The sequence below is a fragment of the Silene latifolia genome, chromosome 5 (assembly GCF_048544455.1).
Source record: "Silene latifolia isolate original U9 population chromosome 5, ASM4854445v1, whole genome shotgun sequence".
Taxonomy (NCBI): Eukaryota; Viridiplantae; Streptophyta; class Magnoliopsida; order Caryophyllales; family Caryophyllaceae; genus Silene; species Silene latifolia.
The window spans coordinates 25,178,676-25,322,854 of record NC_133530.1 but is presented as its reverse complement, the minus strand read 5'-3'; the positions used below and the strand labels follow the sequence as shown (position 1 = coordinate 25,322,854).

Here is a 144,179-nt window from a genome sequence, read left to right as displayed (position 1 = left end):
GTATAAGTTGTATGCTAATTGGCTAGGAATATATTGTAGAGAGATAAGGAAGATTATACCAGATGAATAGTGTATTTAGGTTAAGTTGTGGATTAGTTGGATCCTTTCCTCAATGAAGGTTGAGGAGTATTTATAGGCTTTCACCTTTTGTCACGTGGTGGCCAAGTGGCCAAGTGGCTAGCAGGTGGAAAGACTGATCTACCCCTCGGCCGAGGGACCTATGGCAGGCCGGCGGGCCCTGTCGACTCACCGCCGAGGGGTCTTGGATATGAGTACGCGGGTATGTGTCCCGGCTGGCAGGTTGCCATGCCGAGACCCAAGCTGACAGGCCGATGGGCTGCATCGGCTAGGTTGTCCAAGTCGTTGACTTGCTGTGGATATCTTTGACCTTGCTCAATATGTTGACTTTGGTCAGCGGTGCAGAATATGCCCCATCAATTTGCCCCCAGCGTAGTCTATGCCGTGGTATGGGCTCCGATGTACGTCTGAGCGTGTATTCTGCGCAAGTAATTTTGCGGAAAATTTTCTGCATCGGCTTCTTATGCGGCGGCCTCTTTTAACTCGGCCTGGTCTTTCTTAGGCCGTACCATATCCCCCCTCCACATGGATGTGTAAAGGGCATCCGATGTGGAAAAGAAAGTAACGCTGGCCGAGACCAGGATTGAGTGTGCCGGTTGTTTTTGATTGCCCCCGGCCGGCGCTGTCTAGCTTGGTTGATCATGTGGCCGGCGGAGAACAGATGCTTGGGAATTTGTTGAGGAAGGTGAATAGGCAAGGAGATATGAATAGGCGTGTTGAAGACGCTTGGTCACTGTTGCATTGATTGACGTCTAACTGTTGCAACGATTGACATCCCGCGGTTGCATGTCCGACACGTGTCTGCACGCTGATTGGTTGACGCTTCATGGGCTGTTCTCTGATTGGTCCTTCTTCATGGGCTTTTCCCTATAAATAGGGCAGTTATCCCGTGAAATTGGCCACCAATTTCATTCTCCAAAATTTTTCCTCTCTAAACTTTCAAAGGTTTTCTTTTGTCTTCTAATTTCCAGAGTTGTTACTCCGGCGAGCGTTTTCTTCAAGGTAAACAAACAAACTTCCCAATTTCTTAATTTTGTAAGTTTTCATTGTAAACATGTCTTCTGCTGATGCCGGGCCTAGTAAGCCGGCGCCGGGGGGTTCCCCGTCGCGTCTTGATGAGGAGGAGGGGTTGGACGCCCTCCTGATAAGGCCTGGGGACCCTAGGCCCCCCTCTCCTGAAGTCGATCCTCGGATTTTGGAGGAATGGGAGGATGATTCTGATGTCGATGATGACGCAGACGATTTTGGTGATGATGCTGAAAAGGCTCGTCCCAAAGAGGTGAGGCAGTACGTTATGGATCACGGTGACGTCTGCAAGGTACGCGTTGACCGAGCTTGGACCCATAAGTTGGCCAGTTGTTCCGGTGAGAAATTTTTCGAGGGCCATTTCTTCTTTGGCAGGGGATACAAGATTGTTATCCCTGAGGAGGGTCAGGCAGTCTGTTGCCCTCCGCCAGGCCATACCGGCGTATATATGCGACACTTGGAGTACGGGCTCCGGTTTCCACTGAATGAGTACGTCATGGCCATCATTAAAGCTATGAACGTCGCTGTTGCCCAACTGCACCCGCTGGCTATGAGGACCATAGTCGGCTTTGTCTGGCTTTGTCTCTTCAAGGGGGAGGCCCCAACGGTGAATTTATTCCGCCGACTTCATTATCTCCAGCCGTCGATCCCCGGCCACGTCGGATGGTACAGTGTGCACATGGAGAAGGGTTACGTCTCTGTTGACAAACTTTCTTCCTGCAAGGGCTGGCAGGGTCGGTGGGTGTACGTTAAGGTGCCGGATGACTATCCGCTGCCCGCTCCTTTCAAAGACCGGAGTCAATTTGCGGTGTGAGACTAAGGCGGAGCATGACGGATGGGTCAGGAAGAAGCTTAAAATGGATGTCGGCAAGGTCCTTCTTAAGGAGGACGAGAAGTCGGCGATGAGGCTTTTGAGGTGGACAAGAGTGGGTGCCGAAAAGATGGATCCCCCAACGCGAGATCATTCTTCGGGATGAGCCGCTTTGTCATGTCGGCCTCATACCGGCCCTAGCGCAGGGTGAGTGGGGTCGGTGTGAGGCCCATCACCGTTCTCATTGTGTCTCGAACTTTGATTTATTTCTTCTACTTAACTCTTACTTCGTTTCTTTCGCAGGCCACTTCGGACCGGACCTGTCTGAGGATATCCTCCGGAGAATGGGGCTGCACAAAGATAAAACTGTTGCTAACCTGCATCCCAAGGCTCTTGCCCATGACCGCAGGACGTCGCCGAATGATCTTATGGATCAGCAGCTGAAAAGCTTGAACGTGGTGGAGGCCCAGGCGAAGGTTGTAAGTAACATGCCGCGCCACACGCGAAAAACAAATCCTTCGGCGGTGATGGCGTCGACATCGGCTCCGCCTTCCATCCCCCCTGTTCAGAAGGAGACGGTGGAGGTCGTTTATATCTCCAATGGGGAAGACTCCGATGAAGAGAAGGGGTCGCCCCTTGTCCGCAAAAGAAAGCAGACAGCCTTTACCGCTGCCGTTGCTTCTGCTGCTGACGAGGAAATGCGTCCTTCGGCCAAGAGGGCCAAGCACGGTATTGATCTTTCCTGTGGCTCAGACTTAGCTGGTTCCTTAGGCGCTGCCGGTGACAGGCTCTCCGGCATGTCTGTGTATGTCGATACTGATGCTTACTTTAAATTTTGTAGATCAACCGCAGTCGTCCGCCGCTCTTGTTGGGCAGCAAGTGGAGGGGAATTCCGTGCCGGCTGGTGATCAAGACGTCACCGTGAACTCTTCGTCCCAGAAGGCTTCCCTCTCCCAGCTGCAGGCCGGTGATCAAAACGTCACCATTGTCCCTTCATCCCAGAAGGTTTCTCTGTCCCAGCTACAGGCCGGTGATCAAAATGTCACCACTGTTTCCTCATCCCAGAAGGTTTCCGTCTCCCAGCTTATAGAGGAAGGCACGAAGCTGATCAAGGAGCTGGCGAGGTGGAACGGTCTTACCGGTGCTCGTATCATAGAGCAGGAGAAAGCCGTGGCTCAATCTGCTTTGGAGCTTAATGCCACTAAGAAGGTGGCCGCGAAGGCGAAGCTGGATCTTCTCAATGAGCAGAAGCTTAGGGGAGATGCCGAGAAGGCGCTCTTGGCTGAAAGAAAACTCAGCGGGACGCCGAAGCAGGAGGTCCTTCTTTGAGAGAGCCAAGGCCGAGGTGCGGCAGCCCAAGGCCGCGAAGCCGCTTTGGAGAAGTGTAAACTTGTTCAGAGGCACGCCAACCTCTACCTCCAGCAGAGGAACGAATCCAGGGACCTATTTAAGGCCCAGGCGGAGGTGGTTCGGAGCAAAGAGGCCGTCATCAGGCAAAAGGAGAAGGACATCGAGATGCTCCAAACCGTCATGCTCCCTAACATGTGTCTTTGAATTAGGGATTTGGCCGAAGGAGCTGCTAGGGAAGTGATTGGGGAGCTCTTCCCCCTTGATGGTTCCTTTCCGTGGGGCAGATATGACGAGCTGCTTGACGACAAGCTTGAAGCCAAAGAGGAGGCCGTGGCGGAGAAGGCCAAGGAGGCGGTGAGGGCGAAGATAGAGAAGGAGGCGGCCGCGGAGAAGGCAGCTCTTGCTGAGAAGGCTAAAGCGGCCAAGGAGGAAGCCGAGAGGGCAAGGGCGGTGAGGTCGCCGAGGCTAAGGCCGAGGCCGCCTTGAAGCCGAGGCCGCTAAGGAGAGCTCTTTGGGTTGCCCCTCGAAGAAGGCGCTGCTACCGCTGCTGATGGCGGGCAAACACAGACGTAGGGAGATGATATCTGTAGCCTTTTGTCTTTTGGTTTGTCCTTGTAATTTCTTGTAATTCGTTGAACATTCTTAATAAGAGTTCGTTTCTTCTGCCTCCGACCTGGTCGAGGTTTTCACCTCACTTCTTTTTTCTCGCGCTAGTATTTGAGCGTCTCAATTGTATTTTAGCGTCTATGTCTTCGTCTGGGTTGTCTCCTCATGTTATTAATTGAGTGTCTCTTTTGTTTCCGCCTCGGCTTTGCCGAGGCAGTCTAGAGTGCGTATCTCAATTATGTTAACGCTTCTAAGGTATTTTGAACGCTTGGCGAGTATCACCTGCGGTGGTCGTTACCATCGAGGTGTCTGCTTCCTGGTGGCGATTGCCGCTCTTGTCGGTGCGTGACAGTGTGAGCCATCATCTGCTTCTTGTTATTGACTGCCGTAGCGTCTACCACTTGGAGTGACTGCGACGGCGTCAAACCTCTTGGGGTGACTGCCGTGGCGTCTACTACTTGGGGTGACTGCGACGGCGCCTATTTCTTCATGGAGACTGCCGTGGCGTCTACCACTTGGAGTGACTGCGACGGCATCAAACCTCTTGGGGTGACGGCCGTGGCGTCTACTACTTGGGGTGACTGCGACGGCGCCTATTTCTTCATGGAGACTGCCGTGGCGTCTACCACTTGGAGTGACTGCGACGGCGTCAAACCTCTTGGGGTGACGGCCGTGGCGTCTACTACTTGGGGTGACTGCGACGGCGCCTATTTCTTCATGGAGACTGCCGTGGCGTCTACCACTTGGAGTGACTGCGACGACGTCAAACCTCTTGGGGTGACGGCCGTGGCGTCTACTACTTGGGGTGACTGCGACGGCGCCTATTTCTTCATGGAGACTGCCGCTCTTGTCGGTATGACAGTGTGAGCCGACGTCTGCTTACTGATAAAGACTACCGCTCTTGTCGGTATGACAGTGTGAGCCGGCGTCTGCTTACTGATAAAGACTACCGCTCTTGTGTAACACCCCGCGCTTTCCTGATATTTTAAATAAATTTTTAAGTAATTTTTATTAAATAATTATTATTTAAAGCTTATTTTCATAAAATGTCGTCATAGCCGTGTAACGGTAATAATAGTGTAGATTTTAATAATATTATTCTCCGTCTCGAGTATAGTAGACTTGGGACGAAAATTCTAGTGGATACCGACTCATTTTGAGTTATTGGGCTTAACTTGACTCATGGGCCTTTTTCCCCCTCTTTTCTCTACACAAAACCTCAACTAAACCCTCACAACTTCATCTCCCTCACTTGTAATTTCTGAAATTTCCCAACAACCACTCCACCATTGTTAAACCCTTGCTCTCAACCCTAAAATCACCATAATTCACTCAATTCTTCACCAATCTCGTTCCTTTTCACGCCATTCTCTTCCTTTTCTCATTTCCTTTGTTTCTAAGTAAGAAAGTTGCCATCTTTTCCTCTTTTTCGAAATTCGCATCTTTCAAGGATGTGAATTCTTGACTTAATATCTTTATTTTTGTGTTTAGGGGAGAACTTGGACAACCCGGAGGAGGATAGCTACATCATTGACGAGTCTTTAGAAGATTGAAGTGCAAAAAGGTAACGGTGATGGGTTACTCGACTTTTATGTTAAAATTGTGTGGTTTTATGTAGTTATAATCTCATATGAATGTTAAAAGTTGTATCTTTCATGATTGGTGCTAATTTGGTTGTTGAATGTCATGCTTGTTTGCAATTCTCACATGTTTGGATGAAAATCTCATGCTACATCTCTTGAATCCGAAATTACCCATTCACATGCTCAAATATGTTGTTTTTCCGAGTTAGAATCATGCTAGGATACGTAAACAATTGATGGGAAACGATTTTTGTTGGTTTCAAATGGTTTGAGTGTTTTGCATTGAATCCGCGTGTTTGTAGTCCCGGTAGGGTGACCGGCGGCCCATCTCTGACCTGGGAGTTCCCCTGTAAGTTTTTGAACATATTTTGGTAAGCTCTGTAGTCCCAGTAGGGTGATCGCGGCTCGGTCTCTTGACCGGCTGGGAGTACACTGAGGATTTTAGGTGATTTTGAGTTTGGCGTATTCCAGTACGGGTGTGCCGTGGCACGGGCCTCTTGACCACTGGGAGTGCATCAAGGTTTTATGAGTTTTTGAAATTTGGTCAGTAGTCCCAGCCGGGTGACCGCGGCCGGTCTCTTGACCGGCTGGGAGTGTTGTAAGTTTTATTAAATTTCGATTTTGGCATGTTGTCCCACCGGTGGCGGCGGCCGGTACACCACCTACCGGGGAGTCCCCTGTTTGTTCTATTTCACTTGCGACTTCTAATAATGATTGAGCTATGCATGCATCTCCTTTCCTATCGATAATTGGTTACTTTAAGACTCATTAATGTTATGATCATGCATAATGGTTATGGTTCTTGTTCGGACCCGAGTGTGACGTTTTACATTGTGAGACTACTCGACATTCCCTATTTATTTGCCCTCGGACATTGGGTCACGGTTAGGTGGCATTGTTTCCGAGTTGGGCTATTTTTCCTTCCGCCTCTTTCGGACCGGGGGTCACGGTTAGGTGACAAGGTTCCGCTTGAGGTTACTCGAGTTTCGGGCACGGTTAGGTGTACCATTTTTCGAGTCTTGGATACGATTTGGTATCGTTTGTCGAATCGGGTGTCGTCCATCCCGAGAGTCTGGCCAGGTTTAGACTAGGACCGTATTATGATCGTCGTCCTACCAAGAGGTTGGAGTCTAGAGGGTTGTCTTGTTTGAGTCTATACTTTGTAATTTGTCTTACATTTGAGTTGAGTCAATATTTGACCGTTTAACCTAATAATTCTTCTCTCATTTATGCGTAACTACTCTTATTGCATTGTGTATACTAATCATGATCCTCTCGTCACCGTAAGTATCTTACTCTCATGCTTGTTTATTTGATTAAATTCTTAATTACTTGTATTTTGACATATTGTGGCTGGGAGAACCCTGAGTTACTCCCCACTGACTGTGGCTTTCATATCTATTATGAATGACAGGTTGGTGATGAAGCTTAAGTGGGGAAGACCGTGTGAGCTAGCGAGTTCTTACCTCGGACCTTATTTAGTTATCATTTAATAGACTCACCTACTCTTGAATTTATGTTAATTCGTGGGATATCTTTTCCCCAATAAATAGACTTGTGTTGTAAACTTAAATTTAACTATCTAAACTTAATTATCGTGTTGGTGATGCCTCGCGTTGGACTTCATTAGAAGCCTTAAAAGCTTAAAAAAATCTCGTGTTTCCGCCACGATTTACTTGTTACTTTTAGTTACCTCAACGAGGGGTGTCACATCTTGTCGGTATGACAGTGTGAGCCGGCGTCTGCTTACTGATAAAGACTACCGCTCTTGTCGGTATGACAGTGTGAGCCGGCGTCTGCTTACTGATAAAGACTACCGCTCTTGTCGGTATGACAGTGTGAGCCGGCGTCTGCTTACTGATAAAGACTACCGCTCTTTTCGGTATGACAGTGTGAGCCGGCGTCTGCTGCTTCCTAGTGACTAGGGGGAAAATGAACATTTTGATGGGAGACTTGGACGATTTTTATTAGGTAAATACATGCGTCGGGGTGCCCACAGCTGTTTTGGACACCTCCGCCGCTACATAGAGTATTCCCGAGATTACCAGCGTCCTAATGGCCTATGAAAGGCACACCTTCCCGGTTAGCCGCTAGTTACATCCATGAGGTCGCTCTCCTGTTGTAAGGATAGACTTTTCCCTTTCTCTGATTTCTTTGCCACTTTGAGGGATTGCATGTTGCATCCTCTGGCAGCTATCTGGACGTTCACCACCTCGTCATTCTCGTCTTTGGAGACGAGCTTATGCGCTTCCCCCCGGTCCGAGACGTACATCAGTGTTAGGGCCCGGATGGACATCACTGCGTCAGCCTCGCTCAGAGTGACTCGGCCTATGAGAACGTTGTAGGCGGACGAGCCGTCGATGATCACGAACTCAGCTAGGACATTCTTAGCCGCATTCTTTTCGCCGAACGTTACCGGGAGTCTGATCGATCCCAGTGGTACCAGTCCGGCCCCAGAAATCTGTATAGTGGGTTGGTGCGGGGCTTAAGTCCTTGACCTTGAGCCGAGAGGCGAGGAAGCACTCCCGAACATGATATTCGTGTATGCGCCTGTGTCAATCAGACACCTCTTGACCAGGTGGTTGGATATGTCCAAGTTGACTACAAGTGGGTCGCTGTGAGGAGCGATGACTTCTTCGTAGTCCTTTCTTCCAATAGTTATATTGGGGATGTTGGAAGAGGGGGTGGCTATGTTGGGCACAAAGTTGATGGCCTGATAGAGCTCGTTCAGGTGTCGTTTGTACCCATGAGCGGACCCTCCGTTCTCGTGGCCCCCGATGACAACATGGATCACTCCTATCCGTTCGAAGACGGATTTCTTCTCTGAACTGCCGGCGTCAGTCTTTTGGCCTTTGGCAACGTACTTGCCGAGGCTCCCCTTCCGGATCAGCTCTTCCATGGCGTTCTTCAGATGTCGGCAGTCGTTGGTTAAATGGCCGGTGTGGCCATGGTACTCACATTACTGGCTCGTGTCACCGTCACTTTTTGGCTTTGGGGGTCTCTCCCACTTCTGGCCCTCGTTTTTGCTCAGGGCGAAGACCTCGGCTGCTGATACGGCGAGAGGTGTTTTATCGTTATACCGCCTCTGGTGGTACGTTCCCGAACTCCACCCGGCGCCCGCCGAGTCCTGTTTCCTGGCAGATTTGTCAGGCCGTGACCTATTATTGTCACGGCGTCTTTCGTCGGACCGTGACCCATTGTTGTCACGACGTCTTTCATCGGGGTTGTCCTCCCGGCGGCTCTTCTTTTCTGAGTGCTCGGCCTCGCTGGGGCCTAACCATGTCTTGTGATAGTCTTCTACCTTGATGGCCTGGTCGGCCATCTTCCTGGCGGCATCCAAGCCCAGGCCTCCGCACTTGATAAGCTCATTTTTTAAATCTCCCCTTGGGAGGCCCTTCATCAGTGCGAAGGCCGCCAGTTCGGGATTAATTTCTCGAATCTGCTGGACCTTTCCGTCGAACCTCTTCATGTAGCTTCGTAGAGACTCGCCCCCCTCCTGTTTGATAGTTAGGAGGTCCAATGTCTCCACGGCCTTTCTCTTGTTGCAAGAGTACTGGGCCAGGAAGGCGTCCCTTAGGTCGGCATAATAGTATACCGAGCCGTCGGGAAGCCCCTTGTACCAACTTTGAGCCATCCCATGCAAAGTTGTTGGGAAAACTCGGCACCAGACCTCATCGGGATGTTCCCATACCGACATGTGAGACTCGAAAGCCTCAGCGTGGTCGGCTGGATCACCTTCCCCTTTGTATGATATGGGTGGCAACTTGAGCTTAGTTGGCACCTGGACTTCTAGGACGTAGGCGCTGAGGGGCTGTCTGATCACATGCCGAATGACACGCGGCGATCGGCTCCTCGTATTCCTAATCCGGCTCCTCTCCTCGTAGCGGGAGGGGCTCCTTCTTCGACTTGGACTTCTTCTCCAACTCTGCTGAGTCGGACTCCTCTGGCTCCTTTGGGGTAAGCCTCGTTCGTGCTGCGGGGACGCTGTCCTCCCATGAGTACGGGAAGGACTTAAGTCTACCACGCCCACTTTGGGCTCCCCCGGCGACTTGACCGGGTCAGCTTCTCCTAGTGCTCCGTTCAAATTTCTCGGAGTCACCTTTTGGGCCCTGGTTTCCTGGACGGTTTCCGCCGCTCTTGTCGGCGTGACAGTGTGAGCAGGCGCATTACTAATTAGGTCCAGGGCCATTTTCAGTTTTGCTATGTCAACCACATGTCCCATGATGGTGACCTGGTTGGCTGGCAGCGGCATGTCCGGTATTATTGGCATCCCGAACTCCGGTTGGATTACTCCGCCGATGGAGGGCTGCACGACTCCAGAATTGTTGAAGGTATCATCTTGGTAGAACGCGGTTTCGTCGGTCACGACTGCGTCTTGTTGTTTCGACATCTTCTTAGCTTCTTGGGTGGGTTTTTGTGTGTTTTTTTTTTGTTTAGGAATAAATGTGACTAGCTTCTAGTATCTATTCCCACAGACGGCGCCAATTGTTCCGGGTGTAATTCCAGAGCAAGTATTGTTACCAATCGTGGCTTGCAGAATGATGTCTTGAGTTGAATCCTTTCTTTCTTTAATCGTTCCTCTCGGCCTCTCCTGCAACAATGAACGAACTGAGGGCTTGGCTTTGAGCCAAGCGTACCCACTCCGACGCCCAAGTCAGTAAACTCAAATGTATAACTTGTATGCTAATTGGCTAGGAATATATTGTAGAGAGATAAGGAAGATTATACCAGATGAATAGTGTATTTAGGTTAAGTTGTGGATTAGTTGGATCCTTTCCTCAATGAAGGTTGAGGAGTATTTATAGGCTTTCACCTTTTGTCACGTGGTGGCCAAGTGGCCAAGTGGCTAGCAGGTGGAAAGACTGATCTACCCCTCGGCCGAGGGACCTATGGCAGGCCGGCGGGCCCTGTCGACTCACCGCCGAGGGGTCTTGGATATGAGTACGCGGGTATGTGTCCCGGCTGGCAGGTTGCCATGCCGAGACCCAAGCTGACAGGCCGATGGGCTGCATCTGCTAGGTTGTCCAAGTCGTTGACTTGCTGTGGATATCTTTGACCTTGCTCAATATGTTGACTTTGGTCAGCGGTGCAGAATATGCCCCATCAGAAGTACTCGGCGAAAAAATGGCACGACGGTGAAATCAAGTCAAAGTTGCTGGTTTGCAACAGAGAGGGATTCACATATGTCCCAAAAGGAGAGGCAATAATTAAAAAAAATGAGACCGGGATTAGGGAAGAAGAAATGCAATGGGGAATAAGAACTGCGAACTAGAGGAAATATACAGTCAAGAGGGTAGGGTGTAAAGCACATGTCAGGCTATTTATGAAGAATGGAGTACTAGTAATTGACCGATTCCACATGGGGCATAATCACGAGCTTGTATCGAGTGAGGATCGTCAGTTTCAAAAGATGTCGCGGAACATAGAAGATTTTCACAAGTACATGATAATGTACAACTCAAGGGTTAGTTTACTATTAATCAAACCTCCACTAATTGAATGGAAAATTTCTAAAGTTATACACCGAGATGATAGAGTTATGTAAACCTAAGAGTTATAAATAATAAGAAGTTGCACAATCAATCAATGGAGTTATGCATATGTTTCATGAAGTTATAAGAAAAGCTGAAAGAGTTATAGTTGAGGAATTCTTTGTTATTAATCAGCACTGATCAGGATTTGTTGTCCACTACAGTTGAGGATAGGAGCAACTAGGACGTACAACATGTGTAAAGAGTTTGTAAACGGGTTCGAGAACATTGGTGCATCCTTAACTGATTTTAAGAACTTCCACCGAGATGTGAAGTGCTTCATCCATAAACGGGACGGTCAATTTTTCATTGACCGGTTCAAGAATATGGCATAAAATAGGCAAGGGTTTTATTTTGATTATGAAGTTGACAAGGATAACAACCTTCGAAGGGCAATATGGGCTGACAGAACCGCTAGAAGGAACTACTCCGTTTTTGGAGATGCAGTGTCGTACGACCCAACATCCCCAACAAACAAGTACGATATGATTTTCACGCCATTCACTGGCATAGATCACCATAAGCGATCAGTGACATTCTATGGGGCATTGATTGCCCATGAAGACCATGAATCCTTCCAGTGGGTTTTCCACAGGTTTTTGAATGCTATGGGTGGAAAGGAACCCAAGTACATTATCACAGATCAGGATGCGGGCATTATTAAGGCCGTACTCCTTGCCTTCAAGACTGCACGCCACCGATTTTGCATGTGGCATATAATGAACAAGGTGTCATCGAAGTTCGGGGTGACAAGGGAGGATTATAAGGAGTCCCTTGAGAAATTGAACAACATTATATGGGACGACAACCTAGAAGCAGACGACTTTGACTGTAGGTGGGCAGAAATAATGGAAGCGCATGGTCTTGTGAACGTAGAGTGGTTTACAGAAGCATACGATAAAAGGAGCCAATGGGTGATGGCACATTGGAGGGACTTGAACATGGGTGGTGTAATGAGGACAACCCAGAGATCAGAGAGCAGTAATAGTTTTTTTAAGAAGTTCGAGCAGAAGTCATGTACGTTAGTGGAGTTTTGGATGCGTTTTGAAAGCGCTATGGACCATCAACGGCATACGCATAAGAGACTTGACCATGAAAACCGACACTTAACACCAGCAACGGGGACGCATTTACCCATAGAGGAATATGCGTCAAATGTTTATACCCGTGAGATTTTCAAGGAATTCCAACTAGAGGTCATTTGCTCAATCAATACATGTAAGACCAGGGGCTATGCTGAAGTCGATGGAGTTGAAGTGACTGTCGTAAAGGATTCAATCAGACAGAAAAGTTTCAACGTAGAGTACAACCCAAGTAACAACATTTTGGCATAATCTTTATGTGGTAGTTGACTGAAGTTGCTAGATATAGTGCCAAAGTTACATTGTCTGAACATAGAAGTTATACAATTGTTCACTGAACTGCAGTTATCTGCTGTATAAATCTGACAACATTTTGAATAACTTAAGTTTTTTTAATGTATAACTCTTCTTATTATATGCATAACTCTACTTGCATAATGTATAACTCTTGTTGCCATATGTATAACTCTACTTTCAGAATAACATTAGAAGTTATTCAATTTTTCACTAAACTGTTGTCATTTGTAGTATAACTCTGATTACATTTTAAATAACTTTAGCTTTCAGAATGTATAACTCTTGTTGCCATATGTATAACTCTACTTTCAGAATAACATTAGAACTTATTCAATTTTTCTTTGAATGCATGACTATTTGTAGTATAACTCTGATTAGAGTTTGAATAACTTTAGCTTTCAGAATGTATAACTCTTGTTGCCATATGTATAACTCTACGTTGATAATGTTTAACTCTTATTATTATATGTATAAGACTACTAACGGCATAATTTAATTTGATTTTAGGGATACAGGCTACACGGTGCAGTTGTATGATGTTTGAAAGGATGTGATTTCTGTGCCGACATATAGTATGGATTTTGTCGGCTAACGGCAAGAAGACAATTCCAGTTGATTATGTTTCTACAACATGGAGAAAGAATGCATTGCAATTCAGATTATCAGAATGTGATGGTGAACAAATGGAAACAAATAGTAGCGCTGATGCAAAAGAAGTTGCGATGGTGAAGTTGTGGTCAGAAGTTCATGCAACCATTGGTTTACTTCGTGGCACGAGTGTGACTGAAGTTGTGAACTTAAGCTCGTTAATTAGAGAGTTCAAGGAGAAACTTTTACCGTACAAGAAGGATTTAACAAAGCAGCAGGAATTTGAGCAAATCCTTGGTTGCCCCGTCAGTGACGAGGTAACAATACTTCCACCAAAACAATCCAAAAACAAAGGCAACGGTAAAAGAATGGTGTCAGCTAAGGCTAAAGCCATTGCCTTGGCTTGTAAGCTAAAGCTCATGTGTAATAACTGTAAACAAATGACACACCACGATAAACGGAACTGCCCTAACCCATTCTCTGAGCATCCACCGTCTTCACCAGCATCTGAAGGAGTAGAAGAAGAAGAAGAAGAAGGAGAAGAAGAAGAAGAAGAAGAAGAAGAAGAAGAAGAAGAAGAAGAAGAAGAAGAAGAAGAAGAAGAAGAAGAAGAAGAAGAAGAAGAAGAAGAAGAAGAAGAAGAAGAAGAAGAAGAAGAAGAAGAAGAAGAAGAAGAAGCTTAACATGCTGTAGTAGTAGGCCGTCGAAAAATACCTTCGTCTCAATAAAAATTATTTACAATCTTTTTTTCTTTAAAAGGTAAAAAATCTGGTGAGACGGAAGGGGTATTCAATAGCTAGCTTTTGTCTATTTTGAAGAAGGATTGCACCTTCCAGATTGTATAACTTCAGTAATATGAGTGTGAAATTTCAAGCTAATGTTGTCTAACTCTTTTACACAATTTTGATGACTTCTGTTCATGGCAAAAAATCCAATATTTAAAAGTTTGATAAAGAATGAATTATAACTTCAGTGAGTTTAAGTGAAACTCTTACCCATATATGGATAACTGTACTTCACAGAGTGTATAATTCTTTAACACAATTTGTATAACTCTTGTTATTTTTTGTATAACTCATAACTGTCTAATAAAATTTGTCTTTTCCATAACTGCAGTCATGTGTTGTATAACTCTTGTACACAATTTGTATAACTCTTGAATTGTTTTGTATAACTCATAGCTGTCTAATAAATTTTGCTTTTTTTTCATAACTGCAGTCATGTGTTGTATAACTCCTGTACATAATTTGTATAACTTTACTTAACAGAGTGAATAACTCTAACTCTTATCTGTAAAACTTGGATTTTAATTATGACTGACCAAGATGATATAATAACAATCTACTCCAAAAAGTTGTCTAAGTTGTTAAGGAGTTTCTTGACAAAATACTAGAGTTGCAAAAAAAGAGAATACAAAATCAAAGGAAATACATTCTATTTTTTCCCAGGTTTTTTATCTGCTTTCCGCGCTGCTTTTCGTCTGACTTCTACTTGCTTCGGGATATGATATTTCTCGCCAATGAAACCGTTGACCTTGGTCAGAACTCCTTCCCGGATGATGTTCATGTCAGCTAGGACAAGCGTCGCTGCCAGCTGGATTACCAAATATCGGCGGTTTACCTTCCTCTCAAGATCAACGTGACCAAAACTATCACCCTCGTACATTAACATGTGGATCATGGTGAACAAGCCAGACTCGGTGTCGTTAATCGTTTGCTTATGCCAAGCAAACTGGATCTGACGAAACTGGAACTCCGGTAGGTTTTTCCCTCTGTCCTTGTCCTCGTCCCTAGAATCTAGATAGTCGCTCATGAGGCTCGCCTGGCACAAAGTCAGAAATGTCAAAAAGTGAAATTGTAAAGCGGTGGTCACACTTTTGAGTTGAACATAATTACAATTTAATTCCACTTACAATTACGTGACACGCTTTGCATATCTCCGACTGGCCCGGACTTGAGTAGTACTTATTGTCAAGAAGATCAATCGTCCTAGAATTAAAGTTGATACACGCACATGCATAATGGGCTTCAATCTTAATGGGTACAAAGATTAAATCAGCCTTCAAGCTGAAATCTTTGCCACTGTCGATTCGCAAGACGTCCCACATATTGTACAACCTTTCGGTGTCGGTGTTTGTTGGACAGGGTTTCGTACAAGGCTCAAGATTATTTCCTATTCAAGTAGAAGCATATGTGTAAGGATACCAGAGGAGTTATAGGGGTTGTGCATTGGAGTTGCACAGTAACTCGTAAAGCATATTGAAGTATGCCTAAGTTCATACTGGCTGTTAATAACTGCTCAAAACAAAATGTGTAACTCCATAGAGTGTATGTATAACTGTAGTCTTATTTTCCAGTGTGAAAGTTGTAAATATCATACCCTCAAAGTACAACTCTAAAGAGGATATGTGAAACTCTTATATCATATTAAAGGATTGATGACGACCATATCATTTGACGGATACCGAAGAAAGACGAACGAAAAATCGCGCCATCCTCTGCCTCCAAACGATTAAGCAACAAAGACCAAGACTCAATCACTGAATCATCCATTGGCGTCTCAAGGAGTATGGACAACATTTGCAACCTATTAATTGTTGCGTGTCGGCCATAACTCACAAGTGGTTCACTGTGGTTCAGACAGCAGGTGTTAATCAAGCTGCAAGTTTTACTAAATGGGAAGGTAACTGCTATTAAAATGACTACATAACTTCACTGATGAAACGTATAACTGCAGATTAGGAATGTGTAACTCTATTAACGGTATGTATAACTTCAGTGATGAAACATATAACTCCAGGTATTACTCTAGGTATAACTCCAGGCCTCTAATGTATAACTCCAATTTATATATTGTACAACTCTGAGCATATACTATAAAACTCTAGGCAAATAATGTAGAATTCCAGTATGGAAATGTCTATATATTGATAAAACTTAATATGATAAAACATTAGGATTTTAGACAGCTTACCCATTTGGAAATTTGTAGTCATCAAGGAAAACATAATCAGCCACTTGTTTGCGATACACCGGAATATCCCTAATTAATGCCTTGTTCAACTTCAGCATCTTGGCGACCACTATAAGGTCGGCGTCTGGTTCCTCGCAATATGTGGTGCAACCAAGGCCATCGCCCTTACCCCGGGAGCGGCTATTAACAGCTGAGAGGGCCCGACTAGACGGCGTCCGGCCCAGGGCTACTTTGGAAGGTGGAGTCTGATAGGTTGAACTGACTTTAGAGCAAGGTCGTTTAGCAGAATTGTTCTCTCCGGCGATTCCAACACCTCTCTTCCTTCCACTTGTGTTGCCGGCTAACCTCTGTTTATCACGCACCTCTTCCATTTCACGGTCTTTAAGCTCCTTAAAAGTTGTTACCCCGGATAACACAGCTTCCCCGTCCACGTTAATGTCACTGAGGACAAGGGTTGCGGCAATTTCCGCTCGCATGAGGTCATTGCTTTCCTTTGTCCCTATGGTACAGTCGAATGGCTCTCCACGATGACAAAGAACATATGAACCATGACGTAAAGACCACAGTCATTGACAGTATGTCCTGATCCCTGCCAGTTGAATTTAATGTTGACAAAAGGAAACCCTTCAACTTTCTTGCCTTTGTCGAGCCTTTTGTAGGCCATACACTTTACCATTGCATCAGCCTGGCAGAAGTTAGGCAAGGCGTTTAAAAGGGGAAGACCAATTAACAAAACAAATGGAGCTGATAATTAATCTAGTCACCAGTTTTATAAGACTTACAGTAATACGCGCAATCCCTCCGTATGGTAATTTCATAAGATCGTCCTTGTAAGAACGATTATCAAGGTACTCGATCTGCTCAGAGAGGAAATTTATGCAAATGCAAGAGTAATTATCTTCATCGCCAGTGCTTACCGGGACGAAAACCTACAAACATGCACCAAAATTCTAAGAGTTATAAAACATAATTAGCAGATTAGAGGCATACATATTGTGCATAGTTGGAATTACACATTTTATGGTTAGAGTTATACATTATATGTCTAGAGTTGTACATTCAATTTCTAGATTTATACAGTATATTCTTGTAGTTGTACATTATGTGCAGTAAGCAGAATCCTGGAGTTATACATTATACTGTATATGCTTACAGTTGTACTTTATGTGCAGTGAGTTATACATTCTATGGTTAAATTTATACATTATATGCCTAGATTTATGGAGTGAAGTTAGCCACTCATCAAAACTCTAAGCATATACTGTATAACTCTAGACAAATAATGTATAACTTCAGCCCTAGAATGTATAACTCTAGTCATTCTGAAAGCTAAAGTTATATAATGTATAACTCTTGCCATAGAATGTATAACTCTAGCCATAAAATCTATAACTGTAAGCATATACGAGTGTAGTGTATAACCGGGTATTACTCTAGGTATAACTCCAGGCCTCTAATGTATAACTCCAAAGCATATATTGTACAACTCTAAGCATATACTGTAAAACTCTAGGCAAATAATGTATAATTCCAGTATGTAAATGTCTCTATATTGATATCTGAGCTCACCATATCAGAGTCCAGTTGGAATGGACTAGAACACGACTCTTGCCACATGTCCCACGAGGCACAAAGCCTTCAGAATTATCAACAACCAAGTTTTTTTTCCTGCCTTGCCAAATTGCAATTGCTAGGTCCTATAAAAATGATAGACGAGGGTTGGCAGCTTATATCACAAGTTACGTACAGTTTGTCACAAAATAACTTGCGGAGTTCGACCACACTTACAACGTGATCTAGGCCAAAGAAACAGCGCGAACTTGAAACAGCTGCGGTGTTCGCGTGCGTAAGCTGATTGAGTAGTATAGACCAGTAGTCGATGACATTGGCCATAATCTGAGACCCGGGCATCAACGTCTGGAGATCAATACGCGTTATGTAGTTTGGACAGGAATATGTGACCAATTGTTCCCTACAAAGGATTAGCAAAAATGAGACACGCGGCAAGGGAAAAGATTCATGGCATGTTTGACTGTCGTATTGAAATATAGGTAAAACTTATCTTTTACTTACTCTTTATTATGGACGTGGAATTGATCAAAGACATAATCCATTACATCCTTCCTCACCCTGAACACCGTCCTGAAACGTTCCTTGTTAAATCGCAGCAACTGTGAGCATACGTGTTGGTCAGGTTCGGGTGCCCCGCAATCCTGAGAACAACCAAGGTTCTCAGGTACAATGTCCATACACGGAAGGAGGGCAGTTGAATGCAGTAAGAAAGGATGGTGGATTATGTCACATCGCGGCACATAAATAGGGGGTGGGAGTGGTGCAACCTTCTCAACCCTAGCACCAGCGATTTCAACTACCAAACCTTCTTTGGCAGCACCAATCGTTCGCTCCTCAACCCCGACAAATGCCTCATTCACATATGTCGTGCTCATGAAAGTCAGAGGGATTTGATTTCCACTCCATTCCGTTGAAGGATTCCCCGGGGTGATCTCCGCACCCTCGACAACATCTACGTTTACACCCCCATTGTTAGAATGTTGTTCAACATTCTCAATTACATCCTTTTGAACAGTGGCCTGAATGAAAAATAATAAAATTAAACACCATGCTTTTGTATCAAAAAAATTACAGGTATAACTCTAAAAGTGAGACAAAAGAGTCACAGAGTTACAGACCCAATGAATTACAGTTATACATAGAAGGGCAAGAGTTATACACGTGTGAAGTGTTAAAAATATGCTATCAGAGTTATACATATTTGAGTAAGAGTTATACACATATGGTTAATAGTTGTACCAAACGTATAACTATGGCCATAAAATGTATAATTGTAAGCATAGAATGTATAACTCTGGCCATAAAATGTATAACTGTAAGCATATACACTATAATGTATAACTCCAGGAATAACACCAGGTATAACTCTAGGTATAACTCCATCCATCTAATGTATAACTCCAAAGTATATATTGTATAACTCTAGTCATATACTGTATAACTGTAGTCATATACTGGTTAAGAGTTGTACCAAACGGCCGTTGCAGTGGCACTACAGTTACAAGGCCTCATCATAAGTTCCAACAAAGTTATACTTTATCAACTTAGAGTTATACACGACCAATTTAAAAAAAACAACGAATGTATAAAAAGTATTTAGCGAAAATTAACAAACTTACCTCGCCATCAGGACCACTCCCGTACGCTGGAAGTCCACATAAAGCTTCCTTGAGTTCAGCAGTAGAAAACATACACTCCATCAATTCTTGTGTCTCTATTGGCAATGATGGGACCGTAGATTTTTCCATCTCCTTATGTGACGGTTGATTGTCTGACAATCTTACAACATTTTCTTTCAAACCCTCCCCATGAACTTGCTCATGCACCTCATCACCTACCCCGGCGAGTTTCAAAGATCCTCCTCCGACGGCCCGTCAGCTTGGTCTACAATGTCTGATAATCTTTCATGGTCAATGTCTGACAATCTTTCAACATTTTCAACATTTCTTTCAATCCCTCCCCGTGAACGTGCTCATGCACCTCATCACCTGCCCTGAGCCGAGTTTCAGCGTCCTCTGACCGGCCGTAAGCTTGCTCAATCTCCTCCTCGGTGTAATTCGCCTCCAACAACAGCTCTCTGACATTTTTGACGGGGGTGCACACACCTTGATCCTCTAACCCTGGGCTAGCATCTGACAACGGATTAGAAACTACTGTATCACCTCCCACTTCCTCCATAATCTTTGACCATGAAACTGCAACTGATTTCGTTGGCGCGTCGACCTTGTCCGACTCTCCACGCGACTCAGCATGAGGGTTACCACCCCTGCCACCCCCATCATTGGCGAGATTAGACAAAACTTCACTTATTTGACGCGTAGATGCATCGATTCCGTCATATTTTTTGGGGGACTCCCTAACTACCTCTCCAAATGCAGGAGCGTTACCAACAGAAACCTTGACCTTTCGCAACTGCTCGGCTTCAGCGACGTACTTTTGAATCTTTTCACCCTCAAAGAATTCTTGAGAGGCCTGACTAGGATTTAGGCCCGTCGGATCACTAGTTACAGCTTTGATCCTTGCGGTTGTATCTGCGTGCCATGAATATAACACAATAGCATTCCTTTGCATCTTTAGATAGAGCTCGTGAGTACGCTGCATTGAAGAAGTACAGTAAGTTAGTTATATTATAATAGATGGGTACGTTCAGCTGAAACAGAATCAATCTGCAAAAATATATAATAGTTTGAACTTACATCGACAGCCCTAGCTTTCAATTCCTGGTCATCCTCGACACCTGCTGGTAGTTCGATCTGAATGAACTTCTTCTCGAAGTTGAGCGGGAGAGAGGGGTGGGGGCCGATGATAGCAACAATATTTTGGGTTCACCCGGGTCGCTAAGGCTGATACTGTCCAAACTCCTTCTATAAGAGGGATCTTGAAGGCACCTCGGATACCAGGTCTTAGACAAAGTTAAAGTGTCCAATCCCCCTTGAGCCACCTCAAATTTTACCCTATCTACAAGCGAAGATTCATCCCAATGCTTAATCAAAGGTAGATCGTGGAGGCACGACCTACCCTTGTAATCATATCGCTGAAAGTAGCTTATCATGAGGAAGAGGATACAGCCGCCCAACATCGTAACCCCCATCTTACAGTCTGTCCCCGCTTTCACCATCATTTCCAATATATAAGAGCACCAGTCAAAATGGGGAATGGCTTTAGGATCCTCTACAGCCCTTAACAGCTTCAAATCTATCTCGTTGTTTGGGGTGGGTGCGAGGAATGAAGACATAGAGAACAAAACAAATAGCCGGCAAAAATGATCGTCCGCCTCCTCGTACTCCATAAGTTGCTTGTGAACTTTCCCTAAACTTATTGAACTATTTGCTTTGCCCACCCCGTAAGCTTGCCGCCATTTGTCCTTCAGCTCCTTATTTTCGGGATCGTTGAACCCCTTCTGCGAACCAGTAGGTACCAACAGGAGACGGTTGGGTCCAAAACGTATCAAGAAACAGTCATGCTTACAGATCATAAAATCCTTCTTCCGAGAAGCCCTGAACACATATGACCCATCAGAGAAGGACTCCAAGAATAGACGCACGTGTGCAAGTGGGAAGCTGCTAATCTTAAGCTCCAAAAGGCCACCAAACCCAATTTTCTTAACAGCGGACACCTGATCCTCATTCAGCTTTTCAATGAGAGAGACAAGCCTTTGAGGTCGACACGAAACCGTGATTTCATGCACCCTCTTAACCCTTGGCTTGGCCTCAACCATCTGGGAAAAACAAGGACAACACACAAAATTAGACATACTGTAGTTGCAATTAGAGATATTTGCAACAAAGAAATAGACATACTGTGAATTAAAGTTACACAATAGATAGTCAGATTTATACAAAATATAAGTAAAGTAATACATTCTGATAATAGAGTGAATCATAAAATATCAAGAATTATACATTCTGACAGCAGAGGTTATTCAAAATGTAATCAGAGTTATACAACAAATGACAACAGTTATAAAAAAGTCAAACTTTGAACCTGGGAATCAGGTCCCTTCTCAGTAGTTGGTACATCATCCATCTGTAGCTGACAAACAAATAGGGATTCAGATTATGTATAACCAAAATTATGTTAAATCAAAATTCTATAAAATCCAAAATTCTTTTCACCATTAAAAAGAAGAGATAATTAGGAGAGTTATACAGAATAACAGTACAGTTATACATATAATAACAAAAGTGAGACAATCTGAAAATAAAGTTATATAATGTGTAACTCTAGCCATGAATGTATAGCTCTATTATTAAAATGTATAACTTCAAGTATATACTGTATAACTCTAGGCATATACTGTATAACTCTAGGCATATATTGTATAACTCCAGGAATAAAATGTACAACTCTAGGCATATATTGTATAACTCCAGTTATACATTGTGACAGCAGAAGTTATTCAACATGTAATCAGAGTTATACAACAAATGACTGCAGTTATAACAAAAGTCAAACTTTTAACCTTGGAATAAGCACCCTTGTCAGTACTTGGTAATTTTAACCATTCAAAAGAAGAGATAATCAGGAAAGTTAGCTATACAGAATAACAATACAGTTATACATATAATAACAAAAGTTAGACATTCTGAAAACTAAAGTCATATAATGTATAACTCTAGCAATAGAAAGTATAACTCTGGCCATATAATGTATAACTCTAGCCATAGAATGTATAACTCTGGCCATAAAATGTATAACTATAAGCATATACAGTATAATGTATAACTCCAGGAATAACTCCAGGTATAACTCTAGGTATAACTCCAGGCATCTAATGTATAACTCCAAAGTATATATTGTATAACTCTAGCTATATATTGTATAAATCCATGTCTAAAATGTAAAACTGTAGGCATATATTGTATAACTCTATGCATGGAAACTAATTAGAAGTATAGTTATACATATAACAATTAGAGTTTGACATTATGAAAAAGGAGTTGGTCACAGAATCAGAAGAGCTATACATCTAGTACCCAGAGTTATACATCTAGTAACCAGAGTTATACATATTGCATACTAAAGTTATACATCTAGTAACCAGAGTTTTACATTTAGTAACCAGAGTTATACATATTGAGTACTAAAGTTATACATCTAGTAACCAGAGTTATACATCTAGTAACGTATAAATCAAAATCAAAACTTTTAACCTGGATATCAAGTCCCGTGTCAATACTTTCTACAACATCCATCTGTAGATGACAAACAATTGGGATTAGAGTTATACAGATATTTAATTGAAGTTATACATCATTCTATAAGAGTTATACCAACAAGACGAGATTTTTTACCTTTGATTCAGATTTCTTAGAAGATTTCTTGGCATTTTTCTTGGCAAAAACCATTGTTAATTATCAAATGACCTCGAATTTGATCTGCACAACCATAATTAACAATTGAACAAATCAACATCAGCAAACCCATAATATTGAAGATTGAAAAATCAAATGAACTCTTTTTATGATAGTTTAACAAAGGCAATAATTAACAAAAAACAAACTATAAATCACTAAATAAGGAATGGAAAAAATACCTTATAAAAAAATGGAGACAGGCGAGTTTGCAGGCGAGTTGGAATTAATTTGTAGTGATGAAAATGGCGTCTGTTGAGATGGAGTTAATTAGTAGTGATGAAAATGGAGTTATCAGCAATGTGAAGAAAGAAAAGGAAGACGAAATGACAGGAAATAGAGGGAAAAATACCCGCAAGTTGTTTTGAATTGTCTAGAAAATGAGGAGGGAAATGATGATGGGTGATGGACATAAACGGTGTATCATGCATGGGTTAGTGGGTAAGAGGAGAGAGGTAAATCAAAAATATTAGTTGAGTGGGGTTTTACTGCGTAATCTTGGTCATTGATTTGCTTGATCCAACCGCCCACATTAGGACTTATGGACTTAATATATGTAACGGCCTTAGTTGATCTCTTCTCTCTCTCTCTCTCTCTCTCTCTCTCTCTCTCTCTCTCTTTCTCTCTCTCTCTCTCTCTCTCTCTCTCTCTCTCTCTCTATATATATATATATATATATATATATATATATATATATATATATATATATATATATATATATATATATAGAGAATTAGGTTCAGGTGAGTCCCCTTAGATTAGATGAGTCCATGAGTCCCATTATAAACCTTTGGATCAAAAAAAATGAAGGGCTAAGATTTTAGGAAAAAAAAAGAGGAGATATAAACACAAAAAAACCCTAATTCACTCTTCCTCACATATTCATTCAGTCACTTTCTCTTCTCTCTCTACCTCCCTCATCTCTCTCTCTCTAACTCCCTCATCTCCTCTCTTTTCGGCCGCCTCTATCACGCCACCCTTGCCACACCGCCACTGCCACACCGCCTCTTTCCTCTCCTCTGCTGCCTCCCTCGCACCACCCGACATCACCACTTCTCCCATCGCACCCATCGTGCCGCCTGTCCCTTCACCTTTTTTTTCTTTTTCTTTTTTCAGATCTGCCACGCCGCGGCTCCCTCTTCTCCTCTTGTGCCTCCCTCGACACCACCCGACACCACTAATCCTCTTCCGCCTCCATCGTGCCGCCTCTCCTTTTTTATTTTTCTCAGATTTGAGGAAGTTGTTGTTTGGGGTGGGTTATGTGCGCGACTGATGATATGGTTGTAGGTGCGGTGGGTGTTGGTGGTTCTGCCGCCTGTTTCTCTTCTCATTTTCTCCTTTTTTTTCCTTCAAATCTGAGTGTTGTGGTGTGGTGTCGGTGGTGGTGGTGGTCAGGAGGCGGCGGAGCTGTGTGGATGCCGGGGTGATGTTGTGGGGGTGGGTCAGGCGTGGTGCAGTGGTGGATGGGGTGGGTGTTGGATATATGTGGTGAAATGACTCAATACATTAAAGTTTCACTCGAAATATATTAAAGTTCCACATGCACTACAGTAAAGTTACAGTTGTAAATTAGAGATATTTCATAAATAGAACTTTATATTAAAATGGACTAAAAATACTAAAGTTTCAGTTATTATCATTAAAATTTCAGTCATTTAACATTAAAGTTTCATTTTTAAATCAATGAAATTAAAATAATCACAATTAAAATTACACTCATCAAATGGCCTTAAAAAATTAAAGTTTCATTCGTCATCATTAAAGTTTCACTCGTTTAACATTAAAGTTTCATTCATAAATCAATGAAATTAAATAAATTTTAGTCACAATTACATCATTACATAAATTCAATTTTTTTTATTAAAATAGCCTAAAAAAATTAAAGTTTCACTTTTAAGCATTAAAGTTGAACTCGTATAATATTAAAGTTACATTCAAAAATCAGTTAAATTAAATTAATATTAATCACAATCACATCATTTCATAAATTCAAATTTTTATATTAAAAATGGCTTAAAAAAATTAAAGTTTCACTTTGAAGCATTAAAGTTTCACTCGTAAAACATTAAAGTTATATTTAAAAATACATAAATTTAATTTTTAATTTACAAAATGACTTTAAAAAACTAAAGTTTCAATCGTAAAGAATTAAATTTGCTTTTACAGATTAAAGTTTCACTTTTAAAACATTAAAGTTTCATTTCAAAAATTGATTAGAAGTCTCAAATCTCAACCATCAATCTTAGAAGATCTAATGGCCTAGATTAGGACTTATGGACTCAAATATATAGGTGGACTCATTTGAACTTGGCTCTCTCTCTCTCTCTCTCTCTCTCTATCTCTATATATATATATATATATATATATATATATAGGATCATATGAGTTTGGTTTTTTTGGTGAGTTACCCCTCTAAATCTGAACCACTAATCTAATCTAAGATGGATGGCTGAGATTAGATCTTACCCAACCTACAAATACCCACTTTTTCCTCAATATCCCCCATTATTAGAAAAAATCACTCTCTCTCCTCCTTCAACCTCTAAAAAACCAGAACAAAAAAAAAGAATCGATAAGAATTATGAAATTCAATCTTCATCAATTTCGTTCAAGTTACAGCTACAAACTCAATCTTCATCATACTCATTCAAATTCGTCATCAATTAAGGAGATTTCGTCGTCACTTTCGCCTCATCTTCGTATTTCTCTTCAATTTCACAATAGGTAAGTACTAATTTTGTTTTTCCATATCTGATTTGTGCGTTTTCATTATCGTTCTTATCTAATGTTCGTTTCGTTTTCGTTGATTCGTTGTATATCTGCTTGTTCTTATGTCTTTGTTGTTAAATTACTTGTTCTCTCATTGTTTTTGCCGAATAATTTCTAAGGTTTTGAGTTTGAGATGAGAATTCTAAATGATTTGTGCATTTTCATCTTGTTTGTAAGGTGTTTGAGTAGGTTTTTTTTATTCAATTGTGTTTTTTGTATCTTTGATAATATCTCGAATTCTCTCGGTTAACTGTTAATAGCAGTTATTGTATTACTTTAACCGAGTTATTGTATTATTCAAACTCAGTTATTGTATTTTGTATTTACTTCTTGTTTGCTATGTTTGAATATATTCTGTTAATAATAGTTATTGTATTGCTTTAACCGAGTTATTGTATTATTCAAACTTAGTTATTGTATTGTTTTAACTTAGTTGTTTCAAATTAAAGTTGTTGTAAGATGGCGTATTCTTATATAATCTGTTTAGGTTGGTTATAATAATATTACACCTCAATTATTGTATTGTTTTAGCTTAGTTATTTCAATTTGGAGTTATTATTGTGGTCTCATATAATATGCTTATAGTCGGTTATAATAGTATACTTTACTTCTCTAAAATATCCAGTTATTTTATAGTTGTTTTACGATTATTGTATTATACAAACTCGTTATTGTATTTTGCGATTTACTTTTTTTTCTGTTTTACTCATGTTAACAACAGTTATTGTATTGCTTTAACCGAATTATTGTATTATTCAAACTTAATTATTGTATTATTTTAAATTAGTTATTTCAAATTAGAGTTGTTGCAAGATGACGTCTTCTTATATAATCTGTTTAAGTTGGTTATAGTAATATTACATCTCAATTATTGTATTGTTTTAACTTAGTTATTTAAATTTGTAATTATTGTTGTGGTCTTATATAATCTGCTTATAGTTGTATAGTAATTTATAACTTACTCCCTTTTTGTTTTTATTTCTTTCAGTGAGCTTTTGTTGTCTGCTAGTTCAGCCCACATCAATAGGCAAGACATGGTTCTCGTCGGGAAGAAATATCGGTGGAAGAAACGTGAACACAACGGCAAGACACGGTTCTCGTTGGAAGAAATATTTTTAGACGTTGTAATAGAGATATATATATGTAATATTTGTGATGTACTATTGTTAGATGTATTATTTGAAATGCTTAGATGTAATGATGATGATGCTTAGCTATAATTTGTTGGAGATATTTAAGTGTAATGTGTTGGAAACAAAATAGTTATATAATAAAAGTAAGTGATTTGTTTTAGCCATGTTATATATGATTATTTCATTTTTCAGATTTTGCAATTGCATTAACCAATCTCAATGATTGATTGAATGGAAATGACTAGTTATTCAATTAAAGAAGATGAAAACAAACACACGATAAATCTAGTATCTATATAAAAGAGAGTTTTTTCGAGCGATTCTAGAGCGTCCACATCATCAAAAACAAATTTAGGAAAGTATAATTTTTATGTAAAAAATAAAGTGGAGAATCTTTTAATTATTATAATATGTATATTTCCTAAATTATATTCAAGTGATATTTCCAATTTTTATATCAAACTTTTACATTTCATTTGTCAAAAAAATATCGTTAAAAAAATTATGAAAATAATATAACTAGCTTTGTGATTAAAAATGCTATCATTAGAGTATAAATTTCATATTATTTGGACATATTAAAGATGGTGTAATTCTTAATATGTAAAATTGTGTACTTTTTAGTATGTTTTGTCCCACATTGGAAAATAAGTAGGTGTGGTGAACATACTACATAAATAGTAGAATTGTCCCACATCGAAAGATTAGTATAAGGTGGGTGATTCTATAATTATAAATAGGAGGCATACTTGAAACTTAGGCATCAACCCAAAATCTTTTGAGTCTCTTAAGTATTGTCTTGGAGAGCTCTTAAAAGTTTATATCATTATATTTTCTACCTATAGATTTTATATGTCCCACATTGAAATATGTCCACATTGAAAAATAATGTAGGTGTGGTAAATATACTACGTTTAAATAATATAATTAGAATTGTGTTAAACAAAATTCTATCATTAGAGTATAAGGTTCATATCATTTGCACATATTTTAATTATGATAAAAAAAATAAAAACCAAACGTATGAATATTAATAGATAATATAGTATTTGCTTATTATTAAATCGGGTTGGATTAGGTTCAAAAAATATGGTGTACTTTTAAATATGTTATTCGTCTCACATTGAAAAATAATTTAGGTGTGATAAATATATATACTACGTATAAATAATTGAATTGTCCCACGTCATAAGATTATCATAAGGTGGGGTGATCCCATGATTATAAATAGGATTTATCCTTGGAACTTAGGTATCACCCCAAATATATTGAATCTATCAAAGTATACTTATTATATAAGAGATTTTAAACATAATCTTGAATTAAATGTTAAATTTTTAAAGTTGTAACATTTTTTAGGTGTGAGAAAGATCGATAAAATGGCCAATATTATAGCGGAAATTTTTCATGGTACCTTCGAATTTTGTTAGATTACACATAATACCCCTAATTTTAAGTTTGTACATATAATATCCTCGTGTTTACTTTTTTCATAAGGCCGTTACTCCTATGAGTAACTAGATGAATAATTGAACATGCCATGCTATTTGTGTCTTGTTATTTAGGTATTAAATGTTGGTTTATTAAATAAAATATGGATTTAAGAATTAGATGATGAAGTGTTTAATTTGTGTAATAGATAACAAAAGAAAAAGGTGTCAAAAGTCATAGGAGTAATGACATTATGACGGAAGTTGTCAAATGGTATTCTGGGAAAAAAAAAAAGGTGAACACAGGGGTACCATTTGTAGAAACCTAAAATTAGAGGTAACATGTGTAATCTATCAAAGTTCAAGGTTACCATGAGAAATTTCCAATATAATAATGATATAGTTAATTAAATTTTCATTTAAAAGAGAGATATATCTGTACCAATAAAACAATAAAGGGGGTATTATTTTTTAATTGTTATTTTTACTACGCCATGAAACTTAGCGTCCATTTAACAGCCTTTACATTAGGGGGTAACATGGGCAAAAAAATGGTACTTCAAGGATACCATAAGCAGATTCTTAAAAGTAAAGGTAACATGGAAAATCTGACAAAATTAAGGGGTACAACGGAAAATTTCCGTATCTCAACTATGATAAAAAAAAATGTAGAAAAACAATGACAAATATTAATGGAGAGTACTTGATCATATTATTAAATTTAAATATAACTATTAGATATAATAAGTAGCAATTGTCCGTATTCGGTATTTGGGATCTGGTTGAATGTCGAACTAAGTGTAAAAAAGATGGTGTAATTCTGAGTATGTTATTTGTCCCACATTGAAAAACAATGCAGGTTTGATGATATACTACGTATAAATAGTAGAATTGTCCCACATCAGAAAAATAATCCAAGTTTGGTGAATATATTACTCATAAATAGTAGAATTGTCCCACATCGAAAGATAGATTAGTATAGGGTGGGGTGATTATATGATTATAAATAAGAGTTAACCCACGTATATATTAATCTTTTTTTTTTTGAAAGAGATATTTTAATAATATGTAAACAAATCATTAGACATAGAAGGTAAACATTAAACCCTTATAACGCTTTTTTTTTTGCATTATAAATAAGTTAATTACCCCGTTGCAACGCACGGGCATTCAAACTAGTATTTGAATATATTTGAGTTTCATCTTAATACAATAACACAATTTACTCATTACAATAACCGAGTTTCTACATTACAATAACTACAAATACCAGAGTTTTACATTACAATAACTGAGTTTCTACATTACAATAACCGAGTTTCTACATTGGAATAATTACAAATACCAGAGTTTCTACATTACAATAGCTGAGCTTTTCTACATTACAATAACTGAGTTTCTACATTACAATAATTGAGCTATTCAATTAAACAAGATGAAAGCTAACAACAAATGACCAAGTATATACATCAATTTTTCCATTGAACGTCAATTATCCGCGTCTATCTTGATTCAATCTGCAAATCACCAAAAAGAAGAATATAACTTAACAGAACATCATATAGAATGACTCGGTCAATATATTATAATAACTAGACTATAAAATAACTGTAATTGAGTTTAAACAACTAACGAGTGAATAACTGAATCACATATAGAATAACTGACTTTATTCATTACAATAATCGAGTTTCTACATTACAATAACTACAAATATCAGAGTTTCTACATACCATAACTGAGTTTATACATTACAATAACTGACATCCTACATTACAATAATCGAAGTTTCTACATTACAATAATCGAAGTTTTCGCATTTGAATAACTATTAAATAACCACGTTTCTTCATTACAATAACTGAGTTTCTATATTGAACTAGACATTATAACATACAATTGGTGTGCTAAGTTATATTACCAACAATTTTTCAGGATTATGATAATAAATCACCAATCAAATGCCAACGGTATGATAGACAAGCATATTAACGGAGTAACAATTGAAATAACTCGCAAAATAACATATATTCACTTACATAATCTACACTTACCTTCGTTTTGTCAATTTGCGCTAGGTTTCGCAAATTTTGGGCAAAAACGACGATTGATGCGTGTATTAATCAAATTGAATGAAGATAATGAATTAATTTTGTGTTTTCAACTTGAATTACTCAAGTTTTGAGAAACTTTGATTGGATTATGCCATAAATTGGAAGAAAATAGGAAAAAAGAGGGGAAGAATGAAGAAAGGGAGGGGGAAAATAGTAAGGTGGTAACGTAGAACAAGAATGAACTGGAAGAGAGAGAAAAATTAAGGTTGTGTATTTTTGTGTGGGTTAATCTCAGCCTTTGATCTTGTTAGATCCAATGGTATATAAATGCGGGGGTAACTCACGAAAAGTGGCAAAACTCAGGATCCCGCCTCTCTCTCTCTCTCTCTCTCTCTCTCTCTCTCTCTCTCTCTCTCTCTCTCTATATATATATATATATATATATATATATATATATATATATATATATATATATATATATATATATATAATTAGGTTCAAGTGAGTCCCCTTAGATTAGATGAGTCCATGAGTCCCATTCTAGACCTTTGGATCAAAAAAAATGAAGGGTTAAGATTAAAACAAAAAAAAAGATGACATATAAAAACAAATAAACCCTAATTACAAACTAGTTCCCATTTCATTTCCCCACTTCCTTTCTTCTCTCTAAACACTCTCTATCTCTCTCTAAACCCCTAAAATTTTTCCACCGCCGTCAGCCTCTCCTCCCGCCACCACCGCCCTCAGCCTCTTCTCTCGCCGCCTCACCTCTCTCCTTTTCTGCCTCTCTCGGACTCCACCCGACACCACTTCTCTTCTGCCGCCCTTCTGCCGCCTTCCTTTTTTTTTTTTTTTTAAATCTGAGAAATGGAGTGGCTGTTGTTGTTGTTGTTGTTGTAGGTGTGGGGCTTGTGGGGGTGGTGGGTCAGGCCGCCGCCTCCTCGTTTCTCTTTTTTTTCCTCAGATTTGCTAGGTGGTGGCGGGCTGCTACTGCTTCTTTTTTTTTTTTCAATTTGGTGGTGCACGGTGGTGGTGGTGTCGTGGTCATGGGTGGTGAGTTTTGTGGTTGTGGGTGGTTTTCGCCGCCTCCTTCCTCGTGTTTTTTTCAATTGCGTTGGTGGTGGGTCGTGGTCTTTTCTGCCGCCTCATTCCCGACTCTCTTTTCCCTTTTTTTCTTTTTGTTTCCGTTTTTGTAGGTGTTTGTTAGCGATGTCGTGGTGGGTGTGTTGGTTCTCCTTCCTCGTTTTTTTTTTCAGATCTGGTGGGGTGCGTGGTGGTGTTGGGTGTTTATGGTGGTGGTTGGATTGACTATATAAAAGGACTCATGACTCGCAAGTCGACTATATAAATGACTCATGACTCGCAAGTATTAAAGTTTCACTCGATTAACATTAAAGTTTCACTCGATTAACATTAAGTTTTCACTCGTAAAACAGTGAACTAAATAAATATTAGTCACAATTACCTTATCACAATAATTCAATTTTTTATATTAGAAATCGCCTTAAAAGACTAAAGTTACATTTTTAACCATTAAAGTTTCATTCGGTTAACATTAAAGTTACATTCATAAAATCAGTGAAATTAAATAAATATTCAAATTTTTAAATAAAAAATGGCCTAAAAATATTAAAGTTTCAATTTTTAGCATTAAAGTTTCACTTGTAAACATTTAAGTTACATTCAAAAATCAGTGAAATTAATTAATAAAATTTATAAATCAGTATAATTAATTAAATTCAAATATTTATATTAGAAATTGTCTAAAAAAACTAACGTTTCTATTTTTACCATTAAAGTTTCTTTTGTAAAATATTAAAGTTACATTTATAAATCAGTAAAATTAAATAAATTCAAATTTTTATATTAGAAATTGACTAAAAATATTAAAGTTTAAATTTTTAGCATTAAAGTTTCACTCGTAAAACATTAAAGTTATATTTATAAATTAGTAAAATTAAATAAATTCAAATTTTTATATTAAAAATTGTCTAAAAAAAATTAAAGTTTCAAAATTTAACATTAAAGTTTCACTCAAAACTCAATTTTATATATTTAAAATAAAATTTTCTAACATAAATTTAAATTTTTATTTATAAAATAACCTTAAACATTAAAGTTATAATTTTAAACTATTAAATTTTCACACATAAATTAAAGTTTCGTTTATAAAACATTAAAGTTTTCATCTTAAAATTTCAAAATCTCAATCATCAATCTTACAAGATCAATGGATAGGATTAGGACTTAGTGGACTCGCCATTTTAGGTGGACTCATTTGAACTTATATATATATATATATATATATATATATATATATATATATATATATATATATATATATATATATATATATATATATATATATATATATATATATATATATATATATATATATAAGATAAGTAATGGGTAAGAGGATAAAATGGTCATTTGGCATTCCTTTTTAGGAAATAGATAGAGTGGAGTTGAATGGATGAAAATGAAATATGGTAGAGTGGAGTTGAATGGAGGAAGTATAATCTAATAGAAATACAACTTCATTCAACTTCCAATCTTACAATCTAACATGTCTCTAAATATGTGTCATGTTATCTATGATTGTTTATTGTAAATGGATATATTGACGCATTATGATGATTAACTATATGTTTTTGTTCGGGTTTAACAAGATTAAGAGAAACAGAAAATTAACCTCTATATGTTACGAGGTTATGAAATGTTATGAGCTTTAAGGATCATAACAACCTAAAATGTATGAATATAATACTAGATCTATAACTTTAGTGCCCAATAGCTTTGAAACCTTGCTAAGATATAATTCGATCAACGGCCGGGCATGAAATCTCGTTTGATACAATTTGGAATGTCGATACACACCCACGAAAACTTTATAATGTTATTAAACTAAAATTATCACTTGAAATCTCAATCAAATAAAGCAAACATCCACCAATTCAAGAGCTCGACTTAACAACAACCTGCATAATATAATGCATTGATGCATATTACTCCGTAGTTAGTTAATATGCTTAAAAACAATGTTACAGCTCAGGAGAGTGTTACATCAAAGTAAGTCAGGAGAACACTAAAACAGTCTAATTAACAGTAGAGTTTTAGTTTAATTCACATTGTTCCTCGCATCTACTTTATACACGGTATTTAATTAGGCGCTATTTTGATCATTGTTTTACCAATTTATATATATTTTTTTCTTCGATGAAAATAAACTTTTTTTATTAAAGAGCTTTAATAACAAATACTCCCTTCTCTTTATAATAACTGTCCCCTTTCAAAAGGGCACGCAAATTAAGGGGATAGTTATTTTATTGTAAAGTATTGTGGTGGTGGTGTAAGGTAAATAGAGAGAGAAAATGTATTATTGTGGGGTAAGATGATTAAAATAAGTATTGTTGTGGGCTAAGTTTATTAAAATAAGATAAAGTATGGGTATTGTGGGGTATTGTTGTGGGGTGAGGTGATTAAAATAAGTAAAACTATACTAAATAAGAAAAGGAGAAGAGTTATATGAATAGATGAAAAAAAGGGGAGAGTTATTTTGAATAGAAGGGAATATAAATTTGTAAATAGCATACTGAAATAGCATGCTTTACTATTGGTCAAAGTTTGGAAAAGCTAACCTCTGAAAAGGTAAATGAAAAGAAAAAAAAATATGTGGAGGGAGTATGATACACCTTATGGTGCATAATACTCTTGCAATAATTTTAAAAATTATGAAAAAAATAAAAATAATATCATTGTTCATTATTTTTTCACTATATTAGAGATCACATATAATATATTTAAAATACGGTGTCACAATTTACCAAACGAACATTCTGAAATAGAAAATGTATGAGATCAAAACGAACATCCTGAAATAGAACATGTATGGAATTTAATTGATTGGAAGAAGTACTAATTTAAAATACGGGGTCACAATTTACACGGTTATCATACAAAGTTAATTAAACGAGCGAGATTTAGTGTTCAATAGCAATTTCTTCCTATCAAATCAACATACACGATGATTCACTATCATAATAACCAACTACGAAGTGTACAATATAAAGCAAGAAATGTAAAACTTGAAAAGGATTGTTACCTTATTGACATAGAGAAAATAAGAAGTATAGTGATCTACTTAATTGTCTTCTCATCATCCTTCAGTTCATACCTCCAGTAGTTCCTTCAAATAAAAAGAAAAAATATGATCTCCAATCCTCCATTGTCTTTCAAAAAATTATACAAGACAATGTACTCCGATCCGTCCGTGTCAATTAATTGTTGAAAGATTTTTAATTAAAGGTACACAAATGATTGAACTAGGAGTATATATATGAATATATCTAAGGAAAAAAGAAATTGTAGGCTTGTAGCATTTGTAAAGTTTGGAATCCGACATATGTTTGTCCGTTTGTATTGTAGTTTTAAACATAGGTAAAAATGTTAGCTTGTACGTATAATAAAAGTTAGCAAAAAATATGATAAGCTGTCAGGTAATTAAAACGATTCTTGTTACATCTTCTTACCTGCTCAAGCATTTGCTTTTTATGTTGTTTTTCTTTGTCCGCTCCACAAATTAACAGGGAAATCACCTTATGCAAAATGGTTCTATTTGCCAAGATTCCAATGATCGAACACATGACGAAGATAACTATAGCTGCCCATAAGGAATTGTGTTCTATCACAGTGTAGACGCCAGTCATAAACGCTAACAAGGTGGCATATAAGGACTGTGTCAATATAAACACACTTCTATCGACCAATACTTCAGCCATGACGTGTTTAGAAACCATAGACCATACCAGGCAGAAGAGGACTAACATGGAAGTACACATTGCATATGCATCTGCTAGTAAAAATACTAAGAAAGCTGCTTTCTTTGCAAGGAGGGCTTCTCCATTATTACTATTAATGCCACCAGGTAGAGTGAATCCTGCGGCAAATGTAATCGTTGCTAAAAGTGCCGCAATAACGGAGAGAGTGTTTCTCATTTGCTCCAGATTGGTCTCCGGTTGAATATATATTGTTGTTACGTATGGATTCACATTAATTTCCTTGCACATTGTCTCCTACAAGTATTTGTTTCAAATTCAATGATCATAAATAAATTTAAGAAATTATTGTCACTTCCGCTCAAATAATATCGTGATACTACAAGTGTAAAACTCTCTCAGATTGGTCTCTGGTAGAGTTTTTTTAAATGTTTACAAAAATAGACAGGAAATTATTTGGAGTAAAAATTGATTAGTTTCTCATTCGTGTGAAAAACGCGAATTGACCTTGACTAGTTTCATGTGGTTTACATGGAACCAACAATGATTGTTCTCTGTGTGAACCACATGAACTAGTCTCGACCAATTCGTTTTCTCACAAAAATAGAACCGGTCAAATTTTTTTTCCTACATGGTCGTCTCACAAGACAAGAGATTTGAATTTTAAAAAAAGGTTGAAAACGGACAGCCGAGTAAAGTTATGGTGGTTTAAACTTTTTTCAATAATACTTTTCCGTCCCGATTATTTGTTTATATTTATTTTTGACACAATTAAAGACAAACAAAAGAGGACCAAATTGAATATGTAGAATCAAATTGCTCATCAAAAGCATTTCTGAAATAGAAAGGTAAATAATTGACTAAGACACGGCAAAATAAAGTAGGTAAACAAATGAGAGGGACTAGGGAGGTATTTTTTTAAGGACATAACAATTAAAAATAGGAACGTATTTTAGCAATTCGGTTTCTTGCCCTAAAGTCTTGTGTTGTGTGTCAAAATATATGGATTCTACAGCACTTGATTCTCGAACGTAACTTAAAATGTTTATATAGTATGTAAGACGTCACCATCTTTTTGAAAATTTTATTCACGTTTTTAGCTATAAACTTTAAATTTTTGATCCAAAAATGTTAACCAAGTTTTTCCCTTGACAAATAAGTGAGATGGTTAAACATACCCAGTTAGCATATTCCCTGCAAAGTTCGGCAAGCAAATCCATGGAGGTACATTCATAATCAGGGGCGGCCCAAAGGGCGAGCGGTTCAGTTCTTCGAACCGGGGCCCAATGCGATGAGGGGCCCAAAAATTCTTGAGTCCAGTTAGTATTTATACAGTATCTTGGAAATTAAAGAGACTGTATCTATGCGCCTAAAACCTAACAAGGGCAACAACATGAATTTCATTAGCTTCCCTAGATTAATGACATTAATTACGTCAAGAGATATTATTTTGTTTTTTTGCCTTTTTTCTCTAATCTCCATCATTTTAAGAAGTTTTCGTACTATTATTCCAAAAAAATTCGCTCATTCTTATATTCAAGTAGTGCGAGCTTTTACTTTATAACATTTACATTTCGCTTTTAGTTTATGTTACGAAGTACGAAGTATATTTTTTCATTCTATTGTGCTTTAATTTATGAACTCTATACTCCAGAATCATATATTGGATTATTGGTATGGCTGTAATAGGCATACAACAAATCTGAAAAAATTAGAGTCGGGTTTTGTTGAAACCATTGCTCTAAATCAGGGATGAATCTCTTATTCTTCAATTGTTATATGGGTTGAAATCACATTATATTGTCATTTTGTGTGTATTTTACGCTACTTAAAAGTATGAATTTTGTTTGTATTAATGAATGGGTCAAAACATGGATTGAGTTAGGGCCTCAAATTTACATTTTGCACAGGGCCTCTCAAGTTCATTGGCCGCCCCTGTTCATAATGGTCTCGGACGGTACGATTAACCTGATTATCAGAGAGAAGTGCCTTAGCAAACTGCATATCTTTTCTCTTCAGTGCACAGTGCAACGGTGTTGCACCCAGATCATCGGTCGTATTCTTAAGCTTTGCAATCGACGGAATTTTGAGAAAATATAGGTAATCTTCATAAGTGGGTAGTTTTACATGGTGCAGAAGAGTGTCTTTCCCTTTGCGACAAACTCTATGTATGTCTTCACAGTTATGAATAAAGGCAAGAACGGCGTTGATCTCTTCTCTTTCACAAGCCTCCATCCAATCAAAGTCTTGTTTTTTTTTTATAAGAGAAGGGTTTGTCAACAAATTTATTAGCCAATCAATCTTTTCTTGTTTCGCATAGTCAAGGGCTGTCTTTCCTTGATCATCTCGCAAGCTGATGATCCACCAAAATTTTTCTAGCAACATTACGCCAATTTTCTCTGCATTCAAAATAGACTTATCTTAACTAAAAGAGTCAAATCAAACCAAGAAAAGTCAAAAGAAACACTCATGTCAATCTTAAACTGAGCAAGAAGCAAGGTAGATGAACCTTGTTTGTACATGTATTATCATAAAATTCTAGTTGCATTTATAGTTTTCCTTTGTTTACATGTAATACATTTTCAACTAGCAATTCTCCTTCAATATAAAATTAAAAACACGTACCTGGGTAGGCGGATAAATTATGAAGCACAGTTGTTCCGTCATTGCGACGAAGCATTTGGAAACGCGGCTCGTCAATTCTCATTATCTCATCCACAACTTGTTCGTACCCACATTTGACAGCGAGAAAGAAGGGGCTTTCACCTCTATTGTTGCAAATCTTACACAAGCCAGGATAGGTTAACAGCGTTTTTAGTGCAAGTTCTTGTGTTGACGTTGATTGTAAGGCGGAATGCAATGCTGTATTTCCATCTTTGTCCAAATAGCCACATTTTTTCAACAAACTCACTACATTATCTGTTTTTACAATTATTATAGAGTTAGATATATGATGAATCCAACATTTTCGGACTTCAAAAACCGCGAAAGTGGTAATTTAGCCCCATTACTTTGCCTAATTGTGAAATTAAACCCCTTAACTTTAGATTGTAGTGATTAGGCCAAGGTGAAATTAATTAAACCCCTTATCCAAAATTTCATGAAAAATTCAATATATCATATATAAAAACTGAAATTGATTATACTTGTTACAAAATATACAATTAAATTCAAAAATAAAATAAAAAACTAACAAATGAAATCATAATCTAAAATGAATTAACATCAATTAGAGAAGATTTTAAATTATTTTATAAAAAAAAATTAAATTTTATAAAAGAACTAAATATATTTCCTAAAATTACTAATAATTCTTTAAAAAATATACGGTATATATTTTTCTTTTTTGAAAAAAAAAAAACTGAATACTCTAAAAACATGTGTCTGATTTTAATTGTCTAAAGTTTTCCTAGGGAACAAAGAAATGTTATAATAAAAAAACGTTTTTTCTCAAAAAAATATAAAATAAAATAAAATGTTTCATTTTTTTTTAGAATTTAAAAACATAATTTTAGTTCCATTTAAAAAATCCGATCTTTTTTAAAAATAAAACATCACTAATTTCGGTTTTAACGGTATGAGAAAATGATTTTCTCATGAAATTTTGATATGGGGCTTAATTTCACATTTTGCAAAGTTAAGAGGCCTAATCACCTCAATTTAAACATAAGGGGTTGAATCTCACAATTAGACTCAATTAAGGGCCTAATTTACTACTTTCGCGAAACACTAGTTAAATTGACAATCTGTCTCTTTGTAGACGGACAATATCCGTATAAAGCTGTAGACGTATCGTGGCTCTCTCACAAAATGCATAAGCCTTCATTTCCATTTCATCGACATGACACGAAACCTACCTTGGCGTGCCCGGCCCGTGCCATTTTCTTCTTCTGGCAGGCGGCAGCACGAGTCACGACCCAACTCCATACGTAGAACTTTTACCCTTCTATTGTTGAAATTATATGATGTACCTCTTAATTCTGTACATTAGTCTACATCATGACCTTACTAATTAAGCAATATGGGCTTGTGGTGGGTTATTGCGATGGTTGTTACAGTAGGCAGTAGGAGGGAGTTTAAAGTTGGAAAACTTATTTTTAAAGCCCCGGCAGAAGGTGAGGTAGTGCCCGTCACCTGGCACCACTGACAACGCCCTCTAAAGAGGGGCGACAGCGAGGTCAGAGGACGAGGAAGAGGCAGCAAACGGGTTAGGAGCGGAGGGAAGGGGAAGTAAACCAGCAGAGGTAGTAGATTTGGTATAGGGACGAGGGTAATTTGTTTGACGGTGTTGAGCATAGTGGATAGAAGAGGGAAGGGACAAGGCAGAGATTGCAATATTGTGGATAATTTCAAAGTTAACAAGCTTCTCATGTAGGGCCTTGAACGAGATGACAGTATCACGAGCCAGAACTGCGACAATTACGGACTTATAAGTATTATAATCTAGGCCATGGATAACCTTGGCGATGATGTCTTCATCATCCATAGGTTTTCCCATGTGAGAGAGTTCGTCCGTGGTAGACTTAATGGCCTCCATATACTCACTTATTGTCTGAGTGGACTTAGTGATAGATTTGAGACGTTCTTTAACCTGCAAGATATGCCCCCGCGAAGGTGCGAAGGTATTAGCAAGAATCGTCCAAACCTCACGTGATGTCTTGGCACGCAAGATAAGAGGAGACGCAGCAGTGTCGAGTGTGCCAACAAGAGCACCACGAATCAATTTATCATGTCGAACCCAGGTTGTGTAAGCAGGATATGGAGTAGGTTTTGTGTCAGAAGTAAGAGTAGAAGGTGGAGGAGGGTGGGTTCCGTCAAGAAACTTGAATAAGTCATAGCCATCAAGAGTATTTTCGATTTGGAATTCCCAAGAACGGTAAGTAAGAGGGGTGAGTTTGATACAATTGGAGAGATTGAGGAGGATGAAGGGTGTTTTCAGATTAGCACGATTGGCCAAAGTCGAAATGCCGTTAGACATGACTGGGAAGAAGAGAGGGTATGCAGGAAAATTTATGAGAAAATTTTTCTTTATTTTCAATGTTTACTTTCAATTTATGTAGTTTACTTTCAATTTTTCTTTTTTTCAATGTTTCCTCATATTAAGGCCTTGTTTGTTTGTCTACTCAATTTATGAAAATTTTAAAATTCCATGAATTTTGATTTTTGGTGATTGTTTGATTACCTCATTTTTTGTAAAATGGGGGAGTTTCCAACTCTTACATGATCGGGGAATTCAACTATCTACCCCTCTCATGATTCATTGGAAACTCTTAGGAATTCAACTCCAACATGGGAACCAAACGTGTTGTTGCAATTCATGTGAATTTTAATGTAAGGATTAAAATCATGTGTTTTACAAATTAACACCCAAATTTAATTCCCGTATAAATCAAATGAGGCATTTGAGTTGTGCGGTCAAATTCCCCTATTTAGGAAGTTTTATTTAATCAAGAACTATTATCCGGCCTTCAATTTCTTTAAGGTAGTGTTTGGAAACGCGGAATTGATTTCGTTTTCATGATTTCAATTGTAGAAATCCAAATGTTTTAATTTAATTCCAAATCCAATTCCAAAATAGCGTTTGGGAAACCCATGGAATTGGAATTGGAATTGGACTTGGGCGAGACGGATATGGGTCGAGGTCATCAGATGTTTTATATTTGGAAAAAAAAAATTGTCACGAAAAATATTTGTGATCGGAAAAAATATTATAAATAAAAATATTACGATGAAATTTGAGTCACAAAATACAAAACATAAGAAGTGATGAAATTGAAATGAGTACTATATGCTAGGTATTTAAGAGCTCGAAATTTTAACTAGCTTGGAATTGATAAGGAATTGAGTCAATTCATATTCCAAATTCTGAGGGTTACCAAACACTTGAAATGTCTCAATTATGAAATTCAATTCCAATTCAAGGTTCCCAAACATACCATAAAAACGAAAATGCGTGTGCATTATAATTGAGATTAGTATTCTAACATATAGTCTCGAGTAGGAATGGCAACAGAATCCAGATCCTGCCTAGATCCTGAGATCCAGATCCTACGGAGCGGATATGGATCGTGATATTTAAGATCCAGTGGATAAGGATATGGATATGGATCGTATGGTCGAGATCTAGATCCTACCATTAGATCCATTTTTATTTCATTTTCTTAAAAAATAAGTTCAGTTAAACAAATAGTAAAATTATATGCTTTGTTCTTTTAATTTTTTTTCATAAATCAAACCGTGATTTTTTCTGATTAACATTTTTTGATTAAAAAAAGATATTTTGTTAGTGTTATTGTAATTTCATAAGACTTTATTTTTATATTTTTAGAACTTTAGCTTTATTATTAGTATCTAATAAAGGAAAATAGTATGTTACGCCGTAGTAAAATACAAAAATTAATTTTTTCATATTTTAAGAGTGACTTTTCTTTTATTATCAAAAGGATATGGATATATCCTGATCCAATCCAGAGATCCTGCGGATCCGGTATGAATATGGGAATTTCAGATCCTGTAAATATGGATCGGATTTGTATCTTATAGGATTCTATGCAGATCCTACCCATTGCCATCCCTAGTCCCGAGATCACTAAGAAAGTACAAGTAAATGTTCTCTCACTAATCCTTTTGCCTCGAACTTGCAATCTTATCGTAAGATTAGACAAGGAGGTTGCATGTTCCCCTACTGAATTTAGGACCTTCTTTGGGTAAGTCTATCATCGTCTTAGTAAATAGACAAAAGCAATTACTCTCTTGTAAATCAGTATCAAAATTAGCTATTGGTATTTGGTAGGGGTGAATATTTGAAGGCCAAACTATAAAGTTGGTAAAAAAAAAGTAGGGAGGAGTTGTCAAATTAGTGGAAAAAAAATGTAGAAATGGTGACAAATTGACCAAAAACGTTTTATTTTTAAATATTGTCTATTATTTCAGCTATACTTGATGAAATTACCTTGCCCAAGTAGTAAACTCGGAAAAATATTAAGTGTGTGAAGTGAAATTTAAAATGAACAAACATAACTCGAATTCGATCTAACTTTCTTTAAACCCATTCTCTAATTTTAATAATTCGACCAAAACAATAAAATTCGACATTCATTTTCAAGCCAGATCGGGCCTAATTTTGGGGCTCAATTTAGCCCAAACTCAGCCCAACGATATGAGTCAGCCAACGATCATCGAGCGCAACTGTTTTTAGGTTGATGGGACACCCAAAACCTGGAAAATGTTGGGTTTTCAATCACCTCTTCCTATTTGTTAGGTTTTCGGTTAGATGGTGTGAGTTGGTTCATTTCCATAAGGGCAGCTGGCCAATTTGTGACATTCTATCCACATTTTTTACCAATTTGATTATTTGATCAATATTTGAACACATCGTACGTGATATCTTAACATAGATATTAAAACCACAAAAGAAATATAGAGTATAAAGTTTGATATAAATTTTTAAAAGGATAAAAATCTAGATGCATGAGTTGGGAAAACTAGAGTAATGAACTAAAATGGCTTGAGTGTAGTGGAGCGCGGAAATGTCTCAAAACGGTGTAAATTGACAACGAATTGAGAGGTCCCGGGTTCGACTCCCCACAGGGGAGTGTTGCGGTTACCTGTCATATTAAGGGATGTCTTACCTGACACACGTGGTTTGCAAGGTATTGCATGGGCCGTCGTTAAAAAAAAAAAAAAGAAAAAAAAAAAAAAAAAAAGTAGTGACCTGTGTGATTGGTAAATAGGGTGGAGAAATCTAGATGGGAGAGAAGAGAAGTGGGACCGAGGGGAGACTTGAAGATGTTCTCAGCAACAAGATTGAACTCCTTCTTGAGCGCAAAGTAGATCGGGGTGTTGCCTTTATCATCAGCAATGGTCCAGCTTTCTTGTTCGGGATCCATTAACAATATCTCCATCACACATTCCTCATCCATCCCACCTGATTTCAAGGCAAGGTTCAACGGCGTCTCATTACCATACTGAGTCAAAGCTAACCACGGTTTGAAAAGATCCTCGTCATCCCACGACAATGATGCGTACATTTCTGTAACACACTTGATCAATGAGATGTTGGTACTGTAAGCCGTACGGTGAAGTAGCAGAGTATTTTTGTCTTGAAAGATTCGGTTCTTGAGGAGTTGTTTGATGATATTTGTGGGCAGAATATTCATAGCTTCCTTCATAAACTCCACCTTCTCATTCCGCGCGGCAATGTCAAAGATGGACCATTTATAGTTGGCTTTACGGAGGAAGTATTCCGGAGGTTCTATAGCCAACGCTTTTTTCAGAAACTCCACATCTCCCTCTTTAGCCGCTTTCTCCAACTGCCAATTCATGAGTTTGGAGATGCGGAATTTTTTGGGGGGTTTAGGTATATTCATAACTTCTCAAGTTGGATTGATTTATTTTTCAACTCTAATTTGTGTTTGATTCATACTCCCTACAACTCCTGCACACTATATATATTACTATGTCCACTTGCCCACTACTACCTCCCTATTCATTCATTTCCATTTTCATTTTCATTTTATTTTTAAAATATTATTTTAACGTACACTATAGATCGTCTACCCAAGTCATTTTTTATTTCTGGTCGTAATAAAAAAAATTATCTTCTATACACGGTAACCAATTTGTTTAAGCCATGAGCTGGATCAATTATGATGTATTATTGTACGAACTTTCTCTCCATTTTCTCTCACAATATATTTAAATAATAATTTCCTCATTCACACACATTTTCCTTTATTTTTATGCAAAAATTTAGAACCATTAAATGTTGTTTAAATGTGATCCGGACCGTTAATAAAAACTTGCCTCTCCATTTCTTTTTAGGAAATGGAGAGAAATTGGGCTCATTATTGTACTCCCTCCTATTCTTCATATTGTTTAGCGAACGCTTTTTTCAGAAACTCCACATCTCCGTCACTAGCCGCTATCTCCAACTGCGGATCCATCCTTGTGGTTGGGGTTTAAGGAGTTTAAGGCGTTTAGGGAGTTTAGGGAGTATTTTCAGAAACAATAGGTCTTGGTATAGATGGGTGGGCGAACAGATGGGTAAAGACCTCTAATAAAATGGATAGGAGGGGACAAGGTGGGACACCCCCCATGTGCTTCCCACTTTATGACAAATGGGTATTTTGTGAGGGAAAATGGTATCCGTCTATACGTATAAACGGATAGTGTCCGTCTATAATGAGAATTTGTGTTTCAGAAACTCAACTCTAAAGTTGGATTGATTTATTTGTCACCTACTCTTAATTTGATTCATACTCCTACAACTCCTGCACATTATTCATATTACTATGTCCACTCGCCCACTACTACCTCCCAATTCATTCAATTCAATTTCTTTTATTCTTTTAAATATTGTTTTTAACACTATTGGTCGTCTACCCAAGTCATTTTTTATTTATGGTCGTAATAAAAAATTATCTTCTTCTATACACGGTAAACAATTTGTTGTCCTTTGGTTTTGACACAAAGACCAAGAAAAGAGGAGAGAGTCAATTACTAAATGACTGACAAGTGGAACAAATTGATTGTGAATGATCAAATTACTCATGAAATGAATTCTTAAAATAGAAAGGACAACAATTAACTAAAACACCCCAAAGTGGAAAAGATAATAAATGACCGGGACAGAGGGAGTTTAATTGTATAACTAACTATATAAAACCATCTTTTTTTATGATGGTTTACAAAACGGAAAATATACATGTTGCTCTTAAGTTTGACATTTTGTCCGAAATGTTCAATTGTTTTATCCGGAAAAGTTTAAAAAGCCATAACTTGTGTTTATTTGCTCATAAAGTGATGATTTTTTTTACGACTTGATCATCTTTTCGAGAACTACGACTTGAAAATAAAAATTGTCGAGTTTGGAATTCGTGACCAAGTTATATGGTCATTCAATGTTTGTTTGGTCAAAAAAACTGACATACAAAAACTCCTAGCCACGGGATCAAAATTTCGACAATTTTTTCTTCAAATCGTAGTTCTCGGAAAAATAATTGATTTTTTCTTCAAATCGCAGTTCTCGGAAAGATAAACTCGTAAACACAAGTTATGGCCTCATAAAGTTTCCGGTTCAAAAAATTACATATTTAGGGTAAAATATCAAACATCGGAGACACCGCCCACCATTTCCCGTTTTCAAAAACATTATTCTCCCGGCAACTTGCTTGCATTTTTGTCAACTCTTCGCTTAATACAACTAACGTATATAATACGTCCACTTCCCTTTATTTTCTGTCAAGATTGAGCTACTTTTAGTACTTTTATAATACATCGACGATCATTACTCCAAACAAAAGATAATATATCTACCCTTTCTTGTAATTGTTTTTTTTTTCCTATGAAATTCTAGTCTATTAATAAGGAAACTAATATTTAGTAATATTCTTTCCTATTGTTTTTAGTAAATACTTATTCTCCAAGTTTATAATCTTGTAATAGTTGTACTTTCCTATTTCTCGTTAACCTAGCTAGACTCGTGTACTATAAATACATTGTATGTTGTTGTTAATAATATTAAGCTTTTGCACAATATTAAACGTTTCTCTTATATGGTATGAGCCTCCGATCAAACAAATCTCATCTCTAAAAATTTTTTCCTTTCTTTAATGGCTGGCCAAAGTTCCACGATTCCAAACTCTCACGAACCTAAAGTTTCGTTCCTCGTTCTCAATCTCTCTCAATGTGTCAAATTAACATCTCAAAACTATCGTTCTTAGTCCACCCAAATTGATGATTTTCTCATTGGATTTGATCTCTTCAAATATGTCAATGGAACGTATCCTTGTCCTTCGGCAACCGTCACTAACGCCGAGGCAAAGGAAGCCTCGAATCCTGCTCACTACACTTGGATTCGTCAAGACCGTCTTATCAAAGGTGCCCTCCTTGGCACGATTGATCCTTCGATCACTCCTCTCCTTCTTCAAGCAAAGACATCAAATGATGTTTGGCAGACTCTCGCACAAACGTATGGCAACCCGTCTCGTGGTCATATTCTTCAAGTTAAAGATCGTCTCAAGACAATCTCAAAGGGTGACAAATCTGTCACTTACTATATGCAAGCTCTCAAGACTTGCACTGATGAACTTGCTTATCTAGGTAAGCCCATGGATGCAGAGGATATCATCGCTCAGGTAATTGAAGGTCTTCATTATGAGACTTATAAACCGGTAATTGACGCGGTACGTGCTCGTGACACTCTTATTTCTTTTGATGATTTACATGAGAAACTGTTAAACCATGACTTTGTAGTTCGTAAAATCTGTAGCAGCAAGAATTTACGAAAGGGAAAGAATGCAGTAGCGAAATAAAAGGCAGAGATCAGATATACCGACAGAGGAAAGGTAGTGACACGGTGCGAAACCGCTGCCTTAAAAACTATTTCTCCGGTGCGACCGTGGTGGCGATCAGCGACGACCGGTAGTCCCCAAGGATTACACTACTGCTGCCTCACAAACTCGCCCACTCGAGTTTGCGAGACCTGGAACGATATTAATTAGCAATACCCAGAAATTTAGAGAGAGCAGAGAAGACGAGAGAAGAGAGTTTTTGTTTTTCTGTGTATAAAATGCTGTGAAGAGGTTCGAATTTATAGGTGAAATAGGTCAGTTGCAGGAGCCAGAAACCGACTCCTGAAACCCAGCCACAATCCGAGTTAGTGGGAGTAAGACTCTCCCCACTAACGATCGGTTAATGATTTGACCGACTTATTCAACTCAAAGAAACAAAAACACGGTCCAAAACAAAACTCGGATCCGGCCCAAAAAGATAGGCACACGGCCGCAGCGACAGCAAATCCCGAATCACGAATCCGGATCCGGATCACGGATCCGGATCCGGCCGGGCCGGAGCTCGGCACGGCACGCGCGCGCTGCGTGCGTGTGCGAGCCGAATTAAGCACCTCGCAAAGTCTCTACAAAAGACTCCCCATGACCACTAGTGATAAGGTAAGGGAAGGGGTGTTATATAAACCCATAAAACACCCACTTCCTCACCAATGTGGGACAAATGGAAACTAAGAAAAAGGCTCTCAAAGCCTCTATTTCCAACAATCCCCCACTAGAGGCGCCAGAGCCAGAGAAGAAGAATTCCTGGGTAAAGGAAGGTGGATACTTAGGAATCAATATCTTTCGATTTGAATTGACACTTTAGTGAAATGAGGAAACAACTTACTTACAACTAGAGAATATCTTGCGATTTGAATTCCTAGCTGAACTTCGGTCGATACCCCCCACTACACATATCATACCTTCAAATTAAGATCGTCCCGCGATTTCAGAGTGCAACGCGCTCTTTTAGAGCTTATGCGTTACCTTGGTACTAATAGGTGTGACCACAAGACTTCTCATAGTCTTAGGATCATTACACCTACGTAGGTGGCTCAAGTGCTTCTCAATAGCACTTATTACATGAGCCATTAAGGACCTAAGTCCAACCTAGTGTATAATTCATCAAGTGCGTCTCAAAAGCACCACCATAAAGGCTATGAATCATACTACGCCATAGGAATGGAAACTTTGGACCTAGTCAATCTCAACCTTGACTCAGGGACCTAAGCCCCATTCCCCTCGACGTATTAACGACTAATCTCTTAGTCAACCCCTTAGTAAAGGGATCACCAAGATTACTTTCGGACTTCACATAGTCCACAGTAATCACTCCATTCTCAAGGAGTTGTTTAACTGCAGCGTGCCTTATTCGCATGTGTCTCTTTTTCGAATTGTAGACACTATTCTTTGCAACGCCAATAGCAGCTTTCGAGTCACACAGCATGGAGACCGGTGTCAGCCGTCCTCCCCATACTGGTACATCAGCCAATAGGTTTTTCAGCCAACCAGCTTCTTGTCCTGCCAACTCAAGAGCTATGAACTCCGACTCCATGGTAGAGCGTGCAATACAAGTCTGTTTAGAAGACTTCCACGATATCGCACCTCCACCCATGGTGAAGACATAACCACTAGTAGAACAAATCTCATCGTTACCTGCAACCTAATTTGCATCACAATATCCTTCTAACACAGCAGGAAATTTACCATAATGCAAACACAGATCAACTGTTCCTCTTAGGTATTTTAGCAAACGACGAAGAGCATTCCAATTTTCATTACCAGGGTTATGTGTATAACGACTCAGTCTACTAACCGCATATGCAATATCTGGTCGAGTACAGTTTATAAGAAACATCACACTCCCTAGGATTTTAGCATACTTTTCCTGGGAAACACTGTTACCCAAGTTTTTACTCAAATGTACACTAGAATCATAGGGTGTTCTAGCAGGCACAACATCAAAGCAGTTAAACTTTTTCAACACCTTTTCAACATAATGAGATTGACTCAAGGAAATTCCATTGGAGTTTCGGATAACCTTATCCCCTAGGATAACATCAGCTTCTCCTAAGTCCTTCATCTCAAAGTGTGATGACAAAAATTCTTTGGTTTTAATTATCACATCTAAATTATTACCAAAAATAAGCATGTCATCCACATATAGGCATATTATAACACAATCAGATTCTATCACTTTGGAATAAACACATGAATCAGAATTGTTAATCATAAAGCCATTACTCATCAAAGTAGTGTTGAATTTCTCATACCACTGTTTAGGTGCTTGTTTCAGACCATAAAGTGACTTGTTCAGTTTACACACTTTATTCTCTTGACCCTTAACCACAAACCCTTCAGGTTGCGACATATAGATCTCTTCCTTTAGCTCACCATTCAAGAAAGCAGTTTTAACATCCATCTGATGTATAATAAGGTTATGAATAGCAGCTAAAGCGACAAGAGTTCTTATAGTCGAAATTTTGGTCACAGGAGAATAGGTATCAAAGTAATCAATGCCCTTCTTTTGTGTAAAGCCTCTAACTACAAGTCTAGCTTTGAACCTTTCTATTGTACCGTCAGGTCTCATTTTCTTTTTAAAGATCCATTTACTCGTAATGGGTTTACTACCTTTAGGTAAATCAGTCAACTCCCAAGTCTGATTAGAAACAATAGAATCAAGTTCACTTTTAATAGCATCTTTCCAAAAATTAGCATCAATGGATTTCATTGCCTCACTATAGGTTTTTGGGTCATCCTCTATTAAAAAAGCTGAAACAAACTCATCACTTGCACAAACAGAGTATCCATATTCAGATAAATGTGTTGTAACATAGTCACTATAATCCTTTGGACATCTAGGTCTTTTACTCCTCCTAGGTTCAACAGCATGATCAATAGGAGTGCTACTACAACTAGCATGTGAAGACATATCAATAGATGCAACAGGTAATGAAGTAGATGAAACAACATTTTTCTGAAAAGGAAAAACATGCTCAAAAAATTCGGCATCTCTAGCCTCAGATATAGAACGGTCACTCAAAGACATAAATCTATAAGCAGAGCTATTTTGAGCATAACCTATAAAAACACAGTCATAGGTCTTAGGTCCAACGGTAGGTCTCCTAAAGTCAGGTAAACCCACTTTAGCCAAACACCCCCACACTCTAAGGTAACTTAGGTTAGGAGGATAGCCCTTCCAAATCTCGTAGGGTGTCTTGTCAATTTTCTTATGAGGTACACGGTTAAGAATGTGACAAGCAGAATTATTGCTTCCCCCCACATATCGTCAGACAGGCCAGAACTTAAAAGCATAGCATTCATCATCTATTTTAAGGTCCTATTTTTACGTTTAGCTACACCATTGGATTGGGGTAAGTAAAGTGGACTAGTCTCATGTATTAAACCGTTTGCAGCACAAAAGTCCGCTAAATAACTGGATTTATACTCACCACCTCTATCAGACCTTACCCTTTTAATCTTCCTGTCGAATTGATTTTCGACCTCATTTTTAAAGTTTATAAACGATTGTTCTGCTTCATCTTTAGTCTTAAGCAAATAAACTCGGGTGTACCTCGAACAGTCGTCTATAAAAGTCACATAATAATTCTTGCCACCTCTACTTGCAACATTTTTGAAGTCAGCTAGGTCGGTGTGAATTAACTCAAGAAGACTCGTAGTCCTAGTTGTCACAGGTTTACTAGGTTTCTTTGTGAATTTAGCCTCAACACAGCTACCACATTTAGAGAATTCTTGACTCGACAAACTTGGAATTAAACTCATGGTTCTAAGTTTTTTAATGTAGTCGATATTCACATGACCTAATCTACCATGCCAAACATCAATAGACTCAGCGATATAAGCAGAAGTAGATGCAATATTATTAAAAACAGAATCAGTGTTCAAGATACAAAAAGACCCCAGGACAGATAACCCTTGCCCACAAATTCCCCATTGCGCGACATTATAACCTTGTCAGCCTCAAAAACAAGTTTCATGCCGACTTTGTTTAACAAGGCACCGAGACACGAGGTTTCGACGCAATGTAGGTACAAATAAAACATTATTAAGGGCAAGTGTTTTCCCCGAGGTGAGTTTGAGAAAGATCTTGCCTTTGCTCGTGATCTTTGCAATTTTGAAGAATTACCCATGTAGACGCATTCCCCATCAGCTATCTCCTCGAACTCAGCAAATAACCCCTTATCAGCACAGAGGTGTCTGGAAGCGCCAGTATCCAAGACCCATTCAGCAGCATTACCCACCAGATTAGCTTCAACAACCACAGCAGCAATGACATCATCAGTCACAAGGCATTGGCTTCACTTCAGCGATCTTCTTATCATTGCATTGGTAGGCTTTGTGACCTGGTTTCCCACAAACATAGCAAACCAAGGGACCCTTAGGCTTCTGAATCTTTGCAACCGGCTTGGTGTACTTCCCTGGATCAGACTTCTTTCCTTTACCCTTACCCTGACCAACCTTGGCCTTACCCTTACCCTTGAACTTTTCAGCAGCATTTGACGGACCACCAGACTCAACCAAATTAGCTTTGACAGCAGCAACAGATGCATTCACAGACTGGTAAACAGCAGGGTTGTCTTTGAGGCGATTTGCCTCTTCGGTCCTCATATGACTGATAAGTTCCATAAGGGACATGTCTTTCTTTTTGTGTTTTAGCTGATTTCTATACTCAGACCAGGAGGGAGGGAATTTTTCCAACAGCACATTTGCAACAAAAAGGTCGTCTAATTTCATGCCCTCACTAACAATACCAGCACACAAATTTTCATAGACATGAACCTGTTCCATAATAGACTTCCCATCCACTATCTTAAATTGCAGCCACTTACCCACAACATATTTCTTTTTCCCAGCGTCATCAGTCCCATATTTTTTCAGTAAGGACTCCCAAATGACTTTAGCCGATTTATTGTCAGCAAATAAATCGAACAATGGGTTAACCATGTTATTAAGTATGTGACACCTAGCAGTTTTGTTGTCCTTAACAAATTTAGCAATATCCTCTTCATTGGACTTAACATCTTTAGAGGGAGGAGGGGTAGTCTCAGCATCAGACGGAACAATAGGTTTTGGTGGGTCATTAAACAAAACATAATCAATTTCCAACTGCTCAAAAAACATCAACAGTTTCTGGGACCAACGTTTATAATTCTGACCATCTAATTGCTCAATTTTCGAAATATCAGGTACAATTTTCGAAATGACAGACATGGCTACTGCACTAAATTAAATAGTTTTTAAATTGTAGTTCGTAAAATCTGTAGCAGCAAGAATTTACGAAAGGGAAAGAATGCAGTAGCTAAATAAAAGGCAGAGATCAGATATACCGACAGAGGAAAGGTAGTGACACGGTGCGAAACCGCTGCCTTAAAAACTATTTCTCCGGTGCGACCGTGGTGGCGATCAGCGACGACCGGTAGTCCCCAAGGATTACACTACTGCTGCCTCACAAACTCGCCCACTCCAGTTTGCGAGACCTGGAACGATATTAATTAGCAATACCCAGAAATTTAGAGAGAGCAGAGAAGACGAGAGAAGAGAGTTTTTGTTTTTCTGTGTATAAAATGCTGTGAAGAGGTTCGAATCCGGCCCAAAAAGATAGGCACAGCCCGCCGCAGGCGATTGCCAAATCCCGGATCCCGGATCCGGGCCGGGCCGGGCTCGGGCACGGGCACGCGCGCGCGCGTGTGCGAGCTGAATTAAGCACCTCGCAAAGTCTCTACAAAAGACTCCCCATGACCACTAGTGATAAGGTAAGGGAAGGGGTGTTATATAAACCCATAAAACACCCACTTCCTCACCAATGTGGGACAAATGGAAACTAAGAAAAAGGCTCTCAAAGCCTCTATTTCCAACAGACTTAACCTATAAGCCTAGCCCTTCTCCACCCGACTTACCCACCTCTGTCCATTACGCCCAAGCTTCGTACTCTCGCAAATACAACAAACCCAACACCTCAAATGGCTCCCCTGGTATCCTCACTACTACAAATCCAGGCAACTACAACGCCCCTTTAACAACGATTATTCACGAAAATCACAATAGACGTTGTAGAATGTATGGCGCGAATTTTACTAAAATCAATTACAACGGGTATGGTTATAAAAACCGTTGTTATAAGTTTTAACAACGGGTCACACATGCACAACCGTTGTTAATAATTTGGCGCAAAATTGGCGCAAAGTTAGTGAAAAGTAATCACAACGGTTATTGTTGAAACCCGTTGTTAAAACTTATTTAACAACGGGTCTTTTTTGCAACCGTTGTTAAAACATATTTCACAACGGTTGTTGTTTAATAACCGTTGTCAATACCTTCCATACTATAAACCACACAAACAGAAGTCTGCTGCAGCCACAAAACACAACCCTTAATACACAAACACAAACACAGCAGACAAACAAACACAAAACACATACTCACTCTCTTTCTCTCTTTCTCTATTTCTCTCTTTCTCATCGTCGCTTTATCTTCTCGCCGTCACTGTGATTTCATCGTCTATTACGTTCTGTATTTATCAGGTAAATCTGGCCGTCACTGTTAGTTTCATCGTCATTATTTTCTTTTTCTATTTATTTCTTTTGCATGTATGTGTTTTTATCGACCATTATGTTATTTGTTTAAGTATTGTTCGCATAATTAGTTACTAAAACAATGAAGAAGCAAGATGAAGAAGTAAGATAAACATAATTAATATATATATATATATTTATAAATACATAAATTAAAAAAAAAAATTACATATGTAAAAATGCAATTCTTATATTTTCATGGAGGATCTTATTGTGCTCTATCGTATCCGTCCTCTCCTCCTTGGCTATTTGGAGGTTCCGTTCAGCAGTTGCTATATCGTCATATAGCCGCAATCGCTTTGCTCCGTCAAGCCATTTTCTTTGGCGTGCTTCAGTGCGGATCGAGCTTCCGCAAGGTAGCTCCTGAAACTTTCCTCAATATGGAGGAACCGGCGGATGAAGTTGTTGTTGTTCTCGATCATGGTAAAAGTCTTTAGGATGAAATCATTCATTTTGTTAGAGTTTTTTGAGTTTGATTTGAAAGATTAAGTAGAGTTTGTTTTAACAGTTAGAGTTTGGAGATGAATATATGAGATAATGGAAATGTTAGTTGAGATATGCAATGTATTTATACTAAGCAATGTGTGGGTTGAGTTAATTGCTTTTTAATTAATATATATGTTAGGAAGTTGTGCCATAATAATCATCATCATATCTCTCAATAATGCTGCTTCAAATCCTATTACTAACCCTTCTCATTCCATATTATCCGTTCATATGTACAGTGATGTCAGTAATAATGCATGCATCGGAATTCTAACAGGCCGTAATTATGCATGCATCTAGTAATATTTAATTTAATTTTTTTTTATTTTTTAAGAACAAACAACAACGGTTATTGAGAAACAACCCGTTGTCTTTAGTTATAACAACGGTTTTGTATATTACAACCCGTTGTTATAACTTTCCCCCCAAAATTGAGTCACACTTTCCACAACGGGTTTTTATACTTAAAACCGTTGTTAATAGTTTTAACAACGGTTTCGTTAAGTAAACCAACCGTTGTTAAAACCTTCTACAACGGCCGCTTTAACAACGTCCGCTTTTTTATATAACAACGGTTTTTGACCGTTGTTATAGCCTGTATCTGTAGTAGTGCCTACCACGACCCCCAGTCCTGCATATCCCTCGTCCCCTGCCTACCCTGCTCAGTCTCACTCCGAATTCTCCACCTCTACCACTTCTTTCAAAGGTCGATGCCAATGGTGCAAAAACATTGGTCACTATGTCGATGTTTGCAGGGATTTCAAAAAACTCTTCCCCAATGTCCAAATTCCCCCATTCCTTCGTCGCTCTAACTCTCACCCACAAGCTCACACCGTCACTACTAATAACCCACCCAACCCGCACTCGTATCTGCTTGACAGTGGTGCCACCCACCATATTACCAGTGATCTCAACACTCTTGCTCTTCACAATCCGTATGATGGGGTCGATGATCTAATAATTGGAGACGACTCATCTCTCGCTATTCAAAATATAGGTTCTTTCTCCTACTCTAACTCTTCTATTTCCTTACACTTTAACGATGTACTTCATGTTCCAAATATTTCTCGCAATATCATCTCCATTTCCAAGCTATGTCACGATAATAATGTCGTAGCTATCTCCTTACCATCTTCTTGTCTTGTGAAGGATCTCAAGACCGGAACCATTCTCCTACAGGGCACTAAACGAGATGGTCTCTTTGAGTGGTGTCCGCTTCCTCCTTCTCCTCAAGCCTGCCCCAAGTCTTCTCCTGCCCAATTCCGTTTGGCATCACCTATTAGGCCATCCCAACTCCAAAGTCCTTAGTCTTATTAGTTCTATAGGAAATTTTTCCTTTAAGTCTTCTATGTCAAATTGTCAAGCTTGTGATATTAATAAGAGTCATAAACTCCCCTTTTCTATTTCGTCTTTTACTACTACTGCACCATTGCAATTAATTTTCTCGGATGTATGGACATCTCCCGTTCTCTCGTATGATAAATTCAAATATTATGTTATCTTTGTGGATCATTTTACAAAATATATTTGGTTGTATCCCTTGCAAAAGAAGTCTGACACACATGCTACCTTTGTTCGTTTTCGTGCCTTAGTCAAAAAAAAATTTTAATACTCCAATTATTCAAGTATTTTCTGATAATGGTGGCGAATATCTCAAACTTACCCCAACTCTAAGTTCGGATGGTATTTCAAATCTCACCTCGCATCCTCATACTCCGGAGCACAATGGCTATGCCGAACGACGACATCGCCACATCGTCGAAACTGGCCTTACTCTTCTTACTCACGGCAATCTCCCTACTACCTTCTGGCCTCATGCTTTCACGACCGCTACCTATCTCATAAATCGTATGCCTACTCCCACTCTCAATAATGACTCTCCCTACTTCAAACTCTTTAAAATCCAACCCAATTACTCGAAACTTAGGAGCTTTGGGTGCTTATGCTACCCATGGCTTCGACCATACACTCCACATAAACTTGCCCCACGGTCCATCCTTGCGTTTTTGTAGGCTACTCTCCGTCTCAAAGTTCTTATCATTGCTATGACCCCGTCTCTAAACGTCTCTATACATCCCGTCATGTCAAGTTTATTGAAACTACCTTCCCTTACACCTCTTTAATCTCATTTGTCTCTCCCGCCTTACCCACACCTGATACTTGGTGTGATGTTTCCCTTCCCCTGCTGATATCCTCTGCTCCATCTCCTACTGTCGAGACTGCCATCCCTGCCTCTCCTTTCTCTCCTCAGTCCCCTGACCAGCCCATCCCCTCCCCCGTCACTGATAGAACTGTTGGGAAATGTGTCCTCAACAATAGTGCGATCACATGATTTTAATATCATTATTAAATCTCATATATAGAATACGTAAGGGATGATTCATTATATAGTCAACTGATCAACATAAATCGGTAACGATTGGCTTGCTAGAGTTTGGCGTTACTGTCGTGGGACGGTGGTGATCAGTTGATCCCTTAAGGTCACACCTAAAGGATGATGCCCTTATCCGTAAAGTTGATTGATTGTATAACGATACAAGTTAATCAATTCCTTAAAATTGAACAATTCAATTTGTGAGAGAATATTGATATCTTATTTTAATGGGATTAAATAAGATTTATTTTAGTAATAAAATGCTTTATTACTAAAATTGTTTATTGTTTGAGAAATAATAAAGATAAGAATGAATGGTTGTTATAATTACAAGATATTGTGAATTATAATTATTTGACCCATTTTATTTATGTCATCAAGTATCACTAATCAATTTGTTGAATGTAATTTAATTAATTCGTAAAATGGTATTTATGAGATAAATATGCATTAAATTAATTAATAACATGTAATATATTACATGAGACATATTGTGTGACAAATGACAAATTGACAAAATAAAATAGTAGTCCATATTATGGAGGATGGACCGAATGGAAGGAGTTGTGATGGTGTAAGATTGATTTATTTTATGATAAATAATCATAGGCATTGCTTTTGTAGCCTTACACCTATCCTACTTTGTCTTACACACCTACACATTGTGAAGACAAAAGAAAGGAAAAGATGCTTTCCTTGTCTCCTTCCCACCGGTGGCATGCATTAGAAATTAGAACTTTTGTTCTCATTTTTAATTACTAATTCATTCTCTTAAATGCATGAAAAAGCTACACATGCATTCTTCTCTCTATCTTCATCATCTTTCTCAAAAACTTGAGATTTTTGATTCTAATTGTTCCAAAAGATTACTAAAATTATTAATGTAATATATGAGTGTTAGTAATCAATTTTAAGGTAAACTACTAAACTAATATCTAGTTAATATTATTTAGTGGGGATATGGGATAGTCTTGGGTTCAATCAAGAGGAGAATCTCTACTTTGGGATTTTTGAATGTTCATCCTTATATATGGATAGCTCAAGAACTAACAAGAAGGAGATCTTGTTGGTGCCCATTTGACCGAAATTTATTTGGTGAGAAATTGATTTTCTTATCTTTTTGTTTTAGTTTGCATGCATAAGATCTAGTTTTAATTTTATGACTAAATTAAAATGATACATATATGAATATGTTAAGAAATGAGATATGATATCTAACAAGCGGTATCATGAGCACAAGGTTGTTTGCATGCAAATCGGTTATTGTTTTTCCGAGTTATTTGATTAACAAACAAAACTTGTAAATTTGTGATATTATGATATATCACGAAAATAATTTTTGCATGTTAAATTTTCTGATCCTAAAATGTATTTAGGATATTTTGGTTAATTTATGGATTTTATTGTTCATTTTATATAATATTGGCATTAAAATGTGATTTTTATGATAAAAATGTCAATTTTGGACGAAAATTAGATAAACTTCGAATTTTCCAGTGGTTTTTGGATATGTTTTCAAATATATTATTTTTAGTTGATCTGGAAATTTTCATAATTTTATGAGTTCTTATGCTCGAAATATGGATTTTTCATGTTAAAAATCGAATTTAAATAACAAAATAGGTTAATATGAGAAATATTTCGAATCTAGTCATAGAAATTTAGTATGTTGTCACATGCAATTTTATAAGATGTGTGTAAAATAATAGGCTATAATGAAGTCTTCATGCATGATTTATGGATTTTTGATGAATAATAGCATAAATAGTGACTTAATTAGTGAATAATTGCTAAAACATACTTCATGACTAAGGAAAAGCTTCACATGTTGCATTTTATTATTTTTTTCAGATCTAATATTGAAAAGTTGATGAATATAATTTTTCTCATGTTTTTATGATTATTTTGTTAAAAACCGATTAACCGCAACATTGTTTTTCCGGATAAATTTCGAAATTTTTAACCTATGTTTTTTTAACATTATGAGTGTCATGGTATTTTTTCCAGAATGTTCACAAGTTTTAAATTTCAAATTTTGAATTTATTTGAAATTTTGTGATTTATTTGAAGTTTATAGTTTTTTATTGTTATTTTAAGTCCATTAATGAACAATTTTAGAAATATGAGTTAATTATGGTCAAGTAATAAGTGAAGACTAATTTTGAGTCCTAAGAGGTTAGGGTAATTAACTTGTGCATAAATATGAATTTATGTAATTTTAGTGATTATAAAACGTTGAATCACGCAAATCCGTAAAAACCGTGTAATATACGATATTGGCTCCTTAAAGGCGATTTAGCATAAAATTGGGTATATTCATACATATTATAATGCTGCATTTTTTTTATGATTGTCATAATTTTATTTTATGTAATTTTTGAATTATGTAATTTTACTTAGTATGGCCTTAGTTTTTAATTGATATTACCCGAAATGTATGGGAATATCGATTCGGTTGTAATTTATTGTGATCTCGTATCACAGTTTTGTAATTTAATAGATTTATTTTATTATAGTTACAAATGTATAATAGGAAATTATGTAATTTGCTATGTAATTTATTTTATTCCGGAGTTCCCAAAGATGGATTTCTTCAAGATGGCGATACATAAAGACGGTGTTACCTCAAGATGCGTGTCACAACCGAAGTTCAAGGGACCAATGGAGTTGGTTTCCGAATATGTAATAGTTTAATAGTTTTTTTTTTCTATTTTAGGAAGGCCATACTAGGATTTATTTTATGTTTGCATTTTATTTATATGTCACATGCATCGCTAAATCGCCATAACTAAAACATGCATCTTCTTTCATCGAGTTTATCGACCATGTCAATTAGAATTATCGAAGTTCACCGCTTTAGTTCACTTAAACGTGATAGATAATAAATTGGCATGACCTCTCGCTAAAACAATTAATTGAGACATAGCCTTACCAAATAGTAGAAACCATGAAAACCTATTTCGCGAGGGAGTGCACTCGGCCCTACCGGGGTACAAACCTTGTTACGTAGGGGAAGTGGGTGATAAATGTCTATCCACCGAGTTCATATTGATGAGGGTTTCATCGGCCATACCGTTCCCAAGTTGACGTGGATTTGGATCATGGACACATTTATTCGAAATTTGGATTGAACTCAACAAAAGTTTTTCGATAAGGGTTTCATCGGCCATACCGTGCCCTTGTCGGATGTGTTGTGGGCTATAGATAATTATTAGAGTAATTTTATCGACCAAGAGTTCTAAAAGTAGAATCGATTAAAGCGTTAATCCACCGAGTTATATTGATAAGGGTTTCATCGGCCATACCGTGCCCAAGTTAATATGAATTTGGATATTGGAATCATTTATCATAGTTGGGTAGAGGTGACTATGTAAATGCTTTGCTTGTTATTATATTTACAAGTGTTTATAAAACGATAAATGTTAAGTTTTCCACTATTCCGTTATTATATGGTTCTATTTCTTTACCACAATTCATATACGATATCATTTCGATTTTTCAAAATCTCCATTAAAACATCGTAACTAAAGACAAAATATGAATTTGCTTCTAAAACCTCAAATGAACCATTGCTAAGGATCTCTTGTAAAGAGTATAGATTAAAGTTATTCATTATCAAACAGGTTTTTGATTCTTGACTAACACATCTACTTACAATGGATTGTTTTTCATATACTTAATTGAATTAAGTACCTTGAAGCGATAAATTATTTTGGTAATTAGTTTTGTCAAGAATTCGTAATTCACTACAAGAAAACCTGAAACAGGCGACCGAAATTTGGCGACTGAAAGAAGTAGTCGCCAAATTGACGACTGATTTTCAAATTGGCGACTGAAATTAGTCGCCAATATGGCGACTGACTTTTTCAAAAAAGGAATCAAACGTGGCGACCGAAATTTTGGATTTGGCGACTGAATTATGGGTAGTCGCCAATTTGGCGACTGAATTTCAGTCGCCAAATTGACAATCAGTCGCTAAAATAGGGAATCTACGTGGCGACTGACTTTTTGAATTTGGCGACTGAAATTAGGTTTGTCGCCAAATTTGGCGACTGATTTTCAGTCGCCAAATGTAAAAATTCAGTCGCCAAATTTTTTATTACTTTCAGCCCCCTCTCTCCTACTTTACTCTTTGCGAAAAAAAAGGGAACGAGCGAGCGATTTGGCGAACGACGACACCAACCAACAACACCACACAACCACCCTTCCACCACCATTTCCACCGCCATTTCCACCGCCACATCCACCCTCTTTAATTAGGTTAGTTGTTTTTGTTTAATTTCAGTTTATTTAGTTTAATTTGTTAGATTAATTTATAGTTAGTTTGATTAATTTGTTGTTAGTTGGTTAGATTTATTTGTAGTTAGTATGTTTGATTAATTTGTAGTTAGATTTAGTTTAATTTGTAGTTAGATTTAGTTTAATTTGTGTTTGAATTAAAAGGGAATGATTAAGGGGGTTTTTGTCTAGGTTTAGGGTTATGGGTGGGGGTGGTTCGGTGTGTGGCGGTCGGCCGGCGGTCGGCCGTGGTGGGCGTGGTTGGGGTGGGTCGTGGGGTGGTGTTTGGTGTTGGTAGTTAAGTGAAACCGTATCATTATCATTAGTATTAAGGTAAGTGGAACCGTCTTAATTAATATTATTATTATTATTATTACTAAGTTAAGTGAAACCGTCGTATTATTATTAATATTAAGCTAAGTGAAACCGTCTTTTGCATTAATGGAATTAGCTAAGTGGAACCGTGTTTTGGATTAAGAGAAATTAGCTATTAGCTAAGTAGAACCTTCTTTAGGACTTGATTTTGATAAATTTAGTTTGATAATTCATGTTATTGATGAATTGAGGTAGAATAACCTTGTTATTTTTGTTTTTCTTTTCTCTTTTCGGGGTTGTCACATGTTTGCTAGGCACCACCGCACGCGGTAGTGTTGCTTCTTGTTTTCTTTTTATTTTTGCTTTTACTTGATTAGGTAACCTCCTCTTACCATTTACCTTTTAAATTTACTAATTTTAGTTCAAATTATGTTACGGACTTTAGGATAGAAGCCTTTATTATGTGGTTGAATTGGGCTATTGATTGACTTAATTAATTTAGTACTTGATTGTGTTGTTGTTTGATTTGATGTTGACTTAGTACCCGTTCAAGAATTACTCATTAGGAGTAATTCTTGAATAGTCCCCATTTTGGGACTGTCTTTGTACGTTTCAAGTCATTTAGGTAGTAAACACGTACTTGTGATTTATTAATGAGGAATGAGTTTGGTGGCGATCCCTTTAATGTTCTCCGAATACATGTATATGTGTATTTGGAGAACTGAAGGGAATTGCTGCCGAATTTTTTCCTCATTAATAAATTACAAGTGTGTTTGCTAGTGACTTGAAACGTACATTGACGGGTTTAGGTTGGAGTGATAAGGACCCCATTCGAAGATGGATTACTTATTGACAATATTTATATATTGTTTTCATATGTTTATTGTATAATGTGAAGTATAATGTTTAAATTTTGTATGTAATATTATTGCACAAATAACATTATACCTCCAGTGGTATAATAGCATCATACAACCAAGTTATAACTTATCGAGCGTATGTGTAATTTTGTTGAGCTTTCTTAAAATTATTTTTTTTTTATGTTGAAGTGAGTGAGTTCAGAAACTTTGTGGTATAGCTCGATTTCTTTAAAACAAAACTCGAAAACTTTATTATATAGCTCGGGTTCTAGAGCATACAACTGGTTGTAGGATCTATTAACTGATATTATTATTATTTTTTAAAAATGTTTAAATTACTTTGGGGTCTTCTTTAGATTAAAATGAAGAGATTGGAACATTCATGGATGTATGAAGGAAGATTAGACCATTCCAATAAGAAAAGACGTCCTACCGTTAGATTTATAAAGGGTGTTAGCGAGTTTATTGAATTTGCTAAACAACAAGATGAATATGACTTGGTAGACAAAAAACTTAGGTGCCCTTGTGCCAAATGCAAAAACCTGAAATACCAGCTTGACATTGTAGTAGAAGAACATCTCATTATAAACGGGTTTAAACCAAATTATTACAATTGGATTTCACATGGAGAAGCATATTCTCCAATTCATGAACAAACTCACACCCAACAAATACAAAATGATGAGAACCCATATAGAGAGATGGTTGTTGATGCTATGGATTCCACTATTTTTAATAGTGATGACCATACAACTATTTCTGAAGAACAACCGCCACACCCACAAGCAAAAGCCTTTCTTGACATGTTAAAAGCCTCAGAAAAACCCTTGTATGAAGGAAGCAGAATGACATTGTTACAAGCCGCTTCTAGGCTAATTACCTTGAAATGTGAGTTTAATATGCCATTTGTTGTTGTTGATGGCATTGCCTCGTTACTTGAGGAATCTTTCCCTGATGATAATATCATGACCCGAAGTTTCTATACTACCAAAAAAGTAGTTAAAGGTCTTGATTACCGCATGAAAAGATTGATGCATGTCCTGAAGGATGTATGCTATTTTGGAAAGATGATGGCTTGCTTGACAAATGTAAAGATTGTGGGGCGGATAGATATGAGACAAGTGAAGGAGATACAGTTTTGGTGTTGAAAAAAGGCAACGGTAGTAAGAGGGCCAAAAAGAGTAAGAAACCAATAGCATGTAACCAATTGTTTTACTTTCCTCTCGCACCAAGACTTCAAAGAATCTATGCCACCAAAAACATTGCCGAACAAATGAGATGGCACAAAGAAAACACACGTGCTCCGGGGAAGATGAGTCATCCTAGTGATGGGGAAGAATGGAAACGATTTGATCAGATGTATCCTGATTTTGCCAAGGAACCCCGCAATGTACGACTTGGCTTGTGTACGGATGGATTTGATCCTTTCGGTAATTTTGGGAGGAAGTATTCTTGTTGGCCCGTTATGGTCACGCCATACAATTTACCACCTTGGTTATGTATGAAAAGACCATTTATCTTCTTGTCACTTATTGTTCCCGGACCAAAAAGCCCGAAACGTAATTTGGATGTTTATTTACAACCATTGGTGGAGGAGTTGAAATATTTGTGGGAAGTTGGGGTGGAAACTTATGATGTGTCTAAAAAACAAAATTTTCAACTTAAAGCTTCCCTTTTGTGGACAATAAATGATTTTCCCGCCTATGGTATGCTATCTGGGTGGTCTACACAAGGACAAAAAGCATGTCCTTGTTGCATGGAGGAAAGTAAAGCATTTTGGCTTTCTAATAGCAAGAAAATAAGCTGGTTTGATTGTCATAGATGCTTCTTACGAGAGGGAAATTCACATAGGAAGAACAAGAAAGCTTTCACAAAAGGTAAACAGGTGCTTGATGCCCCTCCGAAACGAGTGCATGGGGATGAGATATGAAGACGGTATGTGATTTACCATCCCCTATTGATGGTACCGAGGAAGAATTTAAAGAATTGAAAAAGCAGAAAAACGGTTGGTTTAAAAGAAGCATTCTTTGGGACCTTCCTTAATGGAAGACAATGTTGATAAGACATAATTTGGATGTGATGCACATAGAAAAGTATTTCTTTGAGCAACTAATTGACATGATCATGGATGTAGAAGGTGAAAAATGTGATAGCATTGCTTCTAGAAAAGATTTGCAGAAATTTTGTCATCGTCCCAAATTACACATTCGCGGCGACGGGTCTAAGCCAACGCGTCCGGAGGAGGAGGAGGAGTTTGTGCAGGAGGATCCGATGCAGACAGACGGTGACGGTGAGGAGACTGACGCTACCGACGAGCCAGCACGGGTGCCGATACGGTACACTTCGGATCATCGGATGATTCTTGAGCCGACGGGATTATGGTAAGTTTTATTCTTTATTAGTCTACTATTTTTATTTTTTATTTTTATTATTTTTTTTTGTAAAATAATAATTGTTTGTAATTTTACATGTTCAAAATAAATGCAGGTTTATGGACGATTGCGTGGTACGAGGTGTCACGAAAAGCACGAAGACTAATTTCGTGGGTCCAATTCCTACATCGTGGACACAAGCTTCTCATGCACAAAGAGAGGCGTGGTTCAATAATTTTCGGGTATATATTTTCCGTGATTCTTTGTTTTAGAAACCAAATAATTAATTTTAATAATTTTTTTAAGAACCAAGGTTATACTTTTATTTTATACTAATATGAAATTTTGTCGCTTTTTTTTGTAGCTATCATTTGCTTGGTCACCGTCTCAAGAATGTAATGTCCGTGAATAACAGTACAATGACGTCGGTACTCGACGATATCGGGACGTGATCTGGAAGGTAATTAGGCGCCCAAAGGAACCAGACCACATGAAAGGTATTTAATTAACTTGTTTTGTTATTTGTATTAATTAGCATATATGTACTCTCTTATATTATAAATAATATCAGTAACTTATTAATTATGATTTCATATGTGTAATTGCAGGTGACAAGTATGAAGGCTTAATAAAGCATACCAAAACTGAAGCTTTTCAGAAGAAGTCTAAGCAAGCATCCCTCAACAAAAAAGGAGGAAAGGAAGACGCCGTGAACGAGCCTACTCATTACGCGGGTTCACGATCGTTCTGGAATCGTATGTTGGGTGTAAGTCCTTTGTCTATTATTTCACACTTTTTTTTTTTCAATGCAACATGTTTATTTTATGTTAGATTTTTTGTTGATTTTCTAACATGTATGTTTTTTTTTCATTCAGAGAGGAAAGAAGAAGTCATGACCGATTGCGACGACGGAACTTTTACGGACACGCATTCGAGTTGACCACAAAGGGGTTAGAACTTGGACTAAGCCAAAAGACAAGCAATTATATGTAAGTTTTCCGTAACACTTAATTTTTGTTAATTTATTCTCTTTTAAAATGTCGTATATAAGGTGGTTACCATATTAACTTACAACCATTTGTTTAATATTGTAGGAAGCATTTGAACGAGAAAAAGCCGTCAATCCAGAAAGACCGGATAATGACATATGGTATGAGTTGGTGGATGGCTTCAAGAAAGGGCACGTGTATGGTACCAGAAGTTCAACACCGGCTTTCTATGAGATAACGCGTAGAAGATCGACTTCAACAATTCCCAACAACACGTATCAACCGGGAATTATTAGTCAACTTCAAAGTCAAATAAGAGAGCGTGATGAACGTGATGCCAAACGTGATGAAGAACTTGCCAAACGTGATGAAGAATTCCGGCAAATGAAGGAAAGAATGGAAATGTTTGAGAATTGGTGGCAAGGTTGTAACCCCGGACCTAAATCCAACTACGATCCAAATGATCCGCATGGTCCACATGGGGGGAGTGGAGCCGGTGTTGGCTTCCAAGTAAGATGATTTTAGCATGTAAGCTTGTAAAACTTGAACACTTTAGACTTGAACATTTAGAATAGCTTAGCTTGTAAAACTTTCATTTTCAATATATGAAATGAAGTTTGAGAAAATGGGAGGTGTTGGGTTGAAATGTATGGTGTTGTGTGTGTTGAAATTTGGGATGTATGGTGTTGTGGAACATCGGTTTGTATGCAGGTTGTAAATATTTAGCTAGCAATGAAAACGAAAAAAACCACCAAAACATACAGTAGCTTTGGCGACTGAATTGGGATTTGGCGACAGAAATTCAGTCGCCAATTTGGCGACTGATTCAGGGTAGTCGCCAAAATGGCGACTGAATTGCAGTCGCCTAATCTCAATTCAGTCGCCAAATTACCTCAGCCAAACTGGCTACGTCACCCAAAAAAGGCGACTGAATTGGCATTTGGCGACTGCTATTCAGTCGCCAATTTGGCGACTACCTTGATATCAGTCGCCAATTTGGCGACTACCTTGATATCAGTCGCCAATTTGGCGACTACCCTATCAGTCGCCATTTTTGGTATTTGGCGACTGATTTTTCAGTCGCCAAATTTGGCGACCGACTTTAGTCGCCAAAGCTAGAAAAGGCGACTAAGGTCCGCGACTGATGTTTGGCGACTGATTTCAGTCGCCAAATTGATTTTGGCGACTGATTTCAGTCGCCAAAATCAGTCGCCTGTTTTAATTCTTTTTGTAGTGAATTGACCAAAATAACGCAACCACTTCAATGAAAGTTTTAAGACTAAAACGAACAAATGAAGAGTAATCTTCATGAAATTCAATTTTGCTTCTCAAAGTAAAGACTCATTGAAATGAGTGGGAGCATTCTCTTAAACCGTTAAGATAAGGACGAGGTTCAAGAAGTAAAGATTATAATGGAATTGATACAAGGTAATGTTAAAAGTAAAGTTATTGAGAAATGACGATACTAAACCTATCAATTCCGGCCAATAAAGTTTCCATTGTCTTAAATGTTGGACACAAGAAAGGAAACTACCCCAAATTATTGAAGAATCAACAAGTTAGTTGTGGGACATCTAATGAGACCTTCTTCTTTAAATGTTTATTTGATTAAACATAAATTTTGCTAGTACCACTTCGTCAATATTAGAAACCAGTGGAGGTTTTCATCATTATGTTTGATACATAGGATGATTAGAATATGACGACTAGCAACGACGAAGTCGAGAGATAGAGTCATTGTGTATTAAATCTAGTTTTTGGATTTAAAGTTGTACTTAATTGTGACTATTAAGTGCATAAACTCTAAATAAGAATACAAATTTGTTAAGATACAAAAGAGGTTTCACTTTTGTGACCCTATACACCACGATTTGATGTATGGCTAGCCCATTATCAAGGTGATAATATTCTAAACCAAACTAGAATGATATATCATGAAGATGATGCAAGACTCAAATTGGTAACCCAAGATTAAACCTTAGTTTCTGGATGATGAACGCAAAGAGTTATCAAGTACTCTTCAAATCATTAGATCTTATGGTTTATGCGTATCTTGTATTCAAAGCAAGATATCTCGTGCCTTTTGGTTGAAAAGGAGATCGAGGTTGTAAATCATTGATCCAAAATAGGTTGATCATTTTCTTTTACCAACGATTTAGGTTGACACTAATGTGTTCACTTAATAAGGTAAATAGAGGAATCTTTGAAAAAGTTCAAATGTTCAAAGAATCACGATTTAGTCGTGATGGGATTATCAAAGTGAAGACTTTAATATATGCCAAACGAAATGTGATATAGTATCACAAGTTAATCTCTCTTAGCACGCATTATGGAATAATGTGTGGTTGGATAAGAAATCAAACGCTATTCGATATGGTTTGGACTTCAATCAAGTTACTTTGAGTTACTTGATCATTTTGGGGATTCTATCATTTTGTCTAAATTATTTTTCCACTAAATCGAATCATATGAGATATGAAATGGTAAGGGTACCATGTTTGTAAGTTTTCACAAGAAACAAATGCTCATTTTTCCCTTTTCAATTATCACGAGTACGACGGGTTTGCGGCTCGTGAAGCTGTCTTTCTAAAATACAAGTTTATTTCTAGAAGACAGAGTGGGAGAAATTATTCAATTATTCAAGAGCCACAAAGAATGCCACAGAGAATGTTATGTCGCAAGAAACTGGTCTTTCTTGGCTACATGAGATGTTTTGTGTAAGACATTGTTTCTTCAAAACCTAAGAGGTTAAATTCGTCACTTGTTAAAAATGATGAATTCATGCTACTTTTAAGAAAGTAAAGAGCTTATAACTTACAAAAGAAATTGTTCGATTCAAGTTGATTACTTCTAGAAAGTAATGAACATATGACTTACATAAGAGTGTTTAAGTCACAACTCAATACAAGGCATAGAGCCATGAAAATCCGAAACAAAAGGGCTTGATTAGTGACAAAGGGTTTTGCACTAATAAAGAGAGATTTCAAAGCAATATTGGTTGCAAAGGGTTTTGCACTAATTGAAATGCTTAAGTCTATTTTGATCTTCCTAGGGATTGTGTTTCATTATAAGGATATGCGCACAACAAGTGAATCTAAAACCCACTTCTTCAAAAGAAGGAATGTATTCAATACATGTCATGAGTTTTATAGATTCTTACAATCCTAAGATAATGTGAAACTTAAGAGAGGGTTTTAAGTAGGACATCAATGAGTTGGAATCAACATTTTGATCATGTGATAAAACTTTTCTCGATAAGTCGAGAAGTTGTTTTTATACGTGAAGTTTAGTGGGAGTTACGGAAATTTTAATTAGTCTTATATGTGGATAACATATTGATCATTACGAATGATTTAAGACTTTTGGAGTATTATAATACATCTTTAATATCCGTATTTATGAAGATAAATCCACATGATATTGGCGTCAATAAGAAGTCTTACGTTGATAAGATTCATGACTAGTTCAACTAAATTGAACATATTTGATTGATTCCATTTGCTACCGCTGCCGGATCAATTAAATGAGCAATGATGTATAACACTACATATACTTTGAGTATGATGAATTGTTTTTCAAAATCGAATTTAAGTAATCTTTACCAAGTAAACCATAAAGATTACCCTTAAGTGCTTGCAGAAGCATTAAGGATGTAAAGCAAAGTGTTTATGATGCAATTTTGTGTAAGGGTGTTACACAAGTGACAATTGACAATTGAGATTGCGCATGGTTTCCGACAAAACCATAATCAAAACACATTAGGATGGTTAAGATACCATTGTGGCTATGTTATTTAAGAAATAGATTTTCTAGAATCGTTCTAGACAATAAAAACAATGAGAAATATTTACAACGGAAATTGAGTACACTTGCAATCATGAGAGGTGCAAGAAGGATGAGTCTCGCACACTGTAAAAACAGTGGGAGCTATTCTAAGGCTAGAGGGCCTATGTCTTGATTGGATCTCGACATGTACTCAAAATTTTTTGTAATGCAAATGTATACATTACAAAGGAAAACGAGTATGTAGTAAGGTTGAGTAAGGTACAAGAAGTTGATAAAACCTACTAAAGAAAGCCTTCTCATAGGCTTAACATGATGAGTCATGTCATTTCAATTAAATTGAGATGAATAACTACATAAAAGATCAAATTAGATTATAGAATATGAAGTAGTAAACAAGCATTGACTATTCATATGTGATAATCGCATTTGTCGTTTGAGTTTTTCTATAAAACTCTTTATTATACTTTGTTACATCCAAACGGGTTGTAGAGACAACATTGAACCCCGTTAAAGTGAACACAGATTAGCATTGCATTCGCCCATAGTCACTTGTATGAGGTGACGTCTCGAAGTGACTAGAATGTGATGCGATTGATGGCAACTTCAAGTGCCATAGAGTCATGTGAGATGACTAGTCGATCACATAGGCAGACTGTTAGGAACACTTTGTCGGGCAGTGACCGCTTATAGAGTTCTGGCAAATTTATATAGCCTGGTCGTGGCGAGAGCTACTATAGTATTCTAATGAGTCGATTCTTTTGACTAAAGACTGTTCGCCTAAGATGGCACAGTTTCAGATTAATTTTGATTTGTGTTACTACGACCTTCGTAAATGGGGTCAAATGGGCATATTTTGGGTTATGATGGCTGTGGCTAGTCGAAGGGAATAAGTGCGATAGGAATTGTCCACCCCCTTGTCAGGGTTAAAACAATATCTCAGGGCCACTCGAGGAGTAATGAACTGGAAATGTGTGGCCACGCTCGGAAGGTATCTATGATAGATAAATCCGGTCAATCAGTTATTCTCCAGATCGAGGAAACCACTTTCGATATGATCACTTGCAAGTACGACCCGAAAGACACCTTGCATTGAGTGGGAGATAGTAATAGGACAAGAGAATTGATGACGCGCACTTGTCGAGGACAAGTGGGAGATTGTTGGGAAATGTATCCTCAACAATAGTGCGATCACATGATTTAAATATCATTATTAAATCTCATATATAGAATACGTAAGGGATGATTCATTATATAGTCAACTGATCAACATAAATCGGTAACGATTGGCTTGCTAGAGTTTGACTTTACTGTTGTGGGACGGTGGTGGTCAGTTGATTCCCTTAAGGTCACACCTAAAGGATGATGCCCTTATCCGTAAAGTTTATTGATTGTATGACGATACAAGTTAATCAATTCCTTAAAATTGAACAATTCAATTTGTGAGAGAGAATATTGATATCTTATTTTAATGGGATTAAATAAGATTTATTTTAGTAATAAAATGCTTTATTACTAAAATTGTTTATTGTTTGAGAAATAATAAAGATAAGAATGAATGGTTGATTATAATTACAAGATATTGTGAATTATAATTATTTGACCCATTTTATTTATGTGATCAAGTATCACTAATCAATTTGTTGAATGTAATTTAATTAATTCGTAAAATGGTATTTATGAGATAAATATGCATTAAATTAATTAATAACATGTAATATATTACATGAGACATATTGTGTGACAAATGACAAATTGACAAAATAAAATGGTAGTCCATATTATGGAGGATGGACCGAATGGAGGGAGTTGTGATGGTGTAAGATTGATTTATTTTATGATAAATAATCATAGGCTTTGCTTTTGTAGCCTTACACCTATCCTACTTTGTCTTACACACCTACACATTGTGAAGACAAAAAGAAAGGAAAAGATGCTTTCCTTGTCTCCTTCCAACCGGTGGCATGTATTAGAAATTAGAACTTTTGTTCTCATTTTTAATTACTAATTCATTCTCTTAAATGCATGAAAAAGCTACACATGCATTCTTCTCTCTATCTTCATCATCTTTCTCAAAAACTTGAGATTTTTGATTCTAATTGTTTCAAAAGATTACTAAAATTATTAATGTAATATATGAGTGTTAGTAATCAATTTTAAGGTAAACTATTAAACTAATATCTAGTTAATATTATTTAGTGGGGATATGGGATAGTCTTGGGTTCAATCAAGAGGAGAATCTCTACTTTGGGATTTTTGAATGTTCATCCTTATATATGGATAGCTCAAGAACTAACAAGAAGGAGATCTTGTTGATTCCCATTTGACCGAAATTTATTTGGTGAGAAATTGATTTTCTTATCTTTTTGTTTTAGTTTGCATGCATAAGATCTAGTTTTAATTTTATGACTAAATTAAAATGATACATATATGAATATGTTAAGAAATGAGATATAGATATCTAACAAGAACTCCCTCTGCCACGCCTCAGTCTTCACCCTCTCCTTCTCCTCCACCTCCTCCTCCACCTCCCCCTCCTCCTCCTCCGCGCAATGTTGTTACCCGTCTATCTAACAACATAGTCAAACCAAATCCGAAGTATGCTAAAACCGCCTCTCTTAGTGCCTCAAATTCTCTTCCCACAACTGTTAAACAAGCTCTTCTTGATCCTTGGTGGCGTGCTGCCATGGAAGTCGAGTTTCAAGCTCTTAAAAATAATCATACTTGGTCTCTTGTTCCCTCTCAACCACACTTCAATACAATTGGTTGTAAGTGGGTTTTTCGCGTCAAATACAAATCGGATAATTCCATTGATAAGTTCAAAGCTCGTCTTGTGGAAAAAGGATTTCATCAACGACCGGGTCTTGATTTTACTGATACATATAGCCTTGTCGTTAAACCCGCCACTATTCGCCTCATTCTATCTCTTGCTACTGTGAATCGTTGGCCTTTACGTCATCTTGACGTGAACAACGCCTTCTTACAAGGTTCTCTTTCTGACACCGTATACATGTCCCAACCCCCGGGTTTCAGGATCCTTCTTCTCCGTCTCACGTCTGCAAGCTTCAAAAGGCCATTTATGGCTTAAAACAAGCCCCTCGGGCTTGGTTTACTGAACTCCGTTCCTATCTTCTCTCCTATGGTTTCACGAATTCTATTTCTGATCCATCTCTTTTCTATCTTACTCGCTCTTCTCACTCTCTTTATTTACTTGTCTATGTTGATGACATTATTCTCACCAGTTCATCACCTCCTCATCTATCTCACTTTCTAACTCACATACATTCCCGTTTTGCATTAAAGGATCTTGGTCCCCCATCGTACTTTCCTGGTGTTGAGGTCACTCCTAATACCCATGGTCTCCTTCTTACCCAAACTAAATATATACATGACATTCTCACCCGTTATAATCTCCAGGACTGTAAACCCGCACCTACTCCCCTTACTCCGTACCCACCACTTACCATCTCTAATGGTCCAACAATTGCTCAACACTCTGACTACCGTGTTATCCTTGGTTCCCTACAATATCTATCTGATCCTTAACTCGACCTGACATTGCTTTTCCCGTTAATAAACTTTCTCAGTTTCTTCATGCTCCGAAAGAGTGTCACTGGTCTGCACTTAAGCGTCTATTACGCTATCTCAAAGGTTCTCCTGATCTTGGTCTTCAATTATATGCGCACTCACCGTCTCCTCTACATGCGTTTTGTGATGCCGATTGGGCTGGGGACAAGGACAATTCTGTTTCTACTACTGGTTACATTGTTTATTTGGGTCGTAATCCCATTGCTTGGGTGTCTCGCAAGCAGCGCACTATTGCACTATCTTCCACTGTTGCCAATGTTACTGCCGAGCTTCTTTGGGTTCGGTCTTTGCTCGATGAACTTAGCGTGCCATGTTCTTCTACTCCTGTTATTTATTGTGATAATCTTGGTGCCACTCATTACTCGGAAAACCCGATATTTCACTCTCGTATGAAGCACGTTGCACTGTCCTTTCATTTTGTCCGAGAGCATGTTCGTAATAAGACTATTCGGGTTCAACATATCCACACCAACGATCAGCTAGTAGATGCTTTGACTAAACCATTACCGCGTCCTCGTTTCGTGTCCTTGTTATCCAAGATTGGTCTATCCTCCGGATTGTCCAACTTGACGGGGCGTATTAAGGAAACTAATATTTAGTAATATTCTTTCCTATTGTTTTTAGTAAATACTTGTTCTCCAAGTTTATAATCTTGTTGTAGTTGTACTTTCCTATTTCTCGTTAACCTAGCTAGACTCATGTACTATAAATACATTGTATGTTATTGTTAATAATATTAAGCTTTTGCACAATATTAAACGTTTCTCTTATAGAAATTCCTGTCAAATTCAAGTTTAAGGAATGCGGAGAAGAAAAATAATGGTCAAGGCATGAGGGAAAAGAATGTTAGTCAATACATGGAAAGACAAAACAGAAATAATTAAGGAAATATAATTGGGTCAATTAAATTTTACAGCCTTATAAATATCATTTTTCAACAATTACTACCTTATAAAAAAAAAACTCCTAAAATTACTACCTTACTAAGCATTAGTGCATACAAATTGCTACCACTTCTCATTTCCGGTCACCTAAAAGAGAATATTCCGTCTATATTTGAAATTTTCCTCCATAACTTAAAAAGTTGTGACCAAATTACCCCTCTTCTTCTTTCTATTTCTTTTACCCCTCTCTTTCCTTTCTTCTTCTTAATTTACCATCTTCTTCATCTGCTCCTTTATTTTCTTCAAGCATACCCCTCAATTAACATACCATCTTAAAAGGTCATTTATCCTCATTTCTTCTTTACTTTCATTGTATTAAGTAATTAATTTATGTTTACTAATAATAAATTTGCATATTTATGATGTTTCTAAGCAAATTAGGGTTCTTAATTTCCAATTTTTGATTGGTATGTACAGAAAAATGTCACAAAGATCATTGAATAATGTCAATTGCCATTCAAGGGTATGCTTTTGTGGGATTCCCATTGTTATCCGCACCTCTTGGACTCACGGCAATCCAGGTAGACGCTTTGAGACTTGCGTCTTATCTAACTCCAGTAAAAAGGGAAAAGGATGCTACTATTTTCGCTGGGTTGATCAAATTCAATGTGATTGGCAAAGAGATGTCATCAATGAACTTGTGATGGAAAAAAAATTGCTTAAAGGGGAACTTGAGACTATGAAGATTGAAGTCAGACAACAAAGGGAAGAGAAGCAGCAACAAAGGGAAGATGGAAAAAATTATAAAGAGGAGTGTGTTTACTGGGTTAAAGGAGAACTAAGTGAAGAGTTACTCGGTTTATTTTTTGGTAAAGTGTGTTTTAGAATATGTGAGAAGAGAACAAATCTATTTAATTCTAGGGGTATTTTTATCATCTAACATAAAAACATACCCGAAAAGAGAAGTGGTAGCAATTTGTATACACTAATGCTTAGTAAGGTAGTAATTTTAGGGATTTTTTTATAAGGTAGTATTTTTTGAAAAATGGTATTTATAAAGCTGTAAAATTTAATTGACCCTTAAAAATTCATTACTCAGTCATTTATGCATTTTCGTCTCTCCATAAACAGAAAAAGAATCTTAAAAACCCACAACATGCTCTCTCTCCCTAGGGTTTCTATGGGAGATTCCGTCTAATTTCGTCTTTAGATTATCCTTATTTCTAAAGGCAAATTACCACAATTCTCTCGTGGATTTTGCTAATCTGATTACTTTTTTATTTTCTAAACAACTATGAGCATCGTTAATGAGGAGCGGCGTAGGGCAGGGAAGGAGGCTCAGGAGGAGGGTGAAAAATTCATATGGGATACTGGGGATGCTGCTGAAGGAGATAATAAGACTGAATTTATGCTGGTGGGGAGGATATGGTCTTCGAAGGCGGTTAATGCGAAAGCGGCAATCGATTCGATGATACGATTTTGGAATTTGAAAGGTAAGACACTGGGTAATATGATTGATGCAAAAAATAAGATTTTTGTCTTTAAGTTCGAGTCTGAGAAGGACAAACTTAGGGTTGTCGAGGGACAACCATGGCACTTTGATAAATTTATATGGTGCTTTGACGATCCTATCTGTGACGGGAAGATTTCGGATACACCCTTGTTCCATGTCCCCATATGGACAAGGGTTTATGACCTGCCTACTAGAGGGCGTTCGAACAAAGAAAACTTGCGCAAAATCGGGATGCAATTAGGGCAGTTCGTGGAGGTCGATGAAGCCCCATCTCCGGAGATTGAAAAAGCAGTTCGTATTAGAATTATCCATGACGTCCGTAAACCGTTTAAGACCACAGTAGGTATTCGAATGATAACAGGGGCCCTAGTGAATTTTAAGGTGAAATATGAGCGAGTCCCAATTTTTTGTTACGGGTATGAGATATTAGGGCACGGGGAGAAAGACTGCGAGGATGGTCCGTATGAGGAAGGGGAGCTAAGGTTTGATGATAGCTTGAGGGCATCTCCATGGCGTACGACAAAAACAGTGGCTGATGGGAGCGGGAGGAGTGCTCGAGTATTGGGGGAAGTATTTGAAAGGGAATTTCAACAGAGAGAAGAAGAAGAAATTTCAAGTATGATTAGCAAGTTACAAGCGATCTCAATAAGGACGAAGGCAAAGCGTGGGGGCATACCTGGGTTATCAGAGGGGCGGATAGTTATTGATAAAGAGGATGGTGGGTGCAATGGAGGAGGGAAGGAAGTGCAGGTGGTGGTAGTGGTAGAAGAGGAAGAGAATGAGCAGGGTGCGATGGAAGAGGTAGAGAGGTCAGACCAAGAAGGAAGGCACGACAGTGGGATAGAGGAAAATAATAGTATGGGAAGCGAAAGCATGGGAGGGGTTAAGGGCAAGACACATGATAATGTTAGTTTGTCGACATGGAGGAGGTTGGCAAGAGGAGGAGGCATGAGTGAAAAGGACGGTGGGTTAGTGTGTTACCAGGAGGGAGAGAAGGTAAGCCTAGGTGAAAAATGAGGGAGGGAGGACGATGAGGGTAACGCAGATGCTGAAGGTAACAAATTACATAAACTCATGGATGTATGTTCATCTGAGGCGGAGGTTGGGAATGCCCAACCCCGCCGGGCCCAATGAATCTTTTAAGCCTTAACTGCAGGGGATTGGGCAACCCGGCTGCAGTAGGCGGACTCCGTAATTTCTTACGGAAAGAAGCCCCCGCTCTAGTCTTTCTCTCCGAGACTAAGTTAAGCAGTGAAGAATTTAGGAGAGTTGGTGCGTGTTTCGACGATTATGACAACTTTGTTGTAGATAGTGCGGGGAGATCAGGAGGACTTGCTTTTATGTGGAAGAAAGCTATTCGGTGTGTGTTTCGGTCTGCTTCGATGCATCACATAGACTTTGATATTCAAGATGGAAACGGGGTGTGGCGTGTGACAGGGTTTTACGGTTGACCGGCTTTTGGTGATCGGTACCTCTCATGGGAGCTGCTTAGGGAGTTGGGTACGATGGCTCGTGAACCGTGGGTATGTATAGGTGAGTTGAACGAGATTCTCTTTGCTACGGAAATGAAGGGTGGGTCGCGGGCCAGTGGCAAATGAATAATTTTAGAGAAGCTGTGGATGATTGCGGGTTACGTGATGTGGAGTTCGAGGGTTATGCGTTCACTTATGATAATGGACAAGCTGATGAAGATAATCGTCAAAGCCGGTTGGATAGAGCTCTTTGCAATGAAGCGTGGTCCGAATGTTTTCCGAGAGCTAAGCTTGTTCATCTTGACAGAGAGTGGTCAGACCATGCTCCTATCAAGCTTTTGCTAAATAGGAGGGAAGGACAAGAACCTCGGGTCAACCGGCTTTTTCGATTTGAGCAAATTTGGGTCGTAGAAGAGGGGTGCGAGGAGACTATACGGAATGCTTGGTGTGGGGATGAGGATGTGGATGTGGTAGGGACGCTTGCCCGGTGTACTGAAGATTTACAAAAATGGAAGGGTACAAGTATAGGGAAAATCATGAAGGATATTAATAGGAAGCGAAGGAGGTTAAAAGCCCTAAACGAAGGGAATCGGTCTAGAGGAGCAGTACGTGAAAGGCAACAGCTAATCAAGGATATAGCCGACTTATTGAAGCAGGAAGAAATCTTTTGGAAGCAAAGATCGAGGGCCCTTTGGCTTAAAGAGGGAGATAGAAATACAAAATTTTTTCATCGGAAAGCTAGCCAAAGAAAGCAAAAGAATCATATTGAGCACCTTATCGAAGAGAATGGACGGGTTCATAGAGGTTTTGAGGCGATTTCGGGAGCTGCTTGAGGATATTTTCAGAAGCTTTTTGAGTCCGGGCAGCCGCACGACTTTGAGCATCTTCTTAATGCGGTTGATGGGCGAGTAACAGACGGTATGAATAGTTTTCTAAGAGGCGAGTACAGTGTTGAAGAGGTGGAATTGGCGCTGAATCAAATGCATCCTTTGCTCCCGGACCGGATGGTATGAATGGCTTATTCTTTCAAACTTATTGGCACATTGTGGATAAAGGGGTGGCTAATACTGTCTTAAGAATTTTGAGGGGGGCACCTTTCCCGGACGGGATTAATAAAACCTTCATTGTTCTTATACCCAAGAAAAAAGACCCGGACAAAATGACCGATTTTCGACCCATAAGTTTGTGTAATGTTATCTATAGGCTGGTGTCTAAAGTTCTCGCAAACCGACTTAAATTATTTCTATGGGATATTGTTTCGGAAAATCAGAGTGCCTTTACCCTGGGAAGGTTGATTACGGATAATATTTTAGTCGCTTTTGAACTTTTTCACCATATGAAAAATTCGAAAAATAAGAATGGTCACATGGCTATAAAATTAGATATGTCGAAAGCTTATGACCGGGTGGAATGAAATTTTTTAGAAAGGGTTCTTAGAAGGATGGGGTTCGAGTCGAGTTGGGTTAGTCGGGTTATGCATTGTGTGTCCTCGGTCTCTTTTTCGATGCTGGTAAATGGGACACCAACTGAGGAGTTTCGGCCTGGAAGGGGCTTACGTCAAGGGGACCCTCTATCCCCTTATTTATTCATTTTGTGTGCGGAAGTTCTATCGGGTCTGATGAGAAAAGCCGTGGAAAATGGGGCTTTACATGGAATTCGAATAGCACCAGCTACCCCTATAATTTCACATCTCTTATTTGCAGACGATAGCATTTTCTTTGTGCGAGCAAATCTGGCGGAAGCTATGGCAGTGAAGCGTGTTCTCTTGGATTATGAGATAGCATCGGGCCAAGTAGTGAATTTCGATAAGACCACGGTTTCATTTAGCCGTGGCACAAGAGAGAGGGACCGAAATGATGTTGCGAATTGTCTCGGAATTTTGGTGGTGGAGGTACAAGAGAGATATCTAAGACTTCCAACGGTTGTCAGCCACTCGAGAAGGGTTGTAGCGGATGTGATACGGGGAAAGCTTGGTAAAAAGTTACAAGGATGGCGGGGTCAGCTGTTTTTGAAGGCGGGGAGGGAGTTATTAATAAAGGCCGTAGCCCAATCAATCTCGACTTATGCAATGAGTGTCTTCAAGCTACCGGCTAATTTTTGTGACGAACTACGATCGCTTGTCTCTCGTTTCTGGTGGGGTTCATCGAATGGCAAGGGTAAGATACCATGGATATCTTGGTCGAGGCTCTGTAAACCGAAATGTATGGGAGGTCTAGGATTCCGAGATTTTCATCAATTTAATATGGCCCTAATCAGGAAGCAAGCGTGGAGACTATTGACGAACAGAACAAGCCTCATAACCCGGGTTCTTGGTGGAAAATATTTCCCGCATGGAGGTTTTATGGAAGCTGAGTTAGGACCGAATCCAAGCTACACATGGCGAGGTATATGGGAAGCGAAAAATGTTCTTAAGCTAGGAGTTAGGAGGCGAATTGGTGATGGCTTGAGTACAAGGGTATGGGATGACCCATGGGTGCCGGGTACGCAGACTCGAAGGGTCCTTTCTCCTAGGCGTGATGCGGATCCAAACATGTTAGTGGCAGAGTTGTGGTTAGCAAATGGGACTGGGTATCTCTTTTCTTACCGTTTGAGCAGGACCGCATTCTAAATATACGGATTAGCTCTACAAGACCGAATGATAACTGGGTTTGGGAGATGGAGAAGGACGGGGAATATTCGGTCAAAACTGCCTACAAAGCCCTCACTCAAAGGGGCGAGGAGGAAGCGGGGTCGTCGGATTATGGAAGGGAGAAGAGGTTGTGGAACAGAATTTGGAAGGCTAACGTCTTGCCCAAAACGAAAATCTTTTTTTTTGGCAGCTATGTAATGAAGCGATAGCAACCAAATGGAACCTCGCGGCCCGAGTTCGTAATGTTGATGTTGGATGTCCGGTCTGTTGTAGCGAGGTGGAGACTTGTCTTCACCTCGTGAGAGGTTGTGGGTGGGCGGGAGGATTTTGGGATATGCTGGGTCTTGAAGTGAAAGTGGCGGATGGGTTTGAGCGGGTGAGGGAGTGGGTGGAGGATGTGTGGAGGGAGATGGAGGATAGTGAGATAGATATGTTCATTATGGGGTGTTGGGCGATATGGGAAGCTAGGAATCGGTGGGTCTTTGAACGTGAGGAGATAGCAATGGAAAAGGTAGCTAGGAGGGTGGAGAACTTAAGGAGGGAGTTGATGGAAAATAAGGAGGACGAGGGAGAAGGAGGAATGCAGGCGAGTGTGGTGGCAGGTTGGAAAAAACCGAGGGATGGCTGGGTGAAGTTGAACGTTGATGCGGGGGTCAAGGAAGGATGGGGTACGGGGTTGGGGGCGGTATGCCGGGATAGTAGTGGCAACGTGCTATGGGGAATGTCGGTTAGGAGGAGAGGTACCACGGAGGTAAGAGTGGCGGAAGCAGAAGCGGTTTTGGCTGGACTCGAAGAAGCAAGGAGACATGGATACAAAAATATCGAAGTTGAAAGTGATTGCAAGAGTTTAGTTGATGCGCTGAAGCTTCAAGCGACGGGACGGAGTGATCTCCATCTTGTCTTAGACGATATCTATCTTTTCTATAATTCGTTCGAACGTATTGAATGGTCTTTTGTAAGTAGAAAATTAAATGGGGTGGCACACAATCTCGGTCATTGGAGCTCGATGCACCCCGGTAGGAAGATATGGATTGGCGAGCTACCTCATACGGCTCAAAACATTGTTAGTATTGATTTTGCTATATAAGGTTACCCACTTTGGGATTTCAAAAAAAAAAAAAAAAAAAAAAAAAAGAAAAAAAAAATGAAGTTCCCACTTCTTTCATCATCATTTTATCACCACATCCAAGGCCTCGACACAAATGCATCTTCCTCCATTGATGTCCATGTCCAAACCCAAGGCAGAGCTTATCTCTACATTGCTCGGATCAGTAACAGTCACGGTTCTCGAAACCACCCCTTCACGTCGCTTCCATACTGTCGTTTCGCCGCAGAATATCGATTCTCACTAAATGCACGCTCCTCGACGTCAGCCAGCACTACTACAAATCCAGGCAACTACAACGCCCCTTTAACAACGATTATTCACGAAAATCACAATAGACGTTGTAGAATGTATAGCGCGAATTTTACTAAAATCAATTACAACGGGTATGGTTATAAAAACCGTTGTTATTAGTTTTAACAACGGGTCACACATGCACAACCGTTGTTAATAATTTGGCGCAAAATTGGCGCAAAGTTAGTGAAAAGTAATCACAACGGTTATTTTTGAAACCCGTTGTTAAAACTTATTTAACAACGGGTGTTTTTTACAACCGTTGTTAAAACTTTTTTCACAACGGTTGTTGTTTAATAACCGTTGTCAATACCTTCCATACTATAAACCACACAAATGAAGTCTGTCTGCTGACCCACAAAACACAACCCTTAATACACAAACACAAACACAGCAGACAAACAAACACAAAACACATACACACTCTCTTTCTCTCTTTCTCTCTTTCTCTATTTCTCTCTTTCTCATCGTCGCTTTATCTTCTCGCCGTCACTGTGATTTCATCGTCTATTACGTTCTGTATTTATCAGGTAAATCTCGCCATCCTTTGTTAGTTTCATCGTCATTATTTTCTTTTTTTATTTATTTCTTTTGCATGTATGTGTTTTTATCGACCATTATGTTATTTGTTTAAGTATTGTTCGCATAATTAGTTACTAAAACAATGAAGAAGCAAGATGAAGAAGATAAACATAATTAATATATATATATATATATATATATATATATATATATATATATATATATATATATATATATATATATTTATAAATACATAAATTAAAAAAAAAAATTACATATGTAAAAATGCAATTCTTATATTTTCATGGAGGATCTTATTATGCTCTATCGTATCCGTCCTCTCCTCCTTGGCTATTTGAGGTTCCGTTCGTGATTGCTATATCGTCATATAGCCGCAATCGCGCCGCTCCGTCAAGCCATTTTCTTTGGCGTGCTTGATGCGGATCGAGCTTCCGCAAGGTAGCTCTGAAACTTTCCTCAATATGGAGGAACCGGCGGATGAAGTTGTTGTTGTTCTCGATCATGGTAAGAGTCTTTAGGATGAAATCATTCATTTTGTTAGAGTTTTTTGAGTTTGATTTGAAAGATTAAGTAGAGTTTGTTTTAACAGTTAGAGTTTGGAGATGAATATATGAGATAATGGAAATGTTAGTTGAGATATGCAATGTATTTATACTAAGCAATGTGTGGGTTGAGTTAATTGCTTTTTAATTAATATATATGTTAGGAAGTTGTGCCATAATAATCATCATCATATCTCTCAATAATCGCTTCAAATCCTATTACTAACCCTTCTCATTCCATATTATCCGTTCATATGTACAAAGTGATGTCGGTAATAATGCATGCATCGAAATTCTAACAGCCGTAATTATGCATGCATCTAGTAATATTTAATTTAATTTTTTTTTATTTTTTAAGAACAAACAACAACGGTTATTGCGAAACAACCCGTTGTCTTTAGTTATAACAACGGTTTTGTATATTACAACCCGTTGTTATAACTTTCCCCCCAAAATTGAGTCACACTTTCCACAACGGGTTTTTATACATAAAACCGTTGTTAATAGTTTTAACAACGGTTTCGTTAAGTAAACCAACCGTTGTTAAAACCTTCTACAACGGACGCTTTAACAACGTCCGCTTTTTTATATAACAACGGTTTTTGACCGTTGTTATAGCCTGTATCTGTAGTAGTGCAGCTCGTCACTCATGATTTCAGATCGTTGATTCCGGCACCACCTAGTTAACAACGATAAACACCAATCAATTTCATTTAAAGAGATAAAATTGAGAAGGTATTCACTTATAGGAAAATGTGCACCTGTAAATTGAGATGAAATTCTTGGCTTTGTCGTTCAAATCTAGTCGAAGGCAAGATTAAGTTTGGGTTAGTGTTCTGGGCAAATGTTTGCCCAAAGCCGAGGTTCAGGTCGTTAGTCTCAGAGTAATTTGGCGCGTTTCCTAACATATTTTTAGGCATAATTCCAAATTTAAGCCTACCGGTTTGCTAAGAACCTTTTGCCAATATAAAAAACATGCGGTTAGCGTCAAATCTCATCCTAAATTCCTAGTTGTTCAAAAGTGAAAAACAGAGACGCTAATTTATTTGGAAATGAAGATAGGAAATGGACGCCAATCTCAGAACAAGGACAGAAAGTTTCCGAAACATACCTTTGTCTCATTGTCGAAGTCGGATGTATGCAATTTGGGCAGCGCGCATGCGTTTGTAAGAGAGCTAGTAGACGAACTTTGGGTTTTTCATTCAGCGAGATCTTGTGTGTGTGTGTGTGAAGACTGAAGATGGCCAAGTGCTTAATAGTGAGGTTGTAATATTCATATTGTAACGTGCTAATTATGGTCAAAGAAATCATTATAAGGCCTAATTACACATCATTATTACGCTTGATCACAAATTATGGATAGCTTGGTTGAAAAGGGCAGAACTATTTGTCCGTTACTTTAGTGCAAGGATATTTCCACATTCCTAGTTTAATGTCTGCAATTTTTATGCATTAAATTAGTTGGTGTTGGCTTCACGAGGGTTTCAAATCTGATGTTTCAAGAATAATGAAAGGAACGCAACAAATTGACACGGTGACTTATCAAATTTTACATGGCTACTCTCTTAACAAGTTAAATGTTTATGGACTTTCAAGTCGAGATGAAAGGGGGTAAGACAAAAATTACATGGGTACTCTTACGACAAGTTAAGTACCCATCGACTTCCAACTCATTCAAAAATTCACACGGGTACTCTTACAAAAACTACAACAAGAGATACATATGGACTATTAACGTAAAAGAAATAATAGGAGTAGATTAAAGTGATTGACTCGATTGACTCGGGGTTGTTGTGTAAACATAAATTTAGAGGATCTTGATTGCAGTGATAATTACAGATGAGTACTTACGTGGAGTAGCCATTATATCTGATTAGGAGATTCCTTGAAATCAATAAGAAGATAAACTCCAATCTTTTGCCTTCTCCTGCCTTCCTTATTCTCTAATTCTCTTCTTGTGTGTTTCTCTTAATGAATATGAATTAGGTTAAAACCACAAACAGGTGTAGCTTTTATTATATAGGTGGCAGGAGGGGCATAATTAGATAAGCGGGCCTAATATGTTAATGGTCTGTAAACATTAACCGTAATCCACTTAGTCTATTACTCCGACTAAAACCCGAAACATCATATTTAGCTATTATCTATTAGAGTGACTGACGTCAGTAATTAGGTCCACATAATAGAGAATTAATATGATAATTCTTACATTCTCCCACTTGGACCATATTACTGACCTAAACATAATGTCACGTGCAAACAAAGTCATAAGTTGCGTGAGAAAACTAAATGAATACATAATGGGTTTATCTTAATTACCCCGATCATTCCGAACAACTAGTTGAGTCATGGCGGAAACACTACTATACAAGAGAAGTGGTCCTTCCATGTACTACAGACCAATCATTTAGAATAATCGATCTCATACAAGGAGCAAACATAATCCCCGATAATGTCCTTGAGGAAAAGGACTGATTCTGTTAATTGTGCAATAATAATGTATACAATAACAATAATACGATACGTAAAATCGTTCGAAACCATCATCATAAGAAAACATAAGTTGATTAATCAAAACATAAGTGTCATCATTACAAAACACTAGCATGATCCAAACACAAACGAAAAGCCTTAATGATTATCCTCCAGACCCATATCAGTACCATGCTTTAAAAATGTCTTTGGAGGTAACCCCTTAGTTAAAGGATCTGCTATATTGGCACTAGTCGTGATGTGCTCAATTGACACGGTGTTTTTCCGAACTTCCTCCTTAAGCGATAGGTATTTCATTTCCATGTGTTTTATACCTTTAGAATACCTATCATTCTTCGAAAAAAGAAGACAGTGCGGCATTATCACAAAGTAAATTTTCATTGCCTTGCAACAGAATTCATAATGCTAATCCCTGAAAGAAAGTTCCGCAACCATAAAGCTTGAATAGTAGCCTCAAAGCACGCTACAAATTCAGCTTCCATAGTGGATGAGGCAATAATTGTCTGTTTAGCACTCTTCCAGGAGATTGCCCCCCCAGCTAAAGCAAACACATAACCAAAGGTGTTTTTCCTTGAGTTCACACATCCTCCAAAATCTGAGTCAGCATATCCAATAACCTCAAGCTGATCAGTATGTCTATAAGTGAGCATTTTGTCCCTTGTTCCCTTTAAGTACCTTAAAACTTTCTTAGCCGCACTCCAATGACCCATTCCAGGATTCGACTGATATCGACCCAACATACCCACTGCAAAACTTATGTCAGGTCTTGTACAGACCTGCGCATACATTAAGCTTCCAACTAGAGATGCATAAGGAAAGTTTTTCATGGCATTTCGTTCTAGTTCAGTCTTAGTACACATACTTAAGCTGAACTTATCCCCTTTCTGAATAGGAACATCATTGGGATTACATTTTACCATGTTAAATCTTTCTAAGACCTTCATGATATAGGCTTTCTGAGACAACCCTAATGTCCTTTGTGATCTGTCTCGAGATATTTCCACCCCGATCACATAGGATGCCTCTCCCATATCTTTCATCTCAAAGTTGCTTGATAGGAAATCTTTAGTTTGATGTAATAGTCCCAAATCACTGCTTGCGATGAGTATATCATTGACATATAAGACCAAAAATGCAAACTTACTCTCACTGATCTTCAGGTATATACACTGATCAACAGTATTTTCTTGAAACCCAAAGGAGGTGATGGTATTATGGAACTTAATATACCATTGCCGAGAAGCTTGCTTAAGCTCATAAATGGACTTCTTTAATATACAGACTTTGTCCTCTTTGTCATCAATAATGAAGCCTTCAGGCTGAGCCATATAGACTTCTTCTTCCAAACTCCCATTCAAGAATGCCGTTTTCACATCCATTTGATGTAGCTCTAAGTCAAAATGAGCTACTAAAGCTAAAATGATCCGTAAAGAATCCTTCTTAGAAACTGGAGAGAAGGTTTCATTATAATCAATGCCTTCTTTCTGATTAAAGCCTTTAGCTACCAGTCTGGCTTTATGTCGTTCAATATTACCTAAGGAGTCGCGCTTGGTTTTAAAGACCCACTTGCAGCCGATAGCCTTATGACCTACTGGTAAATTGACCAACTCCCAGACCTCATTCTTAGCCATAAACTCCATCTCTTCTTTCATGGCATTAATCCATTTATCGGAATCATCACTATTCATAGCTTGTGAAAACGTAACCGGATCATTATCCACACTAATGTCAAATTCACATTGATATACTTCATAGTCATCTGAAATAGCTGGCCTTCTAGGTCTTGTGGACCTTCTTAATGTTGTTTCAGGTGCTGTATCAACAACCTCAGTGGCGATGTTATCATTCGGGAGTGGAGGATCATCAACATTAGGTTCCACAATATTGACTGAGTCAACATTATCATTATGTGGAACTGGAATTGCTACCCTAACCTCATTGACGACGACATCCCTTACCTTATCACTCCCACTAACTTCGCCATTCTCAAGGAATTTGGCATTTCCGGTTTCAACAATTCTTGTCTTGTGTGTAGGACAGTAAAACCTATACCCTTTGGAATTTTCTGGATAGCCGATAAAGAAACCACTAATGGTTCTAGGATCAAGCTTCCTTTCAAGTGGATTATAAATGCGTGCCTCTGCTGGGCATCCCCATACATGTAAGTGTTGAAGACTCGGTTTCCATCCTTTCCACAGTTCAAATGGTGTCTTTGAAACTGCTTTACTGGGAACCCGATTTCCAACATACTTGATCATAAGGGCATGCATCCACAACTTCATGGGTAGATTGGTATTACTCATCATTGTCCTCATGACCTCTAATAGGGTTCGATTACGCCTCTCAGCAACACCATTCATCTATGGAGAACCAGGAGTTGTGTACTGAGGGACAATACCCAAACTTTCAAGGAGTTTTGCAAAAGGACCAGGATGTTGTGCCGATTCATCATATTTGCCATAATATTCACCACCCCTATCTGACCTTACGATTTTCAGTTTCTTTCCCAATTGCCTTTCCACCTCCTTAATGTAAACCTCTAAAGCGTTTACTGATTGAGATTTTTCATGCAAAAGGTAAATATAACAATAACGTGAATAATCATCAATAAAGGTGATGAAATATTTCTCTCCGCTCATGGAGGGAACATCAAATGGACCACATATGTCTGTATATATAATTTCTAAAAGAGCAGTGCTTCTTGTTGACCCTTTCTTGGTGTGTTTGGTTTGCTTACCTTTAATGCATTCCACACACGTCCCAAAATCCGTAAAATCAAGAGAAGGTAGTATATTGTCTTTAACCAATATGCACATTCTTTCTCTTGAAATATGGGCCAAACGTTTATGCCACAAGAAGGAGGAACTTTCATTAGACCTTCCACGTTTCGAACTAACATTATTATGCAGGGAAACATTATGAGAAACACAAAGAGATTCTGAAAACAATTTATCTAAATAAATTCGATACAATCCGTTTTCCAAAATTCCATAACCAACAAAAATATTGTCTCGAAACATACTGAAACAACCCTGTCCAAAACTTAATTTAAAACCATCATTATCTAACTTAGAAACTGAAATTAAATTGCGTCCGAAGGAGGGAACATAAAGGGTATCCTCCAACTTCAACTTAAATCCAATGCTTAATTCCAAGCTAAACCTTCCAATGGCTTCTACAAAGGCTTTATCTTTATTCCCCATGTATAAGGAGGCCTCATTTGGATTTATGGTTCTTGTCGTAAGGAATCCCTGCAAGGAATTCGAAACATGTACATTAGAGCCTGAATATAGCCACCGTGTATTAGAAGGAACTTCAACATAATTTGATTCGAAACATACTAAAGCCAAAGGCTTACCCTTCTTTTCGAACCAATTCTTACGCTTTATGCAATCATTTTGAAAGTGACCAGGTTTCTTACAGAAAAAACAACTTTCCTGCTTCTTAATATTCTTCTTTATGCCAGATCCAGACAACTTATCAGAAGGGCCAGACTTCATGCCCTTTCTGTTTCCAAACTTACCCTTAGATTTTCCGCTTACATGATGCACATGATGTGCCTGGGATAAGCCAGTACTCTTACTTGAGGCATCAGCCTCATCTTTCTGTTTGATTCTTGCTGCTTCCTGAACCAGTTTATTGGTCAATTCATTAACACTCCAAATTTTCTTAACAGTGTTGTAATGAAGATGGAAAGCATCAAACTTATCAGGTAAAGAGTTGATGATAAACTGGGCGAGGAACGGATCCTCAACTTTCATGCCCAGTTTTCCCAAATTAGCTGCCAGATTCGTCATGTGTAACACATGCTGTTGCATGGTGGTTACACTCTCATTATACTTAGCAGTGGTAAGTTCAGACATAAGCCTTCCATCTACCGCTTTATCGGTAGTCTGAAAGCGTTCTTAATGATTTCCATGTACTTACCGGGCGTGTTACTGACTGTCTCGAAATGGAGGACTTAATGTTTGGTGCAGTGGTAAGACGCAAAAACTTTAGGCAAAGACTATCAGATTTCTTCCACCAGTTATACTCTTCAAGTACTTCTTTTACTCGCATCAGAAGCTGGTTTAGCTGGAGCTGACCCAGTAAGCACTTGATCGAGTTCAAGGATCCCTAAATAGAACTCGAGATGCTCTTTCCATTCTGAGTAATTAGTACCATCAAGTTGTGGAACAGCTTGGACACAGTTATTGAGAGAGCTTTGCAAATGATCGCATTATGAACAATGCTCAAAACATTAGGCTTTGAGTTTAACACACAATAGCAATTATGACTAAGACTTGAAACTTAAATGAGTAACTCATAAACATTTATCAGGCAAGTATAGTATTTGTGGACAACCTACACATGCTTAATTACATAATAGAGTATACTCTCCTCAATGAGTGTTTCACTTTAATGTCAGGTTACCTGTGGGTAAAACCTTAATACAAGTTACTTTACTCTCCTTAATGGGTGTTTTACTTTAATGTCAGGTTACCTGTGGGTAAAACCTTAATACAAGTTACTTTACCCCATTAGATGCTTAGTCGGAAATTCACTACATAATTTGAATCCACTGTGGCGAACCTCAACCTAATGTGAATGTTCAATATGATTCCATTATGAGATTTGATCGCGTACGAGATGAAATCACTGTGGTGAATTTCAACTTGTCATAATTCGAAAGTCTCTTACATTCTATATCAAATGATATATTTACACAAATAATATGTAGGCTTACAACAACAATATGATAATTATATTAACTTATGTACTTAATATCATACATAATCAAACATAAATATCGATGATAAAGGAACTTATTCATGCTTAAGAGCTTCGATCGAGTGAAACATTAGCTCAATCGAGAACTATTATGAATAAAACAAAAAATCATAATTATTATCACATCAAAATCCGACACTCAAAACTGATGAACAGTAACTTTTCTGCGTAAACAGTGCTCGTGAATAGTGCTGTCGGTGAACAGTGTAGATGTGCGATTAAGAACCATAAACAATAAAATAATAACATCATACGAATTGAAATAATTCGATTAGGACATCATAAGATTTGAAATAATTCAATTAGGGCATCATAAGAATTGAAATAATTCAATTAGGGCAGCGGAAACAATCATAATCAAACGAGTAAACAATCAATCATGAATGAAAATAATAACATCATAATTAAACATTAATTTCATTCAAAAGACATAATTGAAACATTAATCAGAACTATAACTGCAATCACAATCCTGCTCTGATAGACTGATACCACATGTAAACATAAATTTAGAGGATCTTGATTGCAGTGATAATTACAGATGAGTACTTACGTGGAGTGGCCATTAGATCTGATAAGGAGATTCCTTGAAATCAACAAGAAGATAAACTCCAATCTTTTGCCTTCTCATGCCTTCCTTATTCTCTAATTCTCTTCTTGTGTGTTTCTCTTAATGAATATGAATTAGGTTAAAACCACAAACAGGTGTAGCTTTTATTATATAGGTGGCAGGAGGGGCATAATTAGATAAGTGGGCCTAATATGTTAATGGCCTATAAACATTAACCGCATGTCAAAGATAAGTGGGCCTAATATGTTAACTACTACAAGCACGTCCATGACCTTTTAACACTATCAACCACAACATATACAAATCCATATCTTATGCTACACCAACACTCTACTTCCAAATATACTACCATATGAACAACCATCAAAATCTCTTTTATCGCATCCTACTCCTCTTAAGATAAATGTTACGTCCTCGTAACTCACTAATACTAAATCCTAGATATATCTTTTCATTATCCTCATCACCACCGCATGTCAAAGATAACCACCTATAACCTAAACACTCGCCATGCACATATCCAAGGCTCTCTTACTTAAACATTTTTCATACCTTAACTCGTACGGCACACCACCTAACCTATACCATAAAACTCGTAGCAAAATCACCTTACTAACTCTCCATTCTTACTGCAAAACAACATACCTCTCTATGTAAGGCACCTATCTCCCAAAAGCATAACTCACGATCTACACTCGTTACGTACACTCACACTAGATCCTCAAGTTCTTTTATTTATTACCGCAAAACTCATACAAAACTTAACATGACACTAATTCCCAACACCCTACACTCACTGTCCCAAAATCTGATTATGAACCTCCTGCATCGTCCAGATCAATACAACACATGTTCCACCAATCACTTACCATGACTATGTCTAAAGCCTCATCTTAAAACAAGATCAAAAGTACTGTAACAACTTCTGACAACTGTGTCCCATCAACAGAATGTCACTATACCATGACAACAACGAAAATATATACAACTCTCTTTCATATCATACTCTACCCTCATACCAAAACTTAACTGGTAAGGAACATCAATAAACAAAACAACTGTCTATCTGTACAAACTGAAACTCACAGGAAGCAACATCAAACAAAACAACAATTTATGTGTAACTGGTATGTACTTTCAAAACTCGAATCATAATCATCCCGCCTACTCCACCAAAACCGGTGACGACATCGCAACACCACCACCTACAGCCACACCGCAGTGCGAAAATACCCGCATCACAACACTAGGTACCGTGCCCGGATCATCACCCGAGGCACCACAACTACACCGATAGACATCACAACAGACACAATCCCATAAACACTGACCCAACATAACTTCTCGGACAAGAAAAATTTACTCAAATCCACTTTACTAGATCACAATGCAACATGTTATATGAATTAAACAGGTAATAATCTCATGAACATCATCCTTACCATTTCACGGAATAAACAAGTATCATCCATACACATACAATTTTAACTATCCATATATGCCAGATCAATCACATTATTACCTTTTGAACCTCATTCCATTAGTATATCGTACCCAACATAAATTACAAAACAATCATATAACAACTTTATAATTATCACACCATGCCACTTCTTGTGAGGTCAGAACCTCACACAAACATTTACACGTATCATAGACCCGTAATCACATCCACCTAGTCAATCATGATCACGTAAGTTACCACTCAACAAAGGTTACATGTCGCCCGAGCTTAACTCATATGCCCCTCATAACATATTCTCCCATTCACATATCCATCACCCCCTGCCAAATGTAACCATACTATTAATACTCAACTACTAACAATTGCCTCATATAACCACATCTTACACTCTCTCACAACCATACATATCAACCTGGTCTCTGCAAAATCAACCGCTTCAGAATTGTTACCTTTCTAATATACCATCACCCTTAACCACTAGTCACAAACCATATCACTACCACTGTCCGGACATCAAATCCTTACACTCATCTCTAAATATCACGATTTCTTTCCTATCTTTGGTTAACATCCCAAATAACGAACATCAAATCCATCAACAAAATTACTTCAACATTCTTCCCAATACCATTCTTAACTGTATCATCATCTAAATCTCCACCAAAATCTCATATCATGCAGATATTCTACCAACTTCTTACTTTCCTGAATTCCTCAAACCTCAAGACTAATCATGTTGTCCCGAAACTCCTCTATAACCATTAACTAACCTCTTCATGATTGGTAGCACACATCTCGACGACTCCTTACCTCTATATCACATAACTCCGGTCAACATTTCCTTAGTTTTATTCCCCTCATTCTTTTCTTTTACACTCTACAAAATCAATTAACCATTCAACTCCTTATCACTTCTACCTAACTCTTTAGTGTTCTGGTTACTTTCTCACTGCTCCAAAACTCACATCTAATTATTTCATATCGATATCATCTCACTCTTTCTTACCACAAATATTCTCTTATTATGTCATCAATCACCCTTGCCACTAATCCATCCATAGAATCAACGTTTACTGTTCAACAATTACATCTCTAGAAATCAAAATTCCTTTCATACCGCTAATTGCCCACGGAAATCACACAGTAGTTTCATCTCTTACTAAACCAAATCTCCCAAACTCATTCAATGTCTACAAGTCCACCTCGCGACATGTCTCCACAAAGTTCACTATATACTACTCTTCTCAACCCTTTTAAAACGAACTTTCACTATGTATATTCTTAACCCACACGACTCCTAACCATCCCCCTCCATGATTCTTCACACATCTCAAGATGCCACCATTTGCGTCCCTCATTTCAATCTTTTCATTCTCACGTTCCATAAACTCACATCATCCCTTGCCCACATTTAATTACTTTTGCATTACTCAACGTACAAACATATCGCTCATTTCATCTCACAAAACATGTTCTATGTCTCCATAAACCATAACGATCTTCCTTTTCTTTTTCCACTATCTATCACAACCACGTATAACTCATGTCCTCCCACCGAACTCATACTCACCACAGGTGCCACTCACTACACCACAAGATTGGGTAACTTACGTGTCAAGACCAACGTACATGTAAAACAATGTATAAAGAAGCAAAATAACAACTTTGAATTAAACATAATATGCAACGAATTCAAAAGATAAGCATATGACCCAAAACAGGGGTCACTAGATCGAGTACAGGACACTCGATCGAGTAAGTGACTTACTTGATCGAGTAGGTGAAGATCAGAAGCACGTAAAACAAATTACCAGGGCTACTCGATCGAGTAACTAATGTACTCGATCGAGTCCCCCCCTACTCGATCGAGTACCAAGGCTACTCGATCGAGTACCTACGCATTTCTCAGCACTGTTCAGTTTTCGTAAAACAGTCATAACTCGCTCATTTCTTGGTCGTTTTGGGCGTGTGACCTATCATTAGAATCGTAAAAGGACAAGCTATCACCTCCAATTAGAATCACATTTAAATAATTTATGCATCTCAAGTTATAACAGTTTAAAGACAACCTCCCTATTATCGAAAACACAACTACTTGATTTTACTTCCCAACAACTTAAACGACAACATGGTAAACAAAAACAACTCGATGCTCATAAAACCAGTATCCCTAACCACATGTTACTAACTTCAAAAGCCAAGCAACAAATAACTCGATGCACATATATCATTCAACTTACCAATCACATATTACCCACATGTTTTTATTATATAACTTTACGTAAACAAAATCGCAATTATATGACATCAAGTATCATATTCACATGTTACTAGCATAACAACCTTATAAAATCTCTTCCATCATACAACATGCGTTAAAAAAAATCATATTATCATGCAATAATTATCATCTTTTTCCACCAATTATTCATGCTCTTATTCAAACTTTCAGCTATATAAACTCGTACAACACTACCAACAACATATATGTATACATAACTCTATGTATAACTCCAATCAAACAAATTTTCTTTCCGTATTTTTATAATGCCATATCGTAAAACAACTATCATACTTTCAATCAATAACTTACGAAATCACATCATCACCATCCTTTCTACACATTCCCCATTCTCAACATACATACATCCACTGATTCATGCCACACATCACTACATAGGTACACAATACACAAGGTAAACACATAGCGATCCCGACTCATATCCTATAGTGTCCGGTTCAAAATTGTAGGGCGAGTTCGCGACTTTAGGACGTCTCCCAAGTCTTTGCATTAGCTCCTACAACATTTACCCCGGGTTCATTTTATTTGACTCCCTATGTTTATTGTGTTCATTGGTTACATGTTTCAGGATCGTCGCTCTGATACCATTTGTAACACCCCCATACTCCAAGTGCCTTACCAGGACCACTTAGGTATAAGGATACTACCATCTCGGTCGCCCGAGGCAATGAATATCATAAGACAATAAAGAAACGTACTTTAAAAGTAATTATAGTTTAAGTGATTACATGTTCAAAACCAAAACTGATAAAAGGAAACACAAGTTCTCAAAACTATCTACTATCAAAATACTATCAAGCGTCAGACACAGCAGAAGACTTCTAAACTGCAACGTGGTGACTCATCCCAACTATCCCATACACATCGTCTCATACCTGCTTAATAACTGCTCACCACCCCCAAATGAAAAACCACAGTTTTAAAAACATTTAAACGGGGTCAGTACTAATCACACAATTTATATGATCCAACAACACAACAAACAACATAGCTCAAACAGTCACACACACAATCACACCCACTCCTATCAATCTCCGTCACCGATCGTCCTTTGGACTGGACCAGCCGCCGCGTGGGGGACCGCAGTCGTTCCCACATAAGCTCCGCTCATCATACCGAGCGATAACCCTGTCCCATTAATGTGCACATCCCCTTCCGTGGCGTGTTCCACGAAGGGTGAAACTAGGGCGTGAAGCCACTCCCGCAAGTGACTCCACTCAGCTGAGAACGCATCTCGAGAACCAGAGACAATCAATCAACAATATACAATCACAACCGTCTGAATCAATCAACAATCACTAACTACAGCACAATCACCACACATTATGTAATTAATCCGAGTAGGGAAACCCTACACGGAATGCAACACAAACATCGACGATCTAGCAAATTTGTCTCAAAACCTTTCCTCTACGAACCCTTCTCTTATACACATAATCATACAATTATCACCTAATCAACATAACCCTCCCAAAACCCCCAAATCTACCCAATTAGGGTTTTAAACAAACTCAAATAAACAGTATAAAATTGGTATGCAGATCTTACCCTTGACGCAAGGAACACTATGATGCAAAGAACAAGATGATCCGACACTCCAAGCCTTGGGGATTTGCCAACAACGCGACGAGAGAGAACTACGTAACTCCTTTTTCTTTTGAAGGGTTTAGAAAGGTTAAAAGTGATTAAATAAACTGACGGAAACCTTTTATATCAAACTCGCGTTATTAGCAAAACCCGTCAAATCATTCCCGATTGGCCGGCTACTCGATCGAGTAGCTAAGGTACTCGATCGAGTGCCCCTTACTCGATCGAGTATCTACGTTACTCGATCGAGTACCCAACAGGTCAGAAACTATTTTAAAACGCAACACACCCTTACTCGACAGAGTAAGGCCTACTCGATAGAGTACCCAGAGACTCATAAAACCATAGTATTACAGTTGGTCCTTTTGTTGTTAGTGTTTCAAAGTAATCGGAGTAGATTACATCACTTATCAATAAAAGAAGATTGGACGTAGGCCTTTAGAGTGTCGGCCGAACCAATTCAAAATCGTTGTGTTGTTTATCTCTTCGCTTTTTATTCCGCTGTTCCTTATTTTGTTTGCTTTGCTTTGCTTAACCTTCGAAGTAAAAGTTCCATATACTGTCACATTTGGTCTGCGATCATACTCCATAAATCGAGACAAATAGCTAATCGTAAAGCAGTTGTTACTTTCATACTTCAGCAAACATTCATTTTAATACTCGTTTAATTTCTCAATATTATTCGAAGTATTCTTATTTTAAATATAACATTTGCAAAGCCATCAGTAACAATCTGTCTCACTGTTGCTTTAGTCAGTTCAACAATACGCCTTTTAACTTTCATTTAAAAGGGGTGTTTGTTAGATACTTGAGATATCATTCCATTTGACTAACTTAAATCAATTAAGTTTGGTTAAAAATTTTAAATAGTACCTAATTCACCCCCCTCCCCCTCTTAGATACTTGAATCCATAAACTCAACATATATGATGTTTTCAGGTCTGGGTTCACCTTAATTAGCTTGCACATTTTGTCCTGCAAGTTGTTTCAAACACAGTTATTTCCTTTCAAAGTTTTGCGAGTAATCACGGAAAGTAAGTTGCTTAAACATACCCATTCGTCATTTTCCTTACAGAGCTGTGCGAGTAAGTCCACGGGAGTAGTGCCATGATAGTCTTGGATGGTCTTTTGGACCTCAATATCAAGTAGAAGTGCCTTAACGAAATGTATATCCTTTCTTTCTAGTGCACGCTGTAATGCAGTTGCACCATCATGATCTGTCATGTTCTTAAGCTCGGTGATAGCTGGATTTTTAAGGAAATTGAGGTAATCTTTGTAAGCGTTCAGTTTTAAATGGTGTAAAGGAGTGTCATTTTTTAGGCGACAAGCCCTTGGAAGGTCTTCGCATGTTTCAACAAAGGCAGAAACAGCGAGATTTTCTTCTCTTTTACAAGCTTCAATCCAATCAAAGTCTTCTTTATGTAAAAGAGAAGGTTTGGTCAATAAATCAAGTAGCCAATGAGTATTTGCTTGATTAGCCTAGTCGACCGCTGTCTTTCCATAACCATCGTGCAAGTTCATCATCCACCAATATTTCTTAAGCAACCTTTTGCCGATGCTCTCTGCATTCATGATGAACTTGTTTTAATTAAAAGAATTAATTCAATCCACTGCTTACTTGTTACATATCTTTAACAAACAATTATCCACCAAAATAAAATTAAAGAAGCATACCTGGGCAGGAGGATAAACTATGCAATACAGTAGTACCATCATTGCGACGAAGCATGTTGAATCGCGGATCGTTAATTCTCCTTATCTCATCCACAACTTTTTCGTATCCAGACTTGACGGCGAGAAAGAACGGACTTTCACCCCTATAGTTGCGAATCGTACACAGGTCGGGATAGGTTGACAGAGTTTCGAGAGCTAGTTCTTGTGTTGACGTTGAATTCAAGGCGGAATGCAATGCTGTATTTCCATCGTCGTCTAAACAGCCACCATATTTTTCCCAGAACAACCTTTCTACATTCCCTGTATTTACAAATGTTAGAGACCTTGGCATCTACTGAATTCAAAATTTTTTATACTAATTATAAACGTCAACTAAATGATTGGGTAAAGAAACATATTATTCACTATCTTACGCATGAAGGTCTAGGCTCTGTTTGCTCAGAGCAGCACATCCTCTGCCCCATTTCATGTATCACATTAGCACTTTGATATATAATGTTACCATTTTTATTATTTCAATTGTGACGTGTCTAGATCTTATGGGGATGAGACACGAGATGAGACATAAAAGTGGGACAGTTGATCTCTACCATGTTTAGGAACCTAAGAATTTGGAATTGAATTCCATGTGTTTGTTTAATTGTCTCTAAGTTTGATACACTTCATGTCTTTGTTTAACTGTCTATGCGTTTTTCCATTCAAATAATCTATTGCAAGGACGACCTTTTGATCGAGAGACTAGCTTGCATCATAGAATAGCATAAACTTGGTAGGGAAGGCTATTACGACATGACTTGCTAGAGCCCGCTAGTTGGATCTTAGGCAGTCGCAAGGCCGAGAGGACGTGACCCGAGTCTAGGCAATACTTCACTTTTGACCCCTACTGTTATTAAAATCTTTTGTCATTCAAATGAACCGGATTGACCCTAATTCTTCCCCTATTTGATTCCATTTATTTGCATCTTCTTGTGTTTTTTTTAAGTTAATTAGTTTAGAACTCACCCTTTTCTATTCGCTTTTTGAGGTGTGCGTTCACCTATGGATGGTTATAAAGGATGATTCATGTCAGCCGACCCCAAATCATTTTGGGATTAAGGCTCTGATGTTGTTGTTGTTGTAATTAGTTTAGAACTCAAAGTAAGCAAATTAAGACTTATAATCATCGTAGCTCACTGTCCTTGTAGTTCGACCTCAACATCCCTATCTATTTAGGCAGTGTTTGGAAACACAGAATTGATTTCATTTTCATGATTTCAATTGTAGAAATTCAAATGTTTGAATTCAATTTCAAATCCAATTCCAAAATTGCGTTTGGGAAACCCATGGAAGTGGAATTGGAATTGAACTTGGGCGAGACGGATATGGGTCGAGGTCAGTGGATGTTTTATATTTGAAAAAATTAAATATTGTCTCGGAAAATATTTACGATCGGAAAAAATATCATAAATAAAAATATTTTGATGAAATTTGCATCACGAAATAAAACGTAAGTGATGGAATTGAAATGATTTGGTAGGTATTTGGAAACCCCAAATTTTAACTAGCTTGGAATTGATAAGAAATTGAGTCAATTCCAATTCCAAACTCTAGGAGTTCCCAAACACTTGAAATATCTCAATTACGGAATTCAATTTCAATTCAAGGTCCCAAACATACCATATTTAGTTTTGATTTGATGACGACTCTACGTACATCTATCAATCTAACATCCATGTAGTAATCCTATCAATCTCTCCGATCCTTCTTTAGTCATAGATAATAAGTAGAGAAAGGTAAAAGAGTAGTAGTGACCTGTGCAATTAGTAGCAAGACTAGCAAGCGTCAAGAAATCTATGGAGCCGACAATAGAAGTAGCAGGTTGAGGAGACTTCAATATCATCTCAGCAACACGATTGAAGCCCTTATTGAGCGCGTAGTAGAGCGGGGTGTTGCCGTCCTTATCAGCATTGGTGCAGCTCTCTAGTTCTGGATCCATTAACAGTATCTCCATCACACATTTCTCATCCACCTCTTTAAGTCCCAACACCAGGTTTAATGGCGTATGCTTATCCTGAGTCAATGCTAACCAAGGCTTGACATGATCCTCATCATCCCACGACAATGATTCGTACATTTCTCTAATACATTTGATCACAGAGATGTTGGCATGGTAAGCCGCTAAGTGAAGCGGGGTATACGAATCTGAGTCTGTAATAAGGAGGAGTTGTTTGAGGATATTTGTGGGCAGAATATTCATAGCTTCCTTCATAAACCCCACCTTGGCATCAAATACGGCAATGTGGAACATGGACCTTCCCCAATCGGATAGAGCGAGGAAGTATTCGGGAGGGTTGTACGGTGACTGCATCTTCCAGAAACCTCCAATCTCCCTGACTAACCGCCTCCCGCAACTCCCACTCCATCCTCATTTCAACTTCTTTTTGTAAAAATGGTGATTTTTATTTGTCAACTCTAATTTGATTCATACTCCTACAACTCCTGCAGTACTGCACTATATAATACTACTATGTCCTCTTGCCCACTACTACCTCCAAATTCATTTTCTTTTATTCTTTTAAATATGCTTTAACGCTACTAGTCGTCAATGTCATCTACCTTTTTTTTTTTTTTTTTAATATTTGAGCGTAAAAAAAAAATGTCTTCTAGGCTTGGTAAACAAACGATTTGTTCAACGTATGAGCCGGATCAAGTATGATGTACTACATAATACATACGTACTAGTATTGGTGCTCGGCTTCGCCCAGACTACCTCTACTTATCATTAATTTTTTTTTTCATTAAATAAAATTTCTTAAAGTTACATAACCCATAAATTTATCATTAATATCCTAAAATTATAATGAAATAAATTTTGAGACAAATTCAGTACTCCCGCTATTAATATTTTACACTTATTAATGAAACAATAGTAATAACATTTCACTACTCGCCCGTAATCATTGTTACTTTTACTACTCCCGCCGTAATTATTGTTACTGTCACTACTGCCACATTAATATTGATAATTTCACTACTCCCACCGTAATTATTGTTACTCTTATTATTGCCGCATTAATATTGATTATTTCACTACTCCAGTTGTTGTTTCTACCACTCTCATTAATCTTGTTCATAATATTGTTACTTTTACTATTCAAATGAGTGATTATTATCATATAGCTATATCCAATGTTACTACAATTCTTTTTTTTTTTACTGACGAAATTACTTTTACTACTTATCTTGCAATTTTAAGAGTATTATATTTTTATATAAATATATTACATATATGCATTAAATCATTTCGAAAGAATTATGCAATATTATATATTATGAAATCTAACTTGAAATATTTATAACCTACTTATTATATTTTTGTATGTTAAATAATAACATCTCTATATATACATCTAATAAATTATAAAATTTAATAAAATTGCATTGATTTTAAAGTTAATATATAATTTTATGATGATAATAATTAATACCATAAGTGTGCATGTTTATACTAATTAATTATTTTATTTTAAGGAAATTGACCATCTTCTAGTCTTCTATAAATATTTAGGAAAATTACCAGGCATCTTCTTTCTTTTAGTCTACTTGAAATTGTGCATCTTAATTAATTATTTTATTTTAAGGAAATTAACCATCTTAATTAATTATTTTATTTTAAGGAAATTCACCATGTTTAGGAAAATTACCAAGCTTCTATATAATTTAATTTTAATCCAAACTATATAATATTTGCATTGAGATCCCTTAACCGGGTCCATCACACGGTGCTATTGATTTAAAACTATATAGTATAATTAATTCGCATAACTTTATTTAATTACATTGAAGTCCCCTGATTTCTGGATTTAATATATAGTATTGATAAATGGGAACAAATAATAGCGAATGTGTATAGCGCAATAGTACAAATAATGATAAGTGGGAACAAATGCATAGAGTACAAAATTACTAATGTGATGGCATAAAGTTTTATTTAAGACGGGTAAATCATCAATCAATACTATATATTAATTCCAGAAACCAAGGGACTTCAATGTAATTAAAGAAATCTATACAAATTAATTATACTATATAGTTTTAAATCGATAGCACTGTGTGATACACCCGATTAAGGAATCTCAATGCAAATATTATATAGTTTGGGTTAAACTTAAATTATATAGAAGCTTGGTAATTTTCCTAAACATGGTTAATTTCCTTAAAATAAAATAATTATTTAAGATAGTCAATTTCCTTAAAATAAAATAATTAATTAAGATGGTCACTTTCAAGGAGACTAAAAGAAAGAAGATTTCTGGTAATTTTCCTAATATTTATAGAAGACTAGGAGATGGTCAGTTTTCTTATAATAAAATAATTAATTAGTATAAACATGCACACTTATGGTATTAATTATTATCATCATAAAATTATATATTAAATTTAAAATCTATGCAATTTTATTAAACTTTATAGTTTATTAGATGTATAAAGATGTTAATTATTTAACATACAAAAATATGATAAGTAGGTTATAAATAATTCAAGTTATATTCCATAATATATAATATTGCATAATTATTTCGATTTGATTTAATGCATATATGTAATATCAATCAATACTATATATTAAATCCAAAAATCAAGGGACTTCCATGTAATTAAAGAAAGTTATACAAATTAATTATACTATATAGTTTTAAATCACTAGCACCGTGTGATGGGCCCGATTAAGGGATCTCAATGCAAATATTATATACTTTGGGTTAAAATTAAATTATGTAGAAGTTTTGTAATTTTCCTAAACATTTTTAAGAGCCTAAAATATGGTCAATTTTCTTAAAATAAAATAATTAATTAAGATGGTCAATTTCCTAAAAATAAAATAATTAATTAAGATTGGTTAATTCCAAGGAAACTGAAAGAAAGAAGATCTTTGGTAATTTTTCTAAATATTTATAGAAGACTAGAAGATGGTTAATTTCCTTAAAATAAAATAACTAATTAGTATAAACATATACATTTATGCTATTAATTATGTTAATCATAAGATTATATATTAAATTTAAAATCTATGCAATTTTATTAAACTTTATAGTTTATTAGATGTATAGAGATGTTAGTTATTTAACATACAAAAATATGATAAGTAGGTTATAAATAATTCAAGTTATATTCCATAATATATAATATTGCATAATTATTTCGATTTGATTTAATGCATATATGTAATATCAATCAATACTATATATTAAATCCAAAAATCAAGGGACTTCCATGTAATTAAAGAAAGTTATACAAATTAATTATACTATATAGTTTTAAATCACTAGCACCGTGTGATGGGCCCGATTAAGGGATCTCAATGCAAATATTATATACTTTGGGTTAAAATTAAATTATGTAGAAGTTTTGTAATTTTCCTAAACATTTTTAAGAGCCTAAAATATGGTCAATTTTCTTAAAATAAAATAATTAATTAAGATGGTCAATTTCCTAAAAATAAAATAATTAATTAAGATTGGTTAATTCCAAGGAAACTGAAAGAAAGAAGATCTTTGGTAATTTTTCTAAATATTTATAGAAGACTAGAAGATGGTTAATTTCCTTAAAATAAAATAACTAATTAGTATAAACATATACATTTATGCTATTAATTATGTTAATCATAAGATTATATATTAAATTTAAAATCTATGCAATTTTATTAAACTTTATAGTTTATTAGATGTATAGAGATGTTAGTTATTTAACATACAAAAATATAATATAAGTTGGTTATAAATAAGGGTAATGATAAATACAACCCACTAGGTTGTATTTAAGAAAACAAAAGAGGAAATAAAATCTTGATATAGGCATTAATTGTACTGGTTAATGTGTAAATTAGTTCTTAATTCCTAAATTAATATCCAAATTAGAAGGTATTTAATGTTTAAATACAACCCAATAGGTTGTATTTAGCATTACCCTAGAAATATTTCAAGTTAGATTTCATAATATATAATATTGCATAATTGTTTCGATTTGATTTAATGCATATATGTAATGTATTTATATAAATATAGAATCCTGTTAAAATTGCATGCTTAAGTAGTAAAATTAATTTCGTCAGTAAAGAAAAGAATTATATTAACATTGGATATAGTTATATGATAGTAATAACTCATTTCAATAGTAAAAATAATAATATTATCAACGAGATTAGTGAAAGTGGTAGAAACAACAACGGGATTAGTGAAATAATTAATATTAATGCCGCAATAGTGAAAGTAACAATAATTACGGCGGAAGTAGTAAAATTATCAATATTAATGCGGCAGTAGTGACAGTAACAATAATGACGGCGGAAGTTGTGAAAGTAACAATGATTACGGGCAAGTAGTGATATGTTATTACTATTGTTTCATTAATAAGAGTAAAATATTAATAGCGGGAGTGGTGAATTTGTCTCAAAATTTATTTCATCGTAATTTTAGGATATGTCATAAAACAATATATTAATGATAAATGTATGGGTTATGCAACTTTAAGTAATTTTATTTAATGAAAAAAAAAATTAATGGTAAGTAGAGGTAGCCCGAGAGAAGCCGGGCACCAATACTAGTATTTATATAAATATATAATCCTCTTAAAATTGCATGTCTAAGTAGTAAAAGTAATTTCATTAGTAAAGAACACATTAACTATAAGAGAATGCGAAGATTAGGCGATTTTTAGGCGATTTCTAGGGTTAGCTAATTGCAATGGCAAAGAACAAAAATCCTACGAAAAATAATTCTCCTCAAGCATCTTCTTCTCTAAATCAATCACAAAATACTAATATGCAATCAAATATTAATAATAATCAAATAAATAATAATTCTACTAGCAGTAATAATAATGATACTTATGAACAGGATATTGCGAAAATCCGTGCTGAGGTGATAGCGATGCTTCAGAAGGCTGGAATTGATACAACGACGTATAAGAAGGGGAACGCGAATGAAGCTGCGATGGTGGAAGAGGTTGTAGACAGTCACAGCAGTGAGGAGGTGGTTCAACCTGGTAAATTGGCGCCTATTGCAGAACATGAGCAGGAGACTGCTGAGAAAGGTACTACTCTAAAACTTACATTAGAAGATGTCCAGGAAGAGATAGATTACTGGTCTCAGGCAGTGTATGGCTATGTGATGGGGGCTAATCCGCCATGGGGGGCTATGGAAGGTTATCTGAGAAGAGAATGGAAGGATTATGAAATTTCTAAGATCTCCTTTTTACCTAATGGTCTGTTTGTGGTACATTTTGCAAAATTGGAGCATCTTAAGTTAGTTTTGGCTAAGGGGATGTTCTTATTTGATGGGAAGCCGGTAATAATAAGGAAATGGGAACCTAATACCAAAATATCTAAGGTTTCTGTAAAATCAGTACCAATTTGGATGAAACTTGTAGGACTGGACTTGAAGTTCTGGGGCAATAATTGCTTAGCGAAATTGGCTTCATTAGTTGGTAAGTTTGTGAGGATTGATGATGTTACTATAGATAGAACTCTGCTAGGATACGCAAGGGTAATGATTGAGGTTGATGTTGATCAACAATTCCCTAATAAACTGATGTTTGAGGATGAACTGGGACAAAGTGTAACTGTTCTGCTGGAGTATGACTGGTTACATATCACATGTCAGAAATGTAAAGGAATTGGGCATAAAACTGTTCAATGCAGGGGCAGATATGGTGGGTTGAGGAAGACTGCACAGAACAATAGACCAAAGCCTGTTCAACAAGTATGGCAGAAGAAAATCCCAGTTCAGAGCAATTTGGACACCACTGAATACCCTATACTGTCCAAGGAATCTATAGGGGGTGGTGTGAGTATGGTGGAAAAACCTAAGGAGGCTTCAGGAGAGGTTGGTAATGGGCCGGTGACTCCTGCAACTACTACTCTATCAACTGGTGGGAGATTGTCCTTCACTCCAGCTAGGATTCTAACAAGGATAACTAGACATGAATCAAGATTACAAGGAGGTAAAGAAGGTCAACTTGTAATGAACTTTAATGCTGAAATGGCTAAGAATACTGAAATGGTTGATAAAGGAGGGGGAGGGGGGGTAGCCTCGTCTTCCCATGAGTAGATTTGGATTCTGGAACGTGAGGGGCTTAAATAGTGTGCTAAAACAAAAAGATGTTAAGTGGTGTCTACATCAAGCTAATGTGGACCTATTTGGGCTCCTAGAGACTAGGGTAAAACCTGTGTCTTTGAATAAAGTAGCTGATAATGTGTGTCATGGATGGTCTTATGTTACTAATCATACTCACCATAATGGGGGGAGAATTTGGGTTCTGTGGAGGGACCAAAAAATGAAGGTGGATGTTATTTCTATGGCTGCTCAATATATTCATGTCAAGGTGACAAATAAGCTAGATTCTGATATTTTCTTTGCTACTTTTGTTTATGGATTCAATAAAATTGAAGATAGAGTTCCTCTTTGGGATGCTTTAGTGCAGTTTAATATGGTGGAACCATGGGTGGTTTTGGGAGATTTCAATAATGTCCTGTTTTCTAATGAGAAGATTGGCCTGCCAGTTAAAGATGCTGAGGTGTTGCCATTTCAAAATACTATTGATGCTTGTGAGCTGCAGGATATGAAATGTACTGGTGCGTTTTTCACTTGGAATAACAAGCAACCTAGCAACACAAGGGTCTTTAGTAGAATAGACAGAGTGTTGGTGAATGATGGCTGGATGATAAAATGGATGGACTATTTTGCTTACTATGCTCCTGAGGGAGAGTTTGATCATTGTCCCTGTATTATAGAGTGTGGGGATACTCAGCTGAAGAAAAGGAAAGCATTTAAATTTTTTAATATGTGGACTAGGGTACCTGATTTCAAGGAGATAGTGAGAGTTGGTTGGACTGAGAATATTCAGGGGACTTGTATGTATAGAGTGGTGCAAAAACTGAAAAAACTTAAACCTCGGTTTAGTGTGCTTAACAAGGAGTTGTTCTCTGATGTGGAAAGAAATGCTGATATTGCTTATGGCATTTTGCTGGATTACCAAAAACAACTTCAAGCTGATCCTTATAATAAGGTTCTAATGGATACTGAAGCTCAGGTTAGGGAAAGTTATCACATGTTAGCTAAGGCAAGGGAGGATTTTCTCAAACAAAAAGCTAAATGTGATTGGGCTAAGGATGGAGATATCAATAGTGCTATGTTTCATAGGATTATTAAGCAAAGACAGATTCATAATAAGGTCATTCAAATTGAAGATGGTAATGGCAGGGTTTGTAAAAAACCTGAGGAAATCCTTCAAGCTTTTGTTGAGTACTATACTGATTTGCTGGGTACTAATGCTAGTACAAGTGGCTTCTACACTAACATTGTTACCAAGGGCAAGCAGGTACTTGAAGAGGATTGGGGGCATCTTATTTCTATTCCAACTGCTGCTGAGATTAAACAAACTGTGTTCTCTATTCCTGATGATAAAAGTGCTGGACCTGATGGGTATTCCAGCTGTTTCTACAAAGCTGGGTGGGATATTTTGCGAGGGGATATTTGTAATGCTATTAGGGACTTCTTTAGCCAGGGGAAGCTGCTGAAACAACTCAATAGCACTAACTTGGTATTGATCCCTAAGGTGGATAATCCCATTTCTGTTAAAGAATTTCGTCCATTGGCTTGTTGCAATACTCTCTACAAAATTATATCCAAGCTACTTTGTTCTAGATTGGCTGAGGTGTTACCTAAACTTATTAACTCTTCTCAGTCTGCCTTTATTAAAGGGAGAAGTATCATGGGTAATATTTTAATTAGCCAAGACCTTGTGAGGCTATATATGAGGAGAAGTGATTCCCCTAGATGCTTGATGAAGGTAGATTTAAGAAAAGCTTATGACTCCATTGAGTGGAAGTTTGTGCAACAAATGCTCAAGAGTCTTAATTTCCCTCCTCAGTTCATTCAGATGATTATGCAATGCGTCACTACAACTACCTATTCTATTGTTATCAATGGTCAGATCCATGGTTTTTTTAAAGGCAAAAGGGGATTGAGGCAAGGGGACCCTCTTTCTCCTCTTCTTTTCACTTTGTGCATGGAGTATCTTAGTAGGTTGCTTGAGGAAATGTGTATAAAGCCTAATTTTACTTTCCATCCTCTCTGCAAGGGCACCAAGTTGACTCACCTTATGTTCGCTGATGACCTCCTCCTTTTTTGCAAGGGTGACATTAACTCTATTGTGACTATTATGGAGGCCTTCTCTTACTTTTCTGCTACTTCTGGCTTGAAGATTAGTAATGAGAAATCTGATATGATTCTTAATGGAGTCTCTAATGAGATTGAAGCTGCAATTCTTGATTATACTGGTTTTAAGAAAGGGACCCTTCCCTTTAAATATCTGGGGGTGAGAATCTCTCATAAAAGGCTGTCTAAAAATGATTGTAGTTTATTGGTGGATAGGATGGTGGCTAGAATTAGGGGCTGGAATAAGAGGAAGATTTCTTATACATGGAGACTCACCTTGGTTAAATCTGTGCTTAATACTATCCATTTGTATTGGGCACAAATTTTTATTTTGCCTGTGGGGATCATAGACAGAATTAAAGCTCTGTGCAGGAACTTCTTGTGGGAAGGCATAGACAATTATTCCAAAGCTCCTCTTGTAGCCTGGAGTACCATTTGTAAAGGGAAGGATAAGGGTGGTCTGGGTATGTTTGATAGTAAACAATGGAATGTAGCTGCTGTAGGGCGGCTGGTTTGGTGGATATACAGCAAAAAAGACCATCTTTGGATACAATGGATTGATAAAGTATACCTGAAAGGCAGAGGTTGGAAAGATTATATGCCTACTGCTGCGAGTTCATGGGCTTGGAGGAAAGTTTGTGAGGTGAAGGAGAAAATGAAGGATGCGTATGTAAATGATAAGTGGTTGGGGGGAGATGGTGAGTATACAATAGCTAGTGGTTATGAATGGCTTACTAGGAATGAGGATCAAAAAGTGCCCTGGACTAAGATTGTTTGGAACCATCTCAATGTTCCAAAACATTGTTTTATAATCTGGTTAATGAAGCAGGAAAGGCTCCTTACCCTTGACAGACTTAACAGGATGAGGGTTACCAGTCAGACTACATGCTATCTTTGTGGAGTGCACCCTGAAAATCATCAACATCTTTTTCAGGATTGTTACTATTCTAGAAAGTGTTACAACAATTTGAATGCGTGGTTGGACAAACAGGTGAGAACTTTGGTGAGCTCAGAACAAGTGCTGAGGATGCGAAGACTGTCAGGATTCATCAGGTTATTATTGAGTGCACTGGTTGTGGCTACTCAGTATCATATTTGGATGGCCAGGAATGTGTGCAGGAATGACATGTATGTGATCAGACCAGAGAAGCTTATTGAAGCAGTCAAGGAGGATTTAAAAATGAGATTGATGCACTGCCAGTTAGGACAGCTAAAAAGAGAGGATATTGTTTGGTGTATTGGTAGAGGTCTTATGTGTAAGGGTCATTAGTTGAGAGAAAGTAGGTGATGTCGTGTCTGTATGCCTAGTGATAACTGAACTGTATCAGGCTTGAGGTTTGTATTTCGGTTGGTGATGCCCATTGTGCCTATTTTAATACTACTTACATTTCCACCAAAATTTCATCAGTAAAGAAAAAGAATTATAGTAACATTGGATATAGTTATATGATAGTAATAACTCATTTGAAGAGTAAAATTAACAATATTATCAACGAAATTAGTGAGAGTGGTAGAAACAACGGGAGTAGTGAAGTAATCAATATTAATGCAACAATAGTGAAAGTAACAATAATTACGGCGGGAGTAGTGAAATTATCAATATTAATGCGCAGCAGTGACAGTAACAATAATTACGGCGGGAGTAGTTAAAGTAACAATGATTATGGGCAATTAGTGAATGTTATTACTATTGTTTCATTAATAAGAGTAAAATATTAATAGCGAGATTAGTGAATTTGTCTCAAAATTTATTTCATCATAATTTTAGGATATGTTATAAAAAATATATTAATGATAAATTTATGGGTTATGTAATTTTAAGTAATTTTATTTAATGAAAAAAGTTAATGGTAAGTAAAGGTAGCCTGGCCGAAGCCGGACACCAATACTAATACTATATATTAATTCCAGAAACCAATGGATTTCAATATAATTAAAGAAATCTATACAAATTAATTATATTATATAGTTTTAAATCGATAGCACCGTGTGATGGACCTGATAAAAAGATCTCAATGTAAATATTATATAATTTTGGTTAAAAGTATTATATAAAGATGCCTTGATGAAGAATATTCATGGAAATTACATTAAATTAAAGTAATTAAATTTAGAAAACACAAAAAGTGATTTTCCTTATAATAAACATGCCCCATTTATGGAATTAATTAGTACCATCATAGAATTATACATTAAATTAAATGTAGTAAAAGTAATAGTAGCAGCAACGAGATTAATAAAACTAAATTAAATGTAGTAAAAGTAATAGTAGCAGCAACAGGATTAATAAAAGTAACGGTATTAATGTGGGAGCAGTGACAGTTATAATTATGAGAGTGAAAGAAGTTAAAGTAACAACGAATGTAGTGAAAGTAACCGTGGTAACATTGAGTAAAAGTATGAACAATTAAATAACCAATCGACTCAAGGAAAATATTTTATTTATTTAAATATAGGCCGGATAAAATTAACGGGAATAATGAATTTAACAGAAAAAAATAGAGGAATTAATAAAAGAAACAATAGTAACCACGGGAGTAGTGAACGTCATAATATTAACAAAGAATGTCGTGAAAGTAATAATATTAATAGCGGGGTGGTGAACGTGTCTCATAATTTGAAAATAAATTTTACTTTTCACCATAATTACAAGATATGTCGTAGAAAAATATATTACAAATAGTAAACGTGTAAGTTAGACAACTCCAACATAGTTTATTTCATTGAAAATAGAATTAAACGGTAAATAGAGGTAGCCCGGACGAGGCCGGGCACCAAACCTAGTTTGTCTTAATCTTAAGACGGGTCAAATATCGCAGACAAGACAAAAACAAAGTCCATTAAGATTAGCAAAATGTTTGTTCAATTTATGCAAGTGTAGATATACGGTGTTTATTTAAACTCATTTGTTCTTAAGAAGGAAATATATTTGTCTTAAGAAAAATTTGCAGGATAATATGATAGACACAAAGTCTCATTTGTGACCAACAATATCCGTCACTTTGGAGTGACGGATACCATTTTACCTCACAAAGTACCCACTTTTTCTCTCTTTTAACACTATTCATGTGGTCCCCTTTCTCCACTAACCCATTTTGTTACCATTTTTACTCACAAAATATCCGCCACAAATGGTAACCCGTCACAAGGGAGACCAATTGGATGATAGAAACACGTAGCCAAATTTGAGTCGTCCCTGAATCATTATCTCTCATATTTATGTAGACATATAAATATGTACTTTCTCTGTCCCAATAAATAATTTACATTTGCTTAATTTTGTGATAGTTAAATAAAGCTAATATATACAAATAAATGAAGTATTTATTATTGTTTTGCCAGAAACAGCTCCTAAGCTATTATATGCCCACAAATAACATTATACCTTCAGTGGTACAATATTATCATACAACCAAGCTATATCTTATCGAATTTATGTATAATTTTTTTGAGCTTTCTTAAAGTTACTTTTTTATGTTTAAGTGAGTGAATTCAGAATTTTATGGTATAGCTCGACTTCTTTAAAACAAAACTCGAAAACTTTATTATATAGCTAGGGTTCTAGAGCATACAACTGGGTACAACTGGTCGTAGGATCTATTAACCGTTATATGCCCACTAATCTCGTATAATTGCCATATGATTTACCGAGCTTCTTAAGCATAAAAGAAGCCGCGCTGGCCGGATAGATGTTGAACAACACAAGGTGAAGAATAGGTGTCTCGATAGATTGGGAAGCACGGAGAACGGGAAGGCACCCCCCACTCACAACAGGGGGGAAAGAATATTACTCGTATACAACTAATCGATGAAATTGTCAATATTTCATAAATTTTAATGTTATTATTTCTAACTTATTTTTAAAGTCTTTTTTTTAACAATTTTTTTCCTGAAGACCGGGCCAGATGTATGTTCAACAACTCTTTTTAGAAACTCCGCATCTCCCAGCACAGTCGCTTCATACAACTCTCATTCCATCAACTATCCACTCCTTCATTTTTTGTCAACTCTGTGTTTCTTTCGGGCGATTTCCTTACCTAATGCTCAGTGATAAATTAATTCCCATTATATGGCTACTTGAAACATAATTCCCACCATATAGTTAAGCTAGGATTAAATAATCCAAAGCTAAGGAATGGAAAAAACAATAAAATTGAATTTTCCATAAGTATTGTCTTGTAAACAAAATTATTCCCTACATATTGTTACTTTAATCTGTAATTACAATTACGCTAAAAGAATTTAAAAATATTTTTGTTATTTATGTGTATTAATATTACTTAAAAAATACTCATACTTTTTTCATAACTTTATTTATATTTTGTGACAGAAATAGTCGGATTAAAATTTAACATCAAAGGTAGTACAAGTTTGAGTTATAATTCATCTTTTTTTTTTTCCCAATAAGTCATACATCAAATGTGAATTGTAAAAAAAAAAAACAAAAAGAAAAAAAAGAAAAAGAAGAAAAAAACTGTTGCAAAAAGAAAATGATAAAAAGATATATCGGGCACAAAAAATAAATCTATTAAAAAATTGTTTTTAAACTAATATTAATGTACTCAAATAAAAAATAAAATAGGTTTTTTTATCATAATTCTAATTTTAATTTTCTTATTATATAATATTATATTGTCAAATAATTATAATATATACCTAAATATGGCTTCTTAAAATTAAGCAATAAATAAGAATTAAAGTAAAAATATATAAGGAATAATTTTCATACAAGACTAGGGGTGTTAACGAGCCGAGCCGAGCCCGAGCTTGGCCTTGCTCGGCTTGTGCTCAAGAACCAAAACTCAAATTCGAGCCGATCTCGAGCTTACCTGAGCTTGAAAAAAATGTGCTCGTCATAAAGCTTGCGAGCTTTAACGTGAGCTCGAGCCAAACTCGAGCCCAAATTGAGCCTATATAGAATTGTTTATTTTTTTATTTTTTTTCTTTCGATTTTTTCAATAACAAGGCTCAAAGGTTATATGTAAAAATATTTGGCAAATCAGCAAGGAATTTGATATATGTGATACAAAAATATAGGGTTTTTTGCCAAAATAGCCGTTTAACTCAAACTATTTTCCAAAATAACGATTTTGTAAATCTAATTACCAAAATGGCCACCTAAGTTGTAAAGTTGCCATAAAAAAAGCTAAACAAATTTTTTTTTCAAATTTATTTATATTCCCTTAGAATAATACAAATATAAACAAAACTACGAAATAATTCTACAAAACTGAAAAACAAAAATATTTCAATGTTCAATGTTATTTTGGGAAAATTATCTATTGACCCATGAATCTATTTTTCACGTTTGATTGAAGGCCTGTGGATTTTTATTAAAAGTTTCAAAAGAACGTGCAATTGTATAAATACACTTTCATAAAATATTGTTTACAAAAAATAAGAATATGCATTAAAAAAATTGCAATTTTCTTGCTAATTGCCAAAGCGCTATCAGTAATGTAAGCCTAGTATTTCTAATCTTGTAGCTACTATTAATGTTGATTTTTTAGATGATTTCAATTTGTAAAAAGATTATAAGAATAATTTTCATATGTTATGAAAGTGAATGATTTCTTCATTTATCATGATAAACTTAAATAATTTTTCAAATTAAATTTGGATACTATGGTTAGTTAATATTTATAGTCATATTACTTTGTTATATGGCCATTTTGGTAAATATAGTAGACATATGATCATTATGGTAAATAGTTTAGACCACATGGCTATTTTGGCAAAATACCCCAAAAATATTATCATGATAAAATATTTTTTTTAAAATATGAGCAATATCTTATATAATCACACAAGTTCGAGCCGCTCGCGAGCTTTTCGAGTCGAGCCAGCCTTTGCTCAGCTTGACACTTTAAGCTCTCGAGTCGAGCCCGAGCTCGCACGAGTCGAGCTTTGACCGAGCCGATCTCGAGTAGCTCGCAAGCTGTCTCGTCTCATTAACAGCCCTATACAAGACAATACTTATAAAAAATCCAAGTATATGTTCTTTCCGATCCTTTTACATTGGGTTATCCAATCCTACCTTAACGATATGGTGAGAATTATTTTTCAAGTAATCATATAGTGAGAATTATATTATCTCACAGCATTATGTAAGAATCACCAGTTTCTTTCTCATATATTCCACTACTACCTCATCATTTATTTTATTGTTTTATAAAAAAAAAAAAAAAATTATAATTCTTTCTCATTCATTTGTAAACAACATTTTAATCATACAAATAGATCAGATGAAGTATTCAGTATTGTTTTGCCAGAACTTAAACAACTTCTAATGCTATTAATATGCCCACCAATCTCTTATAATTGTTTTAAAACTATTAGACATCTATCTAATAATTGTTTATTTGTGGTCGTAATAATAAATTGTCTTCTCTGCTTGGTCGGTTTGTCCAAGTAAAGGTATGAGCTGGGTCGATTATGATGTAATAACTAACTACTAATATAGGAAATAACTAATGATCAATAATACAAAAGATAGATAGTGGAAACAAATACATGTATAAATAAGTATAATATAAAAATGTGTTGGAAACACCTAGCCAAATTCGAGTCATCGCTAAATCATTATAACTAATGTCTATACTTAGACTTAACAAATGAGTCAATCAGATCAGGTTCGGATTACGTCATTTTTGGATTTGCAAGAGTTTAGGAAAGATAGGGTCATGTTCGAGTCAACTATTATCAAGTTAGGTAGGGATAAAATAATCAGTTTACAACAATAATCATTCGAGCTAGATTATACTACACTACTACAAATACAGGTAACTACAACGGCCTTTAACAACGCTTATTCACGAAAATCATCAAAAGACGTAGAATTGATGCCGCGAATTTTACCAAACTTAATTACAACGGTTCTGTGTTGTTAACCGTGGTTATTGGTTTTAACAACGGGTCATACTTGAAAAACCGTTGTTAATATAAAAACTAATAACAACGGTTGAATCTGTAATACATTTTAACCGTTGTTAATAATTTGGCGCAAAATTAGTGAAAAGTAATCACAACGGTTATATTAGAACCCGTTTTTAATACTTTTTAACAACGGTTGTAGACTCAATAACCGTTGTTATTAATGTTATGAAAATCTTAAAAACAACAAATTGCTTTATTCTTCTATACGCTACAAAACACAAACACAAGCTAATACTGCTACTATATCATCCTCCATTCCTCCCTGATCGTCTCTCTGTCTTCATCTCCGTCACTGTTGTCACCGTCTTCTCTCCCTCATCGTGTTTATCAATCAGGTATATATATATGTTTCTTAGCAACGCTTATAGATATAGGATTTTTTGGGTTATTATCTAATTTGTTGATAATTTAGCTTAATTGCTTTCCTGAATTTCGTTTATTTGTTTGCTTATTATTGTATTTTCTGAATTAGTTGCCTATTATTACGAATGTAGAATAATGACTCGAACATGGATGATTGATGCAAATATGAGTGACCGCAACTATAAGGATGGTTTTAGCTGAATTTTATGAAGTCGTTTCGAACAATTTGAAAGGTTCTTCTAGTATTGCATGTCCTTGTGAAAGATGTGGTAATATTAGTTATATGGCTTTTCCGGACGTTAAAATACACCTAGAAAAGTGGAGATTTAGTCGATCCTATACACGTTGGATTTTTCATGGGGAATCATTAGAGGAAGAGAATAGCTCTGAAGAAGATGATGTTGAGGTACACGAAAGGCTAACTAATGATCCTGAGTTTGCCGAGTTTTTTGAGTTGGAAGAGTTGGAAGTAGAGAGGTTGAATGTTGGGTCTATAGATAATGAAGAGAATGATGATGAGTCGATTGCTTTTGAAGATGTAGGTGAGGATACTAGTAATTGGGATGACCTTAACAACATGTATGAGAAGTTGTGTGAGTCTGAAGCACCTCTGTATCCTGGTTGTAAGTTCACAAAAATGTCGGCTGTGGTGAAGTTTTATAATATCAAGGGGGCAAATAGGGTGAGTGACACGTGTTTCAGTAGTTTTTTAGCCTTGATAAAGGAGTTGCTTCCTGATGGTAATGTTCTACCTGTTAAGACATATGAGGCAAAAAAACTAATAAGAGGAGTGGGTATGAAATATGAGAAAATACATGCATGTCCAAATGATTGCATATTGTATCGGAAATTATATCAAAACTTAACCAATTGTCCTAAATGTTTGGAGTGGCGTTATAAGGATAAGGAAGGGATCCCGACTAAGGTGTTGTGGTATTTTCCATTGATACCAAGAGTCATAAGGATTTATGCGAATCCCGATAATTCAAAAATGTTAACTTGGCATGAAACAGGAAGAATAAATGATGGAAAGCTAAGACACCCGGCAGATGGTATGCAATGGAAATCGTTCGACGCTAAGTATCCCGAGTTCGACAATGAACCTAAAAACTTACGTCTAGCGCTGTCCACTGATGGAATGAACCTACACGGAAACATGAGTAGCCAACATAGTACTTGGCCAGTAGTGTTGGCTATTTATAACTTACCTCCATATGTGTGCATGAAAAGAAAGTATTTGATGTTGTCGTTGTTAATTTTCGGCCCTAAACAACCTGGAAATGATATATATGTATATTTGGAACCTCTTCTAGATGATTTGCGATTGTTGTGGGATAGTGGGATAGAAGTATTTGATGCATATAAGAACGAAACTTTCAATTTGAGAGCGATGTTATTGTGTACAATATCTGACTATCCGGCTTATGGCGACCTTTCTGGGCAGACAGTTCATGGGAAAGAGGCTTGTCTATTGTGTGGGGAGGATATCGAGTCTAAATACTTGAAGACTTCTCGTAAGTATGTGTATATGGGAAATAGAAGGTTCTTGTATCATGACCATTGTTATCGCAAGATGCAGAAAGCATTCAATGGAAGACAAGAACTTGATTCAACCTCCTAGAATTTTGAGTGGGCATGAAGTTTATCAGAAAGTAAAGCATATTGAGACAGATTATGGGAAGAAGAGCGGCTCTAAATTGTCTACTCGTGGGTATAAGAAAAGATCCATATTTTTTTATAAACTTCCATATTGGCCTGACCTGGAGGTCAGGCATTGCCTCGATTTCATGCACATTGAGAAAAATGTCTGTGATAATATTATCAATACCCTTCTGAATGTTCCTGGTAAAACAAAGGATAACGCCGCAGCTAGGGAAGATATGAAAATGATGGGTATTAGGCTAGAGTTGACACCACAGAAGAGAGGTAATCGTACATTTTTACCGCCAGCAGCTTATACCCTTTCACGGAATGAGAAAAAAGAGTTTTGTGCATGCTTGAATGGAATTAAAGTGCCACATGGTTATTCGTCGAACATCAAAAGCCTAGTGTCGATGCAAGACCTAAAACTCACCGGGTTAAAGTCACATGATTGTCACACTTTGATGCAACAATTACTACCTGTGGCTATTCGTTCCATTTTACCTGAAAAGGTAAGATATGCTATAACTAGATTCTGTCTCTTCTTCCAGTCCATATGCGAGAAAGTCATCGATCCCGATGACGCGGATTCATTGCAGGACCTCGTTGTAACCACTCTTTGTCAGTTGGAAATGTATTTCCACCCTCTTTCTTCACTATCATGATTCATCTGACCATTCACTTGGTTAGGGAGATTTTTTACCTTGGGCCCGTGTACTTGAGATACCAGTATCCTTTCGAAAGATTGATGAAAGTCTACAAGGACTATACATCTAATTGGTATCGTCCGGAAGATTGTATTGCTGAACGCGCTATTTTAGACGAAGCTCTTTCATATTGTTACGCTCATCTCTCCCCTGAGGAGTTGATAGGCATTTCTAAGAATCGTCATAGTGACTGGATGAACGGAAAAGGTATTAGGGGGCGGGTTGAAAAAATTGTGACACGTGAAATGTTGCATTTAGCACATACGTATGTGCTAAACAACGAAGATGAGGTGCAACCTTATATTCAACAACACAAAGATGAGCTCAAATACGATCACCCAAACAAGACCGAGAAGTGGATTGCAAACGAGCATACGAAGACGTTTGCAGAGTGGTTTAGGAATATTGTCTTAGAGTGTACGAATCAAACTGGTGATGACATCTCTCCTAGGTTACTACGTCTTGGTTTAGGTCCAAATGCCAGGGTCACCTTTTACAGCAGTTTTGCCATTAATGGATATACTTTTTACACCCGTGAGCAAGATGAGTTGAGCACAATGCAAAATAGTGGTGTGAGTTCTGAATTTGAGGCAATGCACTTTGCTACTTCAAAAGATAAAAAGCCTATTTGGGGAAAATGCCTTTATTATGGTGTTATTCAAGAAATATTGGTACTAGATTACATTGATTTCACAATGCCTTTGTTTCGATGTAACTGGGTTGATAACAACCTCCATTGTGTCCGAAAGGATAAGATGGGATTTACGTTGATCAATCTGGGTAAGGTTGGCAATAATAAGGATGATCCTTTCATAATGGCATCCTAAGCTAAACAAGTGTTCTATGTCACCGATCCTATGGATAAGAAGTGGTCTGTTGTACTGTCTATAAGGAGTAGAAGGAGTAGTCCATCCGATAATGGTGATGATGATCAGGATGTCGTTTTTGAGGGAATGGATCACTCTACCACTGTATCTTATTTCGACGATGTTGACACTGATCATGAGGACACTGAAAGCATCTATATGCGTGATGACCATGGTGAAGGTATTTGGGTTAACGAAGAAACTATGACATCCAAGAAACGTCCCCGATCCAGAGATGGTTCATCAAGACACAGTGATATGGACGACCAACATTTTGAGTCATTTTCAGACCAATAATTTGATGGTTTAATTTATTGGTAAATCAATAATGGTCATTGTTAAATAAAAATTCCCAAATTTGCATGGCATGGTAAATCATGTAGCTTAGATATGCAGTATGCATGCATGCTGGTGTTGTCTTATTTTCTTGATCTTATTATTAGATGTGGATGCTGGTGTTGAAATTGCTGAATAATGTTGCAGTATATCACTACTACAAATACAGGCAACCACAACGGCCCTTTAACAACGCTTATTCACGAAAATCATCAAAACACGTTGTAGAATTTATTCGCTTAATTTTACCAAACTTAATGACAACGGTTATGTGTTGTTAACCGTTGTTATTGGTTTTAACAACGGGTCATACTTAAACAACCGTTGTTAATGAAAAAACTAATAACAACGGTTAAATTTTAACCGTTGTTAATGGTTTGGCGCCAAATTAGTGAAAAGTAATCACAACGGTTATATTAGAACCCGTTTTTAATACGTTTTAACAACGGTTGTAGACTCAATAACCGTTGTTATTAATATTATGAAAATCTTAAGAACAACATATTGCTTTATTCTGCTATACGCTACAAACACAAACACAAGCTAATACTGCTACTATATCATCCTCCATTCCTCCCTGATCGTCTCTCTGTCTTCATCTCCGTCACTGTTGTCACGTCTTCTCTCCCTCATCGCGCGTGTTTATCAATCAGGTATATATATGTTTCTTAGCAATGCTTATTATAACTAGATATAGGATTTTTTGGGTTATTATCTAATTTGTTGATAATTTAGCTTAATTGCTTTCCTGAATTTCGTTTATTTGTTTGCCTATTATTGTATTTTCTGAATTAGTTGCCTATTATTACGAATGTAGAATAATGACTCGAACTTGGATGATTGATGCAAATATGAGTGACCGCACCTACAAGGATGGTTTAGCTGAATTTTATGAATTCTTTTCGAACAATTTGAAAGGTTCTTCTAGTATTGCATGTCCTTGTGAACGATGTGGTAATATTAGCTATATGGCTTTTCCGGACGTTAAAATACACCTAGAAAAGTGGAGATTTAGTCGATCCTATACACTTTGGATTTTTCATGGGGAATCATTAGAGGAAGAGAATAACTCTGAAGAAGATGATGTTGAGGTACACGAAAGGCTAACTGATGATCCTGAGTTTGCCGAGTTTTTTGAGTTGGAAGAGTTTGAAGTAGAGAAGTTGAATGTTGGGTCTATAGATAATGAAGAGAATGATGATGAGTCCATTGCTTTTGAAGATGTAGGTGATGACACTAGTAATTGGGATGACCTTAACAACATGTATGAGAAGTTGTGTGAGTCCGAAGCACCTCTGTATCCTGGTTGTAAGTACACAAAAATGTCGAATTTTGTGGTGAAGTTGTATAATATCAAGGGGGCAAATGGGGTGAGTGACACGTGTTTCACTAGTTTTTAGCCTTGATAAAGGAGTTGCTTCCAGATGGTAATGTTCTACCTGTTAAGACATATGAGGCGAAAAAACTAATAAGAGGAGTGGGTATGAAATATGAGAAAATACATGCATGTCCAAATGATTGCATATTGTATCGGAAATTATATCAAAACTTAACCAATTGCCCTAAATGTTTGGAGTGGCGTTATAAGGATAAGGAAGGGATCCCGGCTAAGGTGTTGTGGTATTTTCCATTGATACCAAGAGTCATAAGGATTTATGCGAATCCCGATGATGCAAAAATGTTAACTTGGCATGAAACAGGAAGAATAAATGATGGAAAGCTAAGACACCCGGCAGATGGTAAGCAATGGAAATCGTTCGACGCTAAGTATCCCGAGTTCGGCAATGAACCTAGAAACTTACGTCTAGCGCTGTCCACTGATGGAATGAACCCACACGGAAACATGAGTAGCCAACATAGTACTTGGCCAGTAGTGTTGGCTATTTATAACTTACCTCCATATGTGTGCATGAAAAGAGAGTATTTGATGTTGTCGTTGTTAATTTCAGGCCCTAAACAACCTGGAAATGATATAGATGTATATTTGGAACCTCTTCTAGATGATTTGCGATTGTTGTGGGATAGTGGGATAGAAGTATTTGATGCATATAAGAACGAAACTTTCAATTTGAGAGCGATGTTATTGTGTACAATAACCGACTATCCGGCTTATGGCGACCTTTCGGGCACACGCAGTTCATGGGAAAGAGGCTTGTCCATTGTGTGGGGAAGATATCGAGTCTGAATACTTGAAGTCTTCTCGTAAGTATGTGTATATGGGAAATAGGAGGTTCTTGTCTCATGACCATTGTTATCGCAAGATGTAGAAAGCATTCAATGGAAGACAAGAACTTCGTCAACCTCCTAGAATTTTGAGTGGGCATGAAGTTTATCAGAAAGTAAAGCATATTGAGATAGATTATGGGAAGAAGAGCGGCTCTAAATTGTCTACTCGTGGGTATAAGAAAAGATCCATATTTTTTGATAAACTTCCATATTGGCCTGACTGGAGGTCAGGCATTGCCTCGATTTTATGCACATTGAGAAAAATGTCTGTGATAATATTATCAATACCCTTCGAATGTTCCTGGTAAAACAAAGGATAACGCCGCAGCTAGGGAAGATATGAAAATGATGGGTATTAGGCTAGAGTTGGCACCACGGAAGAGAGGTAATCGTACATTTTTACCGCCAGTAGCTTTTACCCTTTCACGGAATGAGAGAAAAGAGTTCTGTGCATGCTTGAATGGAATTAAAGTGCCACATGGTTATTCGTCGAACATCAAAAGCCTAGTGTCGATGCAAGACCTAAAACTCACCGGGTTAAAGTCACATGATTGTCACACTTTGATGCAACAATTACTACTGGTGGCTATTCGTTCCATTTTACCTGAAAAGGTAAGATATGCTATAACTAGATTCTGTCTCTTCTTCCAGTCCATATGCGAGAAAGTCATCGATCCCGATGACGCGGATTCATTGCAGGACCTCGTTGTAACCTCTCTTTGTCAGTTGGAAATGTATTTTCCACCCTCTTTCTTCACTATCATGATTCATCTGACCATTCACTTGGTTAGGGAGATTTTGTACCTTGGGCCCGTGTACTTGAGATACCAGTATCCTTTCGAAAGATTGATGAAAGTCTACAAGGACTATACATCTAATTGGTATCGTCCGGAAGATTGTATTGCTGAACGCGCTATTTTAGACGAAGCTCTTTCATATTGTTACGCTCATCTCTCCCCTGAGGAGTTGATAGGCATTTCTAAGAATCGTCATAGTGACTGGATGAACGGAAAAGGTATTAGGGGGCGGGTTGAAAAAATTGTGACACGTGAAATGTTGCATTTAGCACATACGTATGTGCTAAACAACGAAGATGAGGTGCAACCTTATATTCAACAACACAAAGATGAGCTCAAATACGATCACCCAAACAAGACCGAGAAGTGGATTGCAAACGAGCATACGAAGACGTTTGCAGAGTGGTTTAGGAATATTGTCTTAGAGTGTACGAATCAAACTGGTGATGACATCTCTCCTAGGTTACTACGTCTTGGTTTAGGTCCAAATGCCAGGGTCACCTTTTACAGCAGTTTTGCCATTAATGGATATACTTTTTACACCCGCGAGCAAGATGAGTTGAACACAATGCAAAATAGTCGTGTGAGTTCTGAATTTGAGGCAATGCACTTTGCTACTTCAAAAGATAAAAAGCCTATTTGGGGAAAATGCCTTTATTATGGTGTTATTCAAGAAATATTGGTACTAGATTACATTGATTTCACAATGCCTTTGTTTCGATGTAACTGGGTTGATAACAACCTCCATTGTGTCCGAAAGGATAAGATGGGATTTACGTTGATCAATCTGGGTAAGGTTGGCAATAATAAGGATGATCCTTTCATAATGGCATCCTAAGCTAAACAAGTGTTCTATGTCACCGATCCTATGGATAAGAAGTGGTCTGTTGTACTGTCTATAAGGAGTAGAAGGAGTAGTCCATCCGATAATGGTGATGATGATCAGGATGTCGTTTTTGAGGGAATGGATCACTCTACCACTGTATCTTATTTCGACGATGTTGACACTGATCATGAGGACACTAAAAGCATCTATATGCGTGATGACCATGGTGAAGGTATTTGGGTTAACGAAGAAACTATGACATCCAAGAAACGTCCCCGATCCAGAGATGGTTCATCAAGACACAGTGATATGGACGACCAACATTTTGAGTCATTTTCAGACCAATAATTTGATGGTTTAATTTATTGGTAAATCAATAATGGTCATTGTTAAATAAAAATTCCCAAATTTGCATGGCATGGTAAATCATGTAGCTTAGATATGCAGTATGCATGCATGCTGGTGTTATCTTATTTTCTTGATCTTATTATTAGATGTGGATGCTGGTGTTGAAATTGCTGAATAATGTTGCAGTATATCACTACTACAAATACAGGCAACCACAACGGCCCTTTAACAACGCTTATTCACGAAAATCATCAAAACACGTTGTAGAATTTATTCCGCGAATTTTACCAAACTTAATGACAACGGTTATGTGTTGTTAACCGTTGTTATTGGTTTTAACAACGGGTCATACTTAAACAACCGTTGTTAATGAAAAAACTAATAACAACGGTTAAATTTTAACCGTTGTTAATGGTTTGGCGCCAAATTAGTGAAAAGTAATCACAACGGTTATATTAGAACCCGTTTTTAATACGTTTTAACAACGGTTGTAGACTCAATAACCGTTGTTATTAATATTATGAAAATCTTAAGAACAACATATTGCTTTATTCTGCTATACGCTACAAACACAAACACAAGCTAATACTGCTACTATATCATCCTCCATTCCTCCCTGATCGTCTCTCTGTCTTCATCTCCGTCACTGTTGTCACGTCTTCTCTCCCTCATCGCGCGTGTTTATCAATCAGGTATATATATGTTTCTTAGCAATGCTTATTATAACTAGATATAGGATTTTTTGGGTTATTATCTAATTTGTTGATAATTTAGCTTAATTGCTTTCCTGAATTTCGTTTATTTGTTTGCCTATTATTGTATTTTCTGAATTAGTTGCCTATTATTACGAATGTAGAATAATGACTCGAACTTGGATGATTGATGCAAATATGAGTGACCGCACCTACAAGGATGGTTTAGCTGAATTTTATGAATTCTTTTCGAACAATTTGAAAGGTTCTTCTAGTATTGCATGTCCTTGTGAACGATGTGGTAATATTAGCTATATGGCTTTTCCGGACGTTAAAATACACCTAGAAAAGTGGAGATTTAGTCGATCCTATACACTTTGGATTTTTCATGGGGAATCATTAGAGGAAGAGAATAACTCTGCAGAAGATGATGTTGAGGTACACGAAAGGCTAACTGATGATCCTGAGTTTGCCGAGTTTTTTGAGTTGGAAGAGTTGGAAGTAGAGAAGTTGAATGTTGGGTCTATAGATAATGAAGAGAATGATGATGAGTCCATTGCTTTTGAAGATGTAGGTGATGACACTAGTAATTGGGATGACCTTAACAACATGTATGAGAAGTTGTGTGAGTCTGAAGCACCTCTTTATCCTGGTTGTAAGTTCACAAAAATGTCTATTTGTGGTGAAGTTGTATAATATCAAGGGGGCACAAATGGGGTGAGTGACACGTGTTTCACTAGTTTTTTAGCCTTGATAAAGGAGTTGCTTACAGATGGTAATGTTCTACCTGTTAAGACATATGAGGCGAAAAAACTAATAAGAGGAGTGGGTATGAAATATGAGAAAATACATGCATGTCCAAATGATTGCATATTGTATCGGAAATTATATCAAAACTTAACCAATTGCCCTAAATGTTTGGAGTGGCGTTATAAGGATAAGGAAGGGATCCCGGCTAAGGTGTTGTGGTATTTTCCATTGATACCAAGAGTCATAAGGATTTATGCGAATCCCGATGATGCAAAAATGTTAACTTGGCATGAAACGGGAAGAATAAATGATGGAAAGCTAAGACACCCGGCAGATGGTAAGCAATGGAAATCGTTCGACGCTAAGTATCCCGAGTTCGGCAATGAACCTAGAAACTTACGTCTAGCGCTGTCCACTGATGGAATGAACCCACACGGAAACATGAGTAGCCAACATAGTACTTGGCCAGTAGTGTTGGCTATTTATAACTTACCTCCATATGTGTGCATGAAAAGAGAGTATTTGATGTTGTCGTTGTTAATTTCCGGCCCTAAACAACCTGGAAATGATATAGATGTATATTTGGAACCTCTTCTAGATGATTTGCGATTGTTGTGGGATAGTGGGATAGAAGTATTTGATGCATATAAGAACGAAACTTTCAATTTGAGAGCGATGTTATTGTGTACAATAACTGACTATCCGGCTTATGGCGACCTTTCTGGGCACACAGTTCATGGGAAAGAGGCTTGTCCATTGTGTGGGGAAGATATCGAGTCTGAATACTTGAAGTCTTCTCGTAAGTATGTGTATATGGGAAATAGAAGGTTCTTGTCTCATGACCATTGTTATCGCAAGATGTAGAAAGCATTCAATGGAAGACAAGAACTTCGTCAACCTCCTAGAATTTTGAGTGGGCATGAAGTTTATCAGAAAGTAAAGCATATTGAGATAGATTATGGGAAGAAGAGCGGCTCTAAATTGTCTACTCGTGGGTATAAGAAAAGATCCATATTTTTTGATAAACTTCCATATTGGCACGACTGGAGGTCGAGGCATTGCCTCGATTTCATGCACATTGAGAAAAATGTCTGTGATAATATTATCAATACCCTTCTGAATGTTCCTGGTAAAACAAAGGATAACGCCGCAGCTAGGGAAGATATGAAAATAATGGGTATTAGGCTAGAGTTGGCACCACAGAAGAGAGGTAATCGTACATTTTTACCGCCAGCAGCTTTTACCCTTTCACGGAATGAGAGAAAAGAGTTCTGTGCATGCTTGAATGGAATTAAAGTGCCACATGGTTATTCGTCGAACATCAAAAGCCTAGTGTCGATGCAAGACCTAAAACTCACCGGGTTAAAGTCACATGATTGTCACACTTTGATGCAACAATTACTACCTGTGGCTATTCGTTCCATTTTACATGAAAAGGTAAGATATGCTATAACTAGATTCTGTCTCTTCTTCCAGTCCATATGCGAGAAAGTCATCGATCCCGATGACGCGGATTCATTGCAGGACCTCGTTGTAACCTCTCTTTGTCAGTTGGAAATGTATTTTCCACCCTCTTTCTTCACTATCATGATTCATCTGACCATTCACTTGGTTAGGGAGATTTTGTACCTTGGGCCCGTGTACTTGAGATACCAGTATCCTTTCGAAAGATTGATGAAAGTCTACAAGGACTATACATCTAATCGGTATCGTCCGAAAGGTTGTATTTCTGAACGCGCTATTTTAGACGAAGTTCTTTCATATTGTTACGCTCATCTCTCCCCTGAGGAGTTGATTGGCGTTCCTAAGAATCGTCATAGTGATTGGATGACCGGAAAAGGTATTAGGGGCCGGGTTGAAAAAATTGTGACACGTGAAATGTTGCATTTAGCACACATGTATGTGCTAAACAACGAAGATGAGGTGCAACCTTATATTCAACAACACAAAGATGAGCTCAAATACGATCACCAAAACAAGACCGAGAAGTGGATTGCGAACGAGCATACGAAGACGTTTCAAGAGTGGTTTAGGAATATTGTCTTACGGTATCGATCAAACTGGTGATGACATCTCTCCTAGGTTACTACGTCTTGGTTTAGGTCCAAATGCCGGGGTCACCTTTTACAACAATTTTGCCATTAATGGATATACTTTTTACACCCGCGAGCAAGATGAGGTGAGCACAATGCAAAATAGTGGTGTGAGTTCTGAATTTGAGGCAATGCACTTTGCTACTTCAAAAGATAAAAAGCCTATTTAGGGAAAATGCCTTTATTATGGTGTTATTCAAGAAATATTGGTACTAGATTACATTGATTTCACAATGCCTTTGTTTCGATGTAACTGGGTTGATAACAACATCCATTGTGTCCGAAAGGATAAGATGGGATTTACGTTGGTCAATCTGGGTAAGGTTGGCAATAATAAGAATGATCCTTTCATAATGGCATCCCAAGCTAAACAAGTGTTCTATGTCACCGATCCTATGGATAAGAAGTGGTGCATTGTCTGTCTATAAGGAAAAGAAGGAGTAGTCCATCCGATAATGATGATGATGATCAGGATGTCGTTTTTGAGGGAATGGATCGGTCTACCTTTGTATCTTATTTCGACGATGTTGACACGATCATGAGGACACTGAAAGCATCTATATGCGTGATGACCATGGTGAAGGTATTTGGGTTAACGAAGAAACTATGACATCCAAGAAACGTCCCCGATCCCGAGATAGTTCATCGGACACAAAAGTATGCATGCATCTTTGGTGTAAGTTGTCTTATTTTCTTGATCTTATTATTAGATGTGGATGGTGTTGAAATTGCTGAATAATGTTGCGGTATGTATTGTTACAGTTTGACCGTAATGGAATTCTGATAATTTTTTAAAAAAAAAAGAGGTTCAACAATAACAACGGTTATATTTAAATTACCCGTTGTTAATACTTTCAACAACGGGTAAGTAGTACCTCTACCCGTTGTCAATTATTTTTTTTGACATATTTCATTTTGGCGCAAATTTGGTGAACATATATTACAACGGGTATATTTTACCCGTTGTAATAAACTTTTGACAACGGTTGACTTTTATTGACCCGTTGTTATTAACATACAACAACGGTTTTGTTTTGAGCACCCGTTGTCAATAGTTTGTCTTAATAAAAAACTAATATAGAAACCCATCCAGCATGCCATACACAAACACACACAACATTATTACTCCAACCGTTGGTATCCTGTGTTAATTCTTCTCTCTTCCTCGCTTTTTACATTTCGTCGCCCGCCGCCGCCCGATTTAAAGCCCGATTCCGTTGCCTTCCCTTATCATCCTGCTCGTTCTCTTTATCATCATCATCAACATGTATGTTCACTTTAATTTTGTGTTTCGTCATTAGGGTTTTAAGACGATCATCTTGTTTCTTTTTTCATGCATCTATTTGTTTTTCGTTTTCTTTGTTATCTTTATCATCCCGCATCATCTACTTTACTCCTCTTATCAGGGTTTAGGATTTTAGAAGCTCAATCTGTTGTTTTAAATTTTCATTCCTATTAGGGTTTAGGGTTTTAGATAATACTCTGCATGTACGTTGTTAAGTTGTTCATTTCATATATCATTCATATTTGGGTTTTAGGATTATCATGGGTGAAAAACGTAAAAGAAGTCAAAAGAATAATGAGCCTGGTGATAATAAGCCTGGTGAGAGGGGTGCTACGAAGTGCAAGAGAGTCCTTGCAGCTATAGCCGCTAAATGACCGTTCGAAATAACATGGAGTGAGATGGGTTTCCCTCTTGGTCCAAATGCGGGTCTTTTCTCCGGTTGGATTGGTGCTTGCACAAGACAGTTTGTGCCTATCCATTTAGATGATGTCAGAACTTTGAATCCAAAATTGGCGGAGTTATACTTGGCTCGTGTAAAGGAAGGCTTTATTATACCCGATAAAAGCCATGATGAGTATTTAATGCATAAGGCGGCGGATGTCCTGAGCGGTGGAAGTGTGGCGTTGCTAGGGATTGGTTGTATGTGGACAAGGCAACGGGGAGATGCGTAAGAGCCCACCGGAAAACAAGTGTCCCACCATCAAGCAGGAAAAATGGGATCTTTTCAAAAGATGAGAACTACCGAGAAGTTTCAGGTTAAATATCCTCGCCTTTTAACGATTTACCTATCATTTTTTAATTAATGAGTCCTTTATATAATCTTTTTATTATCTCATCTACTTGCGCTTTTATATAATTATTTGAAGGCCGTTAGCAAAAGAAATCGTGCTAACATTTCATGCAAGAAGGGGAAGTTCTATGGTTCTCGAGGCGATTCTGAGAAAGATAGAAGAGGACCTCGTAAGTAGCATGCATTATTGCCATGTGAGACTTTATTTTTTAATCACACTTGGACTTGCATTGATACACATTTACGTGTATAAATGTTACCATGTTAATGTGTAGGTGGCAAAGGGAGTGAAAGAGGTGGATCGGCATGTAACTTATAAACATGGGCACACGCCTAAAGGATCCCGGTCGTCGCATGACAAATACGATGAGGAAGTTTTGGCCAACATAGTAAGCATTATTTTATTAAGACGAGTTCATTACTAACTTTATTATTTTAGTCACAAATATAATTTGAAGGTTATTTAATATATTATAGGATAACGTATTGAAAGAGGTAGAAGAAGGAAATTCACTCCCGTGGTCGTAATGACGTTCTTGCTAGAGCGATCGGCCGACCGAACATCCAGGTCGTTTGAGGGGCGTCCGTTACAGGTTGGAGTAACGAAATATTATGGGAAAACGCCGAGATAAAGAAGAAAAGGAAGACTAAGTCTGAGAACGCTGACATGGTAACATTTATTCTATTATTTTCATTTAAGTTCAATTCACATGTTATTGTTGGGATAAAAATTGCTGACACATTACATTCTTGGCAAGCGACTTGATTAATGGCATCCGTACTACTAAAGTGAATCTTGGAGGTAAGCTTTCGAAGAAGAAGTGAAGATGATGGAGGATGTCATTTCTAAAGGGGTAATAATAAGGTACAACAGATTGGTGAAGAGGCCGCTACTACCTTGGCAATACATGAGAAGGAAGTATCGGTCAACGAGATTCAGAAAGATCAGGTACCTAATAATGCTTCTGAAGTTGTAACAACTAAAGCCGATCAGGTACCTAATACTTCCTTATTTTTCTTTTGTTTTTTTTTTGGGTAAGATCAGGGGGTGTGTTCACTGCCAACTTCTGACATGGTGCCATTGAATTGGTTAATTTTATTAGGTAAATAATGGGTCTGAAAAGGAGATGCAACTTGATGAGAAGACGGCTGATGGAAAACAGCATACATCCCCTTCAAGTCAGTTCCCTGTTTTCAGTAAGGTATGCATGAAGTGTTTAATTAGTTAAATTTATATGAATGCTGAAGTTTGTGCAAAAATCGGCCTGAGACAGAAAGCGTTTTTGCAAAATCTTTTGAATGCTGAAGCGTTTTTGCAAAGATATAATAATGTATGTGTATATTCTTCAGGCCGTAAACAAGAGGCCAGTTATTCTTGCTGACCCTAATAGAATCGAAAAGCCACCTGTGCGTGTTGGCCGGGGTCTCGTAGAAAACAAATCTGCAGCAGCGGAAACTGTAGTTCATGGCGAAAAACTTTTGCCGAATCATAGAATAGTAGAGATAACTACAGTCAATCCAGGCCATGAAAAATTTCCATTGCCTGTCCCAGTTCGTGACGACATTACCATTCTGGGAGATGCGCTTGGAAGTTTCATCCAATGGCACGATACTCACATCTACTTGGCGAAGATATCTCGCCGCCTCACTGAGAGCGGAAAGTAGTTGGGGTTAAGAAGAAATACCTTTATATATATATATGTGTTACATTTTTAATTGTTGAATGTTTTTATATGTTAAATTTATATGTTATTTTTTTTTTGTAGGGAACAAAAAAGGCGGCTTTGGCGGATAAGCCTAAGTCCACAGACATGCCAACGACCTCGACTTCACAACAACTTGATGAGGTATGTATTTAATTAACTTCTCCATTTTTTTAAAAATTAACCTCGCCCCTTTATTTATATTTTGTCTGTATTTATAAAAAGCATGGTAATTTTGTGTAGGGGACAAAAAAGACTGATAAGCCTAAGTCCCCAGTCTTACCTGCTACTACTACCTCATCATTGAAAGAGCAGGTTGACGAGGTATTTAATTAAGTACGCTTTTATTTTTATTACTCCAACTAGGATATGTTACCTTTGGATTTTTTATTATTTTAATTATCTATACTACATGTGTAGGCTGGTGGTAGTAGCACCACATCAAAGACTCATGCTTTCCAGTAGTGAAAGTTAGGAGTATAAACTCCACAAAATATAAAGGGAAGGATTACATGCAAAAAGTAAGAACGGGGACGATGATGAGACTGTATGAGGAGGCTGGCCATCGCATGGCCTCCGAGCAAAGCGATAATTATTCCGCTCGAGGAGGATATTCTAGGGGTGAGCGCCAAGCGCTTATATCATGGGATCCGCTAGCCGTATGGGCTGGACTAGACCAGATTGATATAGCACACATATTTGTTTGGATGAAGTAAGTTTCTTAATAAATAATTTCATAGTCTAATATTCGACTACTAGGTAGATAGTGTTTTAAATACCGGAATTAATACCGTAATAATGTAGGATATTGCAATTGAGAGTGATCCCCGAGAAGAATATTCCATCTGATCAATACGGATTCCTGTGCCCCTATGTTTTATCTTTATTTATTCCGGATTTCTCGTTCGAACAACGGGTAGATTATATTGCTCAGCAATTGACGACAACCAAGAAGCTGATTTTTGGCGCTTATAATGAAAAAAGGGTAATAAACAAATTAATATTACGTTTCCCCCTACAATTGCATTTTCATAACTAATATATGTACTTGTTAATAATGATGATGTCTCTTGATGTAGGACTCATTGGGTGCTAGCAGCCATCATGCCGACAAAGAAAAAAGTTTTCTGATTGGACTCTTTACATCATCAACCAAGCGAGACTTTTAAGCACTTGATTAAAATGTAAGTTTATAATACTGATTTATTTATAATAACATTTTCAATTTTTATTTATAGAAAAAAACTCGTTCATGTTTTTGCCCCTAAAAAAATTAGTTTTTGCCTCCTTTTTTATTTTTTAAAAAAAGGGCCTTTAAGAAGAAAAGAGCAAACGAGGAGGATCAACCCACGAACGATTCTGATGTTGGCCCTGATTTTATTACGATAACAGGGGTACGTGCTCAAATACAATAACATTAAGTGCAAAATCTGTGTTTAATACTAATACAATACCTAAAGTTCAAGATTCTGATGTGAGCCTTCTCTCGTCTGTTTTTTTTATGTAATAATAGGCCCCCTCGACCGGATAGCATACAATGTGGATACTACGCTTGTCGGTTCATGTTGGAGATTATTAGGCGTAGATATCTCGTTATTCCAGAAAGGGTTAGTAATAATTTAAACATGTGTTTATTACTTTTTTTTTAAATTAGAGCTAATGTTGTCTTGCAATTGCTGCTATATATACCATGATGTTGCTAATGTTGTCTTGCTTCCTGCTATATATACCATAATGTATTCTCTTTGTTTTTTCCGCAGTATGTAATCAACCAGTCACAACAGATTGAGCAATACTCAAGTATAGATATAGACGAGGTAAGAGACATGTGGGGCAACTACGTCTTAGAATATATATAGATAGAAATGCATGATACTATACTCACAGTTTAGATCAGCTTATTAGTAATTTTTTTGTTGAAGTTAGGGAATGATTAATTAGTTCATGTAAATTCAACTCCTTGTAATTATATATATGTATATATAATGCTGCTGTTGTGGTTGAATTGAATCTATTGAGTTGATGAACCCGCTATGATTTATCTTTGGTCTTTGGTATATGGTCTTTCTTGATATATGCGAGGTTTTGAATGGCATGAAACAAATTTAATTTTTCAGAACATTAGGTGTACGTAATAAAAACGGTTACTAAAAAAAATCGTTGTGAATACCTTTCACAACGGTTAATAAAACTAACACCGTTGTGAATGACATTTACAAATACCCGCGCATAATATTCAACAACAAGTTTTAATCAAAGAACCGTTGTTAAAAGTATTCACAATTTTGGAGGTAAAATTACAACAACGGGTATTAAACAAAGAACCGTTGTTACTAACAATTTCAACAACGGGTATGTAACATAAACCCGTTGTCAAAAGACTTCACAATTTTGGAGGGAAAGTTACAACTACGGTTATACATACGACAACCGTTGTTATATAATTCCCTCCAAAATTTTGAAACACTTTCCACAACGGAGAGCATCCAATAACAACGGCTTTTAACCGTTGTGAATAATTTAGACAACGGTTCCACTAAATAAGCAAACCGTTGTAAATACCTTCTACAACGGCCGCTTTAACAACGTCCGCTTTTTTATTTTACAACGGTTTTTACCCGTTGTTATAGGCTGTATCTGTAGTAGTGTATGGTGCTTCTGCTGTTACAGTATGTATTGTTATAGGTTTGGACTGTAATGGAATTACAGTAGTTTTAAAAAAAAAAAGGTTCAACAATAACAACGGTTATATTTAAATTACCCGTTGTTAATACTTTCAACAACGGTTATAGTTACATTACCCGTTGTTATTACAATCAACAACGGTTATAGTTACATTACCCGTTGTTATTACTTTCAACAACGGTTGTAGTACCCCTACCCGTTGTCATTGATTTTTTTGACATATTTCATTTTGGCGCAAATTTGGTGAAAATATATTACAACGGGTATATTTTAAACGTTGTAATAAAGTTTTGACAACGGTTGACTTTTATTGACCCGTTGTTATTAACATATAACAACGGTTTTGCTTTGAGCACCCGTTGTCAATAGTTTGTCTTAATAAAAAACTAATTTACAAACACATACATCATACCACACAAACACACACAACACCAGTTCAACCGTTGGTATCCTGAGTTTATTAATCTCTCTTCCTCGCTTAATTTCTACATTCTCGTTGCCGGCCGTCGCCCAGTTTCCGACGCCCAGATTCCGTTGCCTTCCCTTATCATCCTGCTCGTTCTCTTTATCATCATCATCATCAGGTATGTTCACTTTAATTTTGTGTTTCGTCATTAGGGTTTTAAGACGATCATCTTTTTTCTTTTTCATGCATCTGTTTGTTTTTCGTCTTCTTTGTTATCTTTATCATCCCGCATCATCTACTTCACTCCTCTTATTAGGGTTTAGGATTTTAGAAGCTCAATCTGTTGTTTTAAATTTTCATTCCTATTAGGGTTTAGAGTTTTAGATAATACTCTGCATGTACGTTGTTAAGTTGTTCATTTCCTATTTCATTCATATTTGGGTTTTAGGATTATCATGGGTGAAAAACGGAAAAGAAGTCAAAGGAAGATGATACGTCTGTCGTATACCTATCAAAAATAAACTAACTATATAGCTAGGGAAGTCAGGTCGATCTCCTCAGGGAGGCAAGATATCTGTAAAAGTCCGTCTATTTGGTCACAAATGGGGGGGGGGGGTTGTTTGAATTGTTTTCTAAACTAAAGGTTTAAAGGAAGAGAAGTAGAGAAAAGAGCAGTAAAAGCAGGGAAACAGATTTAAACTATCAGATAGAGAAGGGTCATGTGAGGATTTCGGTTCACTACGGTAGTTTAGTGACTCAACTGTAAACAGCTTAGACAAATTACTGCAAGACGGATACGGAAAGGTCCTTTCGGTCCACTTTCTATCCTAAATTACCACTAACTTAACTTTCATCCTCGTCAGGGTAGTCTACTGTTCATAGCAAGCCTATTTAGTCCAATCTTTCGATCTAGGATTAATTTTAGCCAGATTAAAGGGATGACTCAGAAGCGTGCACTCAACTAAGTCGGTAAAAATACAATTAAATTGCTATGGTGACAGAATCTCACGGTTAATTCATCTAACCTATTTACTACATCGTCACATTTCTACCGTAGCTCCCTAACCCCAACATGAAAGGAGTTTAGCTACTCATATTGCTATTAACATCAAAACTAATAACAAATAACGAATTAACAATAAACATGATGAAATAATAAATAAAGTGCATAAAAGAGAATTAGGGCAGAAATTAAATATGACTAAACAAAGAATTAAAGCAAACAAAAGAGAGATTATTATTAAGAAAAGAGAAAGGGATTACAATCGTGCGAATCCGGCGTAAAGAACACAAAATCCGAGCAAAAAAATCCCGAGAACAAGGTTACAGTGAATAGGGAAAAGTACGCAGTCTTGAAAATTAGATAAAAGCTAAGTAGTGAATGAAATCTGATACTAATGACCTAGCTAATGCGTGCTTAAATAGGAAAATAACTAAGTTTATCGAAATAAAACAACTCACGGGCTAATTAAAGCCCATGACAGCAGAAACCACTCGATCGAGTGGAATAAAACCACTCGATCGAGCAAAACTCAGGACAATCTACTCGATCGAGTAGAATAGTTACTCGATCGAGTAACTCTCTTTTCAGCACCTTTGGATCGAGTAGAAAACTACTCGATCGACCAACTGGGATCATAAAAACCACTCGATCGAGTGGTAAAACTACTCGATCGAGTCTTTTGTCTTCAAATCAGCTCAAGTTCATGCAAATTCTTGATCTTATTTTCTCACGTGAATCAGCCTTCTTTTTTTCCATTTTTTTGTTTCTTTCTTCTTCTTTCACGTTTTCTTTTTTTCTTTTTCAATTCTCTTTTTTTTTTCTCCTTCCTCAATTTTCACCAACTCCATACAAAAGATACGGGCCAAACTGCAGATGGAAAATCATACCACAAAAGACATACTAAAACTAGCTTCACTAGGCAGGCTTAATTTTGGATGTAGCTCATGGGTCAAAAAGGCAAGTTTTGGCTAAAGTGGAGCGAAATGGGTGAAAGATATAAGAAAAGGGGAGAATTTGCAAGCACCTCCCTGCATGTGACACCAACCACAAACCCGAATATGTGCATTTGACAAGAAATTGAATGTCACAAAAGTGCAAAATGATGAACATGCTATGCAAGGAGTACTACTCTCAATTCCTAATGAACCGGTCATGAATGTCACCAGTTATGGGCTCTAAAACTCAGAATTTATGGAGTAGTTTGCCAATTTATCAGGTCAAGTCTAAACAGTCAGCTATATTTAAACAAAAACTCGTAGATTATGCGTATGACAAAGCTAATAACTATCAACAGAAGTGCAAGGCTCAAGTAAAATGACAAGTTATAGTGCAGTTTCATCACGGAAATCTACCGTTCCGACTCAACCTATATGCAAAAATAAACGTGAATATTTTTTGATTTTTTTGAAATTTTCTAATTTTTTTGATTTTTTTGATTTTTTTTAATGAAATAAATAAACAATGCAAGCTGAAATAAATAAACGTGAATGCAAAACAAATGCAAATGCAGACTCAAAAGGATGCAATACCCTCCCCAAACCAAAACGGACAACGCCCTCGTTGTCCTCCAGCATACACCAGCAGATATATACAGCGGAACGGGAATATACAACCAATAAAGAATAAAAACAATAAAATAAAAAGGAGACAAAATAAAAGAGTAAGAAATACATACAAAACACGAACTTCCCCAAACCAGCCAGAAAACTGGGGAAGTGAGTAGACCAGTAGCTACTCATCAGCCTCCTCGTCACGGATATCCTCCACCATGAACTCCGGATCCTACTCCTCCTCTCTCCTCCTCCTCTGCTCAGCTCGAGCTCTCTCCGCAGCCACCACAGGGTCCTCGTCCTCGTCCTCTTCCTCCTCAGCTGGGTACCGATAGAAGGAAGGGTGTGGCCAACCCTCTGGGATCGGACGGTGTCGCCTCAAGTGGTACTCGTACAGAGGGTGTAAGGTAAGAGCTAAGTCCCTCTCCATACGAGCCTGCCGCTCTGCAATCTCAAGAAACAAACCGTCACGGCGCCCTTGGTCCATGACCGCGGACGCCACAAAGGATGGAGGTGGTACGAAAGTAGCCGGAAAAACCGGTTGTGCCTGTGTCTGCTCGGTGGGTGGTACAGGAGTAGAAGTGGGAGTAGGGGTCGGGATGGGAGTAGTCGTGGAAGGCTGGGTACTCCCTGAAAGTGTGGACCCCTCTTCAGTCTCAACTCTACACCGCTTCTTGGCGGCGGGAATAGTGGGAGGTGGTCGGAGTGGAAGGTGGAAAGCAGGTGGAGGTGGCAGTCGGGCGCCCCTAGCGACAGTAGGCAAAGGGGCTAGACAGGGGAGAGTGTCACAAGGTAGGTCTACAGACAAGGAGCCGTCTATCTTCCATGTCTGGTAGTCTGGGGTCAGCCAATGCTGAGAAAGCATGGCATCCAGACTCAGCAACCTCTCTCCCTCGAGGTACTGCAAGTCACGAGGCCAGACGGGGAAGAGGGAACGGGCAAGAATGGTGGCTATGCCACCGCAGGCAATAGATCTCGTCTCCTTCAGCCCCTGGGCCTGAAAGTACTGGGCAGTCAAGTAGGCAATGTTGAGGGTAAAAGGACCCTCACAGTCAACGTTCAGGTAACCGCCCAGGATGGAGAGCTCGGTGTTCGTGATGTTGTTCGGCTCCTTTCGGCCGAAGATGGTGCTCCCCATTAACCTAAGAGAGTAACGGGCAGGGGGAAAGAGGACCTGGGCGAGCTTTCGCTCGGGAAAGGTGGTCTGGGTCAGGGTCCGCCAAAGCTGACGAATGACCCTCCTGGGGGCGGTAGTGTCGCCCGTAGAGGAAAGGCCAAGTCTGCAACCAAACTCCTCGAAAGTCATCGGAAAGGTCCGGTTGAACAACCGGAAAGACACCTAAGAAGTAGCGGGGTCAGCATCGTGTGCCCCGGAGGAGAAGGTGAAGGAGCTGAGGAACTCAAGACTCAGCTCCAAAAAGGTACGGCCGCTCATAGTGATGAGCCCGATCATCCCCATGCCCCGTAGAAGCGCACAAACCGACTCGTAAATGCCGAGTCTCTCAAGTGCCGGTTTATCTAAAAACCGGGAAGGAACAAACTCACAGCCTAGGAGGTGATAAAACCTCTTACGATGAACATCGTTAATAAAAAGTACCTGCGGATAGTCGGGGTGAGAGTCGAGGGAGGTGTCCCCTCGGACCGTAACCGTGCCAGAAGGAGAAGCAGCTGAAGTGGAGGGAGCGGCAGAAGTAGAGGTAGCAGGAGCTGGTGTAGAACGGTAACATCCACGACCTCGGCCCCGGCCTCTAGAACCCAAAGTAAAAGCCCGTGCAGTGATGGTGTGAGGAACTAGGGCTGCTCTAAAGGCAGCTGCAACTGCACGCGAGTCCGCCACAGGTGTAAAGACAGCGGCTGGAGTAGAGGATGTGGCTGATGTGGCCACCACTGACGAAGAAAGGCTAGCAGCAGTTCTAGTAGTGGTGGTGGCCGTAACGGAATTGGCAGCCATAATAGAGCTAGCAGTAGAGCTAGCTGGGGTAAAAACGGTACCGGCGGCTGAAACTAGAAACACAGGGGCTGCGGTACTAACTGAAGTGGAGGCGGTGGTAACAGCAGGGACCACCGTCTCAGTCAAGGGTGGACTAGAAGTCGAGCTAGTGGAGGGCAGTGAGCTAGACTCCATCCTGTATACAAAGGTCAGGGGAATTTATAAGAAAAACAGTGGCTAACAGCATGAAAACCAGCATGACAGTTCCCCTACCAGTCGAAAAAGTCGACTACAACCCTTAATTTCCCGATTTTCCTCAAAATTTTCGAAGATAGCATGTAAACAGCGATAGGGGCGGGATAACAGTCAACAACAGCAGCAATTAATCAACAAATGAGGTAAAATAGGCATGAAAGCATGAAAACTCAGTATGACAGTCGAAAACCCAGTATTACAGTCGAAAAATTTCGACTGTGCTGCACCTTTATCGCAAATTTCTAGAAAAATTCGAAATTAAACATGTAAAAGCAATGAGGAAAGGGGGTTGATCATCAAATAAGGCAAAGAAGGGCAAGCAAGGACAGTATAAGTCGAAAAACTCGACTAAGCAGGCAATTTCAATTTACCTCATAAAAATGCAAAAAAGATGAAATTAAAATGCAATGAGGATGGAGGAATTACTTACTTGATGGGAATAACCTACAAATTGCAACTAATCTTCAAATAACAAGCTAAAATTGGCGATTTCTTGAACGAAAGCCGCAAACCTTAATCCCGCTTATAAACCGTGTAAAATGGCACAAATCAAGGGGAGAATAAGGGGCTTTGAATGATTAATTAGCAAGCAACAAGATGTAGGTGACGGATTTGGTTTGAGGGCAAGAAAAAAGGGGGATTTGGGGGATTTTGTTATCGCAATTAGGGAGGAGAGTCGAAAAATTAGGGAACAAATGAAATAAGAACAAAAAATAAGGAAGTTAAATGAAAACTCCCTGTGCGTCCTTTCCCATTTACTCGATCGAGTGGTTTAGAACTGCTCGATCGAGGACTTTGATGACCCATTCACTCGATCGAGTAGAAATCTACTCGGTCGAGAACTCCCCATATGTGCTTTACTCGATCGACTGAAAAAGAAGCACTCGATCGACCATATTTCACTCGATCGAGTACAAAAAGTACTTGATCGAGCTCTTTTACTCGTGTAAGCTCCTTAATTCGTCTTTCTTCCTTTGAACTTGCGTAAAAATTCCCTAAACCTGCATAAAAACACGTGCAACAATATCCCAAAATACCAAATACGCAAAGTAACAGTCTATAGTCTTAAATCTACGCTAAAAATTGTCTAAAATCTAATTGTCCTAATTAAAAGTGTTTCGGGTGTAATTCCAAAGCAGTTATTTGCTACCACTCGTGGCTTGTAGAATGACGTCTTTGATTGAATCCTCCTTTCGGTCTCCTGAAACAATGAACAAACTGAGGGCTCGGCTTTGTACCGAGCGAACTCACTCCGACGCTCAAGTCAGTAAACTTAAAAGGATTAAGTCGTGTGTTACTTGGCGAAGTATATATTGTAGAGAGATAAGGAAAATATTACCAGATTATGAGGTATTTAGGTTATATTTCCGATCCTTTCCTCAATGAGGGTTGAGGAGTATTTATAGACTTTCACCTTTTGTCACGTAGTGGCCAAGTGGCCAAGTGGCTAGCAGGTGGAAAGACTGATCTACCCTCGGCCGAGGGACCCATGGCAGGCCGGCGGGCCCTGTTGACTCGCCGCCGAGGGGTCTTGGATATGAGTACGCGGATATGTGCCCCGGCTGGCTAGTTGTCCCAGCCGAGACCCAAGAGACAGGCCGACGGGCTGCGTCGGTTAGGCTGTCTAAGTCGTTGACTTGCTGTGGATATCTTTGACCTTGCTCAGTATGTTGACTCGGTCAGCGGGTGCAGAATATGCCCCATCAATTTGCCCCCAGCGTAGTCTATGCTGTGGTATGGACCTTCGATGAGTGTTGAGCGTATTCTGCGCAAGTTTGAAAAAATTTCTGCCCCGGCTTCTTCTACCTCGCCTTGGTTCTGCTTAGGCCGTACCGTATCATATCCCCCCTCCACATGGATGTGTAATGGACATCAGATGTGGAAAAGAAAGTGGCGCTGGCCGAGACCGAGGTTGTGAGTGCCGTGTGCTTTTGATTGCCCCCAGCCGGTGCTGCCAAGCTTGGTTGAATCAGCGGGCCGTTGGGCAAGTAGATACCAAGGAGCGTGTTGAAGAAGATACGTCGTTTGGCATTCTGTCAAGAAGCGTGTTGAAGAAGCTTTGTAACTTTTTGTCGATTGACATTCCATGGCTGCATGCTTGACATGTGTCTCGTTGCTGATTGGTTGACGCTTCATGGGCTTTGCCCTGATCGGTCGGATTGAGTGGGCTTTGCCCTATAAATAGGAGAGTTAGCCCCTGAATTTGGCCTTCCAAATTCATTTTCTCAAAAAAATTTCTTCTTCTTGCTTAACTTTGACGAAACTTCTCTCTAGTCTTCAGAATCGTTACTTCGGCGTAGCACTTTTTCTTCAAGGTAAACAAACAAATTTTCCAACTTTTAATTGTTAAATTTTTGTTGTGAACATGTCTTCTGCTGATGCCGGACCTAGTAACCCTGCGCCGGGAGGTTCCCCGTCGCGTCTTGATGAAGAGGAGGCACTAGCCGCCATCCCGCTAAGATCCGGGGGTCCTAGGTCTCCTTCTCCTGAGGTTGATCCAAAAGTTTTGGAGGAATGAGAGGAGGAGGATGATGATGTTGATGATGACGGTGATGATGTTGAAGGGACTCATCCTAATGAGGACAGGCCGTACGTCCTGGATCACGGCGACGCCTGTAAGATTGGCCCTGACCGTGCTTGGACCCACAAATTTGCCAGTTGTTCTGGTCCTGACTTTTTCGAACGTCACTTATCCTTCGGCAAGGAGTATAGTATTGTTATTCCTGGGGAAGGTCAGGCGGTCTGCTGCCCTCCCAAGGGCTGATCGGCGATACATCGGCACGAGTACGGGCTCCGGTTTCCGCTGAATGAATACGTTATGGCCATAATTAGAGCCATGAACGTCGCCGTGGCCCAACTGCACCCGTTGGCCATTAGGACTATAGTCGGCTTTGTGTGGCTCTGCCTCTTCAAGGGGGAGGTTCCGACGGTTAACTTATTCCGCCGGCTTCATCACCTTCGGCCGTCGTTTCCTGGTCGCGTTGGGTGGTACAACGTGCAGACGGAGCCGGGTTACGTCTCCGTTGATAAGCTTTCTTCCTGCAAGGACTGAAAGGAGCGGTGGGTGTACGTTGAGGTTCCGGAGCACTATCCACTGCCCCGGTCCTTCCAGCACCAAGTCAATTTGCGGTGCGAGAGTAAGGGGGAGCATGACAAATGGGTCTCCCGGAGTAAGCTTAAGATGGACGCCAGCAGGGTCCCTCTTAATGCGGATGAGAAGCGGGCGATGCGGCTGTTTGAGGCCGAGAAGAATGGGATGCCGAAGGGATGGATGCCCCCGACGCAGATCATTCTTCAGGATGAGCTGCTCTGCCATGTCGGCCTCATACCGGCCCTCGAACGGGGTGAGTGGGGTCGGTGTGAGGCCCATCTCTGCTTTTAATGTTTCTGTTTCTTGAACTTTGATTTATTTCTTCTACTTAACTCTTGCTTCGTTTCCTTTGCAGACCATTTTAGCCCGGACCTGTCTGAGGATATCCTCCGGAGAATGGGGCTTGCCAAGGATAAGACAGTTGTTGATTTGCATCCTAAGGCCCAGGCCCGTGATCGCAGACCGGCGCCAAATGATCTCATGGATCAGCAGCTGAAGGGCTTAGATACGTCGGCGGCCCAGGCGAAGGTACCGCGCCGAACGCGGAAAACAAAGTCTTCGGCGGCGACGGCGTCAACATCAGTTCCACCTCCAACCCCCTCAGTTCAAAAGGAGACGGTGGAGATCGTCGATATTACCGCCGAGGACGAGGTCACCGTGGCAAAGGAATCTCCTCTCTTGCGCAAGAGAAAAGAGACTGCTGCTGCCGCTGCCGCTGCTGCTACTGCTGCTAACGAGGCCGGTAAAGAACTGGGTCCTCCGACCAAGAAGGCCAAGCCTGGTACAGATCTATCCTGTGGCTCAGACTTAGCCGGTTCATTAGGCGTTCCTGATGACAGGCTCTCTAGTATGTCCATGAATGTTGACACAGATGCCTTGATTGAATTTTTTGTAGATCCACCGCCGCCGTGTACCGGACGCACTGTTGAACGGCGTGCTGAGAAGCGAACTGCGCAGGCAGGTGGTAAGGATGCAACCGTCGTCTCCTCCTTTCCGAAGCCTACCCCCGCCCAGATTAGGTCGGAGGGCCTGAGTTTGTCCAGGATCTTTGTCGAAGTGGCCGAGGTGGCCGGTGCTCATATTGTGGAGCAAGAGAAGGTTATGGCTGAAGTTGCCCCACAGCTCGAGCGGCTCAGGCTTGAGGTCGCTGCTGCGAAGAAGGAAGCTGAGAGAGCCAAGGCTGAGGCTGAAAAGGCGGTCCTTGCTGAGCGAAAGCTTAGGGAGGATGCCGAAAAGGCAGTCCTTGCTGAGAAAGCCAAGGCTGAGGCTTCGGCGGCTGAAGCCGCTACGCTGCTGGAGGAGCGTAACGAGCTTCAGGCCGTCGCCGATTTCAATGCTAAGAAGAGGGAGGAATGGAGGTCCATGTTTCAGGCCCAGGGGAAGGTGGTTCGGAATAAGGAGGCTATCATCGCCCAGAGGGAGGAGGACATTGAGACGCTCCAAAGCGTTGTCCTTCCTAACATGTGCGCCCAGTACCGGGACCTGGCCGAAGAGGCCGCCAGGGAGGTGATAGGGGAGCTCTTTCTTGATGGCTCCTTTCCGTGGCAAAAATTTGACGAACTGCTTGATGACAAGCTCGAAGCTAAAGAGAAGGCTGCGGAGGCGAAGGCCGCTGAGGAGGCAAGGGTGAAGAAGGAGGAAGAGGAGGCCGCAGAGAAGGCGACCCTTGCTGAGAAGGCGAAGGCGGCCAAGGAAGAGGCTGAGAGAATGAGGGCGGTGAGGTCGCCGAGGCCGAAGCGCCAAGATAGCTTCGGGTCGCCTACAAAAGATGATCTTCGCGCGTCGCCGATGGCGAGCAGCAGCATAGCATAGGGAGACGGGCGGTCGTCACGAGTTCACCCTAAGCATCTCGGATAGCCCACTGTCGGGGCCAATTATTAAGCCTTTCATCCCTGCCATCTTTTGGCGCTTCATATGATATGTCTGTAACCTTTTGCTCTTCTTTTCCTTGTTTTTTGTAAAACTTTGGTAGGTTGTGTTTTGGCTTATCCCTATGGGGACGGCCGTCGTCTGTATTCTCCTTACTTGTAATCATTTTTTAATAAAGCTTGTTTATTGGCCCTCGGCGTGGCCGGGGCTTTGGTCACAATCCTTCACTTGTCTTCTTGCGTTATTAATTGACCGCTTTTTCGTTTTTACCTTCGGCCTGGCCGAGGCAGTTAGAATGCGTATCTCAACTGTGTTTAACGTCTTTTTTAAACATGTTGGCATGTTGGTCGCTTCCTCTTTCACTCTCGGTTTGGCTGAGGCGTCCGATTTGCGCTTCCCAACCGCCGCTGTGAACATGTTAGCGTATCGACCGTTGTGTCCCCTGCCAGGCCTTCGGTTGGCCGAGGCGGCTAGAGGTTACGGCGCGACAGCGTTCGTATCTATAGACATATTGATCGCTTCCTCTGCCAGGCCTTCGGTTGGCCGAGGCGGCTAGAATTGCGTCTCAACTGTACTTATACGTTCCTATGGCATGTTGGTCGCTTTCGCGAGTATCAACTGCGCTGGTAGTGACTGCCGTGGCGTCTACTTCTTGGGGTGACTGCCTGGCTTGGGCCGTGGCGTCTACCTCGATATGACTACGGAGGGGATCAACACTTTGATGGAAAACTTGGATGATTCTTATTTAGATATAAACACGCGTTGGGGTGCCAACAATTGTTTTGGACACCTCCGCCGCTATACAAAGTATTTCCTGATATTGTCAGTGTTCCAATGGCTCATCAAAGGCAAACCCTCCATGTCTGTCAGCCGGTATGTACCCGGCCTCATTTCTTCAACCACTTTGTAGGGACCCTCCCAGTTGGCCGTCAATTTACCATGAATGTTTCCTTTGTTGGTGGCGGCCGACTTTCTTAGGACTAGATCCCCTACTTTTAAGTCCCTTTTGTGGACTCTTCGGTTGTAGGCTCTTCTCATTCGGTTTTGGTATCTTTGCCAAGTTGAGGCGTCTTTGTATCTCGGCTTTCTTCGACCAGGTCTAGGAGGTTCTCGGACCTTCCTCATTTTCAACCGGGTTAAAGTTGTTACATTCGAATGTCGGCACCGTTGCTTCAATTCGCGGGCGCCGGACCCGTAAACTAAGTGGAATGGACTGTACCCCGTTGCTTCTTTCTCCATGGTTCTAAGGGACCACAGGACGCCGGGTAGTTCATCGGCCCATCTTCCCTTTAGGTCTTCAACTTTCTTCTTCAAACCGTTGAGGATTGTTTTATTGGTCGCCTCACTTTGTCCGTTGCTCTGTGGGTGGCAGACGGAGGAGTATGCAAATTTGATAATAAGTTCTTCCAACCAGTTCATTATTGTGTCACTCCAAAACTCTCGGCCGTGGTCAAATACCATGACTTGGGGTAACCCAAAACGAGTTATGACATTTTCCCAGATTACCTTTCTTACGGCCGTCGTCGTCTTCGCAGGTACCACTACAGCTTCAATCCATTTGGTGAAGTAGTCAATGGCGACAATCAAGTACTTTCTTCCTCCGGATGCCGTTGGAAATGGCCCTAGTAGATCCATGCCCCACTGTGCAAAAGGAAGGGGACTAAGTACCTGCTGCAGGTCTCGGGAAGGTGCATGTATCACCGGAGCATGCATTTGACAGTTGTTGCACTTTTTGGTTTTGGCTCTGGAATCCTCAAGCATGGTGGGCCAGAAGTAGCCGGCTCGGAGAGCTTTGTGGGCTAGTGTTCTTGCCCCCATGTGATGACCGCAGATGCCTTCATGAATTTCTGTCAGTATTAGCTCCGCGTCGGCTGGGCCGACACATTTCAAGAGTGGCCTTATCACGGACCTCCTGTATAATTCTCCCTCAAACACCAAGTACCTTGCTGCGATCCTCTTTATCTTCTGTGAGAGACTGCGGTCCTCCGGTAACTCACTTGTCAGTTTGTACCTCATTATTGGAGCCATCCACGTCGTCTCGGCCTCTATGTCGCCCACCATGCCGACGGTCTCCGTAATGCTCTTGGCATTCCTGATGTCCACCAGCACGGTTCGGCTGACATTCTTGATGGTTGAACTGGCAAGCTTTGAGAGAGCGTCGGCTCGGTTGTTCTCAGACCTGGGAATGCATTGTATCTGAAAAGATTTCAACTTTGAAGTGTCAGCTTTTACCCTTTCCAGGTATCTTACCATCCCGTCATCTCGAGTCTCGTACTCTCCTCTGATTTGATTAGCTACTAAAAGTGAATCTGTTTTCAAAATAATGTGTTCCGCTCCGGCGGCTCTAGCTAACTCGACTCCGGTTATCACCGCCTCGTATTCGGATTCGTTGTTTGAGGCCGAGAAGGTAAATTTCAAAGCGTACTCAAACTCGTCCCCGTTTGGGCTGATGATAAGTATGCCGGCTCCTGAGCTGTTCGCCGTGGAGGACCCGTCGGTGTATACTTCCCATACTCCGGGGTTTTGCTCTTCTTGATATGTGCACTCGGCCAGGAAGTCTGCAAGCGCCTGTCCCTTTATCGAGGGCCTCGGCTTGTATTGAATGCCGAAGCCGGATAGCTCTACTGCCCATTTGATGAGCCTGCCGGATTGCTCGAATTTTTCCAATGCTTTCTCCAATGGTTGGTCGGTTAAGACCGTCACGGGATGTGCGTCGAAGTAAGGTTTCAGTTTCCTTGCGGCAACGACGACAAAGAAAGGCCGCTTTTTCAATCAGCGGGTAATTTCTTTCTGCGGGCAACAATGTATGGCTGACGAAGTAGATTGGGTGTTGCTGTTTGTCTTCTTCTCTGACGATCACGGCACTGACCGTGGCTGAGGTAATTGCTATATATAGATATAGCGTCTCCCCCAGCATCGGCCTGGACAGGGTTGGGAGAGTTTGAAGATGAGCTTTCAGTTGCCTGAAAAATGTGCTCTGTTCCTCCCCCCAGCTGAAGTCTTTATTC

General features: G+C 38.2%; 1 pseudogene; it reads right to left on the bottom strand.

Moving 5' to 3' along the window:
• Positions 1-34,341: 34,341 nt before the first annotated feature.
• Positions 34,342-95,725, bottom strand: LOC141656014 (uncharacterized; annotated as a pseudogene).
• Positions 95,726-144,179: the final 48,454 nt, after the last annotated feature.